The 144,179-nt window shown below is 36.6% G+C and overlaps 1 protein-coding gene across 4 annotated transcripts; it reads right to left on the reverse strand.

Moving 5' to 3' along the window:
• Positions 1-38,903: 38,903 nt before the first annotated feature.
• On the reverse strand, positions 38,904-106,770 carry VEGFC (vascular endothelial growth factor C). 4 transcript variants are annotated; one of them, XM_039700270.1, is made up of 7 exons: positions 106,285-106,770; positions 55,534-55,747; positions 53,390-53,580; positions 45,945-46,096; positions 43,212-43,321; positions 42,655-42,985; positions 38,904-39,422 (listed from the first exon to the last, which is right to left on the reverse strand). In XM_039700270.1, exons 1-7 carry the CDS (start codon positions 106,426-106,428, stop codon positions 39,308-39,310), a joined length of 1,257 nt encoding a protein of 418 aa, XP_039556204.1. In that variant the 5' UTR covers positions 106,429-106,770; the 3' UTR covers positions 38,904-39,307. The 4 variants fall into 4 exon arrangements, with proteins under 4 accessions (XP_039556204.1, XP_039556205.1, XP_039556206.1 ...); XM_039700271.1 differs by lacking the exon at positions 106,285-106,770 and adding an exon at positions 105,641-105,710; XM_039700272.1 differs by lacking the exon at positions 106,285-106,770 and adding an exon at positions 82,806-82,887.
• Positions 106,771-144,179: the final 37,409 nt, after the last annotated feature.

Here is a 144,179-nt window from a genome sequence, read left to right on the forward strand (position 1 = left end):
CTGTTGCAAGACATTTTGCAGTAGAGAAAGAGCACAGTATAGTGAGTGTCTTCCTCCCATTGCTTCCTGAGAGCTCTCATTAGCAGCCTCGTAAAACCCTGTGTTTTATCAGATTTCATTTATCTGCATTAAGGATGACCCCATCATGTTTGCCCATTGTCTGCTTGCTCATACATTAACCCACAGCTGTCAAACAAGCAATAGGTGGAGGTGCAGTGGGCTGGCACTTCCTGCTCCCTTCCAGATGCACTGATAAAGGACTCTTTGCGTGGATGTCTCTCGGGGTTTGAGGGGCTGTCAGGCTAAAGCTGAAGGGCTGGTTTTCCTCCTCACGTGTCTCAAACACATGTGCCCACATATCTCCATATCAACAGCGTCAAAGCAAAACTTCCAAATGGGAGCTTGTTTTGATGCATACTTTCAGTCAGCATTTCTTCTTCTTTCTTGGGTCTGAGCAAAAAGTAATACTTAATGTCCTCTTATTATTTTTATGAAACCTCTAATCAGAGACAATAAAAGCAGTTGAAAAAGATTGAAAAAGCACTGCTTGCTCTTTTTATGCATATCCTCATGGCTGAGCATAAAAAGTAAATTGAGCACCAACTATTCTATTCAACTAATTTTCTTTCTTTCATAATGACATTATAATAATTACAAAGTATTACAATGGTGAAATATTGTGGTTGTTTCAAAAAATTTTGCAACAGAGATGATAAAAAAATTATTTTATAGACAAAGCCTGCTATTAATTACAGAAGTTATAGAGTATTCTGAGTTATAAGGGACCCCAAAGGATCATTGAATTCAGCTCTGAAGTGAATAGCCCTTATGGGGATCAAACCTACAGAGAAGCATCTGAATGATAATAGAAAAAAAAAATTATAAGTTTTTATATATTGACTTGATTCAAATACTCAAGCAATTTAAAAGCTTCAGATTCAGGAAATACATGAATTTTTACATTGAAATTGAATATACTTGATATATCTATCTACTTAGCTTGTACTATAATAGAAAATAATTTTAGAATACTCTTGGCTCTGGAATACTGTATTGGAACTTGGCAGCTCTCTCTGGCTATTGTAACATTTGAATTGTGCTGCTGAATCCCCATTAGGGTGTTAACCAACTTTATCCATAAATAAATTGAGAAATTATAGGTAATGATAAATGCACACTGCTGACTCTGTATGTCTGTAAAACGTCTATGGAGTTTGAAAGTCTATTGTCAAATTCTTTTTCTGGGAATTAGAGGGTGGGGTGTTTAGTGCTTCAAAAATAAATAAATAAGAAAGGAAATGGGCGTGCTGTTCCTCTGTCAATTGCAAGCCCAGGTTGGTAAATTGGGACCTTTTTTCACTTGGATGTTTGCAGTGGATTGACTAGACATGTACAGTTATGGGGAAATGTTAAATACATCATGCCTGACTGGAAAGTTTCACCTAAGATCTTGATCTTGCATTCTACTTAAATAGATGTGTATCAGTGGCAAAAACACTTGGGACAGTTTCTCCTTGAATTCTACATTTAACATTAGAAAGAAGTGAACTTCTGTTAACCTTTTCACAGCACACCCAGGAGCAGATATTTACATTTAGGGAAAGTACAAAGTGATGCTTTCCATTACTGGTGCTTATTACAGCACTGAAGACATTCTACCCATTTCCAGCCTGGAATGTCAATGTTGTTGATATCTCCATGTGGAATGGAGAGATTCTGTTTGGCTTGTTTGGGAGTCTGGTGCTGAAGCTCATTTGAAGAAGAGATAAAGCAAATGATGGCTCAGTAGATAAATAGGCAAGGCTGCCAGGGAGACGCTGTGTGGTCAGGCACAGATCAGAAATAGGGGTATAGCCTAAGCTAAAAATCAAGAAAAATTGTCATTAAAAATGGTTTTATGAATCATAAAACTATACATCAATTTTAAAATCCTTTTTGTGAAACCTTTTTCAAAGACTGGTTTGGGTTTTTTATCACATTACTTCCTTCTGAGTTGCAGAGAGAAGCATTTTTTTTGTTAGAGCTGAAATATCAGATGCACTTAGGAATGCAAATTTGAGCTGGCATAATAACAAGCTTGCAATTCAGCTAGAAATTGAACTTTGTGGAAAAATCCATTGATTTGTGGGATTAGAATTAATGAAAAGTGATCTGCAAGACTTTCAGAAATATTCTTCCTATGTTTTCAGCAGTAGGAGTATGAATCAAAGATGTATTTCCACTTCTTTTAGCATTCTAATAATTTTTTTAAATGACATTATGTCTGAGTCTGCTTGACAGATAAGTATGCAGTTATCATCTGAAATGAATCCTGTGTTAGTTTATCAGGGTAGGTGAAACAGCAAAAAATTCCTTGATTGTTGAATTTTCTAGATCCTGTTTGTAAAAATGGGTGTTACCAAACATTAATCAGCTTTCATCCCGTATGTGGATGTGAAAAAATGAGGAAAATATAGACGGGCCCATTCTTTCTACCAAGTATAGATATTTTCTTGAGGGGAAAATTAAACAGTAAATGTCCTTAAATAAGTCCAGACAGTTGCTGGTAAATATCACATGTTGCTTAATAACTAGATTTTATTAAATAGCAAAAAATAGTTAAATATTTAAAACAGAATTAAATCTATTTAAATTTGCAATGGGATTTAATTTGCAGTGGTCATTTTCCTGTCTCCTTATGCCATCTGACAGAAGAGCTCTCTAGCATGTAGAACTATCTAAAAAGGGTTGCTCTTTAACATTTTGTCTGGAGAATTTTAAGTAAATGATGTGACTGTTTTAAAGAAGGGGAGTAAAAGACAAAATGCATATGTTTCTTTTCATTTATTCTTGGATTAAAACAGTAGTTTTTTTCATTTTGAAATGTCCATTTCCAATTTAGGCGTCAACTAACTCTAAAAATAAAGGAAGAAAAGGAAAAAAGAAGCTATAACAAATCTGCATTGAAATATTACATCTTGAATTAAGCTTAAATTAGAATGCATTTCTCCTCCTTGCTCCTCTCCTCTCCTCTCCGTCAGCATTTTTAGAGCTGGAAGGTGTTTTCTTGCTTATGTCAGTCTTACTAGCCAGAAACAGCTCTCACTGCAATTTTCACAGTTTTGGTACAGAAGGAAAAACTATAAAGTAGTTCCATTCATTCTTCTTTGAAACATTGCAGAAGTTGATTTATAGGCAGTTACCTTTTGCCTTTCAAAAGCCTTAACCTCTGAAATACTCGGAATAACAGACATAATTTATTTCATTGGCATTTTTAGTTTACTTTTATCCACTTTTAAAAAATATTTTCAATTACTAGAGCAGATCTATGGGTGGATGCGGGCTGATACCTGTAGGTTGTAATTTGTATTTCTAAAGTTTGTTTTGTTTTATTCAGCTGGAACTGCTGCCTTCCTTTACTTTTGGCTGATTACAAGCCATGGATTAAGGCCATCTGACTTAGTTGCAACCCAGATGAGTTTAGCAAGGCAGAATGTTTTGAGCAAATGGCAAAATCTTTAGCTTTTCCCTCAGCAGTTTAGCATTTTTCACTGTCATGTTTTCTTCTTACTCAAGATACACATTTTTTTTTTTAAGTCCTATGGGGATTTTTAACTCCTAATTAATAAGTAAGTGGCTGAAAGAGAGGTGCCTTAAGTCAGTTCTCTGAAAATTTTGGTGGGCAAACAACTAGAAAAGGACTGAACTTGACATATTTGTTCTAAAGAGTAAATCACGTGATAAATAGCATCCCTTAGGGAATTTACTCAAGGTCTTGGGAATAAAGGTGTGTTCCTCATATTTATGAGCTTAGTATTTCATAAGAATCCACTCAGTTTTGATTCATTATTTTTTTGCTGTTTTAATATTTTGGTCTGGGCTTTTCTGCTGCTTCTCAATTTCATTTTTAGTAAGCTTGATTTGAGTGTTATTCTTGTAATACTTGATTGCGTTAGGACTTTAGAATTTTTTAAATTTCTTGTTTTCTGTCATATGCTTACAGAAACTTTTCACAGCAGTTCACAGATCCATAAAGTCGAATACACCTCCCACTGATACATTTTCAGGCTTTATTTACAAATCAATACTTAGCTTCTTTTACACAATAGTAACCACGATGTCAAGTAAAAACAAGTTTCAGCAGGTACTTAGCGCATCTTTGCAGATGATCCATCTTTCATAAATGCAGCTACACAGTAAAAAAAAAAGAGGGCTTCAGGTTAAAAATAGGTTGTATTGTAAAGACAATTACATCTTCAGTTGCCAGCATATGTTTATACTGGGTGGGCGATTGGCAATGAACTCTTTTATTAAGTGTGTTTTTCCTGTAAGTTCCCTGTATCTTGTTCCATTTTAGTTGACACTATACCTCAGCTGTCTCTAAGGCAACCAGGCTGAGAGGAAATCATAAGACACACATAAGGATACACTAGAGAAAGAGACATCTGTAAGGAATTTAAATACTACCCACAGGCTTTTCATTGCTATGCTACTGCCTGATTCTCCTTATATATTTGTGGGGTCCATTCTTGTAGATCTCACCTGGATGAACATATTAGTCATAAGAGTGAAGACTTTATCAGGTGATTCAACAGGAAGGTATGCAAGAGATGGAAGGTGAAATGGAGCAGGCATTTTAAATACTCTATACTGGGTAACTTGAAGCTCTCAGAATTTGACTGAGATCACTGTGAGGTCAAATCAAGAGAGAGCAAGTACTAACTAGAGAAAATGTTGTGTTGTTAAATCAGAAAAACCTCAAAGTTCAAAGGCATCAGCAAAAACCTGGTGCTGAGATGGAAAAGATGTTAGGTGAACAAGTGGTATGTCATAAGTTTAAGGCCTCTTTTAGCAATGGTCAATTCATTATGAGTAAATGATTGTATGATGTCTTTAACTTTTTGCTTGTAGTTTTACTTTGCTGACTTTGCTTTATCATATATATGCAAAGCAAGGTCACTTATAGTAGGCATTTACATCAGGGAGCTTCCCCAGCATTTTCTGCTGGAAGAGAAAATGGGGAAGAGCTTCAAGTTTTTACCTATGTTAGTGTTTGGATTTCTTATTTTATTCATGTTATCTTCAAAGAAAAACTATTTTCTGAGTTGTTGGGTGCTGGTAAGTTGGAGGATGGTAAATTTACAGACTGGGTGAGGTTGTATTGATGCAACTTTCCTGCAGAAATCTGTCATCAGAAAAATGTGTTATTAAACTTCTTTATTAAACAAGTCTAAGAATTTCACATACTAAATTTCCTATGGGAACTGATAAAGCTATGTTAATAGTTATAGCAATTATTAGGAAAATCATTGAATAATGACTGGACAAACAAAGCAGTTTTTGGCAATGAACACTCCTGCAATGTAGTAATTATATTTCAGTGCAATTCAGTCAATCCTCTTTCTGCTCAAGAAGGTTGCATTCCTGACTCTCATATCTGTGAGGAACTGAGGAATACTTTAAAAGAAATTAAGTTTTTAATTCAAATATCTTCAATAGTATACGAAGAAAAATGGTCTCTCCTGAAACTTTATTTTTTCCCCTAGAAAAGTTTAGATGATATTCAAGGGCTAGGCACATCTTCTGGTGGAAAAAGGCTCACAGTAAGGGGTTTTTAAATTACATTTCATGGTTAATTTATCTTTAATGAATACAATTGAAAAAAAATGGAGGCCTTAGCTGTTCTTAAAATATGCCACTATACTACACTGTTGTTGAATATTGCCAAGTTTCTGAACTGTCAAGTGGTCTTTGTACTCATGGCTTCATGTAAAAAAAAATTGATTTCATGCCATAGGATGACATATAAATAGGAAGGCCTGTTTCCTTGGAGGATATAATTTTCTTTTAACTTGAGAGAATATTTTATCATCGCAAATAATTCTAAATGTTATCTCACATTTCACGTCTGTTTCTTTGTTTTTGTCTTCTGTCTTTTTTGATAAATATGTTTCTCCCGTGGGTATTGTCTGCATGCATCTCATTTCTGCAATACAAAAATTGTGCATAAATTTAATTTTGGTTGTACAACTGTTTTCAGTCTTTACTTCAGTTTCCTTTGATCGCTTTTCTTTTATTTGGTGCTTTGCCATGAGTCAAATATTAGTGTAACTCAAAAAAAAAATAAATTCTAGTATATGATTAGGCTATGGTGTTGTTCCACCCTGTTATATAATTGCATAGTCTCCAGACATGTTAATTTAAGTAACTATTTCCAAATGGGTATAACTGTATTTTTTTACTAGTCCATTCTTCCTACACCTCAATAAGTCCTACTTCATGTATACAGTAAAAGATATTTCTTATTATTTATGATTTGTTGCCTATCAGCTTCTGAACAGCTGGCCTTCACCTACTTAGTACTTCAGACAATTCCTTTTCTCCAAATCCTAAATTGAGGTGAAATTTGATATCAATGCAGATAAAATAAAAATTTTATCTTAAAATATTTAAAATAATTTCTATCTTCTAAGTAATTTTTTTTCCTAAACATCACTATTTTTGAAATATTGCTGTTCTGAACCCTTGTATTTGTCAGATTTTAAACATACAGAAGAATTCCATTTCCCAAAATATGTTGACTTTGTGCTGTTAGGATGTGTTTTTTTCCTGTTTTCCTTTTCTAAGCCACCCTAATAATGTATTAGGTAAAAGTTATGGTTAAGATATTTTGCACCCAAGTTACTGATGTGGTCAGGCATATATTCAAGACACAAATATTGGTATTTCTTCTGTAGTAATGGTACTATTAGTAAAGACATTTGGTTTGGGATACAACTGACCAAATATTGACAACCATAATACAAATATCATAATCAGAATTAGTCATCTGGGTTTATTTATAGACAGAATAGAGAAATAGGCATTCTATGACCCAGCTAATCTCATTCTAAAACGGGTGAGACAAGCCACATACTTTCAGTGTTCTCCACTGTCTGTGAAGGGACACGGAGGTAGCTCAGGTAATGCCAAGCTGTCACATCACTGTCTACAGAGTTGGGAGACATCTCCAGCCAGCTCCCCTACATACCAGGAATTGAAGCCAGATGTGAGCACACACTACTCTCCATATACAACACATGCTTCTATTTTGTTGCTAAGAATAAAATTTAATTAGATTTTGGGGTTTTTTTATTTTATTATATCTCTTTGACCTGCTAGACTTCTTGCCCAATAAAAAACCTCCAAAGCAGCTTTTTATGAACTTAGAATCCTCTCTTAAATTTGAGTTACAAGTACAACTATAATTTTCATTCTGTGTTCCTGCTAGGTTATGAAGTTCGGGATCATTCTGACTTGCCAATATAAATTTTGGAGATGTAGAAAAAGTTTTGCATTAAAGAATCTAACTGTGTGGTGGAATAGTGTTGCTCCAGAAATTTATGATCAGTGATGAAAAATAAGTAATTTAGGTAAAGCTGATTATGATGAATGTAATTAGAGTCAGGCTTGCAATTTCCCCCTTATATATTTGGGCTGTCTTTGGTCTTTATTTATTTAAGATTTAATAAATGACATATGTTTATTCTTGAGAAAGCTGAAGATCTTCAGCTTTGTGATGAAGTAAATTCCATTGAACAGAGGTGACTGTATTCATAAGCCATTCTTGGGAGCAGTTTATTCAGAGGCATTGAAAATGAGTGCACGAGGGACACAGTGAACAAAAACAAGATCTCGGAGCTTCCCATGGGAAAGGTCTTTCTTCTTAGGTCACACAATCAGGCTGACACTTGTGTATTAAATACTTGAATCTTTTCAGCACAGATATGCATTTACCAGAGAGTAAGGAAGGAGTCTGGTCCCTTTATAGCCCACTCACATCTTATCAGTTATGGGGGTATGTTGTTTCCTGGAAAGGTGCTCTTATCAGAAGATGATCTCACAGAGATAGGCAGTTCCTACCATTTGCAATGGGTTTTGTCCTTCTTCAAGGCAAACCCTCTAATCTAGAAACCTGACCAGCTTTGTCTTCAGCTTTGGGTTTGAACAATGTACAGCAGCAGCAAAGTTCTACATAATGACGCTTTCTTCTTACAGCCTTTTTTTGAGCAGCGGCCAGTTACGTTTAGTCATAAATTCACTGTATGAGAGAGTAGTGCAATGTCTTGTGCAGGCATATGCCTACTCCATTTTAGCAATGGCATGGATTAGTCTAGACCACTTCAAATTTGCATCTGCATATTAGATTTTAGTGTGTCTTTTCAATTTCCAAATTTTTAAATATATTTAAATAGTACATAAACAAATACGTTATGGAACGCTGGAATGGTCTGCCTGGGGAGGTAGTGGAGTCACCATCCCTGGATGTGTTTAAAAAAAGACTGAATGTGGCAGTCAGTCCCATGGGTAGTTCAGGTGTTAGAGCTGGGTTGGACTCAATGATCTTGAAAGTCTCTTCCAACCTGGTGATTCTGTGTGTGAAAAGACTGAGGTTTTCCAGTTCTGCTGATCATTCTCATGAAAAAGAGACAAGAATCTCCACCAATTTCATTTGAAACTTGAAAGTAATCAGGTGGTAAAAGTGAGCTGTGACATCACAAATATGTGAAAATTCAGAGGCTTGCTCAATCACTATGTCTGCTCTTCCTTTTTAATTCTAGCACTGTTTTTCCATCTTGATAAGTATGTAAATAAATAACCTTCCTTCCCTATCCAGACCTTTCACTGTTCTCCCTTATATATGCACAGCAAACAGAGAAAAAGACTATGAAAGGTAATTTGTCATTATCAAGTATGATTATCAAATTGTGTAGAGGGTTAACTAGGCATATTCTGTTCTGCAGGGTAGAAAAAAAACCCCAACAAGTCATTGTTTGGTGCAGGGTTTATTCCATAGTGTCTCACAATGCTCAGGATTGCTGGAGAGAAGAGGGTGGCCCTGCACTTCTTGAGAAGTCTAAAAACCTGGAGAGCCAAGTTTGGGTGTTTATGAGGTAATTAGTCCTACTGCTGGACCATCTCAGTTTCTGCAGACACGCTTCTCCTTCCATGTCTGAAGAACTAGGTTCATTTCCTTAAAAAGAGGGTTAGAGGAAAAGAAGGTCTCATAGATCTTTTCATTAGGAAATGAAATAAGGATTTTCTTGGCATCTGGAGTGGGAATTAGTTTAATATTATGTAACACTTCCTCTGGTGGTGTTTTGTTAGAGCCAAAATCCATTAATTGAATAAAGCTCAGACTGCAACTTTATAAAACAAATTGCAGGAATTATGAAAAACAAAATGATAGTGACTTGATTTCAATTCCAAAGGCAAACATAAATCAAAATTAAAAAGTCACCCCTTAGGAGCATTGCCAGAGCACACTAGGTGGTGCTGTAATTCCAACAGCAATTGCTGAATGTGCTTTATTCCTTCTGCTTTCCTGTACAGGTATAACTTGTTGCAGTGAGCTTTTTTTCGAGTTCTAAAAATTTTGAAATTATAAATGTTTGCAGTGTACTTTTAAGGTGATCTAACAGATCTTTTATTTGGTAGGAACAACACTGAAACCTCTATTTTACATATTTTGATTTGTGGTATGGTGAAATGAAGTCCAAAGACTTTTGATTCTTATTGTATTTAGGACTGAGATTTCAGACATGGGTTTTCTCTCTGTTGGACATTTTTGAGGAAATCCTGGATGTCATGCTCAAAAATTCTACTGGAGACTGTTATAATCTGTGCCTGTGTTGGTACCACAACTTTACCAACATCCATAGAAGTGAATCACGCTGCACATAGTCTGGGATAGGTCTGTCAGAAGAAGGAAAACTTCTTCTGGGGTAGTGGGATTTAGATTCTCACTACTATCTACATTACAGATATGTAGTCTTGTGGCCTCATGTATAGGAGTTGCTACTACTTGAAAAAATGCTACCGGTCTTTGTATTAAGCTGGCAGCAGAGCTTCAGGTTTATCTGGCTTTGCCTGGACCTTGTCTTGATCTTCCTGGAGGTTTGTTTTAGTTTGTTTAGCTGCTACAACATTTGTCTAATGAGAAGTCCATGAATGGCTCGTTCTATCTTTTGCTTAGCTTTGTGCAATTTTGTGGTATAGTGCTTCTTGTTACGTAAAGTGCCCAATAATAGGCAATAATATAATAAAGGTATTCTATATGGAATGAACTATGATTGACCCTGGCATAAAATGTAGGGTAGAGGGGACAAGGAATGACAGTAAAGCCTTTTAAATTATACCAGAGGCCCTGGTGCTATAAACCACTCCATGTGGTCAGTCACTGGTCACCACAGAAATGCAGCCTTGGGACTGGTCAAAACCATTGTTAGGGATTGCAAGGAGAACAGGGAAGAAATGTCCAATACATTAAAATATGCTGTGTGCAGGGAATTTGGTCATACTGTGGAATTGTAAACCAGTGGCACGAGCAATGTGTGTAAAGCATGTTAGAAAGTGCATCAAAGCAGTGCTATAGAGACATTAGAGGGGAGGAAGAAAGCCGACATCACGCTTCTCCTTGAGAAGACAAGAAAGCAGTCATCAACTTACACTCTTAACCAAAGGAAGGGTGTGATAATACCAAAAATAAGGTGTAGATACTAGTAACTGGGTGGTTTAAATTTTATCTACTACTTTGGATCACTTTTCTGTAATAATATTTTTTCTTTGATTGTTCTCTTTTTTTTCTCCCTGCAATAAGTAGTCATGGGCTAATAATAATTCCTTGATTAAAATGTTATGATTTGAGATTTACAAAAATGAGGTTTTGACCCATAAGGTGTTTTTTTATCCCATGCAAACTGTACAAGCTGTAGCTCAACAACCTGATGGGAAGCTCAGACTGTGATCTAGAAGCAACATCTCCAGCATTTTGACAGCACTGTGTTTTACTTCCCCCTCTTGGAGATCATTGCATGAGTCAGGGAAAGGAGATAAAGAAAATAATTTCAAGTGGAAGTTTGAGTGATTGAGACTTCATGCTTACTATGTATGTTTACAGATGATTAAGAACTCTTCCACAGCACTTTCTCACTCTACTCCCAAATGTGTGTATTTAAGCAAATATTAGTAGGGTACCATTGGCATACCTAATGACTAATTTCATTGTTAGTAAGAAGAATGGAAATTGAATTCAACTTTCAAAGAAAAAAAAAGTCACTGCAGGGCTGGATGAAATTATTTTGGAAATATTACCCATATTTCTTCTTATATGTATGGCTTTAAAAAATGATATGCATTCACAGTGGTCTTATTAACATATCAGTAACAGCTGGAAATACTCTCCAGCCTTGATGTGAATTAGGAATCATGTGGGAAGATGTGAGAGCATGCCAGTTCAACATTTAGATTAACAATTTTAGACAGTTTGAACCCATACCCTAGGAACAAATCAAAAGACATATATAATTTTTAGTTCTACACAAGCCATATATTACTTTACTGTATCAGAGTTTGTTAAGGTTATTTAAATAGAGCCCTTCTCTTGTCAAGTGTCCTGTATTAAACTATAGTTTCATGCTGACAATCATTAAGAAGGAAAGATTTCATCAGATGTTTCCCATCACATCAGAAGGACTTTGCTTTGGATAGGCAAATATTGCAGAAATTATCTTGGCTTAATTAAATCTAAAAATAGTGAAGATTTAGGAGAATAACTTTAAAAATATTTTGCATGCTGTCAGAACTGATTATTTTTAAGTTTTCTAAATTGTTTAAAACACAAAAAATGCCAACTGTGTTAGGAAATCCTTTGCTCCTACTTTCGCCTTTCAGTTTTCTGTCCAAAAACTTGTTTTATTGTTTTATCCAGTGATTTATCTATTAACCTTATTTATTGAGGGGTGTTTCAATTCATCTTTGTAATGGTACTTTCAGGTTCTAAAATATTTAATTTCTTGAGAAAATTTTGGGTTTTATGTTTGAAATGAAAATTATATACAGTTAAAATAAATGTCTACTTTCCAAATTGAACTAAAAGTGTCAGTTCAATGCAACCCATTTTATTATTGTTTTCCATTCTAATCAGAAAGTAATCATGCAGCAGTATCTTTTCTGTTATTTCAAACTTCATGTAAAAAAATTAAAATTTCCAGTCAATCATGCTCTCTTTTTTGAAAAAATTTGAATCAGTTGGCTTGTTTCAACTGATTTTGAAAGACTAATAGAAGACTCAAGGCTATTAAGTTCATACAGATTCATGAAAATTAACCTGAAAATTTGGTATAGGTGATGCTTCCTGAGTAAAATGTTATGGTATAAGGTTAGCGAAAATGAATTAGTTAGATAGATGAATCCCACAATTCATCTGTGGGAAAAACCTCAACTCAGTAGTCACCTGAACATCTAACCATGACACGCCTAGCAATAAGAATCTAAGTATGCTGAATTCCAATATTTTTTAGGAGTTTCAGCCATGTGTAAAGGCCTATTGTTTTTTCATTCTACAGAAGAAAGGAGAAGAAATATATATATATACATATAAATTCTCTGTTAATGAATCAATAGAAAGCAAATGTTTTTTTCAGCATGCTCTTTCCTACCTGCAAAGTTGTTTCTGCTTGAAACTAAAATCTTTGCATCAATTTCTCTGGAGCAAAATGTATACTTTCAATGTATCACAAAAACCTAACACCATTTTTTTTTGCATCAGCCTAAAATCTGGTTCCTTAAAGTATTGTGGAGCTCCATGACAGTTGAGATCATATATCTCTAGCTTTTACTGTCTGTCTGCCAGATCTGCTCCTCGAGGCTGTCTGAGCTTTGTGGCTCACAAAGGTAGCATCCAGTAGCTATGAAAGTTTTTTTTTAATCATATTTTCAGGCTAATTTCAGTAGATGAGGAAAATTAGATAACTTGTAGTAAGTGGAATGAGATGGATTGTTACATTATGAAATATAGCATGCCAAGGTAGGGAAATGCCATTTCCCCATAGGAAGTTAAAACAATGAACACCTATTTTGAGATGAGAAAGATGCTATCAGCTTATGTAGACAAAAGCTCATCATATCTTATAATTTTATGATTACACAATAAATACCATTAAAGATGACACAGTCTCTTGTAGACAGTGCTTTTTACTGGTACTCTTCTAACAGCTTAATGAAGCAACGTTCAAAAACCTCTGTAAGCACTTTGGAGAAGTTCATATTGCATCCTTCCTTGTTCCATAACTGTTCCTGCAAATTTTTGCCAAGACCTTTTTAGCTTTAGTTTCATATCCTCTATGTTGTTTTCATTCAGTTGACAAAAAAGTGAAAGTTCTTTCTCTTGGCTTAAGAAGTAAAACACATCCATAGTTATGCTCCTTTAAAATCCAAATGGGACAAGAGTTCAGCCGCTATAGGGCTTTTCTCTAATATTTTGTCTTTAAAGCAAAGGCTGAACATAGGCTGTCATAAGCAGATATCATTTCAGGTCAAAGGATCCATCAGACTTCATTCTCCTCTGTGCATCTCCCTTTGCTATCTCTCATGATACTATTATTCTGCTAGAAAAAAATCTATGCCAATACACTAAGATTTGGGAATACCCAATGTTTAGAGGAGTTTCACCCAATTTATAGAATTCTTTGTGTGAAAGATGATGATGTTCAGTCATTGCCAACCTTTAGAAAAAACTACCATGTGTGCTTTTGTTTATTTCCTTAGCATCCATCAAGGAAAACCTAAGGGTGCAGGGAAGCAAAACCAGAGAAATTAGGTGCAGCCTGGTTTTCACCTCCTCTGTCTGCCTCTGCCTCTTTCCCCAGGATTATATAAGATAAAAACAAAGATGACTTTTGTGACTCTAAGACACCCAAGGTTTTGAGAACGCTCAGGTAAGGAGAAGTTTATATTAGTTATATTCTTCTAATGCTGTCTTCTAAAGCAAATAAAAACATTAGGATATTATTATTTATAACTCATTACTTAGCATAAACAAAGCAAAAATTTAACCTTAACAAATCAGAGGTCTGGCAATCGCTGGCTGTAGGAAGCTTAAGAAAGACAAGTGCCAGATTCTGCACCTATGATGGGACAACCCTGGATGTACCTACAGACTGGGAAATGAGGTGCTAGAGAACAGTGATGTGCAAAGGGACCTGGGGGTCCTGTTTGATGGGAAGTTGAACATGAGTGAGCAGTGCCCTGGCAGCCAGGAGGCCCAACCCTCTCCTGGGGAGTCTCAGACACAGCACTGGGCAAGGGAGGGGATCTTCCTGCTCTGGTCTGCACTGGGGAAGCCTCACCTTGAATATTGTGTGTAGTTTTGAGTGCCTCAATAGAAAAAATACACCAAGCTATTAGAGAGCATTCAAAGATATCTACAAAGACAGTGGAGAGCCTGAGGGGGAAACCATAAAAGGAGCAGCTGTGGTCACTTGGTCTGTTCAGCCTGAAAGAGACTGTGGGGAGATCTCAGTGCAGTCTGCAACTTTCTTGTGAGTGGGGAGACCTCAGTGCAGTCTGCAACTTTCTTGTGAGGAGCAAAGGAGGGGCAGGAACCGATCTCTTCTTCCTGTTGACTAGTGACGGGACCCAAAGGAATGGCCTGAAGCTGTTTAGGTGGGATATTAGAGAGTGTTCACCCAGAGGGTGGTTGGGCACTGGAAGGCTCCCCAGGGAAGAAGTCACAGCACTGAGCCTGACAGAGTTCAAGGAGTGTTTGGACAATACTCTTGGGCACACGTTGTGACTCTTGGGGATGTCCTGTTCAGAGCCAGGAGCCAGGCTTCAATGACCTTTGGGGGTCCATTCCAACTCAACATATTCTGTGATTCTATAACAAATCAATTGTTAGCTTGACTAGTAGCAATGCAGATATGCAAACAATATTATTTCCATCTGAGTATAGTTTTTAATTAACTCATCTGTTCAGAGATTTTTGTCAAGTTGCCTGGTGACTCTATACCTTTTCAATTTAGACTATTAGAAAATAATAGTAAGAGTTTTAAAAAAGCAGACAAGTGAGAACAAATCTGCAGATTTATAGAAATCTGTCAAATTTAGGGCTGGGAAACTGTGTTCAGAATGCATGGCATAACAAAATTCCTAACATACTTTGCACGCTAATCACAGATATCAAGGTGCCCTAAATACATTAGTCAGGCTTATCCTCCAGCTTACACTTATTTGAAAGTATTAGTTTCCTCCTTTTAGGTCCCTACTTTATTGAAGTTACTTAGAAACTTGCATTAGTAAGTGCAGGACTGCAGTATTTTTTATATGTATATATTTAAAAGTTTTTAAATTTCTTTACCAGTTCTCAAGTTTTGAAAAGCTAGAATCACTTTGAATTCTTAAAAAAAGAGAAGAATTTGGATACTTAAACTCAGCATTGGGCTCAGTTACATACACCATCAAAAATAGTCATCATTACTGCAAAATAACAATGGATAATCAGGCTATGTAATATTTATTACTCTTACATCTGTGGAGACTAAAAATGATCATTCGAAAGCCCTGTGTGCATAGAAGTACTATAATGTCACTTTTCATTTATATCACTGAGATGGAGAATGGGCCATAGAGAATTTATTTCTGCAGAAAACATACGATGTACAGGAAATATGCAAATATACTCATTCTGTGAACAATTTTCATTTGTCTTTCAACCTAGAAGAGCTTGGAAGTTTTAAAACTTTCACAAGGCAATTTGTAAGAACAACTTAGATCTGAGTTGTGGTCAATTTGCCAGATCTTCATTGCTGTGACACTTTGAGTGTTTTATAGTAATTTAGATTATTTTAAGGTGCCATAAAAGAGACAGGATGAAAATACTTAAGCTGTTAAACTAAATTTTATTTCTGTGGAAGTGATGGTTATGCATTCACTTTATAAAGAAAACTAAGAAGGATCACTAAAACTAAGAAGAAAATTTAGTCAAATAAAGCATGTAATATTGCTTTGAATGAATACAAGTTTTAAATATTTCAGGTTCTGAAGGTTAGGAAATAACTCACATGATCAGTTTTATTCCTTCTCAAAATATGTTAATGGGGGATAAGCATAAAGTAGAAAGAAGCAAACAAAGATGGAATAAATACTTGTATATACGTCTGTTGCATTGGGTTGAAATTTGTAATCTCAAGGTAAACTAAAACTTTTCTGCTTATTAATGAAATTAAGAATGGACATTGCATAAATTGGCCTGCCATATTTTAGGGGATCTATTGATTTTCTCATTATTTTCTAACAGCATCGCCACAGCAGAAAAGGCTGTGGCCCACTTTTTGTAGAGTTTTCTGGCTTGTGCAATCGAGCTGTAATGATAATAGCTGTGACTATTAGCTGGCTTGAAATGTAACCCTGTTAAACATCAACCAAAGCCTTCCACAGAAGGCTGCTGTGTCCTGCTGGTGCGTGACTTAGCTGTTTACAGAAAACTGACTGGATGTTTCTGGCTGTTTACAAAGCGGCTCTGAAGGTTTACTTAGCAGTGGTCTGCTTTCAACAAAGTTGTGTGCATGATTTCCGACTGCCTTTTTTTTTTTTCCCCTCTATTTTTTTTGGACTTCTATGAAAAGGGGGAACAGTTTAACTTGATTTAGGATTCTGTTTCACTTGGTCTTAGAGCTTAATTTGGAAGAAAGCATGTGCCTTTCTAGAGGAATTATCTTTGGCATTTATGAAGGCTTTAGATTTATTGTCACCGACCTCAGTTTTGAATCCTAAAGATGACCTGAGTGTTCCAGGTTTACTTTTTATATTTTACTACTTGCATTTAGTGGGATCTAGTATTGTTAGAGAGTCCTCAGTAAACAAGAAGGTGACAGCAGCACACATTTTTTGACCACTTTCACCCCACAATCCATAAGAATCAATTGTAGTAGTTTGCTTTTTTCTTAGATTGTTCTTAAATGTAATCCTATATGTCTAATGATATATTTTACTTCTTAAAAATAGCTCTTCACTTGTCTGTATTTTTTTTCCTCTTAAGTTTATTCATCAGTTCACAACTCTGTGGCATGATACCAGAGCTGACTTCTCCTGATATGTCATCTCTCACATTCCTGCAGCAAAATTGTCTCCCCCAATAATAAATTTAGGATGGAACAGTTCTCTCCATTCACAGATTTGACCATTAAAAAAAAAAAAAAAGTCTGTACTTTGTCTTGCAGAATAAAGTAGAAGGGGCTTGGATTGTGAGGAAAAAACCCTCCTTTTATAAACAAATCTGTTCAAGGACTGCATTGCATTGTAGGAAATACCTAACTCTAATAGCCTCAATAATATGAATTTTTTTTCCTGGGTTTCACTGTGCTGGAAGTTAGTCTTCATATTAATAAAGGAAATGATAAAGTGGAAATTGAAGTACACATGCATTACTTGTTTGTTATTCCATCTCTGATGGAATCCACTGAGGAAACCAGGCTCTTTGAGGCGGAGAGGACAGGCTGGAGGCCATAGGAATATTATTTAAAAGGACCTAGCTGTCATATTAAGTCAGAACTGTGAAATAAACACAGATAATTTTTATATGTTGTGAGAAAAGTATTTTAGATTATCCCAATACTTTAATGTTCTGAACTAAAATTAAAAATTTCTGAATGTGTATAGAGATTTGGAGCACATCTATTCTTAGATAGGTATTTTGAGATACATTTAACTGTATGACAAAATGTGATAAATGCATAATGTCATTTAAAATTTTTGGTCTTTATTATTCTTATATCTTGGATCTCAGCAATGAAGGCAAGTACTTTAATGTTCTGAACTAAAATTTTAAAATTTCTGAATGTGTGTAGAGATTTGGAGTACATCTATTCTTAGATAGGTATTTTGAGATACATTTAACTGTAGACAAAATGTGATAAATGCATAATGTCATTTAAAATTTTTGGTCTTTATTCTTATATCTTGGATCTCAGCAATGAAGGCAAATTACTTTTACAAGATACAATATAATTATCATAGAATGTCTTGGGTTAAAAATTACCCAGACCCATAAGCATGGGTCAGTCAATCTTTCAGTGCATTTGCTGTTTCAGGTTGTGCTCCTGTGGTGATTCTTCAAATTTTCTTTAGTCTCTTCTTGTTACAGGATACAGAATACAAATTTAAATCTTAAAATATAAAGAAGGAAAAAATAAGGAATAATGGCAGACATACACAATTTTAAAATATGTTTCCAAAATCTCAGTAGATTGTCTCATATTTATGACTTGTAATCACTTGGAATAATGAGTATCATACCAAAAATATGTGGTGGGAGGAAGAAAAAAAGTTAATAATAAAATCAACGTTCGTATTTCCCCCCTTTGAGATGAAATAGATTACTGTTTCAATGCTGATTTATTAAATAGCATTCCTCAACCATCTAACTTAAAACTGGTAATGCTTGGTATTAATTAATGTCTTGAATAACAGAATAAAAAGAATATGTAGGATATTTTGAGACAACAATGACCTAGAAAGAAGCCATAAAACATAGAGTGTGAGAGATTATAATGTTTTTTAAAAACGCATGAAAGTACTTCAGAAATGCGTAATAAAAGGAAAAGGTTAGTAAAAGCATTACTGAAATACATTTACTTAATCAAAAACAATGGCAAAATTCTTCAAATTTGCAAAGATACTAGTCTAGCTCAATAAAAATATTGAAAAGATTAAGTATTTTTTGTGAAACATACATGTGCATGGAGCTGGGAAAAATGATCTGAACTCAACAAAATGCTGCACTTGTGTGCTGACCCTTGGAAAACAGGTGCTCTTCAGCACTGGCTTATGATTTGTATCCATGTAGCACTCCACAAAACCAGTCTCAAAACCATACAAATGTTGAAGTCTCAGTCCTGCAAGTTATGTATTTGAACAGTTTGGAAGATTAATGTCATTGAAAATGGAAAATAACACTGAAATTCAGGCACATATGAAAATCTTGCTGTCAGCCCAGTCCATGAAGAACAATGGACAGCTGACATAGCTTTCAAAAGACAATGGAAGGAAATGCCTTCAAGGGAACTGTTAAAGAAAAGCTTTTTAAAATAGCCCTTAAGACTTTTTTGACTCTGCCTTCAGTTCTGCCATAAGTATCTCAGGACACGACTGTAATGGTGGTGTTCAGGAGCTTTGTGTGTGAATGTTGAATAAAGCTATGGTGCAGCTTTAGACTGCAAAGGAGCATGAACTATTTCTTAATGAAGTCATAGACATGAAGAGGGAAATTCTAGTCCATTTTCATATGGCTACCAATAGGTGAAATAAAATCAAACATTTCCCTTGAGACTTGGTTTCAAAGGAAGTCAGCTATGGGGTAAGAAATTTGCTTAGACAGAGTAACCTGTGTAGCAGGCATCTACACCTGTTAATCCCATACAGCTGTTGGCATGAGGCTGTGTCACCTGCAAATAACTTCACACTGCTGTCTAGTGACACTATCTTGAGGTCACCACAATGTATCAGTATGTAACTTAAAATATAATTTTGTTCATAGGCAAGCATAATGATAACTTATTAACTAAATTTATTAAAATTTGAAAAGTATCTTCAATTAAATTTTAAAAAAAGCCTTCAGCTTTTATCAGAACTCAACAGCATTTCTCATCAGACTGTGTGCAATCAGTATTGTCACCTATAGCTGTGTGATCATAATTTTTGTAACTCCTTCCTCCTCCCTACTGGGAAGCTTTAAATAATAACTGCACTTATTGCCTTTACTTAGTAGAATATGTACAAGCAAAGACTTGGGAGATTTATTGTATTTCATTTCTCCCCTCTGAGCAGATTTTTGAGTTTTTCTTTGTTTCTTAAAAAACAAGCCAAAGAAGGGAACTTGATGTATTTCTTACAGTTTAGAAAGCGTATGAAGTTTCACGTACTGCAAATAAATACATGTGGTTGGTTGACCCTGGCTGGATGCCAGATGCCCACCAAAGCCACCTTATCACTCCCTTTCTCAACTGGACAGGAGAGAGAAAATATAACAAAAAGCTTATGGGTTGAGTTACGGGCGGGCTGAGATCACTCAGCAGGTCATGATCAAAACAGACTTTGCTTGGGGGAATTAGTTGAAATTGTTACCAACCAAATCAACTTAGGATAATGAGAAATAAAACATATAGGACTGGTCATAAGTAGGATTGTAAATTTCTTTGAAGCCAGCCTGTCGGCTGGGTTCACATATGAATAGCAGGATTTTGAATAGCTCCATGGGGTGAAAATGAGATGGGAAGAAAGATCTCTGACAGCACATGTAATGTCTTCTCGGAAGACATTCTGCCCTTTAAAGCTCACTTTTGGACTTGCTTTCAGAAATCATAGAAAATAATCCTTTACCTGCAAGTGATGAATGCAGTGTAGGGTTTAGCTTATGATAGTAGCTCAGATGCTTAGTTTCATTATCCACATTTTAAACCATGTTCTCTACTTGCTGCTTTATCTGAAAGGATGGTGGATCCTCTGGAAGGATGAACATCTTCAGGTCCTCCTTTGAAATGCACATCAGAAATCTCCTTGGCTAAATGTACTGCTCCTTTTCTTGTAGTGGCAGCATCCTTTGAGGTAGTTCTTCCTGCTCTTCTAATTTTATTCACTTTCAAGACAAAAGGTCTACAACTGTGTTTTTTATATTCTTTTGGGGGTTTTTCCAACATTTCTCACATAGTATGTATGAGATACATGAAAAAGCTTAGATAATACCTGTTCTGGAGAAGCAGCAGCATAAAACATGGCTCCTATTTCCATTAAAAATATATTTTTATTCACTTTAATTATAAATTAAAGTTAAGGGTAAGAGATTTCCTCAAAAGAGATTTGCTTAAATACTTACATTAGTGATTTGATTCTGTAATTGTCTTCAGAAATTTTTTAATTACGCAAATGCTTACCTTTAGGAACTGTCAGAATATGTACTTTTAAAGGTCAGGGCTTATGTAGTTTCCTTATTAATCTTGTAGGGAGGGAAAAAGAGGAACAAAGATCACTGCTTGGGTACTTTGCCTTGCTTTGAATGGAAAGAAAAATCCAAACAAACCATAAAGTCTTAACAATCATTTCACTTTCATCACGTTTTAAAAGGCTTGCGCAAAGCCTTTCTCCTCTGCAAAGCCAAGCAGGATTTGTCCCTTTATGATGATTGTCTTAGAAAATTTAAAATGCAGGGAAACGAGTTTAGCAGCTGTCAAAATTAGTGCAACTCCTGGGACTAATAAAAAGAAAAACTGTAATGTTGACACATCAAATAACATCCTCGGGATGTGGGACAACACCTAATGTGCGTTTTGTCTGACCTACAAGATGTGTGAGCGGCAGCCCTTGTGCATGGTCATTAACTTGAAGAGGGACATTATGCTTAGGTCTCAAATTGTATATACTACTTAAAGGAGAATAAACATTATACTGTAAGTGTGGGGGACCAAAACAAACCCTGAATTTGTGGAGAGCTGCATTGCAATACTGATGTGTGCTTAAATGTCCCTTTTAACATGTGTGTGCATGTGTTATTTCTTCAGTGTTTGGATGTGGATATGTCTAATAATGTTAATCTCTACAAAATATTTATTTGGCTTAGATGCATATCTATTCAATGCATAGTGAGACACAATAGGTATTACAAAGTATGTGTTTTTTAAAAATATTTCTAGATGCTAAACCAGAAAAAAATATAAGTAGAAAATATAAGTATGAAAAAGGCAAGATGACGTTTTAAGAGAAATTTGTTTCCAATATACTGATTTAATTACCTTGAACCAAACAGGTCAAGGGCTCAAATGCAGAAAACGGTTGCAAGTCAAAATATAAAACACCCCAAACCCATCACCCTTCAAAGAAAGGTTTCCAAGCTTATCTGGATGAATCCTGACCTGAGAAAGAACCTCTTCCCTCCTGCCCTAAAGACAGCATGAAAGAGAGCTTTATCTTGTAGGTCAGAGAAAGTAGGAAAAGGTTAGAACTGCCAGAAGTCAAACTGAAGCGAAATTAAAACAAATAAACAAAAAGATTCTTTAGATAAGGAAGAGAACAAGATCTGTTTGCATGAGGTAACCTGTATTGGCCCCAAATAAGAGTAGTATTTCAAATCACTTTGAGTAATGATGCTAAGAATCTGCACAAGCCAGACAGCTAATGATTATGGACATGTGGCAATGGAAACCACCTCCCTAATGACAGTACAATAAGCTCAGTATGTAACATATGCTAAATGGATTATGGGTAGGAACTGGATAAGTGCTCTCAAGAATTTTGCCATTTCAGTCTGGTAGCAGCTATTTAGGAAAATGGGATGAGAAGCATCAAAAAAGTAGAATGAAGTAGAATTTGTGTTTTTCAATTATGTATCTTCCTAAAGTAATATAAGCTTAGAAAAGATACATGATCACATTACCAGAAATAGAAGTTTTTTTTTTTAATATCCCTAACTCAGTTCAAGCAAAAGGCCTAAGCCTTCTGTGTCAGCTAAGGACATTGTGCTTTGTGTTTTGTATTAAACACTCTAAACATGCTGTGGAGCAGTGGAGTGTTTTATGGCTTGCTTTGTGCTGAGAGTCAAAACTTTTGTTTCATGGACTCACATACTTTTTGCTGGGTTAGTTTGATTCTGGGAATGAAATCTGATGCTTGTATAGGGTGCTACATAAAGTCCTCTATTTTCCTCTGACTAAAAAACATGTTCTATGTATGTTCAAGGTCTGGAGGTGCATCTTTTGACTCAGGTAACAAGCAATAGGACTAAAGGAAATGGCTTCATATTGTGCCAAGGAAGGTTTAGGTATTGGATATTAGGAAAAATTTCTTTACTAAAAAGGTAGTCAAGCATTGGAACAGGATGCTCAGGGAAGTGGAGAATCCCAGTCCTTGGAAGTGTTCACAAACCTGTGCACTTGGTGCTGGAGATGTGATTTAGTAGTGCATATGGCAGTGCTGTTAATGATTGGACTCCATGATCTCAGAAGTGTGTTCCAACATAAATGATTCTATGTAGAAATATATAAACAGCTGGCCTTGCCTTTGCTACTGTGGCCCAACTTCTTGGACAACTCATAGATACAAAATAATAGTAAATGGCTTCTTGCTTGCAAGAACTAAGCAAGGATGCCTGGGAGGAATTTAAAGGCTGTGTTATGAACACATTCTATACATTGGTTATTAATAGAAGTTACTGCACTGACTTTAGTGAGAAACTATTGTTCTCCAAAGAGCTTGGAGAAAATCTGCTTTCCAAAGGCAGAATTTAAGACACTGTGGAAAGGAGCCAACAGCTCTGAACTGCTATTGCCTTTTCACAAGCAACTGGAGACAAATTTTATTAGAATTTTTTTTTTCCAAGAGGTATTAGCTACTGTATTCAGAGAAAGGAGAGGATATACAACCTGGCAACAAAAGTTTTCATCACATTTTCACTAAGGGCTGGGGTGCCTGCAAATTTTTGTTTATTTTATTCTTGACAACTATTATCTCCCTGTCAGAGTGGAAGTGCCACACAAGGGAGAGAAAGAGATCACCTCCTATTTGTGATTAGCAGCCAACTTGTTCCCTAACACCACCTAAACTCATAATTCTTGCCATGGTGGAGAAATATACTTCTTCCTCCTAGAATAAATTTACAGTTAATACATGTTTTGGTGAGATTGACCCTCCTCCTTTCTGTTGATTGATATATGTCCTAACCCTTAGAACTCCTATGTGTCCTATTGTACACCATGCCACAGCATGTTAGCACTAGGATAAGATATTCTGCCTTATCTAAATCTCTGTGTTTTGCTGCTTAAAACATCCCTTTTCCCCCAGATTCTGCAAGAGCCATTTCAGAAGGCTGCTTCATGGGTGGCAATGGATGCAGGAGGAGTGTGCCTGGTATGCCATTGCAGGTGTGACTCTCCAAAGCTTACTAGTGCAGAGAAAAAATGACTCTCATGACTTGCTTAGGGCTACTTATGGCATATCTTTCCTATTGCCTTTTATAGAGGAAGCTGAGCATAGATTAGAAGTAACTCAGCACAGCTCTGTCTAGACAAATGGTGAACACTGATGCATGAAGCAGGTGAAGCAGTGCAGGAAGTGTTGGGAGTCTTCAAGGAGCGTCTACAAAGATTTGAAAACTTGTAAAGCAGGTTTACAGTGTCCTGGATTCTAGCCATTTTCTACACACACACATAGTAGTTGCTTATTGGGTGAAAAAAGCATTATCTTTTCTCTCCGAAGTGAAACGTTCCAGAATTGTCCCAAATTTTATTAAACACAGCCACAATATTCACTGTATAACCTAAAGCTTGGCATACTCAGAGCCAGCACTAGTAGAGTGCTGCAGGTGGTCTGTTGAGGGGTGTGTGCTGTAAGCATGATGACACTTTACCTTTGAGAATATTTTACTTAGTCGTTGTCACTTTTATTCATCTACTGTTTCATCTGGATAATACAATTTGCAGGGTTTTAACTGCGGTGTTTAATTGCTCGGGTATGTTTATATTTTTCAGCTTCTGAGGACTTACGTTCCGGACTGTCTTTTATTAAGCAGAAGCTAGGGCTTAAATGCAAGTTTGACTTGGAGGCAAAGCCTGTTGGTGTGGTGGTTTTGGTCTCTAATGTGTTCATGCTTGTATTAATTATTTTTGTGGTCTTCTTGTAAATAAGAATTAGCTTGCTTTTTAATTTTTTTTTTCTGGTGAATATCTGTTTGCCATTGACAGATTCTTGAAAGGTGGTTACAGCTATTTTTGCTTTAAGAATGTTTTGATTTGGGTAATTAGGGTTATATTTCCAGAGACAAAAAAATAACAGAAAAAAAAATGCATTGTATTAAGTATTATAATTCCACATACAATTTCCATATCAGAAGAGAAAAGTGCCTGAAAGTTTTGCAAAAGAAAATAATTACTGATATGTGGAACATTTTATGCATAAATATAGTCCTTGCATGTTTAAGAAAATGAAATTTCATTAATGTTTGGCATAATATATGCATAATCCCATAGTGTTCAAAGTCTTGTTTTATACTTCAGCACTGGGAATCAGGATTTCCCAACACAATGCAGTCAGAAAAAATGAATTAGCACTGACGCAGAACTCATGACCTCCTTGGCGCCAAGGGGCTACATTTAGCCAATTTCCTGCAAGGATATAGTTCAAGGAAAATTTCTCACTGATGCCTAATGTAACATATATATGATCGCATTTATCTTTTTAACTTTTTCAGAGGTGACTTTAAAAAAAAATCAAATTCTTAATAGTTACTTGAATACCATTCCCTTGTTGAAAATAAGATTTAATTTCATGGCCTGTGTATATGCCCTGTTTGATGGTTAAGTCCAGCGTTTTGTTATTTCAACAGACTTCAAACATGTCATAAATAAATTTCCACTGGGTTGGCACTTCCTTTTTGCTTCCTGATGTAGGGATTGATTGTTCTTTGCAAGTCTCTTGGGATTTTATGAGCTTTCTCAGAATGACTGACTTGCCCACAAATTCAGCTATCATAATTTTCAGAAACCGTTCACACAGAAAAGCCAATAGTGGCAATTTTTAGAACAATAGTAAGTGCTACGTATTGTATGAGATCAAATGCCTTCTCAGGTGTAGCAAGAGGCACAGACAATGACGGAATCTATTCAAAATGTTGTTGGTGGGATTAGAGTCAGTAGCAGAGAAGGTTGTTAGTATGAAAGTTGTATGAGATAATATTCCTAGAATAAGTGTTTCTCACAAGGGGCATCTTTGTATATGCATAAAAATACTGACATGGTTAAACAGATTACTTGGCATTTGGGATGTTTTTCAAGTACTGTGGAGATGAAGCAATATTAAAACTACACTTACAATAAGACCATAGTAAAATTTTAATAATATCTAAATTAGTTAAGTAGTACAAGTGATTAATTATCTCAGACAGAAAACATAAAAGAAATTAATGTAATAAAAATAATTAACTGAGAAAGTAAAACTTCAATGTTCAATCCAAATGCTTAGTGAGAGACATGTCCAGTGGCATCTTGAATATCCAAGTGAATCTTGAACTTCTCTAGGCCTTGCATTTATACCAGACAGCCTTGAAATATCAGCTATGCTTGGTGTCTGAAACAAGACTCTTGCTATGTTTAGTCTCAGAGATCACCTTTTAATATTCTACTAACTATTCAATAGTATTAGAGTATTCTGGTCAGTAGTTAATGAAGCAGCACGAATAAGATTACTTCTGGATAGCTCAACAGAATTGTTAAACATCTGAGTTCTAATTCCATCCTTTTTTTTCTTAAGCACTTTTGGCCATAACTGGGTAGAATTTCTCTTCTGTGCCAAACTCTTCTGTGTGAAATGTTTGGGAACATGTCTGTATCCAAGGAATCAAGGAATCATAGAACAATTTAGGTTGGAAAAAACCTCTAAAATCTTCAAGCCCAAACTAAAGCTAGCACTGCCAAGTTCATCACTAAACCATGTCCTCAAGTGCCACATCTATATTGCTTTTAAACATCTCCAGCAAAGTTGACTTAACCACTTCCATGTGCCAGCCTGCTCCAGTGCTTCCTTTTGGTGAAGAATTTTTTTCATAATATCCAATCTAAATCTCCTCTGGTGCAATTTGAGGCCATTTCCTCTCAGCCTATTGCTCATTACTTGGGACTTCTATTCCCACCTCCTAAAACCCCCTTGTAGAGAGCCAGATCATCTCCCTTCAACCTCCTTTTCTCCAGGTTAAACATCCCCAGCTCATTCAGCTGCTCCTCATAAAACTTGTTCTCCAGACCCTTCACCAGTTTTGTTGCCCTTCCCTGGACTTGCTCCAGCCCCTCCATGTCTCACTTGTACTGAGAAGCCCAAAACTGTTTCTGTGATGGCAACAGATGCACAATGACTTCCAACTCCTCTTGGTTGTTGTCCATGTGGTGTGCATTGGTGCAGCTGTACTTCAGTTAGGCTATCGATCCCATAATCTTTTATGAGCTTTTGGCTGTCTGATTTGGATTTCCTATTGACTTTGGAGATTCTGTAACCAATTAGAAGGTTTCTCTGGAGCCAGATGGGCACATATACAGGTTGGACTGCTATTGCCCTATAAGATCTTAAAAGCATCTTTTTTTTGAAATTTATTTTTGCCAATACTTTGAAGCTGAAAATGAGATTGTTCAGTTATTTCCTCTTCCAAATATTAGGTAAAACTGGATTTAATATTTAAAGACAGTAATTGCTGAAAAATATGTTTTGTAATGCCGAATGATGCATAATTAGCATTCCTAGACTTACTATTTCAAATATTTCTGGAAAGCATTCTAAGTGATGCAGAACTAAGTGTCAAATATGCATTTAATTTATGTTCAAAAAATGCTGCTGGCACAGTCATCCACTTAGGAACAAGTGGTTGCTTGACTACTGAGCAAACGTGATACTAATGAATGGAGTATAACATCACATAATTTTCCTATGTTCCTACCACAGAAAAAAACTGTGGAGGGCTTTGATCCAAAGTAATCATTTTTCCTGTTTTCATCCACAAGTTGTACAGTTTCACCATGCTGTGTGGAAAAGCAGCTGGAATTACATACCCAGTGTAAGCAACTACGATACAAGTTTGTACCCAGGAAGTAAATGAGCTCAGAAATATTTATGCATTTTCTTAACAGAACCAAAACTACTTACTAATTTGTTAGTGCATCTATGCCCTATATAATCATGATTCTCATGCCATTTTAATCAGAATTTTATGCCCAGAGGCATAACTTTCAGTCTTCAATTGTAACATTTTATGTGCAGCCAGCACATAAAATGAAATTGGAAAGGCAAAACTGCATTCAGCAGAGCACTTTTTCTTATCCACCTGCACAAATTTAGAAATTTGCTACAGAGACCAGAATTAAGAGTTTCATCTCCATTGCTCAATAACTAATTCAAAAATGGAGAAACTGTATGTAGAATAGTGGGAAAACTGATATATTTTCATCACCATGTCTTATCAAAGAGAGATGCTAAATGTCCTGCAATGTCAATATCTGAAGTTTAAAATCACTGTGTGCTCAATTTTGGGTCTGAGCTGCTTCGTTAGGAGAGAAACCATGTGATGCCACATTCAGACCTTTCTTATGACAGCTTGCTATCATTGTAGGCAGTGAAGATATCCTACAATGTGAAGAGGCTGGATGCTCCAACACTGGCCGTGGTGTGATCCAGGGGCAAGCAGCAGTTGGTCTCTGTTTTGGAAGTCAGGAGATGAATAGGGAATCAACTAACAACTACAGAAACAATGCTGGGAGAGATGTCCCTATAGAGTGATTGCACAAGAAATTAAGTGGTGAAGCTAAAATTTGACAGGAACTCAGAGATACTTGATGTACCATTTTACATAAAATTAATTTTAATTAATACTACTTAAAATAGAAATTTAAAAATTTACAAAAAAGCTAAACATATGCTCTCTTACCCATTATACAATGATAGGGGAAAAAAAACCCCATTTTCTGTAAGTCATTCATAATATGTATTGAAGAGATCGTGTATCATGGGACACACTTGAAAAGGTTTGCAAACTGCTGCAGTATCTGAGATTATGTGCTCTAAGACCTAGCAGAGGGATCATTTATTTTCTTAGGTTAAATCCTCATTATTACTTGTCCTTACATTATGGTACTTAGAAAGAGATTTTTTATTCCTTGTAATTGTATTTTTGTATGTATCTTTAACGGTATTTTATCTAGCAAAATAGGAAGGTATTCAAAACAATAGTTTTACCCCAGACTTCCCTTCAAAATCTCTCAGATTTTTTTTTTATTCTAGTTAACTGTATATATACTTTATATTTTTTCATATACTTCACAATTAGTTTCAATAGAAACCAACGGGAAGAAAAGAAATATCCTTACTGAGCTACAATTCTGGCATCCTTGGGGAAATGGGAACAGATGGTTTTACTACAGATCCAGGACTGTTATGCATTATTTTTCCTCACTGTCTCTCGTCCTGTCTTTCAAAAGCAACAGTTCCCCTTTTCTGGACCACAGTACAGATTTTTTTTTTTTTTGATACTTCTTAGCAGGATGTGTATAGTAGTGTGGTTATGAGATTCCATACAGAAGGATGCATGAAGCCAACTGAGTCAGAAGGGAGATTTTTGCTCTGCTTTTGTGAAGATACTGGTGTTTCTCACAGAAACAGTACCTGCAGGAAAAGGATGGAATGGATCAGAAAAGTTGGCCAGTGGCTCTATTATGAACATTATAGAAGATCAGAGTGTATATAAACTGCATATTATATATGAATTAGATATAGTGAGACAGTCTGTCTCACTAGTGCTGGATACCAGATTTTAGTGCCTGGTTGTGCAGAACTTGAAGCATTTTTAATTCTCATCAAAGTTTGCAGTGAAATAGAGGATATGTCTTGTTTGCATCTTGTCATGGGAATTAGTCTGCTGTTTATGGGCTGTTTAGAAAACAGCCTAATTCTGGTCTGAAATGGCTTATGCAAGAGAAAGCTATTTCTATTGTGTTTATTTTTCAATTAAATACAATTTTTCTTCTGTTGAAATGTACGAAATAGATGAACAGTACTGAAATAATGTTTTATGGACTTATATGAAAACCTTGCAGCGCTCTCTGTCTTATTTGTAGTTAAGTATTTCTGGAGAGGATGTTTAACATTTTTCCTGTATTTTGGCATGAGAGGGGGACTAGATCTATTAGAAATGCCTACTGTTTGGTGTAATCTGGAAATAAAACAAAATGTATCAGAATTCTAACTAAAGAAAGAAATTAGCTTTTCTAATATCATTGTTCGGTGCATTAAGGGCATATTTGATGCTCTTATACACAGTGCATCTTAGCAGATGGAATGATCCAGCACAGCTTCTAAGCAGCTTCTCTGCTTATAGTTTTCTACTCAGCAGATGACAGTTTAGGTCAATGATTGTTTTATTTGGTGTAAAGACAAAAGAAAATGCAGGCAATGCAAATAATAAAGATAAATTAACATTATCAAAGGGGAAAAACAAACTTTCAAGGCTTTAGAGGTAGAACAGATCAGCTCTCATCAACTTCTAAATTTTGTTTTTGTCTTTGAAAGGCAATTACTTTTTTTTCTTTTCTGCTAAGATAAATTTGGACATGTGGGTGTTAAGTATCAATTTAGACATTTGGGTCTTGAAGATAAGCAAGTAGAACATTATCTAATTGCTTCAATGACAACTTTTTACTACAAAAAGTCAAATTAAAAGTTTTCTAATTTAGTAGACAGCTTCATCAGAAACAATGCAAATAAGATGTAAAAGAGTTTCATGGTTAATGTGTAGATCTCTATCTCACACAAATTCAGATTAAGTAGTCTTGAAGCCCACTAAGAGAATTGCTGCATTTGTGAATCCAGTCCTTTCCTTACAGTCCTGTATTTTCTTTAGTATTCAAAGTGTGTGATGGGAAGTAAAAAGATGGGTTTTCCACCTTTTTTCCTCACATCTTTAACTGTAAAACAAGTTAAACATTCATCACCTGAAATCATCCCACCAGAATGTCATGGATCAATGACTTGGTATTGCTGCTAAGCACTGTGAATACACAAGTGCTTTTCATTCCTTCATACAAAGCACTACACTAAAATGTGTTCTTGGTTTGCAGGAGCATCCCTGAACCCTTACGGAAGTATTTTAGGGAGAGATCTTTTGTAATGTGAGTGGAAGATGCAGAGCTCACCAAGTGAGTTGGCCAAAATGCCCAGAACACGGCAGCTGCAGCCCTGAGCTCTGCGGGACTCATGGGCAGGTCACCACAGCCAGCCAAAGGGAAATGTGTGTTACTCCACTCTCTTCCAATTGAAACTTTCCCTGGCTTTAGCCCCAAGTCTTTGCCATGAAATTACTGCCAACCTTGGGGATGAACACATGACAGACTTTTCATCCATATAAATAATTTAGTATTTTGCCTTTCAGGTCTCTGATTTTCCTGGATAGTTTGAAGGATTTCAGACTTTATTACCGGCATAAGTGAAATTAATACTTATTTGACTTTTTAATAGATTTTATACAATTGAAGTTTAAGTAAAGAGCTTTTTTATTCAAAATGGTTTTCTTTTTTGAATTGTTTTAGTTGTTATGCCTTACTACACATGAAGATGATAGCTTAGGAAATGGAAATGTGTTGCTTTCATCAAGGTATATATAAAGTGTTTAATAATCATTAAATAAGCATTGTAAACCAAGAAATACTCCAAAATAATCAAGTGCATACCTGGCAAGGCAACTGAAAAATGTAAGTATAAACAAGTTCTAACTGCATTAATTTACCCTAAAATTTAATGAAATCACAGCAAAAATACAAAAAATATGTGGAATTTCTTTGTACATTGAAGAACCATTGCATCTCACTTACTCAAAGAGAGCAAAGCATATCATATCCTACAGAAGAAAAGCATGGTAAAAGCATTTCCCATGAAATATGGGAAATAGTCACATGAACTAGATGAAAAGGATTTATTCTTATACTTGTACAATTTCCAGAACTACTGGCTTACAGCGGGTGATGTCCTCCAAGACAGTTCAGCCCCTTCTCTAACATCTGGTGTTACAAAAACGTGATGGTCAAACAAATAGCACTGGAATCCTGGTCAAGTCAACCACACTAGTCTATAACATTATGTTCTCCATTTCTGACTTCAACTGTCCTTACTTATTTCATACGAAGTATAATAACTTAAACAGAACTAGGAGAACCTTTCATTTGAGTTTTGGGCATAAAGCTGTTAGAACTTTTAGTATCTACTGAATTTTACTTCATAGATTAAATAGAGACCATCAGTTTACATGCCTTGATAGAGTTTAGTCATATACCCAGCATTCTAGGCATTTGCCAAAATGCATCTTCAGGTTAGGGAAAATTACTTCAGAAATTGCCTCGTATGAATTTGGAGCAAATTAAAGAGGAATCCCTTTGGTCTAAATTTAGGATGTAGGTATCACTCACGGTTATTAATCTAATTCATTGTGGTTTTTTCCTTTATGTATCCTTTCATCTTTCTCTTTACAGATTCTTCAGTGAGGAGGAGATTTTCAGCACTGACTGGTGAGTATGCTTAAGGCTTAGCTATGTTTGGTGTGGCATTTCACAGTGTTGCAAACTCTCATGGTAGGGACAAAACAGTGGAGACCACAATTTGGTTTAAGCTGTCTGTTTCACAACTTCTCAAACCTCATGTGAATGGTTTTGCTGTCAGTAGAAGTTGTTTCAAATGCTCCTAATCTTAATTAACACTTCATAAATTGTGAGATTTTCAGTTTTCTTTGTTGTATTTTTTCAGTCCTTTTTCTGTGAGGCATGCTTTGAGGTTCACAGTGTTTCTGGCTCTCTCTGGGAGAGCTAACAAGAAATCCCAGTAGATATCTGCTGCTTCATTTTGCATGGAAAAGGAACAAAACTCATGGATGATGTCTTCCCGAGCTAGGGAGTTGTAACAACTAGTTACCAATCAGTGAAACCTTGAGTTGTCAGATAAAATACTCCTGAGTAAATGTAGCTCTTCCCTTCTTCACTAATCAGTGATGTTAGAACAACCTGTAAAGAACAAGAGTGCTTGATAACATTTACCAGGCCTTGCTACTTGGAAGACTGATCACAGTCTTACAATGATGCCATTGAAATGAGTAATATCATTCAGATCAGAAGAAAGAATCAGTGATGTCAGCAACAAGCCTCTTCCTGCAGATGTGTGGTATTGACTTGCCTTCAGCTAGCCTCTTCTTGGTATTCTTCTCAGTGGCCAAGATTATTATGTGTTTATTTAGTAATTAATTTATTTTTACTTTTTTGAGTATCAATTTTTCTTCTTGGGAGTTTGAAGAAGCCCCTAATACAGCTGATCTGCATTCCAAGCTTGCCCTATAAGCTGTCTGATGGGTAATCCAGAGAAGAAGACAGAATCTGTTGGCACTGGTGGCTGGAGCTGCATTCCCAATTTGAAACCACTCAGAGAGAGGATGCTGCTTTAGGAATCTGTGTGCACAGTTCTGCAGGACTCTGACTGGAGATAGAGTGAATAACTGAACTGAGATTGTAGGCTAGGCTGGTTGTTTACCATTGTTAGAGTTACGAAAATAAAAATACTTATTTTAGAACTCCTTTTCAAAGTTACAGTTAAAGAATACAGTTAAAGAATCTTAGATGTTTCAAAGAACAACACCATAATAAAAGGAAATGTTAACTCACAGATCTCTGAAACAAACACCTATGACTATTAAAACTGAATGTTTTTTAATTTATTGCAGTAATGTACTGAATGAACAGATAAACTTCTAACACTTGGATTCTCTAAAGCATAAGCTACTATAATTAATCTTTCAAAAGAATACTGATCTTTTATATATAATACCTGTAGCAATATCAAGACATCTCATTGCTGCACAGCCTGCTCTTTCAAAAAAATATACGAGTGTGCTGTCACACATTCTTCTAGTTTCCTGACAGATAACACCAATATGTATTTGAAAACTCACTCTTTTTGGAAATTACATTTGATAAAAGATTAATCTCTACATAAAGCCTATATTTGTATTTTGTTAATGCATTGGAAGTGAAGTTAGATCTTAGTACTAGCTCTTCCTCTAGTGGATGTAACTAACTTGATTTAACATCAGAAATGTATTTCAGTGCTTGTTTTTTTAACACTTGCCTGAATTTTGCCTGAGTTTATTTCAAACTAAGCCTCCAGGCAGTGTGTCTGCTCCTATGATTAGGTTTTTAGCTTTTTGTCTTTTTTTCTGAAAGCAATACAAGTCCAAGGTATTTTTGTGCTTCATTTAGAGGTTATTTTCTGCTCTTTAAAATAAGCATCTCTTAAATGGTTTATAAAAACTGACTGGATAATCTGAAACCAATAAAATCTACTTTGATTGTAACCCATGGACTACATTGACCCAAAAGTGCTGTCCATCCAAATTACTGGACAGGGTGCAGGATAGTGAAAAGTACATCCATGGAAGATTTGAGCTTGTAAATAGTATTTATCCTTTAAACTGGCATTATCCTTCTGGAAAAGATTCCATAACCCCATTTCATCTGTCTTCACAGTGCTGCAAAGCAAGTGGTGGGTACATCTGTCCTAAGGAAGAATACAGACCTCAGGAGTTTTGTGGGATATATGAGAAGTCTCCTTACCTTGAACCCAAGATTTTATTCCCCACACAGCATGAATGTGAACACAAACTCAATAACAAGGCTGAATTTAGCTCCAAATGCTGTGCTGGACATCGAGGACTGGGTGAGTGCACTGTTAGAATGCAGAATCCAGCAGCATTAAAGCTTGATTTTTTATACTGGGAGAGTTCTAAATTGGTGTTTGTTTGTAAATTACCCTTTCTTTTTCAAGTGGTATCTGCTAGGGTGAGCAATGTATCTGTTATCTTTTTTTGCAAGTTTGCTTTGGGAAGTTCTCAACTGTAATTATTATTATTATTTGCTTTGACAGATTGGATTTGCAAACTTGGAATGTAAATGCAGACTTTTTTTTTAACACTTGCTTTCATGTATGTGTAGTGAAGAGTAACTCTAGGTATCTAAAGCGAGACTAATCCCAGTGTTGGCATGATTATTTAAGAGAGAGAAGACAGTGGTGTTAATGATAACAGGGAAGGAAGCAATGCCATTTATAGGGAGAGATTGGATAAAAAAGGGAAGTAGAAGGGTTAGAGTTAACAGTGATATGTGGAAAAGGCTGACAGGGAAATACAGATATTCTTATGGAGAGACTGAGATATGGCCCAGAAATCTAAGACAAGTAATTTCAGTTGAGAAAGAGAACAAAAGGGAAGAGTTTGGTGACCATGTATGGCTGATTATAAATGTAGAAATGGGATAAAGAGTTTGCTGAAATGCAGTTGAAAGGACAGTGACTGTCATGCATAGATACAATATCCTTACTCAGGATCAGGAAAAATACCTGAATCTACAGGATGTTATTTTCATGAAAGAGTTTTGCTGAGAAGAAAAAGGAATAAATAGTAATACACATTTACTAGAGGTTCCTGTCATTCTTTTCCAGAAGTAGAAATGGTTATACAAAAGAGCAAAGCACTGTGATTTAAGATTTTTATTATTTTTTCTGGAAATTGTGCTACTTGTAATTCAGTACATTCTCAAGGTGAAATAAGGTCCCCAAATTCACAGATCCAGACTACAGAAAAATTATAATTTTTTAAATGATAAATTACTAAAATTTTTGAACTTGTAAAATTGATGACCTCCTAATGTTTTCTACTGTCCACATTCCATTACAACATTTGGACAAGAAAGTATAGCTAGAATTAGTCCAGACATGTGTTCTATAAAAAGGTTTTCATCTCTACAGAGCTTTTGAGACCTCTAGAGTACTGTGGAATCTTCAACCTGTATTTAAGTGGCCTAATTTCATTAATATTATTTAAATTTAAAAAAAATAAATACCTGGTCCATTTGATATTATTTCATCACTCAGTTAGAAGGTTGTCCTGCATTCTTCCCCAATAGTTTTATCTGCAATGCAAAAGGAAACGAGAAAGTTGATAATTTATGTAATAAATTTTCTTTTTGTTCTCTATTATTTTTATTTTCTTTGAGGAAGCAAAACCCATGTAATATAAGAATTCATCCTATGCTATATTTTCTAAATTAAAAAGTTGTGAAAATTCTGAACTGACCACTTTCAAACTTTTCTACCTGACAGCAAACATTTTTACCTCCAAATGATGCAAAATTAAATATATTTATATCACAATCTTTTAGGAATATATTCTTAGATTAAATATAAAATTAATAATATTTTAAAGAACACAGTCTATTCCTCAGGCTAATCTGCTGATGATCTTACTGACTGAAGAAATTATTCCATTCCTGTCTTTTGGTATAGACGTGATAGGTGGTTATGCTTAAAAGAAATAGGATATGCTAAAATTCAAGGGCAGCTGGAGTTGTAACTCAGATCTAAAGACTGAAAATGAGAATACTGAAAGCAATCCTCACACTAAGCCTTTCAAGATGATACAGTACATATGCAAGATTTCATGCAGGGATTTCAAATAGAGCTGAGAGACCTGATTTACTATCAACTTGTTCAGCGTGAATTAAACAAACATGTCAGCTGACTAACAACACTCACACTGTAAATACTGTGTCCCTCTGGTCATGCAGGTAAAGGGGGCTTACCCTGCAGAATTTATGGTCTCCCTAGAGTACACTATTGAAAGAGTACAGAAACTGCTGTAAATTCCTGATGACATGCAAGCATAAGTCTGTTTACTATTAAATGTGATTTACTGCAATTACATGCACTCTCCCTCTTCCAACCACCTTGTAATTTTTGTACAAGGTACGGGGATTTTAGACAAATAACAATAAAAGCTTTTTTTTTATTTTGGAGTTAGTGCAGAATAACTTGTATATAGAATTATCATCTATATTTCAAATCTCCTTTTAAACTGTATAATCTATTTTTATATTTTTAAAAAAATATTGAGGTTTGAAGTGAAAATTTCAAAGAGATCATAATTATAATTGAGTATAACTTCAAAACTGAAAACAGTGTAGACCTATAAGCTACTTTATGTAATAAATGCAAGGAAGATCTGCTGTACAGATTATTTCATGACAGTATGGAGATAAATGGAATCACATTTATTACATAGTCTGTAGAGTCTGTCCACTAGTAATCATAATTCTGATGTCTGTGTTATGTATAATGCATTTTTATAAAACTATGCATATGGAAAGTAGAACTAGAGATTCTGATTATCAGAAAATGTTACCAACTGCTTGTATGTGTTATTCTATGCATCTACATAATTTTGTGAATGGTTAACTATTCACTTTGCTCAGACACCAACCTGATTTTGTGGTAACTTTTACAAGTTAGGAATTTTCTCTCTATAAATCTTATTTTACTTAGATTGGCATAATTTATGTCCAAAAGTCTCAATATTTGGAAAGTTAAGAACCAGAAAAAATGTGCATTCAAGAAAGTAATTCTTATTGAATGCTACTGTTTGTGATAATATTGAAGCTTCTTGTTCATTAGTCTCATTTTTCAACTTCCTGTCTTTCCTTCTCTACTCAGATGGGTTTTACCATTTTTGGGTGTGGTATGCTCACTCAGTAGAAATGCAAGTACCTGCTTAGCCACAATGGGCTTAGTAGTTGTTTTCATGAACTCTTTAAAAAAATTTAGACATTTGATCATTGCTCAGTTTTGCAGGGTTTGGTTTTTTTATGTGCATATTGTTTTAACACACACTTTTTATAATCTCTGTGGAATTATTGATGGAATGTAGACTTTGTTCTACCTTCACTTGTGCCCTTCTGATTTATAACCAGGAGTACATTTTTGATCTGTTATTTAGATACCTGCTTACTTAGGCTCTGTTCCCGGCACCAGATATGCTTTGTCTTTCTCTTCACTGCCTCTCTTCTGTGCTGGGCTGGGACAGAAATTTAAAATCTTCACCAACAGTGTGGTTTTTTCCCTTTTGTCTTTATAAAAGTCTATATATGTCTTTATAAAAGTGTAGTGGTTTTGGTTTGGCCAATACGAGTCAGAGCAGTGATCCAATTTGTTATTTAATTGTTTCTTAAGGTATTTTAGGCTTCCTTCAAGCAGGTAACCTACAGAAGTGGATGCTGGAATTTTTTTTGAATACTGAATTAAATTGGATCATTAACCTCTAGCTCTTATGTCAACATTGCCAATTTAGACACTGATGACTTACATGGTTACTAATCCTACTGATGGGAAGTGAGAATCATCATTGAGTTTGTACATCAATGTTAAATTGTCATCCACATTTCTACCTGCATTTGATTGCTGAAGCAATGTGGTAATAAAGACATTGTTCAGTATTTGCATGCCTAAACTTCACCCCGTTATCCTATTTGGATAATAAATAGCTGGCCTCCTTGATTGCTGAAGCAATATGGTAATAAAGACATTGTGCAGTATTTGCATGCCTAAACTTCACCCTATTATCCTATTTGGATAATAAATAGCTGGCCTCTTAAGAAGAACACTGACCATAGCAGGCAGCATAGCAGAAAGCAGTGAAGTCTCAAAGTATCTCCCACCCTGTTACACTGCCTCAACTCACAATGGGGACTGAGTAGTTAAAACTCAGTTTTAAGAACTATGAAATATAAAGAATCTAGAAAAGCAACCCCTCCTGGCCAATGTTCTAGAATAGAATACTATTTCATTAATAACTCTTTTATGAATGGCTGCTTAGACACAGCAGAATTATTTTTAGAGCTCTGACCACTCCTGTCACAAAAGTTTTGCTTTGCAGCTTTGCTTGCTCCACTCAGTACCCAACAAAGTTTCTGTAAGTAAAAAACTTCCTTCCAACTTCTGATATATTTTAATTTTTAATAGATTGCCCTTCCCACGCAAGTTAAAAATCTTACCTTGTTTTAAAATTGCAGATGTCTGATTTCATATTTTCTGAAAGAGACTTTTTTAGTGTAGAGACTGTGTCAATCCACAGCAGACTGGTACAAGTCCTTTCATATCCCCATTGGAATATGTATTTTCCCCTTCAAAATATATTTGCAGCTGTATATGTTGATCAAGAGATCTGATTGACTACATAATGGTAAACTCACCAAAGCATTTTCAAAGATTTAGCTGTAAAATTTAAAATGTAGCCTGTAACACTAAATAAAAAACAATCTTGGTATTTCCACTCACATGCCAATAATCTTGAACAGACATAATTTTATACTTTTCCTTGGGAATGACACCAAGAACTAAAATAGGAGATGACTATATTGGAATGTGAGTAGATGCTGCTGTGCTTTAAACACTGTCCTTATACTTGGGCAAAGTACAGAATCTCCAGTGTTCTCTTGCTATTAATTGTGCATTCCTTGCTACTTTCATTCTAGAGACAGAAATACCACTGGCTCAAAAAGCCCTCAGTATAACTATTCCAAATGGCAAACACAACAGGTACAAGAAAATGTCTGCAGCCTTCCTTCATAAAAGTGCTTTCTCCTTATTGCTTCTTTCCCTATTAAGAATCCAGAAAATAGAGCTAAATCTGAGTTCCTTTTTAGGCAGATGATTAAACATTCTCACCATTATATAATACAATTTCCATTTTATTTTAAACATACTTTGCATGATATAAAAATATTGATCACAGTGAGCTTTAACAATTGTTACTGCTATAAACAGAAATGCTGCACGATGGTTTTAGTGGAAATAAATTATATAGTCATTATCTCTTAAAAAAAAAATCACAAGAAGGAGAACCTAGGCATTTGGTCATTGACAGAAAACAAGTCCTTATTGAGTTCTTTACAAAACGTGAACCCCAGTTGTTTTCTACATTTGCTTTCCATGTCTTGAGAAAAGCACGAGTCTGTCTCTGAAAGCCCCACAGGGTCTCTGGTGAACATTTAATTCCAAATATTAGCAAAGTTTCTGTTGTTCTTTTGTTCTAATGGAAAAATGTACACCAACGTAGCAAGTAGTGCTCTCTTGGCTAATTCATAAGTGGTCTTTTCCAATATGTAGGAACACAGCGGCACACTTCTTCACTGAAGTAAAACCCAGCGTCGCAGCGTTTCGTCCGCACTGTACACGGAGGTCTGTAACAACTGAAGAAAGGGGAAAAAAGTGGGCATTAATATAACACTATCATTTATGGTTAACAGGAGCAGAAAGCTGTGTGCCATTGCATACTGCCATTTCTGAACAAAATATTTAATTCTTACAAATTCATATAAATTTGAAGTTTTTATGTTCTGGCAACAATTTCAGTTGAACTATTCTTCACAAAAGACAACGAAACAATAACAAATGATATGAAGAGAAATTATTCTATTGCAACAGATACATATGGATGTTTTTTATCACACTGCTGGTTGTAGTTGCATTCTAATCTTGAGTACTATTTTTTAAAGTTTTAGTTCGAAAATAGGATATATTTCTGTACTCAGATTGGTTTGTTGTAAACTACTGCATGCTGCAAATTGGAAGTGGTAATCCAGAATCAGGTGATAACCAAATCTCTCACCTTCCTACCCAGGACTGTTTCTCATCTTACTGACTACTTCAATAAGCCTGAGAGAGGTTTGTCTACATATGTTACACTGTGACTCTGATCTTGAAAATGAGAACATACTTCCTTTCAAGTTGCAAATTCCCACAGCCAGCCTCTGAGCCAGTGGGAATATATCTGTATTCATATTGCATCTGTGTGCATTCTGAAGAAAAATCAGAGCCTACTTGTCATGTTTCTGATAAATCTTAATAGAGAAAGAACAGAATTAGTGTCTACCTGATTAAAATAAGTTTAAAAGAAATACAGCATTGAACCACAAATCACATCTTCCTATGCAGCAGCAGAAGTTTTCCTCACCAGCTCCTTGACCGAAAAATAGAACTTATACAAAGATAATATCTCTGGTTGTCCCTGAACCCTTCCTTTTCCTATTTAATTTTTCTATTAAAACAAGAACTTGACCCAAAATAACCTTACAATAACAATGCTAAATACTTTCTGGTGTATAATAGAGACAAAGTACAAGTCTGTGATTTTTTCAGACACTGGCAATGAGTCAAAAGACAAAAGTATATGTCTTGAGTTTCAGCACAGTTATACTTAAAACTTGTATTTAAATAATGTGTGCCTGTTTGTGAAACACTGATATTATGATCTATTATGATAACTCTTACTTGCATATATACAGCACACTAAGTTGTGCAACGTCACTCTCCTCTTCCCTAGGTAATTCTTGTTTCAGGCTTGTGGCTACTCTTATTGTTGTTGCAAATAAGTTAGTATGTTGTGTGCTTGTTTTGGATGCTCAGTTACTACTTTGCAATAATTTGTTTATTATATGAGGTCTGCACTACAGTTACATTAATTCACACCATCCAGTTCGACCACTGAATCTGGCTATGAGGAAAGCGATAAGGAATGAGGAAGACTGCAAATGGGACATTTATTAACTAGTCACATCATGTTCAGTGTTTCCAATGCCATTTATCACAGATTAGTTCACCACTGTGGTCTCTGTAATTAAGGGAGTAAAATTATTTTGTGCCACTTAATAGAGATTTGAAATCAGTGTAGCAGCTCATGGGAATCTCTCAAACCCCTACTGTAATCTATTCCCCCAAAAGTTTTGAAAGAGTGGTAAAAGGCAATGAAAAGGTTTGTGGAAGGATCTAATTTTCTAAGTGAACAGGCCACCAGCAGTAGGTCTGTTCTCGGAAAAAGGTACTCCACAGAGATGCAGTGGATGAAACACTGAACTCACCTTTTTGCTGTCTATGGCATGAAAGTTCAGACCATTTCATGTACTGAATGACAGCACAATGAAACGAGAAGAAAAAGATGCAAAGCCAAACTCTTCCACCCACCTTTGACTGTACACAATGAAAAGCACTCATAAAAACATTAAGCATGAGGTGCTCACTTTTTTTAGGATTCATGCCTCCTTGTGAGCTTCAGCTTGCAGCTGGGAGTGCTATACAGCACCTCTCCCATGTGAGTTTGTGTCTAGCAGCAGTCAAGGTCAGGTTACTTCAGTCCTATCCTTATTTGGGACATTTCAACAGAGCAAGAAAACCCCTCTCCTCCTCTAAAGCGCTTAACAGATGAAGTTCCTAGTTATCTGGCCGGCCAAAACTGACCAAAATAAATTTCAGAGGTGGTAGCACGGGGTGAATAGCAGTAGAGTCATTGTAACTACATAAATGTGGTTTCCTTAGGAAACTGCTGAACAATAGACCAGGTCTTTCAAGAGATTTGGTCTGAATGCTGTTTACGGAGTGGTTTCATGTGACAGAGGTCTGTTTCAAGGAGGATACTCTGAGCATGCTGGAGCTAAGACAGATGTTTAGTCACTATTCATAGTGCTGGGCAAAGCAGCAGTTTCTTTATGGTCAATAATTGTGATTTTTGCTGTGCAGAATGCCCAGATTGCCCACCGTGGGCACTCTAACAATTCCACAGATGAAACAAGGGGAAATGCTACTTCTTGGGCTGATAAACAGCATAATCACCTTAAAAAGCAGAGAGCTTTTTTTCCCTTCCCATCCTGTGCTTTGTAGATGATTTTGTATTCCTTTCATCTGAAGCAGGGTGTAACACCAGAAGGCAAAGGCATTTTAGCTACAGTGCATAAAAATATTAGTGTTTCAAAACCAGAGGCTACAAACACTACTTGTAGGACAGGAAGCTGTCTAGGACATGATTATGCTCGAGTCTAGAGCTCACATGTCTAGCACAAAGTTGAACAGAGTGGTACTTCTATTTATTTTTGTAATTTTTTTATCATTAATATATTTTATAGTTTTATTATATAAATTAGATCATATAATTGATGCTGTTTTGAATGAGCAAGAGATAAAAAGGATGTTGCAGGATTTTTATTCCTTTTAGTGACAGCCTGTGCTGGACAGAGCCAAAATGTGAGAAATCTATGCTAAGTCTTTTCTTAAGGAGGACAGATTATCCTCCTCTAACAGTGCTAACATCGACAGGACTATTGGCTCTAGAGGTATAAAGTAACAACATATATAAAACTTTCTTTCTGCAATCAAAGACAAAAGAAAAACAGCTTAGAAAAAAGAGAAAAGCATCCTATATCATACTGTTATTGGAAGTGAGAAAATGATTCAAACTCTATCATATTCAACCACAACACAACAGAGAAAGGCTGAACTTAATTTCTTCCCTTAAATACTAAGTCTTTAAATCAACAGAGATATTGAAATCAGCATCAGATATTTATTATGGCATTTCTTAGCTTCTTAAGTGCCTGACTTCTCTATTTTAGGCCTTGAATACCATAAAAGAAATAACAACTGTGTTTTTACCTGCATGTCTGGTGGTGGAACCTTTTTCCTTTCAAGAAGCATTTATTGGGAGATTCTATACATTCACAGATGCATTTTGCAGGATTTAGCGGCTGATGTCTAGGACAGGTCTTTTTACATACACACTGGCACTTTTCTTCATCAAATTCCTTGTTGGGCCCGCAGGATGCAGGGATAAGTTTGTTTTTGCACATGCACTGGCACGATGATCTGTCTAATTCTTTGTGAGGTCCACAGCTCGAGGGCCGCACGCCTCCTTTGCAGACACACTGACAGGTTTCTTCATCCAGCTCCTTGTTCGGTCCACAGATATGGAATCCTTCAGATGTGTCTAGAAAAGCAGCACAGAAATTCCACTAGTACCAGAATTTTGTGTCTACTCTCTCAGCTATTTTTATGTGAAGAAATGAGCAAATCCATACCTTTTATGGTGTTTCAAAAAAAAGAATATGTCAAAAGACGGGCAACAACCAGTAGCAGCAATTAGAAAAAGATACAAGTAATTACTCCAACTTCTCGTCTTTAGAACATTTGATGCTTTAAGGGAAAGTGCTTACCAGAATCTCCAAGGTGAGAAGAGAAACCAAAATCATGCTGTGACAAACATCTGCAAATTTGATTATTCCAAATATGATTTTTTGGACAGGTCTTGTTTGCCACATGACACCTGTGAAATTAAAAATGCTGTTGATTTACTACCATAAGAGCTAAAGGAGAAAAAAACTATTTTAGCTGTTGATTGCTTTAGTTTATCACCATTGCAAATACCTTTCTAAGAGTGTCAGCTCATTCATAATTTTATATTTTATTCCTGTCAAATCTGTTACTAAATATTCTCCCCACTACAGAGATTTTCAACCATTTGTTGAAGAAACCTTCTCATATTTCAAGTTTTAGCTCTAGCTTCTAGAAGTATTTGTACTTTGCTGATATTGTTTTGAAATAGACCTGACCCCAGAATATAAGCCTCATATAGACAAGTATATTCTTTTGCATGCCAAATACTGCACTGTAACAGGCATCATTTTCCATGTAGTTTTTTGAAGTACAAAAATGTTTTCAAAGTTAAGATGTCAAAAGACAGCAGTAATAGTTTCAGAATGAATTCTGTAGGCAAAACTTAAATAAAATCAGTTTATCAGATTCCGTTACACTTTATGTGAAAATTATGTGCCATTAGCTGACACTTTCTCATCAGTCCCTCGTTCTGGCCAGCCTTCTCCCACCTAAAGAATTATACTTCCAGCAGTGATGCCTCTTCACTTTAAAAATAAAGACAATAAACAAATTAAAACTTTAGTCCTCTTTTCCTGTTACAGTTTGCAGCCAAGGTAGTGGTACCAAAGAAAGCAAAAAATCCAAACAGCAGCTGTTGCCTTTTTAAAGAATGAGTGAACTGAGCTGTCTGGTGAATCACTGATAGAATATTTATGTGTATTATTTCATCTTCTTTGCTTGCAATTTCTTTATCACCACAGCTGACATTACATCTTTGCACAAGTCAAGCCTAACTTCATGTATCCGGGCTGTATAATTTATTCATTGTTTCTGTAGTATTTCTAAAATCCTACTAATCTTTTAAGACAACACCTATATTACACATTTGATGCACTTTTCATTCCCCTGAGCACCATTACTTACACATTCAAAAATGCAGGTGCTGGGATATTCTTCTGTGAATCATCATTCAAGTAGACTGCTCCCCTCCAACACATTAAATCACTCCACTTGTGAAGACTGCTGTGGTTTAACATCACCCTGCTTCACCTCACTAGTTTTATCAAACTAGCATTTCCTGATTTCATCCCAATAATGATCTCACTCTTGCTGCCTCACTTGGCATACATTTCCTTCAGCCTGCCTTCCAATTCCATTTGAGAAATAGTATGGATTATCTACAGATATATTATTGTATTCTATTAAAAAAACCCAAACAAAACCAATCAAATTAAACCAAACAAAACAAAAAAATATCAAACTCTTCTGCCTGTTTTATTGCAAAAAGCCACAGATTACAAACTTAAATACTTTAACAGTAGAGAAGACATTTATATATTCTGATCTAGTACTATGTTGTCTTTCTCTGTTGAAGAATGATTCCTTAGCCATAGGACAAACAGCTTTCTGTGAGTGCAGGTCCAAGTCTGGTATCTGTACTCTCACCTCCCAAAAGTACACATAGCTGTTTCCTGGCTAGAATAAACTCTTGCCCTGATCATTATAACTGCTCTTAACTTAGAAACACTGGGAAGCTGGAGAGAGCCAATATAATTTGACTTACTTACTCTTGGGTTTGTTTTTTAATAATCTGTTAATTATGTAATTAAACTAATTATTAATAGATTTATTTTCAAGCTACTATTTATGATCCATGTTTTGATGAACAAATTAAATAAATTAAACTCAAACAGAATATAATCTGTGTTTAGGAATGTGTCAGAAAACATGCAGACTTAAACAGATTAAAATCACTGAGCAAAATGCTTAATAACTCTGAGAAATTTGTTCTACTCACTCACCTTATTAAAAATGTCAATTCATTCCAGCTTTGCTTCTAGTTATTGACTCTTCCTCAAAGCAACTGTTAGCCTATTATGTGTTTTTGACCTCCTAAATATTTATACATCATAAAATAATCACTCAAACCTCTAAATTAAGGAAGGAGATCTTCAAGTGTTTTAATAACTTAAAATCAGATTTCTGGTGCCAGATTGTTCTGTGATATTTTTCATTCAAAATCACACACACAAAAAATCAATATGCTACTTCTATGGAATGCCAATTAACTCTTTATTTCCCTCTTCCATTCTATTTTATATGCATGTCTGGCGTGTGAAAATGTGTAATGAAAGATTTGCGAGTTAAAGACTCCCTAAACAACAATCCCTTAAAAAGGCATTTAAAATTTGAAAATACAGATTGAGAGAGAAATATTGTCTCCTAATTATTTACAAAGATATTTTTAGAATTTCTTTTGAAAATGAATTGATTTTGCTGATTTTTTTTTTAAGTCTCAATTGTACTGTAACTCAATCATCAAGCAAATCCCACATACATTATTCTTCAGTTTTAAATCATCTTGCTCCAGTTTATTTACTGGGTAGAAAGGTGATGTTAATTTAGTAAAATTGTCTTTGTGTCAAATAGCAACAGCTCCCTTGCAGAATGCATTCTGCTACTGCCATGCATAGCTCACCTGTCCTAACTGTGAAGACTAACCAGCAGCATATTAAATATGAGTTATATAGGCTTGCTCATAATGTGAAAGACAAGACAAGCCCCATACTTACTGAGTTTGTGCTGCTGGCAAGGAACGCCTTATGATGGAGTGGACTTGTCTGTACACATCCAGCTTGGACATGCACCGGCAGGACGTGTGGTTGGCGAAACTGACGGTGACGGGCTTGGGGCCGTGGGACAGCGGCACCGTGATCTCAAACAGCTACGAAAGGCAAAGCAAAGCAAAAAACTTCTGATACAGATCCAGCTAAAACTAATGTAAGGACGTACGAAAAACCTATCATGAAGGTTCAGACTTTTTTGTTGTCTTCCAGCATTCAATTATATTGCTAAATAATTATTATGTGCAAAATGAATATAATAGTCATGATGTGACAACTAACATTTTTAGTGTTAAACCCTGTTACATGCCAGTCTGCTTACTACAGCATTTAATATACAAGAGGAAGATGTACAAAGAACTCATTTTTCTAGAGAAGATGACTTCATTTTTAAAAAATCCAAAATGAAACCTTTGGAAGGTGCTTTGAAAAGCTGAACAATAATATAAAACGACAGTAAGTTACCACCTAATACATCAGTTGCACAATTACAAAAGCTTATGTAAAACAGCAGTATAGTGGACTTTGATCACACCAGTTCTGGATGAACAATGTTTGAACTACAGCATACCACATTTTAAAAATTTTTAGTGTTTGTGTTATGCAAGTTATATGCATATCCTGATGAAATAAATCTATCTTGAACTATTATTTTTTTAAGTATTAATAAATATCCACTACTGATAAAATAATCTGTATGTGAATTAACAAAATCTTAAATTCATTGGGAATTCAACCAGTTCAACTGGTGAAAGAGGACAACTTCAGTGATACCTAGTAGGAAAACTGAACAAGCGATAACAGAAAAACAGAGAAACTCACTTCAATTTTCGATTCAGGACATCTACTTCATCAAATTAAGTAGTTTTTGCTGTAAGACTCAAGTCTCAATAATCTCTTGAAAAGTTAGGACAAATACCTATGTAAAGTCTTAAAAGCTGGTTTTTGATAGTGTTTAAGAAGGGCAACAGTGTACTGCTGCTTTTTAGGTGTTCAGTCATTTGTCCAAATACATTTAAGAACATACCTGCATCTTCTGGGGACTTTACCATCTTTAAAAATGGTCATTGTTTTTTTATTCCAGTTCCACTTGGTAAGATTGTATAAAAAGAATAATTTTTGGCTGAGATGTATTTGAAATGCTCTTTAAAAATCTGTAACTTAAAATACTGGTAATTTTAAATATTTCAAAATATAAAAACAGCATTATGGGATGTATTAACCTGCTTAGAAAGCTGATTCTTAGAAGATGGGTATGACTTGATGGGCAGAACAAAGAGAATGAACTTAATTACAATATTACACATGTAAGGAGATCTTGTTTTTTCTGTTCGCTCATGACAGTATGACCTCGCTTTTCTGAAGCTGAAATAAAAATCTGCTACAGAGAGAACTGATAAATATTAGAAAGTGAGTCTGTGAATGGACCTAACTGCAGCTGGAGAACAAGTGCATGTTCTTCCTGTATTCTTGCAGTAGATCAATCTGCCATGCTGCAAAGCATAGCAGACTACAGCCCATTGGAGATGGCAGCACAGGACGACTGCTACATTTCCAAAGCACCTAAAGAAGTTAGGTCCTTGCCCAACAGTCCAATTCAGCTTCACGAGATCACTGAGAGAAATTTCACAAAAACAGCTGAGACGTATCAATCATATTAATGGAAATGGAAATGATGGTGAACGTGAATTAATCTTAATTTACATTTATCCTTCTACTGTGAAAGATATCAGTTTGGAGACTAATATTGCTAAAAATTATTCTCATCAACACTTCAATGGTGCAGTGAGAAAAGTCTAGTTAAACAACATAAGGGTATTTTGACCTCCTCAAATTACCTGCAGTTTGTTCAAATAAATTCTCTAAATATTAACATATTTTACCTCACCCAATAGCTGCTACTGTTTATTCAGCGAAACTATTAATGTGAATAAACTCTCAACATGCCTCAGTTATGTCTGAATCTTTATCTAAGTAAAACATTTCAGATTATGTAAAACCTGGCCATAAACAATGCTTTATGGTTTTGATAACATCTACAATTTATTTTTCGCTCCCCTTCCTCATCCAACAGAACAATAAGCTCAACATCTGCTGTCACTATAGGGCATGTCTGGCAACATTTACCAACCAAATGTCAATACATAGAAAGGATATTTCTATGAAAAATGCCTCATAACATCTATGTTATGAGGCTGGTTCTCAATTCTTTTTCTGGCACCACTGTTGGCTGTGGCTACTATTGCTGCTACCTACATGGCCCAAATGGGTAATTCTTCTTGGAGACCAAATGGCTTATATTTCTGTTTGATCCCCCATTCTCTAAAAAATTGGATTTACTGCATTCTTAGAAGTCCAGATCTTCTCTTCCTTTCCAACTTTAAATTTCGATAAACAGACTAATTCACTCTAAAGGGAAAAATCATTTCCTTCAGGCACCAATCCCTAAAGACACATAATCAGTACCAAAGACTACAATGAATGAGCTTCAGTCCCCAGAAGAACATAAGATCTGACAGCAGCAGGGATTAGAGAAGTCTTTGAAAAGTAGAGAGCTTTTATTGCTCTGAAAAATTTTAGTAGTTATAATAAATAGAACAGCAATTTATGAGTATTGCTCCAGTCAGAAGCAAATAAAAGACAAAAATAGCCTCAACTTGCCCATGCTGTCCTGTACCTTTTTGCCATCGACACCGAATTTTCAAGAAACCAGTGGAAAGCAACAACAGAAGCAACAAGTGATTGTATAAGTAAAGAGTAATATATATAACAAAAAAGACCCAAACAAACACCAAAAAAAACCCCCACATAATCACAAAGCTCTGTCCTCCTCCAGAAAAGCTGCTAATTGTAAACATAAATCAGTTACACATTGTTAATCTCAGAGTACAGCACATATTAACAGAAGCTCTGTGTAACTGAAGAACAATTGAAAGCCATTAATAATTAAATGCATGTTATAAGAATTCAACACCTGCCATTCAGCCAGTCTAAGGCTGTTTTATCACAGAAAGACAGATGACAGGTCTTCTAGTCTTTCACACCATTTCTAGGGTTTCTCTTCCGAGCACTGTCCACAACCTAGAACTTAAATGATTAAGTTAAAATCATTAACTTAATGATTTTAAACTTAGAAAAAAAGAAAAAAAATCTAAAGTGAAGATGGGAATCTTTGAACGTGTTGACAAAAAGTGCTATCAGAACTCTTGAGAATGCAATTTTCCATATATTCCTTCTCACTGATCCTTAGACTCATAGAATGGTTTGGTTTGCAAAGGACCTTAGTGTTCATCTAATTAGAACCCCTCTGCCATGGGCAGGTTCACCTTTCACTAGACCAGGCTACTCAAAGACCCATAAGACATATAATTTTGATCTGTGGCCTTGATGGCTTCTTCTTTACACTAGAAGGACTTCATAGTGTACTTACCAGAAAAACAGGCTTTTTATACAAAGCATTTCTTTGCTTCAGTGGCTAAATTAATTTATTCAGCACTATCATATGTGCCAATATCCATTACATCAGCACACATAAAATTATTAATATGCTCACTGAGTCCTAAAATATATCAAAACTGTTATTGTGAGGGAAGGCCATCATTCTAGATACTTTTCAAATACAGGATTTATGTATGTTTTTCTCCCAAGATTTACATTAACTACCCCATGTTCTTCTGATGGCCTTTGGTTTATTTTGGCAAGTTTCCCTTAAATTGATTGAGTCTAAGTTTCCATCACTTGTGGTCTTTGCACTTTCTAAAGTGTCAGTAAGGCCAGCCAAATATAACCAGTGTAACACAGTACAACGTGTCTAGAGAGAGTTTTAAACTGACGACATAAGACTGACTTCAAAACTAAACATCTCTATATTGAAAAGAATGAAAATAAACTATTTGAGAAATGGCATAACGTCATTATTTTACTTGAACTTTCTTGAAAAACTATTTCAAGCTTTATGTGGGATAAAACAGGTATTTGACATAATAAATTCATATCTATTTAATACACTTGGGTTCCTTATTCTATCTTTTTCTATTTTAATCCCTTTCCTTTCCCAGAAATAGTAACAAAAAATTTGTAACTTACGTATTTCCTCACTATTTAAAGTACCTACTATATCACTAAAGCAGTTAGTCTAACAAAAAAAATGCATGGGAAAAGGTAGAAATGTTAATGTTGAAAACAACTGAATATTCTTGTGGTCTATCTCTGAATTGTGAAAAAGAACACCACACACATCCCAAACTGGGCAAACAATTTCAAGCTGTTAACTTGTTTCCTGTGAGAAAATCTCCTCTAAATCTAATTTTGATCTGCTTGGATAGATGTTTTCCCTGGAGGGACTATAACTTAACCATGAAACAAGATGATTTAGGACCTTTACAACAAGTGATCTCAAAGAAGCCAAAAAATGTCCTTCCTGACAGCCAAGAGGGAGAACGGGATGAAACAGATCTTTGACATCTGCCCAAGCTTCCCTTCAACCTATAAGCGAGTGCCTTTAGGTGGGGCATTAAAGTGCTGTTGAGGAACAGGCTATAGCTGCAACAGGTAGTTCCACTGTCTTTGTAACCACTGTTGAATTATTTTTGCCATGGAAACAGAGAACAGCTGTTTGATAACAAATCAGAGAAAAAACCCAAACAACCACACCACAAAATGAAAACTCAACCAGTCACATTTCCCACAGATCCCTACTAGACAAGCCACCACTTAAAAACTGGGCTACTGCAGGCAGGAGAGGACCAACTGCAGTTTGTGAATTAGCTTAGGGAGTCTTCAAATATTGTCACAGATCTTGTACTGTATCTTAATTAAGAAATTGTCTCACATCTCAATCCTAGTTGTATAAACATCCCATAGCAACTACAAAAACAGGGTTTGGAAAAAATGGCATTAGAAACAAAGCAGAATATGCTTCTACTTTTCTCTCAATAATGTTAATTAGCTAGAAAGGAGGAACACAGCCTGAACTAGAAAACTATTGACCTTGCTCTGGACCACCACTGTGTTCCACTAGGCAATCTGGGAACATCTGACCTGGTCTATTCTTCAGGAAATCAGTGATTTGCTCCCTATAAAAATAATTTCTCTGCTTAGTTCTTTTATTTTTAATTAATTTTGATGAAAGCTGATATAATCTTTCTTTAGATTTTAATGTCTGGGACCAATGCTAGAGCTTGCCCTCACAGTGAGAACTCCAGCTAAAAAATTAATTTCCCATTAAGTACTTTTTCTGCAGGGTGAACTGTATGAAGCTATCTTACAGAGTTTCTGCACAAAAAACAAAGCTAAAAATTGGTGAATTATTAGAAATCTTTTTGTACTCATTTCTTTCATGAAAAAAGAGAAATTGTGGTGAAAATAGGTGTGTGGGGTACCTGAATTCCACAGAAGATCCTGAATCCAATACTTTTTTTCTTCCTAATTCTCATCTGATATGGGCTAAACTATGGTCACATAATAAAAAAAAAATTGAGATTGTGACAGATGAAGATATATAAGCTATAGGTCTGTTCCTTTATTAAAGGTTCTTTTAAAACTGCATTCTGTCAAGGACCAGATAAAGCTGAAAATCAGAAGCAAGACAGAAAACTCATAGATACAATGGCTTGCTTTTTCAGAATAAGTAAGAAAAGAGTGTTATTGCCTCTTCTTTCTAATAAGACTTTTAAGATTTTCCTTTTCAGAGTCTCTCAAATCTTTAAATACTCCTACATCATATCATTGCTTGCTTTTTCAGAATAAGTAAGAAAACAAAAGAGTGTTATTGCCTCTTCTAATAAGACTTTTAAGATTTTCCTTTTCAGAGTCTCTCAAATCTTTAAATACTCCTACATCATATCATCACCAATAGCATTGTGAACTTCAAAAGGAAACTCAGTGCTAAACATCTTCTACTGGGTGAAAAATTATTTCACTCAACAGATGTGAACAGTAAGATGAAGAGAAATACACGATTTAGCCCAAACTGACATAGTGCTCAAAAACTAGGAAATCTGTGTTATGCGGAACAGCTCTCTCTGTGATGAGATAATCCTTTGTTTTGGTAAGTTAAAATTTACCAAAATGTGAAAAGAAACCCAAAAAACCACCACTTCTAAGGTTTTAAAATGAAAATTATATTTGCATCTTTCAAACAAGTGGAATTGAGACAATGGTTTCTCCTAATAATGAGAAAAACAGTAAGGCTTGAACAAAGTCAGTGATGTAGTTGTCCTCATTTAAGCTAATTGAGCTACATTACTCCTATGCTGTGTGCTTGTCTACCAGTAGCCTAAATTTAGGATTGAAAATTCTTGGAGGGATATACCATTTGAGACAGACAGATCTGGTGAGAAATGAGGGCAGAAAATGCACTCTACAAAACCAGTGGGTTTTGCTGTTTTCTTTATATTCCCTTTTCCTAATTCCCTTAGAACAGGCTCAGAACATTAAGAAGGTTTTTGATAAAGGAGTGACATTTCCAAGGGCTTCAATTTTATAACTGGCTATGCAGTTTTTAGTCTTCATTATAAATATGTACAGCATCTTCAGCTAGATGAATCCTCTTGAAAAAGGAAGCGAGACTTACACTAAAAACTGAAAAAGCCCACAAACAACAAAAACCCGACCAAATACTATAGTAACAGGAAAATTCCCTAGGAAATGCTTTTAAGTATGACTATTTTTACATGATTTTTGAGGGAAATATTGAAAGATAATTGTGATAATTCCTGTATCTACTTATAAATGTTGAAAGATAATTGTGATAATTGTGATAATTCCTGTATCTACTTAGAATAATGTAGCATATGCTGCTTTAAAGGCAGCTCACAGGCTCAGTGCATGATCTCTGCACACTCCTACCTGATCACTAATGCTGAACTTGAAGAACAAAACCTGCACATACACTGGAAGAAGATGCATTACAACAAAACAAATAGGTACATAATGCTAATATATCTTAATATAGTAAAATACCCTTCCTAAAAGGCTTTATTTGAAACATTTATCCTGACTACACATGTACTGCAGGAGTCTACAGGAATAAAATTACAGGCTAGTTTTCCATGGATTGCCCCACACAGGCATAAGGTAGATGGAAAAAAACCCCAACCAAAAACACACATACACAAAAAAAAAAAAGGAGAGAGAGAATTAAATGTCATGGATAATCTCAATATTGAGATTGGGACATCATAATTTATTATTCCCCTGAAAAATAAAACTATTCTGGGGAAAAAGAGCATTAAACATTCCTTTTCCAGGCAATAGTGTCTTCAGCTGTTTTTCCTGTGTATTTAGGTATCAACTATTTCCCTTGTCACAGTAGCAATAAGAAGGTTTAAAATATGCATAAACATAGATGTATTTGCAAGGAGTACAAGAACTGCAAAAGCATGAGAACTTACTGTCTTGCTGATGTAATTTGTGCTGATATTCATACACTGAAGTCCTTCACTATTGCAGCAACCTCCACATCTGTAGATGGATACACATGGGGGTTTAAAGAAGGTGTTTGTAGTTGCTCCAAACTCCTTTCCCACATCCACACACACTTCACGTGGCGTGCACTGAGTTTTTCTCCATTCAGTATCAATACCTGCCAAGTTACAGGGAATTTCATGTTATAAAGTACCTGTTTAAAACCAAAACTATCCTGCAGTAAATTAGGATTCCTTTTTAAACTTCAGAATATGATATTCTAGAGTCACACCTTTTAGTCAGTGAAACGCATCTCTGTATGTTACCTTCTAGCTGATTTTTCTCCTTCATAGGGATATGACATGTCATCATGGAGCAGATGAAAAGTCACAGTAGAACTAAAAGGGAACCCAACAGGCAGGGGAGACCTTAAAGCACAGAATCATAGCCTGGCTTGTGCTGGAAAGGACTTTTAAATGTCACCGGCCACCTAGCCCAACCTTGCTCTTGTAATGAGCAAGGACATGGTCAAGCAGATCAGGTTGCTCAGAGCCCCACCCAAACCTGAATGACCTTGAATGTTTCCAGGGTTGGGGCATCTACCACGTCACTGGGCAGCCTGTTCCAGTAATTCACCATCCTTATAGTAAAAGTTTTCTTCTTTTTATCTAGTGTGAATCTACTTTCTTTAGTTTAAAATTATTACCCTTGTCCTGTCACAACAGGACCTGCTAAAAAGTCTCTCCTCATCTTTTTTGTAGATCCTGTTTAGGCTCTGGAAGGCTGCTGTAAGAACTTCGGGGAATCTTCTCTCTCCAGGCTGAGCAGCCCCAGCTTTCTTAGCCCATCTGCATAGGAGAGGTGCTCCAGCCCCCTGAACATTCTCACAGTCCTCTTCTGGACCTGCTCCAACAGGTCCACAGCCTTCTTGTGCTGGGGGTTCCTGAGCTGGGCACTGTGGATACAGCACTGCTGATGGGTCTCACTGGAGCAGAGGGAGGGGCAGAAGCTGTGGGCCAGCTGCTAAAGAGGCATATGTCCTTTCTTCACCCGGGGCAAGTCTCATCTTGAGAAAAATCTGCACTTTTTTTGGGCACACTTCTGCAAAGTAATTCTAACCAGCCCCACACAGTATTTCACCTGGATATAATATATTAGAATTTTTAAATTTTATACACTTAATGTCTAATTCATTTAAATCCATGTTTAGTTTGTTAACAAGAAGGATATAATTTAAAGCAAAAGCTGACTATTTAACAATTATATACAGCATGTGATTTAATCTGATGTATGATTTTTGTGCCCAGATTATCCTCACAAATTTGGGCAAAGACTTTGTATGTTACACAGCATTTTACTAAATATAATCTTACACTAAGCAGCTCCAAGACTTACAGCTGTAAGTTTATTCCCTTTTGGCACTAGATTTTGGTAAGCTATTCAACAAAAATGGAAATTTTGCATTATGTGTACTTTAAACTCTCCATTAAGGTGCACGATTTCCAATATCATGTCCAAAAATGCACCTCCTGCTATAAATCTTCTCTGCCTACAAGCACTGGCTTAAACTGTAAGATAATGTATTTTCATCCAAGCTATCTGAAACACTGAAAGGTATTCAAACTCATTGGTTTGAAAACTGTTTTGCTTGTTTGTTAGCACAACATCATTACAACTATCCTCTTGTAACATGAAAAAGTTACAAGTGGATTATTTGGCATTCCAAAGCCATAATGCATAAGAGAAGGAAGCATTACCAGCTGTGATGCAATTGCAGAAAATGAGAAGAAATAGTTCAATGAGCCAAACTACTAGCATCCTCTTTGATTTCTGGAAAACTGTTACAGCCTCTACAAAGCAGGATTCCTTACACTTGAAGACAAGCACTTCACTTTCTCTACTGAGCCGAGAAACCACTTTTATACAATGCACATACCTAAAATACGTCTGCAGAGTGATTTGTTTCATTATGAAAGGCTGACTATCAAAGATTTTCTATTATAGAGAACACATCCTATCAAACTGCTGAGGCTGACAATGCTTAGCTTTTAAAGCATTTTTGACGCAATTGAAAAGCCCTTCAGATTTTCATTTTTTGTGTGTTGGAACGTGGATTGCGTCCTGTACTTACTTTTCAGGATCTCTGCATTATAGTGTGCTGCGGCAAATTTCAGGGAATCATCTGATCTTGTGTCAAAGCTGGAGTGCTCCCTGTTGTGCTGCCAACCTCCTCTCCTCAACTGACATTTGAATATTTTCCAGTATTCTGGGTAAAGTACTGTCATGAGTTCATCCACACTGGACACAGACCGCAATTGCTCTTCCAGGTCTTTACTTCCATGAGCCTGCCAAAGTAACATGCAAGATTAATTACTTTCTCTGGTACACAAGGTTTGCTAGAAAATAGCCTGAAAAGCAAATCATACATTGTAAAATAAAGGGGTCCTTATTATGAAAACTGCTTCTGACAGTCAATGCCAACATCACTATATTGACAAACAGTGAAATGTTTTGCTTCTTCCACTACTTCTTTATCACTCTTGTAGTTCAAAATATCTATGGGAGAAAGGAGCTATAGAATTAAGCCTACACAAACAGAGTTTGCAGATTATATATATATAAATCATTTTTATCCTGGAAAGATAAGTTTTTGTGATAAAATTTTGAATACTTGAACCCCAAAATATTTAAATGATGTTCATGTTATTTAATATCATATATGCCTAAAGTAACACTGAGTTTTTCCTGTTTGATGCCCTAGTCCCAGAAAACCAAAACACCCAGAAATGCAAAACCAGTTAAAAACAAAGAAAACCAAAAACAAAAAAAACTAACAAAACACTAAACAAAGAAACTAAATCATGCTATTTCGTACCTTTCTAGGGAAAATCTTAATAAACAAATTCTGTTATAAAGCAGTAATTCCTATATCAGTAGGATATGACGATTTAGGTGCCTAAAGGAATCTAAACCTCACACTCCCTTGCTGTTTCAGGAGTAGCCTCAAATCCTGTAATCCTGCCTTCTTATTCTCTGGCCTTTACACACACTCATTGCAACTGTAGTTTTCTAAATGGCTGAGATTTACTTTCCAGTTTATCACTTATCAGGAAGATTCCCCTGTTCCTCTTAGATGAAACAAAGGCATACTGCATCAAAAGACTGGTGTTTGGCCCCTGCCCACCTTTCTCATCCATGGATTGCTGACTTCTCAAAGAGAAGGGCAGTATGGAGAATGAAGAGTATTGAAGAACCTTTAGCCACCTTCTCAGCCTACATGGCCCTTAGATGGCAGTATGAGACACAAAATACAGAGGTACACTAGCACAAAATGCGTCAACTGGCTGGAGACTCTCTACAGTATACTACAAAATTGTTGCAATACTCAAAAAACACGTAAAACTTCTAAATGAAGAAATGCGAAGCGATATTAACAGAAATTTACAATTTCTTATCTGACTCTGCCACTAACAAAAAATAAACTCTTTCAGTTCAATGATTTTGAGCATTACATGAATAAAACAGGTAGCTCAGAACTAGCTCACCTGAATCAAAACTGCTCCTTGTCTTGTGTACAACTCAAAGGGTATAAAATGTCATGTGTGGTTTCATCTACAGCAGAAACACCCCAACACAAGGAAAATTCACCGAACTCACTTCTGTAAACAGAGTTATATACAGAACTGTGAAGAGGATGAGGCACCGAACCAGGTCACCCAAAGAAATTGTAGATGTCCAATCCCTGGAACTGTTCAAGGATGGGCTGGATGTAGCTCTGAGCAACCTGGTATAGTGAAAGATGCACTGTTCATGGCAGGGGACCTAGAGTTAGATGATCTTTAAGGTCCCTTCCAAGTCAGGCTATTCTGTGATTCTATTATTCTAATACCAATTGTAAATGTGTTTAATTTGACAAAGTGTTATGAAGTTAAAAAATGTTTTCACTTAAGTCTCACTAACCACAGTGTCCATGCAGACAACTGTCCTGGGGGGTTCCAACAACCAAGCCATTGTCTCAGAATGTGCCCAGCAAGGCTTTCATCTCTTCCCTTGTCACCATAGGAAGGGCCATCCCTGATCCAAACCATGCATCAAGCAGATTCTGAGAGCTTTGACTTCAAATTTAATGGTAACACAGAGAATTTCACTCCCCATCACCCCTGCACTCCTTGCAGGATGCCACTCAAGGTCTCAATCAGTGGGTCACAAAGAAAAATCCAAGCTTAACAAAAAACTAATTTGGCGACTCGCTGCTTGCACCTCCCGAGAGGTGAGAAGTGCAGGGTTTGAGCAGCCTCACTCCTGCCAAACTGTTTCCTGAGGGTGCTGCAGCACATGGCCCTTGAGTAACGGGAAGCAACTTGCTGCACCAGCACAATGCCAGCATTGCAGATGCACGTCGGCCACGTGATGGGAATACGCATGGCACAGCGTGTATATCCTGTCACAAGGCTGGAAGCCAGGCTATTATGTAAAAGGCACAGGAATAATACCAGTAGTTATAATACCAGCCATCCAGTAGCTGATCCTAGGAAGATCATGGGGGTAACGTGGAAAGAGAATTCAACCCAAGTTTTGCCACCTTTCATGAATCGTTAAAAGCCTGTACAGCCCGCAGTAGACAAAACATTGGCTACTGCAGTTGCAGATATTCAAAATACAGGCCTAGAGCATCAGGAAAATAAGTAATGAAACCTAATATTACTTTGTTGAAAAGAAGTCAGGCATGGAGCAGGAAAGTGAAGTTGTTAGAAATAATGCATGCTGATTAACTCATCCTTGGTCAGGCAATCAAGTCATGTCTTTTCAGCTGGACACAATTTTTTATACATGTATTAAATATGTATGAATAAAACTCAAAATATGAAGAAATTCATGGTTTTAACTATGCATTGTATCAAATGTAATAAAGTCTTATTTTACCCTGTATATTCCATGGGCCATAGTGCCATGTGCCTACAACCTGAGACAAGGAAGTCCTGGTTGAGTGTGTAGATTAAGGAAGGAGAGGCTGGAGAGCAGTGCTCTGGAAAGGGACCTGGAGGTCCTGGTTGATGTCAAATTGTGTCAGCAGTGCCCTGGCAGCCAGGAGGGCCAACTGTTTCCTGGAGGACATCAGGCAAAGCTGGGCAAGGCAGGGGATTGTCCCTCTCTGCTCTGCACTGGGGCAGCCTCACCTCGAATATCGTATGCCGTTGTTTTTGGTGCTTCAACATAAAAAAATAACACAAAAAAACCCCCCAAAAGCCAAGCTATTAGAGAGCATCAAAATGAGGACCACAAGGTTGGTAAAGGGTCTGAAGTCATTGAGAACACTCGGTTTGTTCAGTCTAAAGGAGACTGAGGGGAGGCCTCATTGTGGTCTTCAACATCCTCACCAGGGGAAGCAGAGGGGCAGACATTGATCTTATCACAAAACCAGTGACAGGATTTGAGAAAATGGCATGAAGCTGAGTTGGGGGAAGTTTAGTTTGGATCTCAGGGAAAGCTTCTTCATCCAGTTGGACACTAGAACAGACTCGCCAGGGAAGTGGTCACAGCACTAAGCCTGTCTGAATTCAAGGAGTTTGGACAATGCTCTCAGGTACATGGTGTGACTTGGGGTTGCTGTGTGCAGAGCCAGGAGTTGTACTTCAATGAACCTGATGGGTGCCTTCCAGCCCAGCTTATTCTATGCTTCTCTGAGTACTCCCTTAATATAAACAAAAGGAAAACTATTTCTGGAGCAGATGCATAAAATTATTTTTTAAAAATCATCATTATTGCATCTGAAATGTTTTCTGCTTAGCTTAATTTGCTTGTAAAGATGGCTTCAATTCAAATTTATACCATGGAAAAACAATCTGATCACTAGAAGACTTTTGTTGCCTCCCCTCTTCCAATTAAGAAAGAGAAGGAGAAGGAAATTCATATATGTGTACTAAATATGCTGCACCTAGTGCCCAGAGTTAGAGAGAGAAAAAAAAAATACATGCTGATTTTTCAATCTGCTTACAGTGTTACCTTGAGATACAGATCAACGATCACTTCCTGTACATCTATGTAACTGCAGCAAATTACTCTCATCTGTGGAAAACTGTTTAGAGGAACATTTGTTTAAGGGACTTGTGATTTAATTTTGTAGAACAGCCAAACATCTTGTTGACATGAACATCAAATGAAATCGTAAGTTCTGGATGATTACAAGAGTGTGTCCTGCATACAGGATAAGCATCAGATCATTAAGGATCGTTAGAAAGAGTTTCCTACTTTTTAAGGGAAGAATTAATCTGCTTCTGTAAATATAATAGTGGTCTGGCAACATTTTTGATTTTGTGTAAATTTTGGTAATTTCAAAAAAATATACTGTCTTGGTCCATATCTGTTGTTCTGTGCTCTTTCTTAATTATGCATTGGCTTGTAGTGTAGGACACTGGATTTCCATTGCAAAACAATTTTGACTTAAACACATTTAGAATATATGATGACACAAAGAAAGTAACATCAACAAAAATGTACTAGAGATTAGAGGAGCTCTCGCTTTTAATTCTTATGCAAGTGCAGATTAGTGAAGTTCAGAAAGAAATATGGTTTGCAGCTGCAATTACTGTCACCAAGCTAGTTATTCCCAAATACAGTTCAAAGGGAGGAAAAAAAAAAGTAATAGAATATTAGCACAGGTTGTAATAAGAGAGATTCTATGACTTTTAGGACTAAAGAACACTTTTTGAAAAATTTAAACAGACAGCTGATTTTCATATAATTACAGAGCACTCCTGATGAAATTGTGGACCAACTGCTTAATGTTTTATTGGTAATGCATTCTGGAATCTATGCTCCAGATTAAGAAGGAAGCAGCAAATAGTGCCAAGAGTGACTGAACAGGAAGGAGTTTTCTCTATCCTATGCCTTCTATATTCTTGGCATTTTCAAGTCAGTTAAGGGATTGTGGTTTGAAATCTTTTTTAACCACCACCACTACTCCCTTCATAAGTGTTTATCCTCTGGTTGACCACTGTATTATTTTTTGTAATTTTTACCTATTATCAGTGATGTCCTGCATGAACATCTGAAAATGCTAGAAGGTATATTCTAGAGAAAGACAGATTTGACTAGCCAAACTCTACAAGATGATAGGTGATAGTAAGCAAAATAACCCAAAAATACGAGCGTGAATGGAGAATACAATAGAGATACACTTCTTCATTTCATTAATTTCACATTTTTCATGAGGAACAGGGGAAAAGACAAATACACATAAAGAAAGGTGCAAAGCTTGACGACAAATGTTCTCTTGCTATTATTTAACTTCAGAATATTTTGTTCTATCAAAGTATGTTTTTCACAATGTGGCTTTCCATTACATAGTATGTCAAGTTTTTCATAAAATTACGAGGCTTGCAAGGGAAAGGGCAGGATACCAAATAGGCTCTATATCCATTAACAAAGTAAAATGTATAATAGATTTTCCATGCATTACATTACTTATCTTTCATATGTCCCCAGTGTTTGCCTCTATTATTAATAACAAAGGTCAGAACACTTAATATTTGGCAGCATGCTTGACACATAATTGATGGTGCAATATGCTATAATGGTACCTTAAGTATCTGTTCTGACTACAGTTGTCAGCTCATTTAATTTTCAAGGATTTTGTGGGCAATTCTGAATTGGAAAATGCTGTCTATAAACCCCTGCATTTTAAGATGCTTATATTCTGCATTTATTGATTGACTGAAATAGATTAAAATCAAGTATTTAAATCTGAATGTTGAAATTACTTGTAAGCAAATGGAAATATTGCAAAAGTATTTATAAACACTGCACTTGCATAATACTTTATTGCAATTTTCATGTATTACAATGCTAGTATTTTTAGAAGTTGATGCCAATTAAAAACAAAAAAGGAAAATATTTTAATTAAAAATTGTAGCTATAGTTAAGAATTAAATTGAACTTTTATGCCAACTTCTATGGTCTTACTAGAAAAGCCCTGATTTTGATGTCCTGTGCACCCGTTTGTCACCAGCAAACTTGGATGACTGTAGTTGCAAACTTTTAAGTTACCATTCAATACAGTAACAAAACAGAACCTTACAGAAGCCAAATAGTAACAGTGGACATAAATTTTATTTCACATCACTTCAAATAAGCAGAAAGACCACTGCAGTTAATATGAACTAAATCAAAACATCACGACAACAGCAGAGATTAGAATCAGTCTCTGCTCCAAAGAGCTTACAAAGCACATCAAATAAACCTAAAAAGTAAGAATCAAAGTACAAAATAAATAAATAAATCTTAACTATATTTTGCTTAAGTGACTTCTATTCACTATAGCATTTTAAATACTAAGAATAACATCAGGGAAAGAAAACAAATAGGAGAAGTGACGGGAGAAAATGTTCAAAGTAGACAGGCAAAGAAAAATAAATGAGTTTTGGAAGAATTCAAAAGAGAATTTGCAAAGAAGGAAGAAAAAGACATTGGCTAAAAGGATAAACTTAAGACTTCAGAAGTTTCATTTCTATATTATATATCATGTCTTTTTTCTCTTGTTTTGGCCATTTTTTGAGTGGAAGATGCATAAACTGCTAGAAAATCATCCTCGGCTTATACTATTTAATATTGCTCCTCCTGTTTATAAGTATTTAGGCTGAGGTAGCAGGTAATGGGAAATTAATTTTATGCATGCCAGCATTTTTAGAGCAATATTTTATTTAGATATTCTTACACAATGCTGGAATATATATCCATGTTTATAGATTTGCACAAAGGTACTTACGTTAAGTCCTTTAGTCAAACATTTAGCTGCTGCTGAGGTTCTGAACCATGCTTCTTGGCTGGTACTTATTCTTCAAGTACCTGCATTCCTCAGTGGTTCTCAACCTTCACTAAAAATATGCCAGTACTTTCATATATTCAATGGGAATTACTTATGAAAATACCCTTTTTCTAATCTGAGTTCCCTGGGAAGCAGAGAGAAAAGAAAAAAAAAAATTCTAGTTGCTTTCTAGAGCAACTCTGCAGGCTGCTCCCTGATTGCTTTAGAAACTCATTTTGGACAGCTTGCTCTCACAGATTTTTACAAACTTGGCCAATCAATACCATTCCCGACTATAACAGTTTTCAGAACAAGGATTTGTGGCACCTCAGCTAGACTCTTTTTTGGAAGAAATTTCACAACTAGATTATAGTAACAGGAAAGCTTGTTCTCACACACTTCAGCCTGATCTTTTGAAAAAGGTCAAAGGCTACAAGTATGTGGGATAACTCTTTGCTAAGTGCAGCTTCATCTGCATTGTTTGATTGATTCTAAGGCTTGTACTGAAGCTTCCAGCTAGCACTACAGATAGATTTGGAATCAATAAGGATTTGGATTATTGCTGCTGAAAGGCTTACATCTGATTAAATCTTGGAGACATCAGGCAGTGCAATCTGTACCAGATGAGATTTGTGTATTACTCTCTTGGTCATGAGCAGTTCCAGTGACCAGTGGTGACAATGTGTGCAGCGCCATGCACGACCAGATGCACGACCAGAAGAAAGGGGAAGCCTTTTGCAAGTAAAAAACATTTGTAAAGTGAAAAAAAGGACAACACTGTGATGATTGCTGGGATATCAAGGTGATTAACAGACACAGAACCCTGCCGGAAAGGACACAGCTAATGGAAAGAGAATGCCAGCACCTTCTGCAACGCAGCCACTGCGGCCAGCAAGGTTCTGCTGCTGATTGCGTGCGCTGCGTCTATGAGACATCTGGGTGGCTGTCACATGGCAGCTCTCTAGAATTTGACACATTATAAAAACAATATGTTCATTTTGAATGCTTTTGAGCAACTTTTAACTAACATTGAAAAAAACGCAAAGCACACAATTCTGAAAAGAAAAACTTGCACTCATACTAGAAATCCTCCTCATTAAAAGATCTTATTCTCTCAGAAAAAGATAAAATGCCAGTTAAGCTTTTTTTTTATTAACATGGTCTGAATATTGCTGTTTTTTTAAAGTACTCTGTAACCTCTTGTTTTCCTTTCAGCAGTCACATGTATTCCATCAAAATCAGTACAACAGAATAAACTATCAGGCCTTTCAAAGAAGGTTGCTTATTCTCAATCTTTGCTTAGCTTTCACTGGCATTGTTTTTATTAACTACTATCATTAGCTTTGTCAAAAAAACCAAACAAATATAGAGTCTTTTTTTTGAAGAAAATTATTAACATGGTAGCACTGCAATGAGCTGCGATCTTGAGCAAGTGTAACACGGGCAGTGAGGATTAAAAACTTCCGCAGTATCAGCTGGAGAGTTACTAAGTGGAGAGGCAAGGGGTAAATTAATTTTAAATGAATTAAAATTAATTTTAATTGAATGCCAGCACATTCTGAGACACTGCTTGAGCACAGTACCTGCACTACATGAATACATCCCAGATCCTAATTAGTCAGTGAGTAGGAGTTCTGGCTGTGTATCAAGGGACTGGCTTCAAGAAGGCAGTAGGTAGTTTTTACGTCATGTTTTCTATTCTGTAGGTCAATCATTCATAAAAGAAGATTTCACTATGGGCAGAAATAATAAATTGCACATTTGTAAGAACATTTCTGAGTTATGCTGAATACATACGTTCTTACTGTGATGAGACTATTTAGTTTTCAATTCAACACCTTTGCTTATTCCTGCATTTTTGAAAAAACGCAGTCATTTATAGGAAGAAAAGATTACATGAACACACCGTGCCTCATTGTTGAATAATTTCTCTCATTACTAAGTAACTTGGCCTTTTCACCAAGTTTTTAAAATCACTATTTGAAACACAGAAAATATAATTAATCCATAGTCTAAATATTTAGCAACAGGTCACAGAAATTTCATGAAGTAGTGATACCTTTAAAATGGTTCATAAAACAAATAATTTCACAGGCCATGAAACTACATCATTGAATTTCAAAGACAAACTTGAACTTTATTCCTAAACAAATGCCTTAATCTAAAAGAACATGATTTCTGTTTTGTTAAACAAATCTTGCACAGTTTACAGATCTGTACAGAAATATTAATTACAAGACCACCTACTTTGCCACTATTTAAAAAAATATTCCAGCCATAAACACAGCACACTACTTAAAATTCAACAAAAAACTAAAGAAAAGTGAGCAAGTATAACACAGCAATTCTATTTAAAAAGTCTTAGTTTTAAATTATTACAAACAGGTTTTCTATATATGAAAGAGGAAACAAAGGGGCTCAGAAACCTGTGCATTTTATTTCATTGTAGAGTTTCTAAGTATATGCCATTAAAATTGCATTATTATTGGTTTATGCTATTTAGCATAATGTTTTTTCAGTTAATTTGGCACAAGTCTATTTAACAAGCCAAAGTGACACACCAGACTAACATATCAGAAAGACTTTGGAAATGAAGGTATTAAATTGTGAGATTTCATTAATAATAAAATAGTACCAGAAGAAGCTTTTATTTTTGTTATCAAGTTATTACTTAAATATTTTATGTAAAGGATCTTTGCTAATCCAGGCAAAAAGAAAGAGAACACCTGAATTTTTTTAGCCTGAGTAGTTACACAGTTCAGAGGATCGGCTACCCACACCCTGCTTGTGCCTAACCTGATAATTTGTGTTGGAAATTTGTTCTGCTCTGAAGTCTGTGTGAAACATCCTTTGGACCACAATTTGACACCTGTTCCAGGTAAGTTATGCACAGACAAACCCATTTGTTTAGACATTGAGCCTATAATACTCTTTTTTTTTTCTTTTTGCTTTCCCTGATTGGCTAACTTCATTGCAAACTATAGCATAAAAATCAGTAGTTCTGTGGAGCTGTCACACCTGCTCTGAACAATGGGAAGAAAAAATAAAAATAAGAAACAACAAGGATCTTTGATCACAGAAAGAGAAATCATGTGTTTGTATCACTAAAGGAGAAAGCTTACTGTACCATGTAAAACCTGTCAGGTATTAAGAGATTTGCCAGCAAGGCATGAGAGATAGGGAAAGGCAAATGAAACCCTGAGAATGGCAAATCCAAGAACTAAATTGAGACTTGGTCACAATTCCCTTTCATGCAACTAAATCAGGAGAAATGTATGTTGCCCATTATTTTTGGCTTAAATTATTCTGAATAGCGTATTGTACAGCAATGTTACTTAAAAAGGATCAGGGAACATCAGCAGTATTAAAACAGATCCTAATTTACACTGACAGGACATAGAGTAATCCAATGCTGAACACAGTATGCTAGCAGAAGAGTTTCTGAATGAGGCTTGACTGCAGAATGAAGTTATTGCAAAAAGTATGCCCTGAGGAATCAACATACATTGAATGGCAAGAAGACATATAACCCCTGATGGAAGATACAATGTTGCATCTTGAAATGCATCATAATTGCCATTAGTTGAAACTTGTCCTATACCACCTTGCTGAGCTTCCTCCATTCTTATCCAGGCCCAGAAACTAATGAAAAATAAAACAGATTTATATGGATTATATATATTGAAAGGAGGCATACAGAGAGAGCGGGAGAAAGGGAGAAAGAGGCTGTAGTTATAAGATGTAAGGAAGATGTTTAAAATTAAGCTAAGCATAGGCATAAACTTTACTGTTACATTGAAATATATACTCAGGTTAATCTTTTTATCTGCTCTTAGAAGTAAACAATTTTTTAATTTAAAACTGGGTTTGTGTCATTGCATTTTGTAGTTACTTGGTCATACATTCTTGAACAGAAAAACTTTAGGGAAAGAAACCCAGTCAGGTTTGTGACATGAAAACAGGAATGGGAGAAGAGATAAGCGAGTAAAAGTGGGTTAGTACTATCACTGTGTAACACCCAGTCTCCAGCTTGGAGCACTCTGAGATTTTATTCTTTAGCAGTAAAGGTTCACATCTTGAATTGACAGATTCTGATACAGAAACTAGCAAAAAAGCCATCAAAAGGCTCTTGACTTTCTGAAAAAAAAAGATCCTATCACTTTCATTATCTTCAAAACCAAAGGTTCTAGAGGTTTTCTTAGATTTTAGTAGGAGAAGGTGTCAAAGCAGGAGAACTTATGCAGAGAGAAATTTCAAGTTCTCCAGCACTGCTGTCAACCTTTCAGGAATTGCTTTTTGAAGCATATGAAACTACTTCCAAAAGACAATCTGCAGAGATTACTTATAATGGTTTTTATATAAAGTCATGATGGAATTATGTGCACACAAAAATAATGCAGTAGAAGAATTCTTTTGACTTTTTTCCCCAGTAGCTTATTGCACACCACAAAGCACACACATGTATTTACAGGATTGCGGTCCTGGACACTGGAATTTTGGACACACACTTAGTAATACCAAGAGCCCATTGTAGTCACTGAGGTCACCATTTACAGGACCAGACCATGAAACAACTTCTGTTTGTTCTTGCATGTTTCTAACATTTCTTTTACTGAGAACTGCAATTTCCTCAATGCTTTAAGAGCAGCTCTTTTCAAACAAAGTAGATTCAGACACAAGGAACACGTCTCATTAGAGTAACTGGCAGTGAGAATGACATTTCTGGTATGCTGAATTAAATTTTGCATCAAAAGAAAGCATTTTGTTGATTTTCAAATTTATTTGAACTAGGATCACAAAAGAAGGAAAAACATAAATGAATTAATTTTAAGGACATTTTGTTTCATACTGAAATAGTTCTAAAACAATTTGGAGAGCAATTACTAATTTAACTTTATAAACATGTATGGCAAACGCTATTAGATATTTTTATTAATTTAACTAAAGGCTATTTCTGATACCCCACACAATAATCTCCATGCTCCCTTACATTTAAGAAAAGTCAAATAGCTTCACCTCAATTATAAGTGCCAAAACTTGAGCAGTATCTACTAAATTCCTGTATTTTCCTGAGAAGGAAAGGAACAAAGAACACAGAACTTGCTGTTTCAAAAGACTTAGATTATAGAAGTGTTGTCTTAATATGTCTCTTTGCAATTATTTGCATTTGTCATTTGGATCCATTAGAACTTAAACTATGGCATAATTGTATTTCTTTTTTGAGCTGTCATTAAAATTGACTGTGCCTTTAAACAAATGTGCCCAGATGCTCCGGGTACAGCTAATCACAGGCACAAAGGCCCAGTCAAGGTCAGGCTGCAACTTTGTCTCTAATTGCCTGGTTATACATTCCTTGTTCACGCAAATCTTCTACTGACTTCAATGGGATTTTTGTTTAGTGAGGATTACAGGATTCAGCCTCCTAGCTTAACTACTGCATCTATACATCGCTGTGTGCAGTATACTCCAGTCCCTACAGTTACAGTATCTGTAGTTTTACCAGCCCTAAATACCATGTTGAGCTTTTTAAGACTTTTTCCATTCCAAAGCCCTAAAATGCAGTTTCTGTTTTTAATCCTTTTCCTTTTTTTGGCTCTTCCATAGTCAACACTATTGGACTTTAAAAAATAGTTACCTGGAATCTCATCTTTGTCTTACTGCTGCTATAATTTTCATTTCAAACATTCTAATTTGCTTTCTAAACCTACTGACATAACTACTAGATCAGCCATTCTGCTAAAACACAAAGACACTATGTTTCCTACTCAGTTACATTTCAGGTCCTTATTAAAGCAATCGGGTGATTTTGACATGATCTTACAAATGCCCATAATAGCTTTTGTTAACTTCTCCAAACATTTTTGCTTGCCACAGCATGTTTGTATTATTAATTCCCAATTTTTTTTTTACATGTTTACATCAGGTTGCCTTGCAGTCTTCCTAGTTTACCCCACAACATATGTTGATGAAACATTTTTCCATCATTATGCAAACACTACAATCTAGACAAAGTGCATGCCATCATTTTTTATCAGACCAGCTGTACAACTGAAAGACAAGGGTGTTTCTATGTTGTCAGTTCAGGCCTGTTGGTCTCTTCCTCATCCAAACTGAACACATGAGGAAACGCAGACACAGCTGACAAGACAGTTCACTCCAGCGCCTGATTCTAACAGCACAAAACAAAACACCATGAGCTTGTCCCCAGAACATCCCAGCTGCTCTAGCAACAAACGTGCCCTTTTGTCACCTCCTGGGGCATGCAACCTGCAGTATCACACTACACTAAAACCTTATCAAGCAGCTGAAGGTTTTGAAGCACTTTGACGATTTAAAATCAAAACTTTGACGATTTAAAATCAAAAAACCAAGTTTCTCTGAACGGATGGACCCTCCAAAGCAAGAAAAACAGTAATTATGTCTCAGAGACATTAAACAGGAGCTGGGGGTACTTGCAAAAATAGTATGCCAAGTGTGTGTGCTTATCCTGCTCTGGGCAACATTGACATTGGGTGGATCCATAATCAAGGGGCCTGAGGGCTCAAGTTTGCTCTCTACTACACTACAATCCACAAAGCTCACCTAGATGCAGCCTTTCCTTCTTTAAGAAATGCCATGAACATGAGATACATCTGGTGCTACCCTTGTCAAAACCTTGATTAACTCCTAACACCTCCCAAAGTAAAACCTGGCACACGGACTCCCTGGGAAGTGAAAACAGATCAGTGAAACGACAGGACAGCACACATAATTTACAGCTCTGTAACTTCCCCATGCAAGTCATACCACAAGGAAGCCAAGCAGCTTCAGACGGCTACAGTTTAGTCTAATCAAATTTATTTATACATGTGAAATCCTTGTTGCATTTGTGTATTTACCAAATGAGGTTTAACTAGAAAATGGGCTAGTCTCCATATCCCTCCCCAAGCAAGGTCTTTGTGGAAATGTAGCTACCTCAAGCTCTCTGACCCCTGGATTCTAAACTGTCTGCTGGATTTAAGAAGAAAGCATTAATTCTGGAAGACTTTATACATCACAAACTTAGCCTTTGTCACTGCAAACACTTCAAGCAAAATACCAAAAATAACCCAAGCAAAGATGTCCGGGTAGAAAGTCAAGTACTTACTGGTCTTGCCATAGGAAACCGTTACCTCTGAACTCTCTCACACTTGTAATCCTACCTCAGGTCATGCTATTTATACTCGTGTTCTCACTGATATTGTCTGCATTTTTGCTGCACAACAGTTTTGATATAGATGAAGAAAAATGAAATCTTATGTTATAGAAACACATGCCTCCTTAATGTATTCTCAAGAAAAAGTTGAACTATTTTTTTTTTCTATTGATTAGAATGATGCGCTGGTGAGCACTCAATATTTTTATGTTAAACATTTAGATTTTTAAACCTATAGACTTTGTTTCTACCCAGGCCCATGGTCTTTAGCTCATGTGGGTCTTTGGGTAACTTCAAATGTTTCTGCTAGCCCCAATTCTAAATATTAATTTCTGCCTTCTGAGCAATATGTCAACTGTGAGCCACAGGCTGAGAAACTGAGTTCACTGATTTTTGTCTTATGAGAGGCCAATACTCCAACATGCTTTTAATAGCACTTTACTGTAATTTGAACAAAATTTCTTGAGCAGCAGATAAAAGATGAAGAATTGCTTACATGAGGATCAGAAGCATAAACTGAAGTGACACACTGGGTAAAGCATATTAATTTAGTTAAAAAGTCTCTAGTGAGTTGCAAGCAGCAGCAAATATATAATAACTGCTCAAGGTTTGCAGTTTCTGTGACATCACTATGGGAGTGATAAGAATACTATTTAATGGCATCCACTTTCAAGGTAACCTTATGTTCCAATAGAGTTCGAAGCAGTCACTGCCAAATGACATACAAACTGGTATTTTTCATGCTTGAAAGGCACATGCTAGTCAGAAGATTTTATCAGCTATTTACTTTAAATGCAAAAGAGCACTTAACTCCCACTGACAAAAAAGGGATGCAAATTCAGTAAGTTTAGGACATTGCTACAGTCAGCAGGTGCTAGCCCCATATGCAGAAACAGTAGCTGACTTCTGGGGCTCGAGCCTGACCATTGTACTCTTTTTGCCCTGGCATATACTGTTGCAGAAAAGAGCACAGCTAATTTCCAGATGAGGTACAGATCAGCCTGTGGGCTTTGCATAAGGACTTCTTAGTGTTCTTCAGTATCATATCTTCATCACTCTGTCCCATCAAATAAGGGAGGCTGGATAACCCAGCAGAGAGATGAAGTTCAAAGTCTAGACTGCTGTAATTTAAATAAAAGACATGTTAACTCACTATCCTCTCTGTAAGCAACATGAAGCACACTCATGGAGAGTATGAATTAGAACCGGACAATCCAAATTTTGGAAGGTAACAAAGTGCATGTTACCCAGCCAATAAGTGCATGTTTTCACACTGAACTCAAAACCATGTCTTTTCTCTGAATTGAAATTCTTTTGTGTGTTATTTTGACCTTCTTTCAGTAAAGCCTGCACTAAGTCATGGTACTTTGCAGCCTGACGTCAGAACAGAAAACAATTCTCTGAAGTGTCCAGATACATACCTTCCATTCTCAGCCTTTTTCAGATTTTCAACAAATACTCAGCATTTAAGGATGGATCCCTATTCTCTGCAACCACATGTGGCTGGCTTCCTGAGCTCAGTGCCAACATTTCCTTAGAGCATTCCTTGCATGAGCTGCCTAAAACTTCTCACCACCATTCTTAAAACCTAATGACATGCACTGAAGTCTCCCAGTTCCGACTGTCAGTCAAAAGCTATTTGTGCTTACTGATTCTGCCCACAGATAGACTCCAGCTCCAGACTCAGCACCCTTCTTAGGGTAAGGCTAAGTGATCCTTCTTAGGGCTAAACACACGTGAATGTAGTTCTGAAGAGCACATGGATATTCCTTGTATGAACAGCAACATTTCACAATACTCACAATACTCCGTACAAAATTAGTACAAAAGCACACAGTAATCACTTCAGTACAAAATCACACAGAAACTGCAGCAAACACATGGAAAAAGGAGCAATAAGTCTTCAGTTCCTAGAGCTTTGCCCAGTGCCAGCACGCACTAAAGCCCCATGTGAATTCATTGAGATAGCCATGTCAGGCAAACATTGCTAGCAGGCAGAATTATACCTATTTAGCAGTACCTCCAAATTTAAAGCCAAAGAACTTCTGGGAAAAACAAACAGAAAGCAGTCTTTAACTGACTATACCAATACACTTCCTGACAAAAGGCCTTACATCTGCTAATAAAAGGTAGAAGTTACACTTGGTATCATATCCTGAATCAGAAGGTATAGTATATCAAAAACATGTTGACTTGCCATTATATTTGAAGTGATTGCCTCAGGATTTATACTTAATCTGGTTTTTAGAAAGCATGAGCTATTCTAGACAGAAACAGATGTCAGAAAAAGCCCTGTCAGACAGAAAATATGGCATGTTATTCCAAAAAAAGGCTTATGATTTTTTTCAAATAAAAATTAAAAAGATAATGCAATATAGTCAAATCCAGCAAAGGTATAAATGGCACATAGTTATATGTGTGTTCTTTCATGACTTCAGATTTATGACAGGTATATTAGTGACTCCAAATTTCATGATTTAGATATATTACTGGGTCACATGGCAGTATTTTTGATAAGCAAGGGAAGAGTTAAAAACTTGGAAATATAATTTTCATTTAAAAATCTCTCAGATTTATAAGCCGGGTCAGGAGGGGGAGAATGTGTGTGGGTTTTTTATTGGGAGGGGGTTTCTTTCTTTTTTTCTCGTTTTGTTTGCTTTCTTATGGCAAACTAATACTCATTACTTTCTAAACCTCCTAGAATAACAGATTGGAAAGGTCCCCAATAGCCATCTATTCAACATCCAACCAAACTTCCAAAGACAAAAAAATTCAGTGCCTCTACAAAACTAGTTCTATTGCTTAATCATCCCCATAGAAAATATATTTTCCTTCTTATATCCTTTGGAAGCCTCTCTTGCTTCAAAATATGATCATTGTCTCTTGTTCTAAGCCTGTGCAACTCAGTGAAAAGCCTGCTTCCATATCTGAATTAACCTGTAAGTGGAAGACCACTATTTGGTCCAGGCCTCTCAGACCCTTCTCACAGGGCAGATGTTCTAGCCCATCTTGATTATTCCAATGTTCCACATGTGGTTTAGCAGTCAAGTAGAAGACAACCACTTTGCTCAATTTACTGGCCATACTCCTCTTGAGGGAGCCCAGGACACTGTCAGCATGCATGGCTGGCAGGGCATAATGGCTGACGTTCAGCTTCCACCAGGAACCCTTAGTCCTTTCCCACAGAGCTGCTTCCCAACCATTGAGCCTCAGCTTCTATCGTTGCAAGGAGCTCTTCAATTCCAAGTTAAAGGCTTGCATTTGTCTTTATTGAATTTCATCAGATTGCAGTCAGTCCATTTTTCCAGTGTACCTGAGTCCCTCTGAATGGCAAACCTGTAAAGAAGTCTGTCAGTTTCACTGCCTCCACACCTCCAGTTTGCCTCTATACAAAAACCATATGAAGGTGTGCTCTGTCTCACCAGCATGTACCCTCTTCTGGAACTCTCAAAGATACAAAAACATGGTTAGAGCACAGTAACACCAAGATTGTGGGTTTGATCCCTGTATGGGTCATTCACTTAAGAGCTGGACTCAATCCTTGTGGGTCCCTTCCAATTCAGAATAACATGTGAATCTGTGACTGTAGTAAAACAGGACAAATCCCAGGAGAAGGCTCTCATCCACAAACCTAATAATTTCATCAGAAAATGTGATCAGATTTGTCAAGCATGATTTACCCTTGGCATTCACAGTCTGACTCCAAAAATATCCCATTTACCAGTTCTCTAAATAAACCCAAAGTTGGCTCTTTTCAAGGGCAAGAAGATACTCAGCTACTTGAATTCCTCACATGAGCTTCAGCAATTCATGGTTGCTACAAGCCAAGACTGTCTTTGATTATTGCCTTCTTGGCCAGATCTTAATTTGTGAAGACTGTCTCATTCGGATACATTGCACCCTCATTAGCGTCATTTTGACAGTCTCCAGAAACATTCTGGGCTGCTTTTATGCATTGCCCTTCCAGCAGGCAGGAGGGAGGCTAAAGTCTATCCCAAGAACAAGGATCTCAGAGTTGCTTAAATATGATATTGTCCTATTCCCATACTAAACAAGTGATCCCTAAAATACGCTCACCGTTATGTCACCCATACCAGCCGCTCCCCCGATCTTGATCAACCCATCCACTCAAACTGCTTCTATTTGCAAAGGAAAACCCCCATGCTTTTCTTCCCTGCTAGTCTTCCTACACTCATTCATCATAGTTGCTCCAACAATGCCTTATTGATGGGTCTGCATGCAGAGGTCTGTCTCCTCCTGATTGATTCCTATGCTGTGTGCATCTCTCTGCAGGCAATTCTTCCCTGACAGTCTATAAACCAGAAGATTTATGTTTTGCTTTGGAGTTTTCTTCCTCAGATTTGACCATCTGTGGATAGTACTTTTCTGTCTGTCATCCAAATTTTGCTTGTTTTCTTCCAATAATTTTTTCTTCTCTTTAAAATCCGTGTCCATCCCTCTCAACTGCAGTAACAAAACATTAATTAAAAAGTGCGTACAGACAATCTCACAAAATTTGTCTGTCACAGCTGTCACACTTTCAAATTAGCTCTGATACTTTGGGAGAAGCTGTACTGCTGTAAGTTAAAATAATGAAAAAGCCATAGAAGTCTATGCAATAACATGTTCAGTCCGAATCACATATGTAGGCAATGGGAGGAAAGGATTTATCCTAGCCAAACAAGGATAAAAATCTCATTTCACACAGTGAGTTTAAAGACCAGAACAGAACACTGAAAATATTATCTGGAACCGAGCAAACAGCCACATAAGTACAGCTATCCTGCACTGGTACTCCAACCACCTCCTTTAAAAGTTACCCTAGGAATACCTACAGATTGCAGTACTGAGACTGCCTAACTCGATTTCATTTGGCACAGGATACACTCTGGATCAGAATGCAGGCACCGTAGCTGGGAGTTGCAGTGACTCTCTTAATGGACAAGAGGCCTCGACAGAAAACATCTCCTAAGGCAAAAAATCAGCAGGGCCTCAGTTCTGCTGAGGATACTGACCAGCAAGACATTGAAACATTAATCAACAGCGAGGATCACCAGCCTCGCATCTTGAACTACAGTTCTACTTCCTTGGCTAAGCCTGCAGAAGAGCTTTAGAGAACAATAATACAGGCTCATTAAAGGCTACAATTTATAAGAAGTGTATGCAGTTTCTCTTCCAGCAAAGTAAACTGACTGATGGTAACAATATTTGTTTAGCAAATAGAGGTCACTTAAAAAACCAAGATGTTATTGACCCCTACAGTTAGTTCAAAAAACTTCTGAATTGTGTGTCTATTCCTCCTTTCATCGTGCTGGGAAAAAAAAAAAAGTTAATGTTGACTACTGAATGAAAACTCTACCAAACAACTCTCACTGATGGGTTACTGTTATAATATTGTAAAAAAATTTAGACCACTTGCAGTTCCTCCTAAATAAAATACTCACAATTCAAACTTCCAGTTAAGAATCTTCTTTCATCCAGACTTAATTCTGAGCACATCCATTTAGAATTAAATCAAGGAGATAATCTCGAAGGTAAAATAAGTGATATAAATATTTGTAGGGCTGGAGTACAGCTTAGCTTTTTTCAAAAATAAATTTAAAATGAAAGCTTTCTATTACTAGGTTGCTACTCCTATATTTATACGGAGTCTTAAACAACACCATGTAACTTTTAAGTATAACTTCCTATATATTGCTTGGTTAGAGAAACTTTTTTCAGAAGCTGATCATCGCAAAGAAAATGGCATAGAAAAACCAAAAATGCAGGACCAAAAGAGGCTGTGTTCCTCACTGTTCCATGAAGGCTTTTTTTCAAAATGCAGACAAAATAAGTTGTGTACATTATAAAATTGCTAGACTAAAATCAAAATTGTGTCTCTACTAGGTTCTGCTCATTTTTACACTTGGAATGAAAAGGTAGCCCAACCCCTTTGCCAGAAGTGCCTTTAAATAACTGAAGGAGCCATTCTATCTTTCTGGCTGTTGTGACCAGAGCTACACTGATTTTAGTGGAGTTGAGACTATTAACAGCAGCTGAAGATCTGGTCTTCCAATTTAAATTCTGTCTTGACTTTGAGTAATTCTGTTGAGGTCACTAGAACAGGGTTACTCAGGACATAAATTTGCCCCAAGGGCTTTTGTTGCCCGAGATATATTTATATTACATTAATGTATAAACAGAAAATGCCTAGCAAGTTCCAGTAAAGCAATTAATGTAATTAGTTTGTAACTTGTGCTCAAGTCTCTCAGGGGTTACTGAGGGTCAAATTAGGGAAACACATTTCTGAAAAGCACAGGTCCTAAAATAACAAAGTTTCATTTGACATCCCTAAGTGATAGCATCCCTGTATTTTGACTTCTAATAATCTTTTTAAAGAGTAAACATATGCAAACTAAAGAATAAAATACATCTGAAATGTTGGAATGTCAAACTATAATTTTGTGTGCTTCCAGAAATAAAAATGCTTTAGTTTCTACTTAGTTTCTAATTTCTATTTAAACTTCAGAACATTATAAATATACAAATAACAAGAAATGTAACATTTTTCATATATTCTAAAACTGAAAAATTCAGGAGGAAACAAAAAGTAAGTATTGTCCACTTTTTACTATCTGCAACCTCTCCTTATATGGAGTTTAAGGTTCAGTAAAACTTGCACCATATGAAGCACACATAAGTTAGCAGGATTGGGGCTAAACATTAAATATCAGTGGACTACAGCAAGCTGTTTAAGCAAACTGATGCCACTTGTCATACATATGAACCAAGTAGCAGTGTCTTTTACAAGCAGCAGCATGGTTTCATTGAAAAAGGCAAAACCTGAAGGTTGAGAAACACTATAAGACACTCATTATCTATAACAATGTTAGGGAGAATACTTTTTTTAATTAACTAAACCTGTCTGAGAACCCTAAACAGCCACTAAAATATAATTAAAATGAACTATCAAAGGTCACCATGGACCATTTGTTCATTTGGATAACAGAGGCAGATACCAGACGTTGATAACTCTCATTTATTGAATTTATTAACAAGCTGCAGGAATGTGCTTGTTGCATTACATGACTATGCATATTGAACAAATATTTTATTTCAAATTTACTTTCTTCCATCTTACACAGTTCACAACCCTTTACACTATGCAAACACAACATTTTATTTTTAGATCCTATTATGTCACATATGACATTTATCAACGTATCAATTAGTTACAGAAAACTGAAAAGAAAGAGTATGGAAATGAAGTCTCCTTAAGGGCTAAAAAGACCACATAAATCGTGGGTTTACAACAACTACTTGTAGCACGTAGTTCACTAGATTTATCTGACAGTACATCAAAACCCTGAATTTTTTCATGCCAAATATGTAAATCTGTTATTTAACAGTTGCTAACAAAGCAGGAACTTTCAAAGTGGAGATAAAAAGGAACAGAATAGGCAAGTCTGTTTGATGCTTCCATATACAGCTAAAGTACCAAGGGATGTGAGCAGCCAAAACCACATCAGCTTTAATGGAGAAAGACAGAAACACGTATTTCTGAAGCTTGGGCAAAAATGGAAAAATGCTTTTGATCTAGCTCATGAAGGATAACAAACCCTGACAATACACATTTGGGATGCTGCTCTCAGGTTCCATTATACTATTATAGTGCAATGTTTCTAATTTGTTTTTGTAGATATATTTCTAATTTGCAACTGCAAATACAAAGTCCTTTGAATTAAAAAGGAATTCAAGCAAGTCAGATAGTTCACACTGAAATAAAAAGAAATATTGTTTCTGATTTACAGAGAAGTAACAGCTGGCACTTATTATGTCTATGTACTACATCAATCACCAAAAACACAAACTCCAATAAATCTACCTTATGTCCTTATAAATATAAAGCTGTTTTTCCTTTCCTAGACCAGATTGCTAGCTTATGTAAAGTGGCACAGCTCTAAATCCAGCCCTCTATCTTCTAATCAGTTTAAATTATATACCAGACACAAATTTATCTATGGGGGTGGATTTTGGTCTTGTTGTTGTTGTTGTTTTATGGGGTTTTTGTTTGTTTCTTTTTTTTTTTATTTTTTTAACCAAGTGATTAAATTCCACAAAGAACATGAGACATGGTACCAGTAAGTAAATCAGAGTATCAGCAAGTACTGTTGGGGTTTTTTTTTCCAAGCTCTATCTGCAATAGATGCCAATATGTGCATCATGATCTCTACTACAGCATGTGTAGTTTTTAAACAGACAATCCACTGCAACTGGATAGTGACAAGAATAAAAAGAATAAAGGCAGTGGAAAGAACGCTAACCACAGAAAGATGAGTAGGACTTGGCCTCTCACGATCCGACCACCCAATGTATGGGACATTAGTGCTGAGAAACAAACGTGCTTTAACTGTCCCATCTGACACAGAAAGAATGAAGCAGAACAGATTGTCCAGCAAGCCTCTCTTAAGGGTTTATCACAATTTTCAGTACAGAGGATAGAGCAAACCACCAGAGAGCAAATATTTCTGAAGTCTACTCAAACTATATAGCAGGATTCAATCCAGACTCTGAAGAAGGAAATAGTTTTCCATTAAATAGAGCATTAACCTTCAAAGGAAAGTTGATCTTCTACCTAATCAGCAGAGGAGCAACTTATGGACGGATGGTGATGAGAAGACACATTTACGTCTTTCAGTCTTTATATTCAGGTTTAAAAAAGATCAGTGGTAACCAGGCAGCTGACATGGGTAACAAAGTAACAAAGGGCTTCAATTAAAATGGGGAAAGCATTCTTCTGTGTGTTAATCTGGATGCTCTAAAAATCAAACTACTTTGTCTAGTTTTCTCTAAGATATTTTCAATTTTGTCAGAAGGGACAACAGGGCTATTACTTGCCATCTCTGAGAACAACCAATCTGGAGGACTGCTGGTTTCTGGAGACTATGAAAGAAAACCAGATTTCCTACCCCAGGCTCAATTCCAATTGCACAAAAACTAGAACAAACGATAAACAAACAAGTTATTTGCAAGTTCTTAGGGAGGAAAATGAACAATCATTTTATCCCTAATGGCCCAAGAGATTGCAAACATCTGTTACAGCTGTGTGTAACACACTAATCACATCAAATGAATATAATTATCTTTTCCTGTTATGGTGGGGAAAGGTGTGCTAATAAGGAAGCAGCAATATGGATTAGATGAGTTAGGATAAACTTCTTATGTGGTAATAAGCAGCACTGTCACATTGTCACATGGGGAAGAGCCAAACTTTCCCTCTGCTTGCCTGCAGCCCAGCCTCACTGTTCCCAGCACTCTTTTCGTGGCCACAAGTCAGATCAAGATAGCCTCTGCTGCAAAAGAAGTCACAAGTACTTTTAAACTCACTATTTCTGTCACCTAAATAAAGTCAGAAACCAAGACCTGACACGGCTGCACATGATACCTGTATAACAGCTTCCCCAACCCCTGCCCCATGATCCCGCTCCATAAATGGTATTGAGAGGTCCTGTGGTCAAAGGGATCCACTAAAAGATACTGATTAGCAAACTTGGCCCTTTATCCCAGGTGTTGCACTGGTTAAGGACTACAAGAAATACGAACAGTTGTCATGGAGCTGCACTTCCTCTTACAATTATTCTCGAGAAAAAAAACTGTAATTTTTTTCTGCCAGCTCAGTTTTCTTGGAAAGTTTGTGACCTCAGTGTGAATTAAAAGCATCATCTTGTCCACTCTGTAATTTATTTTGACTTTAGTAAGGCTTTTTCCTTGATATTCTAAGACACAGGAAATGTGGTCTAGAGGAAGTTACTACAAAGAGGGAAGCAAAACTGCTGGAAAACTGTACCCTATGTTGTTTGTCCATGTTTCACTGTCAAAGTGAACACAGCTGTGTTCACTGTCAAAGTCAACACACTTGTTGCTGTGCAGTTGAACATACTCATTCTGGATTTGGGTAGATGAAGAGGGAGATGCATACCAAAATATGCTTCTGACTGCTTAGTGGTAGGCTGTAAAAAGTTTGGATGACATGACCAGATTTCAAAAAAGAACTCTGTCTATATAAGAAATAGAGGGGGAAAAAGGTTATGAGATTTTGTTAGGACACTTCTACTCTTCAGAATCTTTTAAGTTCAGTCCTTCAGGCAGAAATACTCAACTGGACAAACACAACTGAAGAAGTTCTAACTTTGTAGCTCTCCAGTAAAGCCATCTATGAGTCACAACCTGAACACGAGTTAAAAACTAAAAAGAACACACTCAGGAGACCAGTGTTTAGTCGAAAGGAGTTTGAGGGAAGTTAAGAGCTAAATACAAGGAAAGAGGAAATAAGTAGATATTCCATACCCACATTATCTTGGACAAAGAGTAACAGATTTATACTTACAGCACACACTATTTACACTGGATATTAGGAAAAAGAATTCTGCTGAACCAACTTCCTTAGACATCTATATGGGAAGCGATATTAACCAAACTCCCCTTTTGTCTATTAATAAACTACCTTTGCTATGCCACACAAAGACTTTTTTTGAGGCTTTTTTGTTTGCTTTGAATCTATCCAGCATCTTTCTGCCAGTCTTGTTGTAAAAAAGTACGGCTGCATCTGAAGTCAGGAAAGCAATCAAGACAAACTTCTCTGATGGAAGCAGATGAGCACATCTCATTAGCAATTGCTACAAATAGTCCAAGTATTTGCAACAAAATAAGGACATGTTGATTCAAAATTTTCTTTTACACTGAAGCTTCAGCTAGATCCAGTGCACCAAGTAACTCCTTCAAAATTCATGTGGACAGCTCTACATGTAAATGTGATTCCAAGAAAAGTGTCCTTTCGTGTAATTATATATTAGAAGGAAAACACAGTTGGTTAAAACTGCCCAAGAAATAATCCAATAGAGTGATTTTTCCTTAAAGGTGTGGGATATAATGAACCAACAAAATTGCTTTGTAAAAATACATAAAGTACTGCTAAACTGTTACTTTGTGTTTTAGTTACAAAACAGCCTAACAAATGTTGTTTGGACACCTGTTCCAAAATCAGGACTCTACCATATTGCCATCCAGCAGTTTAAGAGGATGGGGGAGAGGAAGAGAGTAAAAGGGAAACAGATCTTTTTCTGACTAATGGATCAATTCCAAAAGCTTTGAAATGCAGGAGGCTCTTTCTTTTTTCTTTTGTTTTCTTAGTAGTTGTGCAAAATTTGCAATGACTTTCAGAAATACACTTCAATCTTGTAAAGCCACACATATAAGTGTATATAAAAGCAAACATGAAAAAAGGCAGAAACCTAATTAGGCTTTGAAAAGACAAAACACAAGGGGAGCCACAACAGCGAAATGCAATCTTTCAGTAAGCAGAGCACACATTGCTGGCTACCTTTCCCATTAATGAATTCAGATATAAGCATCCATCCCTGCGCTGGGTCTATATAAAAATGGATCTATGGTTTAGCTACAAAATGACCCTCCTTTGCAGGTTATTTCATGCAGATGTTCACCAGAGGCCAATCCTGTGTGTAGGAGACCCTTGATTTACTTGACATGGTTGATTTTAATCCACAATTTTCTAATCAGAAAAACTGTTTTAAAGTTTCAAAAATTAAAAGTATTAATTAAGCTCATCAAAACCTACTCGGTACCATATTATGGCTTTAATCTAAAAGAGTGCTATGAAAATGAAATCATCACTTTATTTGAATTGCATGACAATTTACAGTAAGAATCTTTTATAATCATGAAGTCATAAAGCTGCAACATTTGACTTTTCAGAAAGAACTTCCCCCTGTAATAAAGACATTAGCACTGAAGCTTTGATTGAGGTTACGTTTATGTAACTGAGCTCAAATGTGTTTCTGTTTTAAAGCTAATTAGTTTTAGGGAGAATAAAAGAGAAAATTACTATTGGTCCCACTTGAAATACAATTCAATTTCAATTTAAAGCAATTGTTGAAAATTTTTAACCCCCCAAGCTCTTAAAGACACAAATTATCTCTGGAACAGCTCCATGTTGAATCCTAACTTTAAGTAATTTCTCAGTGAATTAAAATATGAAGTTCCAAAGACTAATCTCATTTTCTCCATGTGAAAAATTTTACTGCAGAAAGTTTCAAACTCTTATTCTTTCAAGGTGCATACTTCAATAGCTGAGCAACAGCTACTTTCCTTTCTATTAATTCTACTCATAAAAACCTACTAGGTTTTAACTAAGCAGAAAAAAAAGCTTGGTTAGAAAGAAAAGAAAATTAAATCAATTAAAATGTGTGATGTGTATCAGTTGTTTGTGGATATTTATTTGGCAAACATACTAATTTTTAAACTAATTCCTGATATCATTGTTTTGACTTTGGAGAAGCTGAAATTTCTTATATAACCCACAATATGGTATGACTGAGACTAGGGGAAATGAGCTCTCAGAAGATTTAAGCTTATAAATATTTCTTCCAAATAAAAGTAGAGATATGAGAATTTTAAAGAACATAAAATACAGTTGGATCAGCTAGCTATCTACAAAAAAAATTTTGAAAGAATAGTGATTAGAATCTCAGAAAGAAGTATCTGGACAAAAATCTGATAAAATGCATTAACTAAAGCTGGTTTCATGAAATACTAAGGTTAAATGAATGGCTGCATTAGATATAGCACAATCAGTCCATACTGCAGCCTGGTTTACCCACTTCTCAGGATGTCATCACAGAACAGAGAAGAGTGAAGGAACACAGCTTCATGGCAGAATGGTATTTTTGACTACTACAGCTCCACCTGAGGAACAAGGAACTTCCATCTCAGCAGCCACCTGGAAGCAGAGAAATCTTGGCTGCCCTCGCTAAAGCTTATGTAGTGGGGAAGAACTGAAGCAGAAAAGAAGATGTTGAGGGCTCTCCACTAGTGCCTCAACTTATCTTTTTGGGGTATTTTCGAATCCAAAGTTCTTAGAAACCTCTGTAAAGCCCCAAGTTGTTCATTGACTCATCTATCTCAGCTGAAGTGAAGAAATGCCTGTGAAAGCAGAAGTTTAAGAAGTGCCTGTGAAAGCAGAAGTTTAAGCTACTGGGCTCCCAGGGTGTCTGAAAGACCTGCTCTAAGAGATGAGAGGTATACCAAGGCAAGTTAAAGTGCTTCTTCAACCTACCTTAATTAATGCAAACCTATTCAGACTCACCCTAGTGAGATACAAGAACAGCAATGCCACGAGCAGGCGATTCTTAAATAAAAAAACAAAAACAAAACAAAACAAACAAAAAAAAAGAAACTCAAAACCCCTCTAAACTTCTGCAAATCCAAACAAATAAAAAATGGATCCAAGTAATGAACCTAAAAGGTCAATATTTTTAAATCTGCCTCAATAGAAGCAATGTAGGAAATAAACTTGACCTTTTATTATCAAAAAAGAGAACATTTTATAACAAGTTTTAAAAAAGTTTAAAAAAATCCAATATATACATACATTCCACTTCTGGCTTTAGATATTCCGTTTCCCAATGCCTTAGTCCACGCAGAGAGAACTTCCAGGCGATAATTTAGAACTTGCATGGGTTTATCCTTTGAAGCTGTTCCCTCTCCCTGATCTCTCACACCAGCTCTGGGTGACCAAGTTTCTAAGACAGCACATGGCTAAATGCCCATAGATGCTGGACTGTGTTCAAAAAGCAATTCAGTTAACAAGCACACTAAAGTCCTCCAGTGGTAATAACTACTCCTTTGCTAACAAACTTGCAAATCTCTTATTTGCCAAAGATTACCAAGGGTTTTAGACTGTGGAAAAGAAGTTGACACCACTCACTAGAAATTACTCCATATGGCCTTTTAAAGAAAGGACACTAAAAAGAAAACAAGTAGCTTAACATATTTTCACATATCCCTATGTAGTTGTCTAATAACATAAATGTACTTCAATCTTTAACTGGATCTTGTAAGTAATGGCAAAAGAACTTCTTGGCAGTAATTTTTAATTTTTATAAGATCTTGAAGTACACCCTTTATTCCCACTAAAATAACTATTTATGTGCACTAGGACTAAATCGCAGCCTACTAAAACCATTGCCTCTTTCCAACTTCAGAAACTGAATCAAATCCTGAGCCTCATAACTATCAGAGAGCTCTTAATCTTCATGTACAGAGACATCAGTTCAAAAATATTCAACATAGAAATGTAGCTAGTAAACTCAAGGTGGGGATATAGATATCAAAACTACAAGTGCTAGCAGAAAAAACCTGACATTATCAATTTGCAGTTTGCATAGCCAATGCTACATACACAGAGATAAGTAGTACACTTCCACATTAATGCTTTTTTTTTTTTGGGGGGGGGGGGGGGGGGGTTGTTATTCAACACCTGAATATCCAAAGCACGTCTTCAAACCAGTAGTAACAAACCTGAATTAAGACAGTCTGTCACTGTCTTCATGGCACCTACCATTCATGCAATCACAGCACTTATTTCAAGTTCAAACAGAAAATGAAGGTAGTTTGTGACAATGTGCAAGGTCTAATGCATTGTCTAATTAGTTACCTAGTGAAGGCACTAACAAGTGAAGCACTAACAGTGAAGTGGCTGTTGCAACACAGAACTAGGTATGGATAAAATTCTTCCATTTATTATGCAAGTTCTCCCAGAGATGCACCCTGCCCCAGCTATATGCCTAGAAATACCCCATTTTATATATATATATATATATATATATAATAACATAGTATATATTACAATATGTAACATAATACATATTATAATATATATAGAACTTATTATAGGTCATACCCCAGTTATCTTAAATTGTGGTTCAAGAACAGGTGTCCTCTCAAATTCAAGATACTGCTTTCTAAACTTCCCTTCCCACTGTAATCCTTAACTAAAAGGTTGTTGGAAATTACAGAAGCATAACAAAAGGAGTTTCTTTGGGTCTCCACTTTCTATAGCAATTATTATGGCTTTATATATACACATTGAGCAATGCAGCAGTTTTGGGGTTTGTGGCTTTTTGTTTGTTTTCCATAAATAAGAATAGAATTACATCAACTCTCACTACCATGCCCATGACTTCTCCAAAACGAGCTTCTTTCATATTTCAAGTCTCTGGCTGGTGGCCATGCTCCCCAAAGAGGGAATTAGTCTGCCCTGGTCTGCCCTCTGTACATGACAGTGCAGCTGCATTCACAGGCTGGGAAGGGGACTCAGTGGCTCTAAAGAGCATTTTCTTGAGCAGAAGTGTTTCATATGAAGTTCTACAAGGTTTTCTAAGTAGAGCCTCTTAGTGAGGGAATGAAAGAAGGAGGACAAATGCCCACAGAAGAACTTCCACGCCACTGTTACTGTGGCCTGAAATGTCGAAGCAGCTCTAATTCATTCAGCGAGCTGCTCCACGGCCTGGTAGAGTGAGGTAGATAATTAGAGGTGAATTAAGGCTGGCCATTTACCCTCCACCCACCTACATCATCTCTGTGCTTCTCAGAAGGCAAAAACTAAAAATCCCTCCTAACAGTTATCTTCTGGCCTATGATAGAAAAGGATGTACACCAAAGATGCACCTAATGCACTTCCATCACATGCCACACAAAACAAGCATTCCATCTGGCTATATTTGCAGGCACAACAAAATAAACTGAAGCTGCAAGTTCTATGTAACCATGCTAAATCCCCAAAGGTGTTTCACCACACTTACCACACCTGCTTACCAGTTTGAAACAATAGCATGTCCAAGCACCATTTGCACATGTGAAGTTGTTTGGGACTCACAGAGGAAGGTCACCAAGGAAGCTGACTTTGGCACACTGAAAGCTTGAGTTTTGCGCAAAGTGCAACAGGTGCTTACAGCTAAAAATCACACTTAGGAGAAGGGGTCAGTGACCACTCTTTATGTATGGTCTGGTACCCTTGGAAATGGGCACCAGTTATCCCAGTAAAGTTTCTATCAGCAGTTCAAAATCACCCAGTGAGTCTTAGCAGCTCAGACTCACACACCATCAGGGTGTCTTGCTTCACACTGGGCAGCAACCCAGTGCCAACAGGACAGCCATGGATACCCTGAGTGCACTCATGCTGGATCACAGGATCTGGCCCTTAGCAGCTTGTTCCCCCTTTTCCCTACTTTGTTGCCACAAAGATCAGATTACTGATCTTTTACCCAAAGGTATAACCAAAAGTAAAGACTTGAGATTTGTACCATGGATGTTGGCTCCATATTTTGTTTCTTTCTACGTGTGGATCTGACATAAGTCTGCAGACTGGGACAAAAACATGGATTGCATTCTGTTTCCACATAAGTGCAAGCCCAGAGTAACTACTGACCTAATACACTTACTTGGGATATAAAACCGAGTAAATAAGAGAACATAAGCCAAAATAACTGTTAGATTTATAGATTTCACTTATGACTTTCATACGCCTTAACAGATCAAAACAGCCACATATTTTTATTATGCAAAATGTATTTCAGGTTTAGCATGCTCAGTTGAGGAAAAGTGAATTTATATTTAATTATAAAATAAATTATCTTTGTTCCTTAAATACACTGCTTGAAAGCTTTTATTTTCCTGTTAGCAAAATTGCCAAATCTTATTTCCATCTTCAAACAGAACTTTTACTATTTTATTTAAACTCTTGGAGAGACAATTGAAACTTCCACATATGTTTCCATACAAAACCCAGCAATGACAAAAAACTCTACAAAATTAAATATTTCTTCCAAAGCCAGAAAGGTCATTTGGACTGAGATGCCCAAAATTATTGACTGGATTTGGCTCACTAGAATAATTCCTTCTGCACGTAGCTACAGCTTCCTCCAGTGCTCTTTTTCAGATACTTCAAGATGTAAATAAGGGCAAGCTGGTGCTGCATGAATCACTCACACAGCTTGCTCCCTGTCATAACATTTATGGAAAGATCACAGCTCTTCTCTCTTCACTTAACTAGAAACAGACAAGCCATGATAATACCTGCTCTGGCTTACTGATCTATGATGGATGAATGTACACTCACATAAAAGCAGCATGTGTGCTTGTGAGAGGACAATTAAGGACAAGAAGGACACACAACCTCCAATCACGTGATGAGATATATAATCATTAAAATGAAGAGAGACACCCATGTTACTCACTGATTAGCATAATAGGGCTGAAATGATGTTTGTATGCATCACTTGAATAAAACTGAATGCTACTACCAGCTGTTTCAACAAGAAAAAAACTACATCTTGGTCTTGTATGATCATAGCTCATTAATTGCCCACTTTCTTTTCACAAATTGCACTAATCAGATCACCCCACTTCAAAATGCAAAGACAATCTGACAAGCAAACAGTAAAAGACAAGAAAAACAAGACACAACCCCACTGTTTCTGTAGGAGAGCTACATAATAAAAATAATATCATGAATAGCAGCACAAAAAATAATTATACACTATTTATTACAAAACCAGAACTGTTTGAAATCTAGAAAAGCAATAAAATAAGAGATTAAAGGGGGTGGACAGGAGACTTTCTCCTCCCTTCCAAGACTCAATTACACAATGCAAACTCATTGCTGCGGAGGCAACCACTCCAAGCAGCCAGAACAAAGGAATTCAACAAACTTGGGGAGGTGTATATATAACTGCATAACAAACTTGGTGGGCTAATTACCCTGGCTCAGGCCTTATCTGCTGCCTGGTGAAAGCCAAAGAATAAAACAGGAAAAAACTCATCTCTGCTTCACATGCCATCTTTCAGTGTTACCATCACAAGCAAATGAAATATTAACCCAGACAGACTTCAACAGGGTACTTCCAAGACTTTTTTGTACTTGTCATCACACCAGAGAGGATTTTAGCATGCCATACTATACATGTTGGTACCAAGATCTTCTGCTTGGAGAGCCAGAGACACCAAAGGAAGTCTACTCCAACCTCTTGCTTGCAATGGCCATTTTCATCTGTTATCTGAGCACTGAACCAAATGTCATGAAACATAAAGCCTCCTATCTTAGAGCATCTAAACTCAAGAATAGATGTAAAAGTCACCATTTCCTTGACAGTTTTCTCCAAAGATTAGTCATTCTCACAGTTCAGAACAAAAAAACCCACTCCAGTGTCTCTGACTTCAGTTTGATGCCTTCTACCATGCTACATTTTCTCTTTTCCAAAGATTTCTACATGGTTTCCCCAGTCACCTTTTCATTTGAAACTCTTTAAGCTCTTACTATAAGTTATTTCCCTCTCTATTATTATGCATCTCTTTCCCCCAACCCAGTCTTTTAACACAAGTTCTTCTGTAGACATTAAAACTGGAGACAGTAGCTCAGTACCTGCCTTACTAGTGCCACATGCAGATGGAAGGGGGTACAACTCACTGTTGTTTGCTTACATATGGGTGAGATTCTTATGATGCTGTCTCACTGACAGCACTGGAATGTAGGAATTACCGTGTCTTTTAAATCAATCTTCTAGTACTACTTCACATTTAATCTTTATGCAAAAAGTGTATTTCATTTAAATACTAGAAGGTAAATCACAGTTTTATTTCAACTATCATGAGTTTAAAGTTTCTTTATTTTGCTTTGCTGGAATCACAATTTTTCATATTTGGGAGTGCTGGCATTTTACTGCAGCAGGTAAAAAAGGGTTCTCTATGTGACACAGCAGATAATGACATAGGAAGCACTTCTGCAGCAGTAACGTACATTTGTTTATTGCTCTCCCTATCCTTATAGGCTGTTGTTTTACAGACCATATAAAACTCTTGCAATTTATTAGTAAGGCAATTTAAACTAGTATGGTAGGACAGTTAAACTATTCTTCTAATTACAGTTTCCAGGCATTCAAGAATACATTTTCTCCAATGCTTTGTTTCTGTCAATGCACACTAGCAATTTTAAATACGAGACTGACAGGGTCAGGATTATCAAGCTGAAAAAAGTCAAGGTACTGCACTAGATTTGAGGTAAGAGTTTCAATTGATTCATTTTCACTTTCCTTTTGTAATGAAATTAAACAGCCTTTTGCCATAAAAAACATGAATGGGAAACATAGGGGACTGCATTCAGTGTTCCTCATTTGTCATACTTTCTATGAAACTATCACTTGGAGTACTGAGGCAAGAACTGCACTTCACCTAGAAATCACCTGGGTCTTACTCTAATTCCAATCTACTGAAAAAAACTTTTTTTCCATTTAAAACAGAAAGATGAATTATATTGTACTTCACAGTTTGGGGAAAATATGACAAAAAATGAGGTAACTATAAAACACTTTTGACTCAGATGAAATCAGTGTGAGAGAGGTGACTCGGGTCTCACTTCCCCACTCAGAATAAAAGTTATTTTTAAAAGGATGAAGACAAAGGACTGTAAAAATAGGTGGTTAAAAAAAAAATCTAAAATTTGGAAGTAAATATCTGGTTTTCAGACTATTTTAAGTTCAAATTTGGTTTTGGATTAATATTTTCTAAACTGCAACTGACCTACTGGAAACAAAACCATAAAATTAGCAGAGATTAAGTCATGGGAAAAAATTGAGTAATTTTACTTCAACTATAGCAGAATTGTGTTTTAAACACACATTTGTATTCTCATTTTCAAGTTATCTAAAGAATATGTGTGTATATATAGATATAGACACATACTGTGAATGTGCATGTGTGTTTGTGTGTCTATACATAAAAGGGTGGGAACAGCATGATTATATTCTATAGCTAGATCTAAACTAAGCAACAGCATCCGGATACAGAACAATACCTTAAAATAAAACTATATGATCTCAGGAAATGCCATACTAAAATTATCTCTCCTTCAATTCCACTGTATTAGCACTGAATGGGAATCAAGACAACAGCTGGTGCTAGCAGCCAGATGCATTGATCTATATACAATTTTATTCTTTAAAAAAAAAAATCAAATGTGCTTTAGACTCTCTCAGCACAGAGTATGGTATATAGTGTTCCTTCTACCCGTAGTTTCTGCATGCATGTTACTGGAGCGGTAGGAATAAATTGGATAGCAGTTCCCATCTCTTCATTGCTGCTTTGCTTTATCCCTTTCACCTTCTCCTTCAGCTACTTGCTATGTATAACTCAGCCCCAACCAACGGGATTTAAACACCAAGCAGATGTTCAATACTGCAGAAACCTGAGCTTGATCTGAGGACATAAGTTTCACATACTTCAGAAAAATCCCTCAGCGGCTTCACCAAAGAGACTATGGAAAACATGAAATGCAACTGAAAAGAGTTGCTCCAGTTACACAGGATAAATGTGCAAGTGCACACTTATTTAACCCCCCCCCCCCCGCCACACACACACAGCCTGCCCATTTAAATGAGGAAACTTTTGAAAACTGAAATTTGAGAAATATGCCTTGAAACTGTGGTTAATGAGGCCATGCCATGTATTCCTCATAGCTGCCAGGCTCTGTCTTGTAGCTACAACACAAGACCAGACGGCGTGACTCAGTTGCTTAAACTTTGAGCAGTTAAGGCACAATAATCACAGATGTTTTTCAAAGAATGCCTACCTCCTTCAAGGCATTTTCTGCTCTAGAGCTATTTTTTCATAGGACATTGCAAAGTAAAAGAAAACAGGCCCTCACCACTGGGTTAACAGAAACACTGTGATCTAAGTTATTGATCAACAAATGTCCTAGACTATCCCAAAAAAACCCCACACCCACTCTTTCTATTCCCAACTGCTTATTCATGCCCTGCCACAAATTCTTGTCTCCTGGGTAGACACAGGCACATGTGAAGCCAAGAAGTAAACCAGACTAAAAAAAAACCCAAAACAGTTCAATCAAGTACTCCTTAACCCTCACACCTCATCCCAGGCAAGATGCCACTTGGATCACATTCCCAATCCAGTTCCCCACATCTCCCACTGGTACTCAGGAAGGGACAGTGCAGGTGACAAACAAGCAAGTGGGCAATGGGAATACCATTTGGGCTGGCAGCACCAAACTATGCAGGTTGTGGCAGTTAACTTCTGCTGGAACTTCTCCAGTTTGTCCACTTGTATGACCTTGTTTCTAGCTGTTTATTCAAAGGCTTTGACAGACTTTAACCTGAAGCTTGATTTTTCCACTGAGGAACTGTCCTAATGTCTGTATCTTGTCCACATTAATATGGTGCAGCCTCCTCAGTGAAGATTTGCAGCACCTTAAATTGACAGGGAAGTATGATATGGAGTGATGAGAAGAGAAAGAAAAAATGGAGGGTGCCTCAGGGGCATACTTTTAACATCTCCAACAAAATTTAGCCAACAAATAACCCTCACAGCTTATGAATTTCTGGTCGACTTTGGCAAATTGCTCTGCTAAAACACAAAAAGTTTTAAGGAGCAATCAGCTGCATATTCCCTGCAGCTGCTAAACAAGATCTGCCGTGCAGGTACAGCTTTGGTCTGCAGCAGGTCACGAAGCAACAGCAGTGAGAAGCATTGAACTTCAGTGTAAAGAAACACAAAGCAGAAAAAGGTTCATTTTGCCCTAAGAATAAAATGAGAAAAAGAAAGGACAGAGAGGGAAGAGAGTTGAGTCTGCAGCTGAAACCTGGATCTCAGAGAAGACAGTGACAGAAAGAGGAAAAGAAAGCTGTAATCTGAACCTAGTGAGGGAGATGGGGAGAGATACACACTCCAATGAGGAACATACCTTGGCACTAATTTGCTATTTGCTAAAGCACAGCCATTTATTCACATGAGAAAGGGTAATTAAAACTAATGTTTATAGGTACAAAGATGGGAAGGGAGAGATCAGATTATTTCACAGTTTGAAGAATTAGAGAAGCAAGGCGTAGATGTAGAGAAAACACAGCGAGAAACTAGAGTTAAAACACAGGAACTACTCAAGAAGCAGGTGTAAGACAGAAGCCTAAAGGACACAAGCCTGCTGCCCCCTCAGCTATTTTACTATTTACACAAAGCAGCCCTAAATGAGCAAAAACCATTCAAATGTGTTAAAACACATAGGCATCCATCTTTTCAGCTGTATCAGTTTATGCATCAATTCACAGTCCTCAAATCAGGTTCAGCATGTAATTCACAGGCTGCAGTGAGGCAGGTAAGTGGAAGCACTTAGGCGGGTGCTGCTTCCCAGTTCCCCACAGCCAGCCTCATTCTGTAGAGGACTCTAGGCTGTCCTCTAGATTTGGACAATGCAGCTGCAGGCATTTTTGATCTTTTCAAAGTCCCTAAACATCAGGTAACTCCAAAGAGTATCAGAAGTACATCAGAAGAAAAGTTTGTAACACCAGCATTGTCCAACTTCTGAATGCTTTATTTTTACTGAAGTAGCAAGCTATAGTGTATATATTCATACACTTCATACATTTGTGGTTTTCATGCTTGTCAGCATTACCAGATTTTTCTTGGCTCTAGTCTAACATATTATTTATGTGGAATTACAGCAAGGCATTGATAATAAATCTTCATATCACAGCAAGAGAAAGATTCCCAGACTCCAAACTTGTCACTGAAAGTCCAAGTACAAAGTAGAAGACAAATAATATTTATATGTCCTTCTGGTAGTTATTTCTACAGAAATAATTTTGGACAACTATCTTCACTCTACATAAATAACCAATGGACAGTCTTGTAAATTGCCAGTGCAAGTTTCGCTCCTCGTGAACTACATGGGATTTGTTGCAAAAATTAACTTGTTTACAATTATATCATTAACCAGATCACTTTATCCCTACACAGAACACAACCACAGTACTGTCTAATCACAGTGAAACCTGAGTTGGAGCTTCATAGTTGTTCCTGAGCCATGTTCTGCAGGAAGCACAGCTGACTAGTTAAATTAGCAATCAGTCCAGTATTACCAGCCCCCCATTTCAATATTGCTTATTCTTATCTTATATGTATGTAAGGAGGAAAAAAAAATAAAATCAGCAAAATTAGTTTGGCTAGTAAGAACCTTATTGCCTACAAAATTTAAATGAAAAAGAATTTTATTAGAACAATCTTTTCACATTGCTAGTGATGGGTCATGAGGATGTGTTTGTGAAACACTGCACTCAGGTACACAACTACTCTTACTTTTGGTCACAGTAAAACAAGATCAGCCACTAAAAGTTATGTACCTGAAGTACTCATAAGTAAACTGTTGCACAGTCACTGTAAATCCAGCAGAAACCCATCCTGCTACTGAAAGGAGTACTTCCCTCCCCACTACAAGCCTCCCAATACACATAGAGGAAGGAGAAAGAACTAGGAAAACAGGGACAAGCTTCTGGCTGGTGTATCTCTTCTGTCAAATTAAGAACACCCTTATTCACCATAAGTCTTATGCAATACAGTTACTTGTTACTCACAGGTACTATCTTCAACTACTAGGGCTGGACCCAGACAAGGCAGGATCAATTACACCTTTCTAAAAGTTTTGCTTACAGAGCATAATTCTACTAGAAAATTAATGTATTTCAGACAACTCTAGTAAAACCACTGCAAACTCAGTAAGAAAAAAATAATTAAGTAATACAATTTGTCCTTCCAAGGTACAGCTCTGTCAGAGCTTGGCATGAAATACAGTGACCTTAAAAGGGTGATAGAAACTCCTGAAACTATTGTGATCTTCACTGACTAGAGTCGGAGGGGTTGTGGGGTTTCCTTCTTTGTTTTAGTTCAATCTCCTAGAAGACTTTGAAGCCATTGTTGCAGCCCAGCTAAAGCACTTACACATCAGAGTATCAGGATGCTGGTTGCAAACTAATTCTGATTTTATGAAAGCAGATGGGAAAATTGGTAAGCAGTGGATTAGAGTAGTTCTGCATGAAATTCAGTTACTTTAATGATTACCAAAATCATTAATTCCATTTTTCTTTCATTTATTAATTCAATTTTTCTTTTAAGATTGCTACTGAGGTATCAGTGCAAGTTTTGTAAGAAAAGCAATTAATTTCACATCTTAGTAAGACTTTGCATTTGCTTTAAGTTCTTCAATACTGCACTAACTCAAAGTGAAAAGAAAATTCCAATTCTGATTAAGCTAATTAGCTAATGAACACAACCCACTCTGGCTCAGAATAAGCTTTTTTAATAGCTTCCTCATTAGGCAGTTTGAAGGTAAAATAATACATGTATAGCGAGGATAAAAATTTAAGTCTTTACAAGAATACATGTTAAATAGTCTGAGTTACGGGCTTTATGATAATGCACATACCAGGGTTTTTGAGGAAGGAAACAACAAAATCAAAGCTAAATACAATTATAATTGTTTTCACAATCGTAATAAATATGTGCAGAACAATAACTGAAATCAATAGGTTGGCACAAATATGAAAAAATATTTAGAATTCAAAAATGTTATCATCATCCAGAAGAACTTCAATTTTATTCAATATATGACTTGTTAGATAATATTTCTATTATAATTAAAATTAAACAAATATGTCTCAATGGGATATTTGGCAAGATGCATAAATTCCTCAAATACAGCAGAACATGGTACTTTTCTAGTAAGGCAGAAGAAAAAACGTCCCAATACCACAAAACAGAAGGAACAACAATGCAAGGATAAATTTAAAAAAAAATCCTAAACCCAGACAACTTAAGTCTTCTTCAGAAGACTAGAGATATTTCTAAGGGGGTAACACTTCATGTCTGCTAAAGCTCACATCATATAACCATTATCTGAAGGGCTTCTCTTAATTCCCTTATCTTCTCCCTCCTCCTAGAAGATGAGAATAGGGAATTAAGGGAAATTTGTGACTCAACTCCACCTCCTTCCTCTAAATACCCTTGCAACTGTTCCTGTACTTTTCTATGGAGTAGGGCATCAAGAGAAAGTAAGGATCTCCTGGATTGCCTCTGTATTCAGCACACAGTACTGTTCATCAAATGGCATTTGGAAGATGGAATTTCCTACAAATAAATCCATAATAGGGGTTTCAGGCACCATAAACACTTCAAAAGAACTACAAATTTTAATTCTGACCTGGAGGGAAAATATTTCCCCAAGCTGGCAAAGCCACAGGCAGACAGCAACTAAAGAGGCAGCACAGATGTAATAAGGTCTAAAGATGAAAATAAAATCAGTCTCTTAACCAAGAGGGTGAAAGAAATCTGACAATGCACCCGGTCACTCTGACTGGCCAAAATATATGAGCTAATGAAATTTGTACTTGATTGAAATACAGAATAAAATAATTAAATTACATATTTATGTTTCTTGTTTAGTCTGGTCTTCAAAAATTTAAGGATGTATATCCCCAATCCTCAAATTAAACATCCTTTTTTTCCTCTAGGTACTGAAAATAACTGTTGTGCCTGTGCAACACAAGGTTCAAATTATAAATCTTAATAATATTAACCAAAATTAACTGTAGAACAAGTCTTTACATACATTGCAAGTCAACAAAATCAAAGAAACTCCACTGGCTCCAAAGCAGCATCATCACAGTATGAAGTAGCTCAGAATCTACCAACTGCTAATAGAACCTTCAGTATGAAAACAGACCAAACCCATGGACAAGACATCCTTAAAGAGATACTGAGGAGGCAGAGAGATGTCTTCTAATGCCCTCAATCCAACAACTGGATGTTAGGTGAGTAGGAGGGGAGAGCTCTGGAGAAACTGATTAAGTCCAAGTATTCTCCTTAAAGAGAACAGCATATGCTGGTGACATGACAAAGACCACTTGAAAACCAGTAGCTCGTCCCAGTGGGGTATTTCCTATATTCTTATGCTTTAGGCTAGGCTTCACATGTATCTAAAAATTTGCAAGCATGGGCAGGTTTTAAAATTTGCTTGGTCAGATGCACCTAATTAGTGCACAAAACCAAGCCCTCACAAATCTTACCTGACAGTAACATCTTATTGTTAGCAGGCATAAACAGTCTTTTTAAGACTGCTGACATATTTCACAGATCACACTGAGACCACATCTCGTTTTTAAAGAAAAATCATTAAGGACATTAAATATACAGTGCATGGTTTATAACTCAAAAGATAGCTAGTTCCATTAAATCTCTTACTGTGCACATGTGGCAGGCAGAAAAACACATTAAAGGCATAATGAACACAAAAGTCTAAATAATCATACATCATCTTGAAACAGGCCCCTAAGAACAACTTTTATGTGAATTTTGAGGAAGCAGTAATAATATGAAATGCCTTCCTCCATCCTGTTCTTCAATATAAATATGGGTAGTTCTTAAAAGGAGGCATTTTAATCATACTCATGTCTGACATGTTACAAAATACTGGCATATCAAGACACACTTTTAAAACAAATACAAGTGCAATTATTAGGAAAGAGAACAAAACACCATTGTCTCCCCACACACATCTGTTGTGTCCCACATATGGAATCTTGTGTGCACTCCCGGGTCTCCCCTCTCCTTGTTCTGCAGTCTTAGAGAGAATTAAGAAGGCATGAATTCAGGTGATCAAAGGTAAAGAACAGTTTCATTTCAAAAAGCAGGTTACGTAACTGAAAGATCTTTAGCCCAAAAAAGAACAGTGGAGAAGGGAATTCAATAAAACCACAAATGGCATGAATACAATTGTCCCCTGCCTTGTTCAGAGGAGGGACTGTGGAAGTTTCATATTTAATCAGCAGGTGTCAGAAGCAATCCATTTGCTGTCTTGAACCTTTGTTTGGGTGTTTTTAAATTTACTATTCTACGTAGTAAACAGAACACCCCCTTAAAGGCATACTTGTTGATACAGAAAAGTGTTGATGTAAAAAGCTTCTGTGGGCTCAATGAACACCTGGAGAAAAGTCAACTGAAAGCTATTAAAGAAAACGAAATAACACACACACCCCATCATTTAAGGCAAGGAAGTTCACAAGCTGCAGCCAACAGCCTGTCAGCATGCAGTGACACTTTCCATTTCTTGCTCAGAAGGAGGTTGTCAAGTAGATCCTGTAATTTTTCAGGGCCTTGGATGGTAAGGGCATAAATAAAAAGAAAAGGCCAGCCAAAAAAACTAAGAGGCACTGGAAGACCAGAAGAGTGCCTGCAGCCAGGTGCACGTTGCCCTTTCACAGACATGATGAGTTTGGAGACCCTACCAATGTCTGCTGCTGAGTTTTCTAACTGAAGTCCCCAGAAGGCCAAGGCGTGAGCAGCAGGTACATGCTGACACACCAGATATTCCTCCTGAACCTGGTCTGTGAGATGCAAAGGTGAAAGAAAAAAGTGGAATAGAAATTTCACAAGCCATTTCCATTAGGTGGTTTGAGGACAAACCAGCTGGACGCTGTGCATCAAACTCCCTGCAGGTGAATCAATCAGGGCAGCTCACATGATCAAGGATAAAAGAAACTTTTGGGACCAGGACTCACTGGAATAGACATGGCCATGGCTAAAAGGCAGCCTTCAGCTGGAAGGAACTGGGGAGAAGGATGTGCCAGGGGGAAGATGCAACAGATCATTTCTCATCATGTACCGTGTGTGAGGTTTCCAACATCACTCTCCAATCATCCTCTGCCACATCAGTGGAGCACAGGGTGCAAATTCATTGGCTATGCAGCATGGGCTCTCCAATGAGATTGTTGAGAGTGGCATATAGGGTAATCAGGCATTTTGCCTGACCAGCTACAGATATTCTTCTACTCTTATGTGACTTCAGTACTCCATATATATAGCATAAGCCAACTAATCATGGAGTAAATCAGCAACTTACAGGTTCAAAGTAAAAACAGACTATCTGTCACATGAGATGAGGATTTGAAAATTTCACTAATTTCCTGAAACTGCTAGCTAAGATATCCAAAGAGTTTCATTACTACAAAGAGCCTTTTTATACTGTTAATCCAGATTAGTAGTGACTGTTCAATTTAGAGTTTGCCTAAATCTTTAGTTCTACCTGATGCAATAGAACAGCCTAATTCTTCCTTCCTTTGGAGCATGGCCTTGCCCTCTGAAAATTCTTCTGTGCTCCTTTCCCTACTTCCTGTTCCAAATTCATGGTTCATTGTGCTTTTACTGCTTTACAGCCCATCCACAGACATTTCAAAAAGGAAAGTACTTCAGAACTCCTCTACAGTTTTACTCCTTTATTTGTTTTTAGTGATTTGATCACCTGCTGGCTCAGCCACACGGAGAAAGAAAAAAATCATTAATCTTAAAAATCTTCATAATTTTCATAACTGATACTCAGAGAGAAATTGACAGCTTGTCTTGGATAAGAAAAATAAAAGCATTTTATCACAAAACACTTTACAACTTTTAGTTGTACAGGCTGCCTTTCATCTGACTTGCACACCACAATCTTGGAGAGCACAACTGTAGGCAGCCCTTCATCAACCCATTTGCCACTCTAAGGTGGTCTGATCTCAGTCTGAGTCCAGCTGTTAATTTAAACTACCTCCCTCAGAACACAAACACTGAACCCCTCCCAAGAGGGGACATTCTCACGTGTCCAGTGCTATTAATGTGGCATTCCTGGCAGCTGGAACAAATTGCACTGAGGTAGCCAGGAGCTGCCCACCTGCTGGGCTCTGCTGAGCCACAAAAGCAGCCCAGACCACTCCAAACCCTGTGCTCAAAAAAGTTCCCATACCTCAGGGCGTGCCTGGGAACACAAGGCAGCAGAAACTCATCACCACTGACACTCCAGCAAGAAAGGAAGCCCTCAGAGAATTTGATTTTGAGCCTCTTGCTTCTGTTGTCTGGCAGTTTAGATGAAATTAAACTTTACAAAGGAGACATACCAATACCTACCATATTGGGCCTCACATCTGTGGGATTTTAGCAGCTATTAATGTTCTCCTGAAAGCTGTGCCCTGTGGACTGCACAAGATTCTTGGTATTTTTAAATGAATGAACATTCTGCCCTTCTCTAGCCAGCCAGAAAAACATCCGACTGGAAAGTCAAAGTAATTGTCCTTCCTGGAAAAAAAATTCTCCGTATTTACTGATTCTACTGTGCAAGCCTGCTTTTTAACAAGATCATTTGTTTCCTCCAAATCACAGAATATTTCAGTACTAATGAATTAAAGGAGGTAAAATTAAAAAATATTCTCGTGGCACAGAGATAGTGAATGTTTAACATGAATAATTTGACATTTGTAAGTCAAATGAAACAAATTTTTGTATGTGCACTGCAGCAGCACTGTGCCCATTATGCAAGATGTGCTGGAGAGTGGGTGGAGTGAAGAGGAAGTCCTAGGCTCTGTTTTAATTTGGAAACATCTGTCCCTCGGGAAGGGACGAACGTCAATAAGGCATCATCTCACAAGGTTATTTTGTATTTTCCTTTCACAGTTCATTGCACTGCTGATCTAACCATAAGCAGCAAATCTACAAAAATTATACTATTATCTCTCTTGATACTGTTACTTTTACAGGCAAATTACATTTCTGTCAAGTTTATTTGTGAATAGTTATAAACAGGTAGAGCCGGACTGATTGAAGTTCCCTATTTCCAAGAAGAAATAGGAATGGTGTGTTCTAAGTAATAATGAGGGTGCAATTAAGCAGAGATTCTCTCCTCAGCAGCACACCAAATAACGAATTATCCTTTTAGGGGTACAAAATACAAGCACTGTCTGTGACTTTCAGTGAAAACCTCTATTATGGTATCCCCATAGTCTTCAACTCAAAACAGTCACAAAGCTGTCATATAATGTACAACAACTTGCAGTTGTTAGTCAAGAAGGATGACAGGTCAGGACTGGTAAATTCACAGGGTTCCAAAGGCAACATTAAAAAAAAAAAAAAATATTATTTTAAAAACCAACAAAACAAACCAAAGAAACAAGAACACAAGAAACCCCACCAAAACCCTCTAAGAATTACTTCCAGCACTTGAGGTAAGAAATGCTTTCCCTTCTTTTTTTTTCTTAGGGAACAAAAAAACCCAAACAGACTTTTCCTTAAGCAGACTGGAGAGTTTACCTGCCAGCTGTAACTTTCTCTCTTCCCTTCTGAAACAAATACACCCATGAAACAAACTAACTAGCCCTCCAAACATTTCATTGCCTACACAAACATGAGTAAGTCAAGGGCAGATAAGGTGTAAAGCTTCACTTGGCCAGTTTTTCTCTTGACTCTAAATATTGTAACTGATGCCACAAGTACATTTTGGACAGCTGGAGCAGTTCACCAGAAATGCATTTGGCAAGCTGAATTTGGCAGTTGAAGTAAGTTGAAGGACAAAAACAGTGTTTTGCTTCATTTAAACAATTTCAAATAGATTAGAATATTTCAGTTGGAAAACACCTATGCCAATCACCGAGTCCAGCTGCCTGACCACTTCAGGGCTGACCACAAGCTGGAGCATGTTGTTACAGGCATGGTCCAAATGCCTCCAAAACGCTGACAGGCTCAGGGCATCAACCACCTCTCCAAGAAGATTGTTCCAGTGTTTGATCATCCTCTCAGTAAAGAAATGCTTCCTAATGTCTAGCCTAAACCTCCACTGATGTAGTTTAACTACTGCCATGAATTGAACCCAACCTGAGGGACAAGACATCTCACTTCTCTCACACCCTCTCCCCAGAAAGCTGAGAGAGCAGTGAGGCCATTCTCAGGCTCCTTCTCTCCAAGCTAGATGGACAGAGTCCTCAGCTGCTCTTCACAGGACATTCCTTTCAGCCCTGTCACCAGCTTTGTTGCCCTCCTCTGGCTGCATCCAAGGACCTTCTCACCCTTCTTGAATTCTGCGGCTCAGAACTGCACACAGAACCCAGGGTGAAGCCACAAGAATGCAGGACAGCAGGGTATCTACTGTTTCTAAAAATCTTTAGAAATATTAGAAGTTTCCACACACGCTTGTGGGGTGTTGGGGGACTTACTATGGGTCATATTCTGGGAAAAAATATTAGGAAATAGCCAATTGTTGTATCTGTTCTCAGAAGCTATCCCTTCTTAATTCCTCTCTTCTCTCTTTCTCAACAGAGCATAACTATTGAGTAAGCAAAATCAAAGAATTAAACCATATAATTGTGTAAAGGATTTTGTTCTTCCCAATTCCTGAAATGACTTAGTGCCTTCTCAGTGCTGCCACAAGAAGGCAAGAGAAGTAACACAGGTGATACCACACTTGACACCAGACAGAAATAATGTCATTTGCTCCCCAGCAGCCTTCTGGCATCTTCTTCCAAGAACTGTCCAATTATTTGCAAGAATTTTCCCTTGTCCAGTATAAAAAGTCCTGCTCAGTTCACGAAGGAGCAAGATATAAAACGCCTTCAATAGTTTTTAAGCTGCATTGTGAAGGCCAAGCTATCAGAAAACTGTCAGTGAGTAGGTAAAGTCATTATGTGAACAGTGTGGAGTAATACAGAGTTCAGGGTGACAGCAGTGTCAGGTAACTAATGTCATTAACTTCTCCAAGCAATCATTTTTTATTGAAGTTAACCATGATCAAGACCCCAAAAGTTAGCTGCAGATGACATATGGCCTTAGTAACTACATGAAGAATGATTACATGTACACTCAGTAAAGACTACAACACAGTAAAAATACAACAACTGCTATGATTTTTTTCCTTCTCCTTATCAGAAGTTTTCCCCCATGCTTTCTCCTCCTTCTCTAAATAACACCATTTCTCTCGGTTACTTTGCTAAAAAGGAGTTTCTTACCAGAATATCTATTTCTTCCACTGACAACTGCAGTCTCTAAATACTTGTAAGGAGTTGCAGCTATTAGACAAGCCAGGAAATGTCAAAAGAAAAAAAAAAACCACAAACTACTAGAGTGTTAAAGGGATTGATTTATGGAGGTTACAATGGAAGAACAGAAGAATAAACTACTTACAGCATTAACTATTTCCTAACTAAAGTCTGAAATGCAACAAAAAGGGAGACCAACACAAATATTGTCACCAAAAGAACTTCTGGAGACAAACACAAAACAAGATGAACAAGTTGACAAATTCAGCAAACAATTATCCATGCTCCTGTAAGTTATCAATGTTTTAAATTAAAATTCTGGTGCAATTTATGCAGCTATTAGTTTCTTTGAAGTAGATAACACATTTACATGGACGGGAATCTGGTATTACATTATCACTCCAAACAGAACCAAGGTGAAATTTAAAAAGTAATAAACATTTATAATTGATAGGGAAAACAATCATACCTATCCTACTTACTAAGCAAAATTTAGTACTTTACCAAACAAAATTCCTAAGAAGCAACTTAGTCTTTAAAAGAACTTGCAACTTTCAGGGACAGTCTTGCTTGGAATTTCTTATAACTCATTCTACAAACAGCTGTAACACATTTTTTTTACATTAAACAGGACACTACATTTGATAGGAAACCAGTGTGACTTTATTTGGTTTCCCTTTTTTTCCAAGGATTTTTTTTTTAAATGAATCACTGACCACATTTAAAAAAGCAGTAGCAGAACACAAGGTTCTCAACAGACTTCTATCCTGGATGCAGGGTATCAATGGGAGAATAATATTACCACCACCCTCAGCTACAGCAGTCTGAAGTCTAAGTCCTGGTTTATTTTTACCAAAATAAGTGGATACACAGCTTTGAAAAACAGGCAAGACTTTGAATACATACAACCTAAGTGAGTATGAAAATAATGCTTTTGATGGGATACTTCTGTATGCCTCTAAACACTGCAGTTAAAATTACCTCCACAGTTATAAAAAAACTGCATAAATGCATGGGATTGCTGCTGACAAACAGCTGAAGTCCCTCCCAGGCACACTAGCATGCTTACACTAGACAGGAACACTCTCCAAGAACTAGAAAGTGCAGTGAGCTCTTTGAGATTAGTACTGTAGTTTACTCACACAAAAGGCCAGGCCAAAGTTTAATATCTATGTTTTCAGAAGTGTTGCTTAGTCTTTAAAATAATTACTACTACAAATATTCATCCCATTCAATCTGCTACAAATAATGGTTCTAAAAAAACCCAGCATCTTTTTGTGTTCATGTGTCTGAAAAGAGAGTGGCTACACACAAGAAAATTTGCAGCAGACTTAACAGCAGCAGCAGGAAAAAATACCATTCTCCCTACATGTGAGTGAGGTGTGTGTTTGTTTTCAGAACAGACAAGGCAGTCTCATCTCTCACCTGTGCATGGAACACAGAGTAAGGCACTTGGTAAACTCAGAGGTGACCATAAAACTGATGGGTCTGAGATTGTACCATGGAGATACAGTGACATCAGGAAACCCAGGAAACTGACATGCTGCTTTCCCTCACAATCCCACTAAGAGTACTTAAACTCTGCTAGCCATCAATGAGCAGCACTGTAGGATTAGGTCAGATTTGAAATAATTTTATAATGATCAAATTTAAAAGGTACATCCCAGGCAGCATGGAAGAAATATGCAGCTCAAGTGAGCGCCTGTATCTACATTGCAAAAAACCCTAAATCACAGAATCACAGCACAAACTGCTCTGTACTTTATTGCTGTGTTGTAAAGAGGCCTCAGTGAAATTTTCAGGGATGTGCTTTAGAACAGACAAATACATTTTCATTTGTTACTCCCATTATAATACAAAACTAAAAATTTTTGCATAAACATAGTTTTAAATCTTTTCAAACTACATGGGGCAATTGGCCAATATTGCTTTTGCATAGTCACATAATTCTAAAGACTATGCAACAAAATGATAGTGCAGCTATGGCAAACCCTGCCAGCTGTCTATTTCATTCCAGGTATTGTTTCCATAATAACCTATTCCTGCTATTGTTACCTCATTGCCACTAATGAAGTCTAGGTACATGCTACTGCCACACCTTTATTTCAATGACCTAAGCAGTTTAATTCCTGCACAGAATACCCACGTAGCTCCTTCAGTTCATTTTTAAACTTTCGGCAAACAATAAGGCATTATTTATTTCTTTAAAATAATACTCTCCAAGGTAGACAGTTTATACTCAAGCTACGTTCCCTACACAAAATTACCTAAAGAACAAAAGCCCAAACATATTATAAAAGCTATTAAGACACTCCAAGACAGTACAAGGAGCTAAAGTTGCAAAAATTCCCTATATAAAATTACCTAAAGAACAGAAGCCAGAGCCCAAACATATTATAAAAGCTATTAAGACACTCCAAGACAGTACAAGGAACTAAAGTTGCAAAACAGCTCACCCTCCCCTTGCTGCAGCTGCTCGGAGCATCCCTGCGGGGCGGCGGGTCCCTGCCAAACGCCGTGAAATCCGGGGCAGGAGGGCTGATTCCCCCGGGCCCGCCGTGAGCACAGAGGCAAATGAAGTACCAGGTTCCTTCCACAACAAGCCACCCAGGCGGAGAGAGGGGCCAGGGCCGCCCTCCCTCCCTCCTGCCCCGCCGGGAGGGGCGGGGTGCGGCTGCCAGGGGGTCAGCTCGTCGGGACAACCCCCCGTGCTGCAGGAAATCCGCAAGAGGTGATTTACGGGCAGGGCTCATTCCCATCCCACTGAGCTGACAGTTCAGCTGAAAAGTATTAATCTGCGCCCTGAAAGCTTGTTAAATAAGGAACCTTACCCTTAGGCTGGAAAAAAAAATTAAAAAAAAAGAGTAGGGGTGGGGGGTAGGAGGGGAGAGGGATGAGGTAGTGTTGCACAAGCTTATCAGTGCCCACTTGCTGCAGAACATGCCCTTGCAAGAGCTGTGTGTGAAGAACTACTACTATTTATATCTGTAACACTTCCAAGTTGCTGCAAATCTCTAGACAAGTTTAATATGTGAAAATTACCTGCTTAAAAACACAATACCCCTATTTTCTGGCCAGCTTTTTCTCCTATGTTGGAGAAGCCTCAACTTCATTCACACTTTTTAAAATGCTTTCCAAAGCTAGAGCCCTTAAAATAGGAGTGAAGAGAAATAAATAAATATATTGTATGAAGAGCTGACCCAATGGCCTGTATGACCTGTACTTAGGCATCAGTTTAACATGCAGCAGCATGGCATCTTGATGGGAAGTAAAAACATAACATCTATGAACTTCATTGAAGTGAACAAAGTTCAAGCAGTTGGCTTTATACTGACAATACAATCATATTTTCATTGAAACAATTATTTGCAGTTTACTCATTTAATCCTTTCATAATTACCTAAGATACTCATCTCAACATTCACAGAAACAAATATGTGCAGTACACACTCACTCAGACAGTTCCAGCAAAAGCTACAAACTCACAACTAAAGACTTCCAACATGACTAAGTCTGCTTGGATCCAGAATCTTTCTCTACTTACTGCTCAGCAGTAGTCAGGCACAAAAACGTTTTCCTATTAACGTAATCACTTAACACACGCTATCCCACTCCCTGGTCCCTTGACCTTTCCTTCCTTTGCTTTGCTGACAGTTCCTCTTTTTCCAGGGAGCACTTGCACTTATACACAATGCGCTGCAGTGGCAGCTCCCAAAGACTTCGAGGTTTCTTCAAGAAACAGAGTAACTTTCCACACCATATGCAAGGGAACACAACAGCATCACTGAGGAGAGTACCTTCACTATCAGCTGTTCTACCTCAGCAGTCTAAGTACACAAAGTATGTGCTATGCTCCGGTTTGGAGTCTTTCTACCTTTTCAGCATAAGCTATTCCAAGGCTTTACAACTCAAATGCCAGTTTCACCCAGTAAATAACTGACTTACAGTCATGGGTTGGAAGGAGTTGAGGTATTTTTACCCTCCACTAAGTTTTGACATTCTTTTTTTTTTCTTTTTTTTAAAATTTTTATAAATAGTCTAAGTGGTAAGAGTGGCTAAATGAATTGATTTTGTGTTTCTACTTTAAAATACTAAAATGTGAAAAACACTTTATACACTTTTAAGCAATACGATCACTGATAGCATATTAGCACTCAGAATATTGCAATGTAAGCATTCAGTTGTAGTTTAAATATTTTAAGTGAGACTACAGTATAACCAGTGAACCTTTCCATGCAGATTACTATTTGAAAAGTATGAGAGTATGACTTTTGTGTACAATGTATGGTGTACAGCAGTTTGCATACCTGAAGTGCAGCTAATGTATACTATCAAAACTTGATTTCCTATGTAGTTACAGTAAAATCTCCCAAACTTTTAATTAGTAAAGCAAACAGCATAGGGGGAGGAAAAAAATCAGAATATTAGTTTAAATTTTAATCCACACAACTCCCTCCCTGCCCCATACTGAAATGAATAATAAATGAGCTAGGTCATGATTACTTTCAATAACTATATCAGAAATCTTCAAAACAATGAGATGAGGGCAAGACAGACATCAAAGGTCTCCCTAACAATGCCACATACTTATACAACCACATACTATGCATCTTTTTTATGCATCAGCATACCAGGAACTGCATAACCACAAGTACCAAAGGTACTTGAGTTTTATGTTACGAAACTTAATATGCAAACAAAAATTAACCGAGAATTTTAAGTATTTGTGTCTGGAATCCGAGAACTTAAGCCCAACCTTCACCATGCGTCTGGGCAGAAGTAAGGTTTTCAGACTGGAGCGTCACCTTATACCTCCCGTCAACTCTGTCACACAGCAGCAGCAGCAGCTCGCCCAAAGCGTCAGTAACTCCAAGAGACTTCTCAACAAATGGAAAGTCTGGGGTTTTGTTGTCATCGTCCTCCCACGCCTCCCGGGCCGCTTCGTTCCAGTGCCCAGCTGCTCCCTGAGCGCTCCTCAGCCCGCCCTCCCTCCGCGCTGCCCAGCGCAGGACCCCGCTCCGAGGCGCCTGCGGGGCGCGCCCCAGCTGCCAGCGCCGGGATCGGGATCGGGGCCGGGATCGGGACCGGGATCGGGACCGGGATCGGGACCGCTCCCCGCTCCACGGCAGGAGCGCAGCCCGCGGGCTGCCTCTGCTCATCAGGTGTTTCGCGTCTCTCTGTACACGCAGTTGTTCCCCGTGCAGCCCGCCCTCCAGCAACCCCGAAAGCTCAGACACTTTAAAAAAAAAAAAATCCTTCTCCCACTTTTAGGGAACCCCCCCCACTTCCAAAGGCTTCTCCAGCATCTTTTCCTTGGTGGAATTCCCAAGCCGTCCGTTCAGAGGGACTCGCAGCCACATGCCCAGAGGAACTGGCATCTAAGCGGGGGCACGGGCTTACCTTTGCCTCCCCCGCGTCGGGCTCCTCCTCGTAGTAGCCCTGGCCGGACTCGTAGGCGGCGGCGGCGGCCGGCTGCCGGGGTCCCAGGAGCACGGCGCCGGCAGCCAGGCAGCAGCTCAGGGAGAGCACCTCCAGCAAGTGCATGGCGCAGGGAAGGCAGAGCGGGCGCGGAGCGGGGCCGCGGGGCAGTCGGAAGAATGCAGCCGAAATTATGAGGCTCCTTCTTTTCCTCTCCCCCCTTTCTTTCGCTGTCCTCTCCCCCCTCCCTCCCCTCGCAATATCCAAGGCAGCAAAATCCGTGAGATGGAGAAGATGCGGTAGCAGCAGCTCCTATGCGCCTGCAGGGGAGTTCCCAACTTTCCCAGCCGCTTTGCAAATTCTCACCAAAGTTATCCAGACTTTGCCAGGTAAAAAACCCACCAGGAAACCGGACATCCGAGGCTGCGCTCACTCAGGAGCAGGGGAGGTGGAAAGCGCAGAGAGGAGGAGGAGGAGGCAAGGGAAGGAGGCAGAGAGAGCAGGGAGCAGCAGAGCGGGACCGAGCGGCCGGTAGCACCCGGGGAGATCCCTTTGCGCGGGCCGGGCCGGGCCGGGGGCTCGGTGCCGAGGGGCCCCGCTGCGCTGCGCTGCGCTCCGCCCGCCGCGCTGTGCGGACGCCTGTCAGCGGCCGGGGGTGCGCGGCGGCCGCGCATGGCGAAAGCGCCCTCTGCCTGCGCCTCTGCGCGCCGAGAGGGGCCGGCCGCCTTCCTCCTCCTCCTCCTCCGCCACCTCTGCCTCCTCCTCCAGCCGCCGCTGCTGCCGCGGCGGCGCCGCCGGCCGCTGGCGCCCCGGGGAGCGATCGCCCCGCGCCGCGGGCAAGGGGCCGCCCGGGGCGCGCCGCGGCTCTGCCGGGAAGGGAAGGGAAGGGGAGGCGAGCGCGCCCGGTCCCGCAGAGCTGGGCTCGTCCGGCCCCGAGCTTCGGCTCCGCCAAGATGAAGCCCGCGGCAGGTCCCAGCCCCGAGGAAAAAGCGAAGTGCCCGGCTCGGAAGCCGAGGGGTGAAGTTCGGTGAAACTCACACAGAGAAATCATCCAAGAACATTTTTTGCGAATCGTAATCACTTACTTGTTGAGCGGTGTTGGCAGCTTCACTTAGGACAGTATGCAGCTAGTTTTGGCTGCAGAATGATTTTGCCGTGTTAGAAACAGTAATCCAAAGAGCACCATAATTATTTGTAGCCTTCCTATCAATGACATTTTGAAGCCATCTTCGAAGAGAAGTAACACCCCATTCAGAGCCCTAAATAAAACTGAGCACAAATCTTGTGTTCCAGATACACAGTGATTAAAAGTTTAAAAATAATACATATGGCTATCAAAGTAACGCTCTATAGCCTGCTCAAATCTCAACTATGAAAAAGGAAAATGTTATATTCCCTATACTCTTATTTTTTACTTGATTATTGAGCCTTGTGTAAATATTTAAAAAGCTTTTCATTTGTTTTCTGCATCACTTGTGTACATCTTTTGGTAATTAGACTGTATGGGAACCAACTGTGGTGGCAGATCCCTGACTGCCTTGACTAGATGCTGGCAGTCTGCTTGTGTTACAGTGCTCTTATTCTTTGGGAATCCCATTATGTTATTCTTTTGGGAGCGACATTCTGGGAGTTATACATAAAGGTGTCTCTGACAGGCTCTCAGGTACATCCTGGGTTTTTTTATTTATTTGTTATAATTTCCAAGATGGTATTTCAACATGCTGCTACACAAATATTTTGATGCTAGAAAGTAATCACTTCATCTGCAATCAGAATGAAATCTAAAGTTTAAATATGTCTATATTTTAAGAGATTGTATAGTCATTAAAAAATTATTGAAGCACTAAAGTTTTTCCAAATACTTTCAAGATGGTGTAAAGCAATGAAATAAAGACAGGGGTAGAAGTTAAGCAGAACAGCTAGGAAGATACAAAATCGCATACATAAATTAAAAAGACCATTGTTCTTCACTGGACCCTCACAGTGCTTTAGATCAAAGCATAGGATTAAAGCCGAAAGAGAGCATAGTCCAGGATGCAAAATCCATCTACATAGAAATACAACATTACTGATTTGAGTGTAAGCATATTAAAAATCTCTCAAAAATACCACAGACTGGTATAGACAGGAAGTTCTTTTGCAGCACTTTATTAAAACCTGCCTGACAAATCAAGCACAGATAATATTATTTCAATGAGTGCTGTGCAAGGAGAAGCCGCGTAACTAAATCACAAAACAGAATGAAACATACCACTCCTGCTGTGCCATCATAATATCAGCTGGCTTCATTATTTATTTCCCCAGTTCTCCAGCACTTTCATTCTTCCCCCCACAATTCATAGAACATCCATCATGGGATCAAAGGCTTTTATGTAATAGAGCATTTCCACCAACGGCCCTGTATAGCAAGTTTCAAGTGTCATAATTGAAAGCTAGTAATCATAGTCATGGGGGCTCAAGTCTCAGTCTAATCAAAGTCTTAACAAGAAAGTGTTTGAAATCTATGATAGTTTATATGTTCTGTGCACAAACATATAAATATTCCATTGACTCTGGGACATTAAGGTTTTCCTTTGTCTAGACTGTATGTCTCTCCATCCCATAAAAGGTGGCTAATTTGAAGGTTTAAAATTAAAATATATTTCATACTTTCTCCACCACCTAGGTTAATATTTATCCGCTGGTTTTCAAATGAAGTAGAAATCAGCCTACAGGACAATCAATTTACAATTCTAAGTGACATTGTGTACAGTAACAGTGAGCTGACCTTATAAACACAAATGACTAAAGAATAATGTAGAGACACAGGTCTGGATCTGACTGTCCTATATGCTTCAATTATAACAGCTACTGTTGAAAATAAAACCACAATTTTTATGTCAGAAGTAATATTCTTTCAAATGAATTCTTTTGATATTGTTTTAAGAACGAGTTTTAAAAATCCAGGCCCCAATCCCTTGTTCAAGTTGGTGTAGCTTATGTCTGCTGTATGTCTCTCCTGCATCTAGAAATACCTGATGTGTTCCGTTCAGATACATTCTGCTTCTAAAACACAGATTCATTTCAATGCCTGTTTCCATTTGTTAGCAGTGTGAAAACTCACTGCAAGAAATGTGAGCAGAGTGGGAAATACAAGAGAGTTAAGAGCGGCAAGAAAAAACAGTAGCATGCTTTCATAATGAGGCTTACTTGCTTAATGTAGAAATAAATGCTAACAAATGTTTTCTTTTCACATAATGTGATTTCCATTATCTTTATATTTAAATTATTGCTTGATTTAAAGCAATCTCCTTTTCATTCTCCTATTAGACGGACAGAGGCATACTCAATAGTTAAAATAAGATACCATGGTTTGGTTTTGTTTTAATGCACATCAGTCTTACTGGTAAGTTTCCATGGAATTTATGTTTAATGTAAATCTCAAAGGTAGAAAACATTACTTCCTGTGTGCAGCAACTCAAAAGACTGTGGAAGTGCTATTCTGGAGTCATCCCAAAAGATGAAGTAAGCTTCCTTAGGTCCTTTACACATGGGGCTCCACCATACTTCCCCTCATGCTTTAAAAAAAAAAAAAAAAAAAAAAAAAAGTCTAAAATACCAATGTCTGCTGGGGATACCATAAATTAGCTATAAATGTTTAAGGGGAAAAAAAAGAAAAGGCAATTCTGATTCAGTGCCAAACTGGACACAACAACTGCTCACTGATACATTTTCTGCCATTGAATCATTCAATCCAAAGTTTAATTACACATTTCATATTGCTTATCTACTCAGAGTAACCAGCTTTACAGAAAACTTGACTACTGAAAAAGGGGGGGGGGCTGTGGATTTGGGGCTGCAGTCTGCTTTTCTATGTTTCTTACTTGCATAAAACATAAATTTAATGGAAATATTTAGAAGTACTACCAGTTTTACTGATTATGAGAGTAATGTCCTTCTTCACTCATCAAAAGCACATTTAAAGCCCTATCATTTTTTGGTATGGGCCCTCATTTAGTACTTCTTTATATAATCCTAGGAAAGGATATAAGCGTGGTGGCTTGGAGATCATCAATAGCTACTGAAATATTTTCCTTGGCTTTGATCAGACATCCTCACTTGTAAAACCCCATGGGAAACTGTTCTACACCAAACTTCCAGTGAGGACTGCTGAAATGTAGTTTTATCCATTCATTCTCATTATTGCCAGGACAAATAACTTCAGTTCAATGAGACAGACATCATTGCTGCAAGATCATTTTCTGCAATGCTTGATCTAGCAGCCTGCACTTTGAAATCTAGAAATTTGTCTTTTGTTTAGTATAAAAATTGGTCCCTTTTGAAAATTAATTAACAAGACAAGAATCCTTAGAATTCAGCTTTTTGACACCCGTAGATATTCAAGGATTACAGGATTATTGGGATTTCTTTGTTCTCAGGGATTTCTTTTTTAAACTGTTAAAATCAAAACCATTGACATCTAGCATTAGAATTTCTCTGTTACAGACTAAATGACCACAATAGTATAAAACCCTTCCAATCTTTGCTATAAAAAGGGGTTGTATGATGCAAAATGGACAACACTAGGCTGCATCTCAAGAAGTGTTTGAATTAACCAAAGCAAATTATATATCGCCAAAGCTTAGAATGGAGAAATCCCTAGCACACATTTTATTAAACTGACTTACATTATGATTTTTCTCTTTACCATAGTTTTTCTTTTGTCTTGTGATGTAAGGTCTCACACAACAACAGGTATCCATAGAATATTAATTTGACATCCTGTAAACTGATGATGTTCATTGTTATAACCTCTGACTATAAACAATAAAATGACCGATTCCAAATTTATGCTGCCTCTTAACTGAAAGCTGTGCACAATCTAAACTGTGTATAGCTGAAGCCATGTCACTAAATAAACAGTCTTAGATTCAACAAAAATATTAGGAGCTGACAGCACATGACCAGTAAACATACAAACACTTAGCATGATACTTACCTTCCTGCGGTAGTTTTCCAAGTGACAAGCTATGAGATAGCTTATTCAAAATTTTTTTCTTCCCAGTTATACTTACAAAATTTGATAGTATAGCAGATCAAGACAGTTACAAATCAATTCAAGAGACATTTCTATGTGATTTCTAAAACAATGGCAGAAATAATTGTTTCTTTGAAGAGATGCAGTTTCCCCTGATTTTGCTCCTGTATACCTCCTCTTCACTTGGATATCTGCTGCATTCCTTATCTTAATCTTCAGTACTTCTAACTTTCTGTTCAATATTTTACCTATCCTAGAAAATAGGAATATGCTAAACCATACAAATGTAAAATGCTGAATTATTAAAACCTTAAAGATATTGTCAAACAGTATTGAGATCAGTTCATTTCCAGAGTGAACTGATCAGTTCAAGCCCAGAGTAGTGTAAATGCATTATTTTAATGATCCTCATTTTTTCTTAATAGGGTTTCTTTACAAAAGTAAATTCTTTTCTCCTATATAAAATAGCCTTTTACAAATTTGGACACTTAGCCTTCCTTACCTAATCTTCTAGTTTTAAGCTAGATAAGATCAGTGTTTTCAAAGTCTTGATGACTTTTGTTTTCCAAAGTTACACTTATAACTGACATTTGAATAACATTTATCCAGGGGTTCATTGAAAGCTGATGGTCAACACTGCAAAAAAAAGGTACTTCAAAACTGACTGGGTTGGGCAGAACTAAACATCCCAACCCATTCTTCTGCATGTACATTCCCATGTGGTATTTGCTTTTTAGGCAGGTTCATTTTAAGCTTGAAATAGGATGCAATTATTTTATATTTTTAAAAGATTTTCTATCCAGCCAGATGTTCCTTTTCCTGCAGTTGTAGATCTGGCTCTTCCCACATAAGTGGATCACTCACATTTCCCAAGAGAAAGGTGTCCATTACCTTCTATTTTTTTCTAGTTATTTTTATACTTCATGAAAATTACTTCCATTTTTAAGACTATCTGTCTTTGCTGTACTTGCTCCCTAGGTCCCATCTTCACATATAACAAAGTAGAGGTGTATTTCCCCTGTGCTGCCATTGGTTCCTTGTGGTCAGAGCTATTGCAAAGTTTAAATGTTGAAAATTCCCTCCTGACTTTCTGATCCACACTGCAGGGCTTGCTTCAGCCCATCATACTGATTCAGAAACCATAAATACCAAAATGCGGGGACATTCAGGACTGAGGTTCTTGCTTAGGTCCAACGTCATTTTTCACATGGCTGAAAATAGTTGGAAATGAAGACAAAATTGATGAAAGAGAGATTTGTGGTTTGGGTTGGATACTGGTTTGGGTTTGTTGGTTTTTTTGGTTTATTTTGTTTTCCTTGATACACCAGGTAGTGAACCTCTGGAATTTGTTGTTACGAGAGGTTTAAACTGTGAGGTTTAAAAACGCATCAGACATAGTTCTGGACATCAGGAATGATTTTTTAAGTAAAAGGGAGCTGGCAGGGTGAAAGGGAGGAGTAGTCCAATGTTGGATACTTTATTCAATGAATACAGATGCTGGAAAAGCATGAAGGAAATTGACTGCAGTAGCAGACAGTCACTATGCTCTTCTTAAGTAGTATATTCAATTGTAACTGTTGGAGACAAAAAAAAAATAGATAAACAGTCTAGACAGATGGTTTATCTAAGTGCATAGGACATATATATGAGGGAAACTTAATCCATTTCTAATTGATTCAGGTCCAAACCACAGAGTAAATTTGTTCTTGTCTTACAGTCTCATGTTCAGACCACTATACTTAGTCATAACAAAAATATTTATTTTTACACATCATTATTACATCAAAAGTCAGTCCAACAGATACAGTTGAAAGGAAGTACACAGGAAATCAAATCTGTAAAATAGTCTTCATAATTTTCAATTAAATTAATAAAGAGTGCTACTGCCATCCTCATTGAAACTAGATTTAATCATTCAGTCAGAAAGAGAAAAAACCTAAACCAATCTCCATGTACCAGCTTTCTGGATACATCTCACAGAAAAACAGTAAAGCAGCAGTTTCAGATATTTTATTTCCTCTTTTTTTCTTTTTTTTTTTTTTTTTTTTTTGTAATAACAAATAAGACAAAGCAAAATGAGAAACCTGCATACCAGCTTTCAATCAGCAAGTTACCATGACTAAGTCTGAATTTGCAGCATGCTTAACTTCCTTACTAAGAAGGTTTTGTTCTCTGCTAAACAATTTTTTAATAAAAACCATGACAGGTTGCCTTCAAAAAGTTGTATGTTTTGTGCTGAATCAAGAGCATTATTGTTGCTATTAGACTTCAGGATACATCCTGGGCACAGACCTAGAAATATGAGGAACCAACATCTCTAAAAATTCAAAATTCAATCCCTAACCTTTTAACTTTTCAAAAGCTGTTAAGAAAAACAAACAAGACAAAGGAATGACAACAAATTAAAGAACAAAGGTGCACTCATATTGAGATTGCATCAGAGGCCCCAAATAATTCCTTCCTTCACTGTCTGGCTAGAAAATTTCATTTTCCTACACATTTAACACTGGGTGGCAGAGGTCCTAGTTTGCTGTGATATAGCAAAAGCCATGCTTCCTACTTTCAGCACAATCTGTTAATCTGTCTCTGAACAGAGTCTGGAGGTTCAACACTTCAGGCTAAACTAGCCAACTGATTTAACTAGTATGAGACCATCACTGGGCAAGGCAGGCACAAAGTAAAGCACATCCATCGTCCTTCTGCTTGTTTATCTCTTTCTAATTTGAATTCAAGCAGCTACTACTGACCTAAAAAGCAGGTAGCATGCTGGGCCTAATCTATTTTTTGAATTCCTATCCCATCACAAACCTACAGCTATACTCCACAGGGACACTTCAGCTAATCTGTCCCAGTATAAAATTCTTAAGTGCAAAGGGTAGATCAACAGACACTTTCAGGAGCAGGTTCCAGCTGTGGAACTCAGCCTAATCTTCCCTATTGATAATGAACATAAGCCTGAGTGTATTCAAAACTAAAACTAACCCCAGCTTCTTAGTAAGACTCCCTGCAGTGATGGCATCTTCCCAGGGTAACCAGCTGATCTGGAGAGAGGAGGAGGAGGCAGAGACAAGCATGTATACTTTTAAAAGCTAGAAACTGCAAATATTTTATTTAAAAAATTAAAAATGATAGGTTCCAAACTGTGTATGATAACGTTAAAACAACTTTCAGAGATGCACAGATGTTACAATTGCTTACTTTTTTTGCCTTATAATTCTGAGTGGTCAAAAATTACCTTTTATGTAACTGTATGACCACTCATAGCTTTCTCGCTTAAGCAGGATAAAGTCATTCTTCCACCATATTTCTCTGCTCCCTTGAGATGTGGCCAGTCAGGAGCAGCATCTCTGCCATGGAAGGACTCTGGGATGAGGGAACAGGCCAGTGTGGTGCTCGGTTCTGAGATGCCCCAGCTGAGGTTGGACTGTCAGACCACCTGATGTTAACTTACTTTAATCTGTTTATAGACTAGCCTACAGTCAAGGACAACCTCTCCAAGCCCATGAGCTCAGCTACATGTAAAAGAGAAGAAATGAAACAGGATTATTTTTTTTTCTGGGACCCAGCCATATTAGGTATGTAACCTGGTGAAGCTCAGGGAACCCTAACTACATGGTGCGGCTGCTGAGACTGCAAAGACAGCTACAAGAGAGATGAGACAAGCTATGTTATAGTTTTAAAAGCATTTTTCTGCTTTCAAGGCATTGCAGATAGCAGATGGCTTCACCACATACTTTTTGCTCCTTGGTTACTCCTAGTAAGTTTCCAATATTTTAGAATTCAATCTATGGAATTCTAGGATTCTAGTTGATAAAACTACATAAAATCAAAATAGTCCAAAGAAATATTTGTTTCCACACAATTCTGAAACTATTCATCTGACAGGCTAGTATTTATAGCCCACAGTTTTGCACTGAAGTCTTTAAGGCAACTGGAGGGAACTAGGAGCCATAATTAATTGTAATAATATCCTTTTACACGGTAGGAGCCTTCTTTCAAATCACATCTGGTTTTCTAAGACCCTATTCCTTACCTTGCCCTGTTCCATATATGTTGATCACCTAAGCCAAAAGGGGTAAGACTCAAATGAGAGATGTACTTGTGCAGAAGTATTCACAGCAAGGCTGTTAATATTCATAGGAGATCTTGAAAAGTCATTTGATTTGATTCCCTTTTTTAAAACAGAGCTTCAAAGTCTAGATGTACAGTAGATTCAAAGTATTTTTTAAACATTGTGTGACCTATTGTTCAGTAAAACTGTGTAGCAAATCCCTTGTTGAATTATAATGCTGCATGCCAGTAGGAGTAAAACAACTTTTTGAGTTCAATCTACTCTCAGTCAAGGTCAAAAAAAGCTAGGATCAAACTCAGTGAGTTTTCGAAAGCTTACCCTAAATATACAATATCAAAGCTCATAATTAAGAAGACTCATTTCATCAGTCAACTTCATGCTTGCACAGCAGTGGGAGTAATTATAACACAACTCGTTTTTTCAGGTTGGCTTGAACACTTGACCTTATAAGCAAACTCCTTTTTTCACTCTTTCTAAGATGCAAAGCCAAACCATTTACTTTTAACAAAACAGAGCTGTCAGTTTGACATTTCAAAGCACATTTAAATGCTTTCTTTCATTAAAAAGATAGTTTATCTTTAAATAGACATTTACAGGCTATTTCTACTAATTTTTACCATGCAAAGATTAAAAAAAAAAAGTTTCTGTTTTCTTGACATTTTCTTAAGGTCATCAGTTGAACTGTATTTGTTCTAGCCTTTAGAATACATAGAAATCCTCAAATCCAAGCAAATGCCAGGATGCCTCAAGGGCATTGTTGCCTTGATATTCCTCTTGCATCATGCCAACATTTACTGACCAAAGAATGTGAAATCCAAATGGAGAACTCCAATTGTTTTCAACGGTAGTCATGTGTGGGCAGATATTCATCAAAACTAACTGAACAACAGAAAGAGTAAAACAAATAGGAGAGGACCTCATCTCCCTCCTGTCATCCAAGAATTAAGGCTCCAGTCTAAAGCCAAGTGTCTGATGGTTCATTACAGTCAATGAAAAACAAAACAGGCTCTGTCCAAAGAGGAAGTAGTTTTCCATTTCTTTGGCACATTGGGACATGTGCTAAAATATGTTTTCTCTCTGTTAGTGACAGAAGGAGACTATGTGCCAACTTTGAGAGCTCTAAAGTTACAGAAAAGAAGTCTCATGTTGAGAATCTACATTAGATGTACATATCTGTCCCTGGGGAGATCCAATGCTGTAAGGGGACGCACAATAAATACAGGTGGAAAGAGGGACAGGATCTTAGTCTCCAGCATGGCCATTGAGCAAACATTATAGTGGCATAATTGATAAAATAAGGGAAGTATTTGATTGTTGACTGATAAAGCTTTCATATTAAAATTAGTGTATTGCTCATCTTTTTAGCTCTCTATTGAACAAAAATTTAAAGTTGTGACAAAAGATGATTAGACAGGTCAGTAGGTTTTACTGGAGAATTATCAAATGAGTGAATGAAAAAAAAATTCACATTGAAATTGATTAAGTCAGAATAAAAGTTTGCTAGGTCCTTCATATTGTCATCTTGCTTATGGAGTGATTTCTATTAAAGTACTTTGATTTCTATCTGAGATGTTTGGACTGTCAAAATCAAGCCATATAGAAACAGGATATTGCTAGATGATCTGACATTCTGATTGAGTTTTAGGATGCAGTCATCTGTTGGGAAAAAGTCATTAAAAAGGCTATGTGATGTACAAAGTGTGAAAGTAGACAGATTAAATGAAGGAAATAACATTTGAAACACAGCAGGTGTGCAAAAAGCTTAAAAAGTTGGGGTAGACCAAAAAACAAATTAAGACGATTCCAGGTCAAAACAAGAAAAAAACCCTACATTTCATCTGATTGTTATAAAGTATTTTTAAAGTAACCCTAACTAGAGTAATAATGTCATGGAGTCAAAAGCTTCTCATTTAATACCCCTAGGCCCAGAAAAACCTGACATCTCCCCCCCCACCATTTTCTTCCCGCCAATCTTTTAAACTCTGGAAACTAAAAAACAATTTGTCTCTTTCTAGTTAAAGAACCTCTCTTATGGAAGTCTACATTGTGAGACAAACTTGCTAACAATTTTGGTGATCTGAATAATCTGTTATACATACGTGGAAGTGACTATTTCATGGCTCCTTTGGTATTTCAGCAGTAATGCATTCAAAGCAATCTGGTTGCCAAAGTGAGCAGATATTGCTCAACAAGTAAAGGTTACGATTTTATCAAGGAGAAACAACATTCTAAGGTTCATTTTTTTGCCATTAGACAGCATGCCATTTTTCTACCCTTTTGTTTTTGCACTGCAAATACAAGTTTTTACAACATGTATTTTTGATAATCATAATTTTATGAGGATTTTAATGTAACACAGTGAAGTGCCTTGCTGGACTCTGTACGATTGTGGTTTTGGGGTTTTTTGGTTGGTTTGTTGGAGTTTTTTTTGCCTTTTTTTTGTTTTTATTTTTAGTGAACTAGAAGAGATTTCTGTAGAACTGCTATGTTTTTATAGAATACATTAATTTCTGGAATTGCTATGTGTATACCGTTATACATACAAAACATACTAACGCTGCCATGTAAAAATGTGGGCAGCTGGATATTTTAAAGGTCCAATTTTATTGTAGGAAAAAAAAGCCATTTAACAAAATCTCACACAAAGGCTCAGATTTTATCATGGATGACTAACATAGCTAAATGTTAGTCATTTTATTAAGCATTAAAATCCAACATCACTTCATTTCCTTCTCTTGCAGAATTCTGCTTCCAGAACCATCCCCTCAAAAAAAAAAAAAAAAAAACCCCCCAAAAAAACCAAAACAAACACCCAAAAAACAATGCTGCTTGAGGAGGAGAGAAACATGAAGCATTTTACCTACAATTATGAAATCTTGTGAATTAGAAATATAGATATCTGAGACACAGTGCATGCCTATGTCTATCTCATTGCAAAAAACTTCCTCTGATTCAAGCCACTGATCATAAGAGATCTTCCAGTTATGCAGGACTGATTGTATGTCCAGATCAGGTTTTCAAAGACTCATGGGATGGTGGTTTCAATAAGAGCCTCAGATTTTCACAAACTAGTGAAGCACGCAGAGTTCCCTTACTCACACATCACTGCAGTAGCCCTTACACTCTAAATGTATTATGAGATGGCTTTTTTAGCAAACCCGATGTAAAAACTACCCACAAGTTGATCCATTCCTTCTGTTGGAACTATGTTTTTGGTTTTAATTCAAACAGCACTACTTTTGCTTTGTGTATGTCACAAGAATTAAATGGAAATGAGACAACTGTGTTCCAGGTATTCAGGTATTCTTTCATTTATAGCTAAATATCATCCATTCCAATAAGTGGTCTGATTTTCACAAGTATGTTTTATGGGTTATTAGAATTAGTGTATCTGAGTGCAACAATTGATTTCTCTAATATTTGAGATGCAGAAAATTGTGTCTAATTTCTCTATAGGCATTCTTATTGCAAATGGTAAATGCCTACCTGGGAATGAAGAAATTCCATACTTACTCACTGTAAGCTTCTTGTGCAGTAAATCCAAACTACTCAACTGAATCAACATCAGGCTAGAAAGAGAGCACCAACCAAGGTACAATTTCCATGAGAGATGTGTTCTTCAGACGCACTGTACTTTTTGTCTTGTATCTAGAGTGCTGATTGTCTTTTACAAAATTGTGAACAGACAATAATTCCACTGCAATTTTTTCTCCTGAATCTTGCTGGTCTGCCACATGATTTTTTTTATCTTTAAATGGTATATAGGCTTCAGCATCACGTAATTAGGAAAATAAAGTAGCATTTTACTTTCTGTCTTTTATTAACTACAGAGGTTTCTGCTTGACTTTTTTTAAAACAAAGAAGAGGTAGTTGTCTTTACCATTTTGCCACCTATTTGAGGTAACAATTCTAGGAAGTCGCAAAAATTATAATTACATTATGGCATTCATTATGTATTCTTACTTCAAAGAAGCAAAAAATGGCATGAAGTAACATATCCTATTAATCACAGAGATTTGAATCCATCTAATCTTTTTCTATAATTTTGGCTAGACATCTATTATAATGTCAAATACTATTAGTGAAGCTTTAGCTACTCAATACATGCAGCACAAGTTCTTGCATGAGAATTGACACAACAGAGCTATAAGACAATAAAAGGGCAGCAGGGCCTGTGGCCTCTGCTCTCCAATTCTGTAATGTGAAGAAAAAGCGAATTCACTAGGAGCTGTCAACTCTAAAACATCTCAGTTCAACGTGATTTCACCAAAGATCAAATGGAAAAGGCTAATCTTGTTTTCTAGACACTTAAATCCCATTTTCCCAGGCAGATTTACCCCAGGTTCATCCAAATGTGTCTTAAGCAGAATATCTTATTCTGAAGTGTCTTTTTTTTTCCTAATACAACAGGCACAATAGCACTGAATACATCAGTGTCACAGTTATTGTTTCCAAAGATCAGGCAGAAGGCCACAAGACATCTATGGAAAGTAGAAAGCATGTCGCTAACATTCTTACAGTACATTTATATTTTATTAAAATATTTATTTATACTTGCATATCAGAAATTTTCAGCATGATATCTTCCCACACTTGTAATCATCCTGTATTGGTAGAAAGCAACACAAGTAGTAGGTTTTCCTAGGGCCTTTAAGTTCTTTTTGCTTTTGTTTAAATAATAGATTGACAGGAATGCAATTTACTAATACTTGGTGTTCTGTACATGAAAGATATCCTGCTGCTCAGTTAAATGCATGCTACCATAATAGTTAAAATGAGATAAATAAACCATGTAGCCAAAATGTTGCTTAAGATTGGTTACCTACAGAAAAACTGTAAGGATCCTGCAAATATGGGATTTTAAAAGGTATTTTCCCCTTTTGGCATCCAATATTTAACTCTGACAAAATTGCTTGGTCCTACTCTAGACATTTTCCATCTCCATTTCTGTGATTTTTTTCCCATTTCTCCTTTAGTAAGATTTTATTTTCAATACAAAGCCCAAAGTGTTAAAATGAAGTAACACCTACGTTGTATTGAATTAGCAGAAAAATTTATCAAGTATTTACCTGCAAATCTGACTCAGGTCATAGTGTTTATAAGTTACACTTTGGATATAATTTAGAGCCTTGTGCTCACTATTTGCCTTGGGGATGGGGATGAGAGGAAGGGCGATATTCTGACAGCAATGAAATTCAAAATTTACTAAAAATCAATAACAAAATTTTCCACTATTGTCAGTGAGAAACCTTCATGCCTGTTTTGCTCTTTAGGCGGAAGAGTACACAATGAAGAAATCTAGAGACATTTTGGGTTTACAAATGCATTGATCTTGGCAAAACTGATGGCAACATAGCACCGGTGTTTTGTCTTGCAAAACCAATCACTAATTCTCCATCAAGTTCAGTCCTGTATTGAAAGCAAGGGAAGTGTTCCTTTTCCAACTTGGCATACTCAGCAACATATCTTTCTATTTCTTCATTCTATAGGAATGGAAATGTAACTTAAGGACAATATGAGGCTTACACTAAGCTGATTCTGTCTTTACAAAAGTGCTTTATTTTCCTTTTAAAAATTAGTACTTGTTTTGAATAGAAGAAAACAAGCCAAGAATCTTGACAGTTTGTACTATTTTAACAAACAGCTCCCACAAGAATACTTCTTTTCAAACTGTGGAAACTTACGGGTGTGTACGTTCAGAAGAGGAGGGCAAGGCTTAAATGTTTGTTTTTCCTCTGTTAAAAAAGGACCTTTTTTTCTATATTTTCCCCCCTCTAATCACAACTGATGAAGGAGGGAAAACCTCATACACCACTGTATGCCTCTGGAAATATTTATACCTAATTCTGAAAGCAAAACAAGAAAACCACCAAAATATTTGTCCTCCCTTAAATAAAACATGTAAATTAATGTTTTGCAAATTTGAAGAAGAGGAATAGTAAAAACAAATGCTATACAATATGGGAAATTTGCTAAAATCCCAGGATTTTTCTCTTCAGATACCAAGCACCAGATTTTTTTTCTGTTAAAAGAAATGTAATCATTCCTTCTTGAACTTTGAATGAATAAAAATTTGCAAAGGTGATTTAACAGGATTTGCAAAGCCATCAGAAAAGTCCATCAGAAGCAGGGAATTCTTGCCAGTCTCTGTAAAACTCCAACAATACAGTTCAAGATGACTACTGGGAACCCACAGCAAACCACCACAGAGCATGAGCCAAACACCAAAACCACATATTACCAAGTTTCTTTTCTTTGGTATCACATATAATATAATAAGTACAAATTGAGAAAGATAGGGGTCTATTATTTTCTGGGGTAATAGACAGTGTAGTACCTCAGCCCATAAACAGAAGGTACAGGAGTTTAAAAGACTGCATATTTTAGTTTTAAGGTTGCATATTAAGTAATTTTAATGACACTGCTTTGACCAGGCAGAGAAAAATTGTGAAATGTATAATTTAGTGATGAAAAGAAAATGCAATCCTAGCCAAGGATTTTTTTGTGTGGCTCTGAAATTGAATTCTTTGAAAAGAATTTGCATTTGGGACAAAAATCCCAAACTTTCTGGCTGCAAAAATTAGGGAAAATGCCAGAAGAAAACAAACAACAAACAAACAAAAGCATTCATCAGAATAAAGAGACCTAATAAACTGGTAAATAAATAATGAGTGATCTCAGTTCAGATCAGACAGTTAAGACAAAAAAAAAAGGAAGCAAAACCCAGACAGTTAATAGATGACAATATCTTTACTTTCTCCACTAATAAAAAGCAGGTATTTTACCTCTCTTTACTTCTACAGTATTTTAATCTAAAAAACTATAGAATAAGAAAAAAGTAATCAAGTGAAGAGACAAGAATAATAACAGTACTAGATTAGGCAGCATGTATCAAACTAGATCAAACATTTTGCTCATATGTAACAGAGAGTACTAGAATTTTGGTTTATATTTTCTACTTTAAAAAATGAATAGGAATATGTTGTTGTCCAATCAGAATAACTATGTAAAATGTCAATAAAGGAAACAAGTAAGGACATGAAAGAATTTGAACACATATTTCTTAGAAGATGCCAAATTCTCTCTGATGCAATGCATTAGTCATTTTAAAAGTAATCAAATCAACATATTATTGTCTCCATAGATGATATTGCTTATACAGGTTAAGTGAGAAATAATAACTTATTTGAACCAAAAGTGACTAAGAAGCAATAAACATGAAAATCATAAGGTTTTTTTCCAACATCTGTATCCTCACAGAAATTATTCTTTTTCAGGGAAGTAATACACTTTTTTCTAGAGGCAAACTCTTACATATTATACAAAAGGCTTTCCTACTTTCTGTTTTCTTGTTAGGTATTGGTATTTCTGGAATCGATGCAGCTTGTATGTTGAGTGGAAATACCGGGGAAAAAAGGATCTCTCCAGCCTGCTATCTTCACCCTTACAGTGACCAACAGTATTTCTGGAATAGATGCAGCTTGTATGTTGAGTGGAAATACTGGGAAAAAAGGATCTCTCCAGCCTGCTATCTTCACCCTTACAGTGACCAACAGCAGGAGCCTGAGGAAAATGAAAGCAAGAACATAACAATACTTTCTCAGAATATTATCTAAACCTCAGGAAGATGCAGCTTAAAAACATCTTGAGCAGAAACATTATCTATTTTTCTATGTAACAGTTCTTATTTTTCTTCCAGGAATCTGAACTGTCATACTTTGAGATCATGTAGATTTTCACTATCCCTAACGCCATGTGGCAGCTCAATAAGTTGTGTGAAGAAACATCTTCCTTCGTTTGCTGTGAATACTACTAGTTTTATTTTATGCCTCTCATTCTTATGACAGAACTGACATAAATCCCTATCACCTTTCCTCCACACTTCATTTTGTAAACTTCCTTCCTTATATTCTTTAGTTTTCTTTTTTTGTGAAGGATCCTAGCTAGTATGCTTTTTGCTCATGCAGATGATGGTCTTATACATTCTATACATTCTTATACATTCATTCTTCTCTAAACCTTTCTTCACGCATAACTGAAATGAGTAAAATAGAATTGTATACAGTTTTTGAAGGTTTGTTGCAGATAAAAGTAATCACTTTTTTGTGTGATTTCTATTTAATTTCTTTATTGCATTCCTAATAATTTTTAATATTGGTTTCTTCCTTTATTACTAATCATTAAGTCAATAAATAATCCCTATACAGTTACAAAAATTAGCTCCTGAAGAGAAATCTAAATAAACAAATGTTTGCTTTCATATTTCAAGTCATGCATCTTTTTGTGCCATGCCTATGACTCAATTTTAAAGTTACAGATGCTTTATTAAAGTACAAATCAAGCAGTGTTTGAAAAAAAGCGCTCAGTTTGCTAATGTCACACAACCTGCCCTTCTAAGAAGTAGTGTTAGTGTTTCCAGGACAGCAAACAGATGCTGCAATAACTTGTTCTGCCTAAATTTTAACCTGACTCATACAGACCATCCAGAATCTTCTTCAGAAATTCTTGAGGCCTTCATGCTGAGGACAAGAAGTGGCTCAAGAACGCACTGGAGCACCTGATAGACCTACCAGTGCTATGTCTGGTAGAATAAGATCAGACACTCTGTTACTGTCTCCCCACATGAACCCCATAGCATTTTCCTGTGTAATGGAGAGTAATTTATATTAATGCCCTGTGTGAACCAAGGCTTGCAGCAGCAGAGTGATCTCCTGCAAGAGCTGCTGATGTTGTATCAGTCAGCGTCTCAGAGGCCGTTTCACCCAATGAGAAACTGACTGTGACATCTGTCACAGTCATTCAACTGGTGGTCACTTCTGGAAAATTACATTCATAGGAAAAGATGTGTATATGGGAGATAAAATATTCAGTTGGATTGTGGTCAAGATGCTTCCTGCTCTCAAAAGATTTACAGTTTTCAGTTTGAGTTTTCTATTATACAAGAAAAGATAATTCCAAGTGATCTTCACTTTGAATTTAAGGTTAGTTAAAGAGCAGAAAATCTTAACAGACCAAGTGAAATGGAGTCTTGTTGCAACCCCTATGTTGCCTTTACTTCAGACATTTGGCTCCAGAAAGCTTAAAATTAATGAAAAATCAGTGATAGAAATGACAACATTTAATGTAGCAGAAATATAAGACAACCAACAAACTAAAGCAAGTACTAATAAAAAGAAGAGATCGATTTGTAATCAGTGAGTGCAGCACTCATTGAAACAAACCATTACTACAAGCCTCCTAGTTAAATCTAGATATTTTTGAAAATTAGATATTTTGAATGAATGTTCTAGGCTACAGAACTCAAGATAACAAATTCTTACATATGGTGGTACGCTGGACTGATCAGCTTTAAATCTGGAAAATCGAAATAATTATTTTATTGCTTCCCCCCTTCCAGCTCTCTGTAATGTTTCCTAGTAAAACAGAGTATTTACATATCAGTGCTATGCACATTTTTTTAATCAGATGACCTTGTTCTCCTAGCCCACAAAGTACAAAATGTGTGGCAAGGATCTGAAAGGCCTGTTAGTCTTTTCTCAGAAGGTATAGGTATGAACATGTCATATTTATTTGTATTTTTTTTGGCATCAAAAATACTTGGAAAGAGAGGCTATAAACCAGAAAATATGTGTTACTCTGGAAGCTCACAGCACCAAAATTTGTAAGTAATATGGTTTCTAAAATATCAGCAACATTTTAACTGTGTTCATTGTACAAATCCTGTGCATTTCAAGTAAAAACTCTCATGATACAAATTATCAAACTGCCAGTTGTGGCTTCCTGTACTTCCACTTCCCTGCTTCTCCTTTTCAGTTGTCCAGCATGGAACATCCATAGGAGTGCAGTTCAAATTACATAAATGGATCCATATGCACTGGTGTACTCACAAGCTGATTTGTCCAAGTGAATAGTAACCAAAAAGCAGATCATAAGCCTAATTTTTGCAATTTTTTTACTTCTTGGTTAGTATTTGAAGTGCCTCTGAGGTACTACCTAACAAGAAGAGTTCTGAAATAAATACTAAAACTGTGAACTTTATAGAAGTGAAATATAATTAAGAAGAAGAATCAAGAGGTTATATTAACTTTTTTGGAATACTCTGACATAAGTTGCTAACACATGTCAACATATGTTGAACCATATATTATCCCACATTGACCACTATGTAAAATGTTTGATGATACAAATTATATCTGTGGTCAGGGCTGAAATTCATGAAGTTTTTTTCCACTCATTTATTCTAATATAACCATTTAAGAGTAAATAACAGCTGCTGTAGAATGAAAATGCTCAAGTAGTGTGATTTTTCAAAAATTCATGTCACAACCAATTCCCAGATTACTGTATATTGCATTCTGCTTTCACATTTAAAGTGTTGTTCCAGAGGAATGCCTGAGTTACAGAGACAGGATTGCTGGTGCAACGTGATGCTCAAGGGGTTACTGGGGTGCAGAGAAACAGGAGGTGTTCACTGCTACTAAAAATAAGGAAACATTACAAGATTATATTCAGGATATCATCTACTTAGAGATCTATCTGTGCTAGAACAGAAGAGGAAATTATGGTACTGTTTTGTAGTGGATGAAGCACAGGTCTAGTACAAAAGACAATACAGAAATCATAAGAGAGGAAAGCAACTATCATGGTTGAGTCTGTGCTGAAAAGGATGCTTTTGTTTGACAAACATTACAAGAGCTGGATAGTGCCTGGTCTGCAGTGAACAGAGTAGAAGAGAGGACTGACTACAAGAGGGGACAAGACTCTGAGACTCTGAATTTGCCTGCCAGAGCTCTGCAGGCAGTAATAAATGCTGGAACACATCACACACATCAGCTAGAGGGACTTCACAGATGAAGACACCTTGAGAACTTAGTGTAAGAGGGAAGCCCTAAAATTCACCTTGAAAGTCCTCTTTCTGCAAATGCCACAAAAACCCCTAAATCCCAAAAATCCAAACCAAAAAATCCCAGTCAAATAGGAACTAGTTTATACTGAGTGCCTGTCCATTTTTTCCCAAGTTCTAATGGAAAAGAAAGTGTAAGATGAAGGCTCCATTATGCTAAGATTGATAATTTGTCATTTGGATACAAAGCAGGACAGCTAGAAACAAATCACAGCCTCAGTGCACTAGGTGGTAAGTGCAACACAAGTAAGCATAATGACAAAATTACAATTGGTGAAGCACAGACTCTCCCACACCCCCTACTCATTTGCTGTTTTCTAATGCTAGGAGTCTCAGATAAGAACTTTAAATGGGAATAAATATTTTTCAAATCAGTGTACTGAGTTTATTTACTCTATATGAACCATCAATTAATATTTTAAAAAGTGGTGGTAACAACACTAAGGAGAAGGTGTTCAGGGAAAAGCAACAAAGTACCAGATTGTTAGGCCATGAGTTAATGAACTTCAGTTTGCAGGCTCTAGCCTCCAAAAGACAAAGAAAAGATGTTGTAGGGGTCAAACCCAAGGATTAGAATGATTTATTGCTTCAGCAGCTATGATATATAGGGTAAAGGAGTTATCAGGGCATTCTAATTAGGTTATATATGCTAGAATCATGTACAGTAAATCATTAGAATTTCTACAAACCCTAGATAATTTTCTAATACAAACAGAACTAGGTCCAACACACAATCTTTCCAGAAGACTGCAGCTTAAACAATGATCCAGAAATTGGTTACCTAGAGACCAGTTAGGATGGCCTGTTTATATTATGTATGAACAGAGGACGTTTGCAAGCAACACCCACTCACTCATTCTCATATATCACATGCACAGTACATTGAAAGGGCTAAATGTTCAGCAAACTCAGTATAATGAGCCAAAGTTAGTGGTGGAGTGGTAGTACTGCTCCCAAGAGACATGGAGTGTTTATTTGCTATGTGGGCTAGGGAACTTAGGTCATATTCCTAGTCTTAAAATGACAAATAGCATTACAATTATGGGTATCTTCCGAAGTGAAAAGCAGCCCATGTGGTCTGCTGACTACTTGAGTTTCTTTAAAAATAAATGGTAATTTAAAGTCAGCACTGACCTGTAAGCCCCCATCCCTTCAAAGAAAATTAATAGTTGCATATAATCTATGAGGGACTGGGATCCATGCACAAAGGAGATAAAACATTGTCAGCTATAAAAATTAAAGTTAAACTGTGACAATCAGTAAAGGCAGAAATGCCATGTCTGTCTCAGAATTACAATAAACTGGCTTATCCTAAGTAACTTACATTTTCCATGTAAGACTACACCAGTATCCACTGCCAAAATGCGGTATGCTATGCAAAAAAGATGTAGTTAGAAAAGCATATTATGTTCCTCTTTTCAGCAGTTTTCTAAAAGATAACATGAAAACAAATGAAAGAGCAATGTGAGTAATTTATAAACTGTATCCTAGTTTGTCTGTCCATCTAGTTTTCTGTTGTCATCCTACCTTTAACCAGCTCAGAAATAACAAAAGCTTCAAGGGGACAGAGACCTTTTAAAACACCATGAAAAAATACATTCAACTCCACCATCTGAATTAGTTGTTTAACTTCATAAATATCTGTCCAATCACTGGGCTTTACACAATAAGATAATTAGAATAATGAAATTAATTGGGATATGTTTTCTAATTTTTGCTTGAGGTTACTGGAGCAAAAAATAACTGAACCACTAATAACTAATTTATAACAAGATGCATTCAAGAATTCAACATATTTGCTTTACATATACTACTGTTGTTTACAGTCAAATTTAATAATGATGTTTTTTCTCTCTACTCTTGCCCCAAATGTTGAGAAGAAAATTTAAAAGCTTAAATAATCAAAACATATTTTTCTCTAGTCACTCTTTCCATAAGAAAAGGTTGTGAAAAAAAAAAGGAAGCTTGGGAAAATTTAAGAAGGCAGTAGCTCAGAGATTAATCCTACATAAAAACTTAGGTCAAATTGAGTAATTTAGTTGGTTTATGCCTTTAATCAGCTAAATAAGCATGTAACTGAAGCAATATGGACACTTTGTCTCAGCAAAATATCCATTAAACACCAAGTCTGGGTGACTTAATCTAGAATTGCTACAAGCTCTCATGTGTAAACTCTTATCCTGATTGCACTCCACCATCACCTGCCTACTGCACGTCCTGATGATTCACCTGCACACAGCTAGAGAGACCAGCACAGCTGTGTAAGAGAAGCTCTTTGCTGGGGTAAAGTCAGGGAGAACTTTTCTAGTCAGCATTGAAAGTGAATTTGTATCCTGAACAATTGTTGAATAAAGAGCCTCTCTTTTGCTATTAACCCACAATTTGCTGCTCCACAGATTAATCAGGTTTTTGCTCTTGAAAGCCTATTTTGTTACCAGCCTCCATTCATTAGTGAAAAGATCTACAAATTGGAGACCTATGGATATTTGATTGACCGTTTTTAGAACTATTTTGCCCCAAAATGGATCTAGGCTATTTCTATCAGGCCTCCTAGTGGCATAAACATACCCTACCAAAAAAAGGAATGTTTTGAAAGCACTCAGCCCAAGACAGGAGAGACATTCAACTCACTATAAAAATTTCATTGTCAAGAACCTTGATAGATCATCTCACCATGGTTAGCTAATTTTAAGTAAAAAGAGTTAAAATGTTGCTGAGATCACACTCAAGACTGGGAAAGACACTGCACTAAAATCCATGGTTTTGTCTAAATTTTTATCATATTTTTGGATTAACTTCCCTTGCTTGCCTGATCCAGCAGCTGCAGGGATAAATTCCAGACCGTTTGGCAAAATCCTTTCTTCATCTAAGAGATACCTGAAATTGACCAAACTAAGTTATTTTTGTAGGTAACATATTATTTATACATAATACATTATTGTAAACTGAGATTTTTTTTGGAAGATGAAAAGACCAACAAGGCTAACTACCATACTAAAACTGCACAGGTAATTAAAACCATGTAGATAAATACTCTCTTTGAAATCACAATTTAAGCTACTGTTTTCACAGTAATGTAAGGCAACAAATATTTAGGCAAGTGTATCATTCACTCCCAAGGGCTCAAACGTGACAGTGAATGTATTTTTTATTCACCCTCCAGGAGGCCAAGCAGTTCCTGCAAGGTACGATTTTTAAAGGAATTTTTGAAACAAATACCGTTGAGAGAGAAGTCACATAAAGCTGCAGGGGCACGGCACAGCACAGGCACATTCAAAAGGTTTTGAAGTGGCCAAACTTTATGTACACAGAAAGGCTAAACATTTCTTGTTTCTGGGTCACAGGCCATCAAGACCTTTGACCTTCAAGCTATAGATCTCCTATGCAGGCAAATTACTTACACTGCAATACTTCATAAACAACAGGAGCCCTGCGTGTCCCACCAGGCATTACAAATAAGGTGAGGTTACACTCCTATAGGTTTGATTTGGATGGAAATGAGCCTCCCTGGGAAGTCTGCTTAAGCCTTTTAAATAAAGCCTGATCAATGGCATGGCAGCTTAGTTTTAGAATTGTAGATAATAATGCTGCTTTGCTATTTTGGGAACTTAGCTGGTATGAGTCAGCATAAATATTAAATTCAGATTCTTTTTTTTAATTAGAAATATCACACAGTAGATGAAAAGGAAAATACATCCATTATCAATCTCTAATTTGCTTGAGTGATTTTTCCTTTAGATGAATTCAGTATTTAAGTGCTTTCTGTAATATGTGCATAAGTAAATACTTAAAACATGATGTGGAAAGAGGAGAAAATGCAAATTAGACTAGCATTTTGTGTAGGTATACCCAATTCTTCTTGCCAGTGAGTTCCATACTTTCTCTTAGTTTGTGTATTCAGAGCCTAAAACAAAAACAAATATGTTTAAGGGGCAACTAGAAGCCCACACTTTCACCAGAACAAAGGCACAGAAGCTCTAATTATTTCACTTTTCTCCAACTAAAAATGTGTAAAATGTGCCCTGTTATCTTTCAATAGATGTTAGAGAAATTGGATGGTTCCTGTTGGAGTGATGACTTTCACTCTTTAAGTTGCATTATCTCTTATTAATTTCTCCTTCAATTCAGTTTCTTTAGGAAACACCTTAAAGCACCAAGAATTAAGAGGTATGTCACCATCCAGTACTCTGTATTCAGAGGGATACACAGAATGAAGTCACAGGACAATTGCCCATGATCCAGTAGCACTTTGCTCAAAATAGAAAGAGTGAGCTAGGGTAAAAATTTTCCTTTTTTCCTTCTGTTTTAATGCTTGGTGTGTGATTCAGGCTGTTAGAAGACTGGCAGTAAACAAACATTTAGGTGTGCTCCAGCCATATTAAGCACCTCAATATATGTAGAGTTGTGGTCATGTACCCAAGATGCAAAAGTCACAAGATTTGCCCTTCCCCTCAGGAGACTAATGAGTAACCAAATTCAGATGATATTTTTAACTGTTTTTCTAGAGCTGAAAGAGTTCCTGAAACAACAACTAAAGGTTTATTGGACCAAAAACAGGAAACAGAATTGAAAAATATATTTTAAATCTACTGAATGGAAAACTTATTTAGGAGGTGGGAAACACATAATTTTCTTATTTTCAAGGTTTAGGCAACAGAGACCATGTCTTCTCCTTGGACAGGTAATACAAAATTAGACACTTTAGAATCACCACTAATTATCAATGCTACAATCTCAAACAAGAAAAACACCTTTCTAATGACCATTTTTCCACCCTGAGAAGAAAAAAAGAACACTTTTCACAGGAAGATCTCATTTCATTTAATTTTTTTCTCTTCACTTACTCCATTCGTTTTCCTTCAGTTACAGATTGTCAGCTGAGGTATAGTTTCTTTCATTTGCCCATCCAACTTCTCACTTTAAAAAAAGCAACCCGTTACCTATAACTAATTGAGGCACTCAAATTGCATTAGAAAACATCTGCTATGCCTATTGAATTTTTCTTAAAAGAAAAAGTGTTTCAAAGTAGTATGATTGCCTGCCTTTTGACTCAGCCACCAAATCCCAAAGGATTATCCTAACTTTTCACAGTTCCAGAAATTACACTGGATCTTATTCTATCTCCCTCCTCATTCCAGAAATATATTCACCAATTAAAAATCCATCAAAAGGCAACTAAAAAAAATTCTTTCACAGTCTCTGTATAGAACCAATTTAAAACTGGGTTCCATTTGTAAAATCCTAGTTCTGTAAGAACATTCCCCATTAGTAAATTATGTAGCGTTAGACATAAGAAGATAGGAACCTTCACTGAGGTGAAGTGGTTTCAGTAATGGCTGTCTGACTAAGAAGCTAGACAAGGTAATAAGTGGTTAGGAAGAGAAAACATAGGGCAGACTGTAAAACAGAGCACTTGTCATAGCAACAATAGAGCTGTACTGATTTTGCTTCCAATTTGTGGTATATAAATGACAACAAATTTACTCTTGTTGATTTATTTAATATTACTGAAACATTATTTCTTCAGAAATAGTGAATTATATTTCTTTTTAACAGAAACATATTTCTTGTTTGTGATCTTAATGTGATTTTTCCCTTCATTTTTCTATTTCATGATGTTTCCTTACTTCCCCACCTAAAGGTTCTATGAAGTCAACAAAGCATGTAAATAAGAAAACAAATATTCAATAAAGTATTATACATCATAACATTTACTTCTAGTCAAATAAGAGCTTTACCAAAGAGGATAATAAAAATCAGATGTTAAATGCACAGGTGTGGGAGGAAGGGCTTCATTTGAACAACCTATGGACTAATTCCTTGTATGCTTTTCTAAACTCCTTTCCCACTCATTACAGCAGAAATTTTGGCATCAAAAACTATTATCCACATTAGTTTATAACATTAAGTAATATTATATTAATGACTAAGTCATCTGGTTTAGAACAGCCTAATATAGATTAAATACAATTTGGTATTCTTCCAGGGACCAAATCATGCTCCTCTTGCAAAAAAGAAAGTATTGCCCAAACTTTTTTTTTTTTGTCCTTAGAGTTTAGTCCATGTTTTCTGGCCATACTTTAATTTAAAATTAGTACAAATGTCAGCCATTTCTGGCACCGTAACTTCTCTCATAGAGAGTTTTGACTTGCTACCTTTAATCTCACTCTTTTGCTACAGTACTGAACATTAAACCATTACAATCAAAGCGATTCTGTCATTCCAATTCCTCTATTTCTATAGAGGAATAAGAATGCCAGTAGTGAAGCCCATTTAAAAAGAAACAGCTATTAAAATTCTTTACTTCACTTCTACTTATTCCCTACAGCTTCTAGGTCATATAGCGCTGTAATATAAAAGGAAGTGAATTTTAACTAAACAAAAGGCCCTGCTAAATTAGACTGGTTTTCAGGAAACATAAATACACGAATATGACTACCATGCTTGAGGTCAAACCACAACAACAAGATTTTATACAAAGAAGTAATTATTTAATCTAGCCTTAGGTGGATATTAATCTATCTTTATGTAGGTATAGACTATCAGAAACAAACAACCAAAAACATGACAACAAATTTGTTGAATTAGTCAAGAAACTAACCAATGGAAATGATTCCCAGATGAAAAACTCAGGCTTGGAGTAGCATGCTACTTACTCCTCATCTGGGCAGCTGTGCTTCATCAGCTCACAGCAATCAGAAGCAAGTGTCAACACCTGAATCCTCCTTTCCCTGCTGCTCACGGAGAACCGTGATTGACTAGAACAGGAGAGCAGATTAAAGACAGCTGGTTCTTAATTCCTTCCAGGATGGAATGAAGGTAATGCTTTTGCATTGAAACAAGGTTCAATAATACAGCTCATCAAAGCTACTATTTTCTTTTTATTAACCTGAAACAATATGAGGACTTCTTACATAGTTTGATAATGCTGGAAAATTTCCTAACAGAAAAATTTATGCCAAAATAATGAGAACAAACAGGATTAAGATATTACCCTTTAAAATGGCTTTGATTGTCTTATGCCTTTTTATTAATATTGTAATGATAGTAATTATGATTACTTCATTTTGTTTATTTCAAGCTTGTGATGGAGGTTACAGCTCTAATATACACCTACTACACAACAGTGAAAAAAAAAATTACATACGTATGAGGGTATCCGTTTTTACTAGAGTCACCCTCTTACAGACTGGTAAGGCTCTGGGAGAAATGAGGCATCTCATTTTTGAGATACCTCATTTGTTTACCGAGGCCACACAGAGTCGGCTGGGATTAAATACCTCATATGGATGCTTATGTGATTTCCCTGTGTCCTCCATTACTCACATTATAGAAATGGCTTTGCAAGGTAGACCCCAAATACTTAACAAAGTTCTTCACAACATCCATTTCCCCCAAAACTAGGCAAAGTACACTCTTCCCTTTGCTGAGGTGAGCTGTTTCTTAACTGACATTTTCATTTTCAATAGCCGTTTCAAAGATTTTCACTTAGTTAAAAATAAAAGGTCCAATTTCCATGATGGGTCAGGGCTCTTCCCATGCTGTATTAGATCTTCTCTATAATGCATTTCTTTTCTTCATGAGAGTGACTGTATCCACCAGGAAGCCACAAGCAGTGTTCCACTGGATTTTGCTTCAAAGGACATGGAAGCACATACATAACTTTGGCAGTTATCTAGTATTATTTGCTGTGTTAGATGTATTCTAGTAAATTGCAGTTATACCTAGGAACTAGTCTGGACTGGAGTCTGGCTTGTTGCTGAATATGGTTGTCCAACAATGAAACATTTCTATCTCAAAACTATAAGCTTTCAGAAGCTTGACTTCCACCTTTTTTCAGTTAAATAATGTACTTTGCAATGCTTCTTTACTACACTACCCTTCCTGTTCAAATAGGAAGGGTAGTGTAGTTAAAATAGGGACTGCCACCTTACCAAAAAAAAAAAAAAAAAGCTTTTTGTAAGGGATTAGTACATATTAAAGACAGAAAAAGTCAAAAAGTCACCTTGTAGTTATATGACTTATAAGAGGGTGACAGATTCATGTTTCATCAGTTCTGCAATAAAGCCCAGTAAATCTTACATAAACCTTCAGGCTAAGTCTGTATGAATCTACATGGTTCAAATATGAGACCACGTCATGAAAGGAGCAGTCACTGTCCTTGCCCCAGTCATGTTAATTAGCTTCTCAGTTTTGGGTAGCTGAAGAGTTTCTGCACAGCTTTTCCTCTTTCTAAGTTAACATGAGACTTGCAACACAGGACAATTAATAGCTTGATCAATACCTGTTACAGTGTTCTTCTGCAGATCAGCTGTATATTTTTATGTGACATATCAGCAGGATTATTATCACACATATTTATGGTTTTCTTACTTAGGTTTTCCCAACTATTTTGTTAGTTTTTTTCCCTTGGAGTTATTGTCCATCATCTAATGGTGATTTTCTACATTTCATTAACTGAAAAAAAAATATGCAGAGTGCAAAACCTTCATTTTTCCACGGAAACACCTTCAGCCTTGGTATCATGCTCTTGGGATACTTCACATGGACTTAAAATTTTAGCTCCTGAGCAACTTGTACACAAGATTTTGTGCAATCAATAAGGAAACCCTGAGCTTTTCAAAGACTCAAGGCAAAAAAAGAGCTGGCCTAAATTATCAGTAAGATCTAAATATTTTGAAGTATCTTTCTTAGGGTAGTGACCTTGTACTGTTATGTGTCTGTTAGTAATGAATATAACAAGTTGGTATTTTTCTCTTAATCTTTTACACATCCATGATAAAAACACTGATACTTTTCTTTATCTATTTTCTTATCTGACCAGAGTAATTGCAGATTAGTTTCTAATGAGAAACATTTGTTTGCCTTTATCTGCTGGAGAGTCAGAAGATGATAAAGACATATGTAATCATATTTTTGTGGAGATAGTTCCAAATTTTATTTAAGTAAAAAACACTCACAATTGGTCTTGCCACTAAAATCACCATGGCCTTGCTGCCTTTTTTTTTTTTTAATTATTACTTTTAATAAAGTTATACCAAGGAATTAAGTCCAGTCTACAAAAAGGTTAAATTCATATTCATGTAGGCATCAATAAAAACATCCATCATTGCTTTTTAATTATTTGGATTCTTTTGCTTGATTGGACTTCAGCATGGATGGCAAGAAGCAATAGTTTCTTCAGTGTCACTCTTTATTTTAGCTTACTAAGTTCACGCTTTTTCAGTCCCTAATAATCTCCTTGCATAGGGTTAAACACATTTTTCAACATGTTCCTGAGATCTTTTGATAAATCACATAATAAAAATTGTCCCTCCTTCATTTGAGAAAGGACTTTGGTAGGACTTTTATTTTTCAGGTCTTTCTTTCTTGAAGTAGTGACTTTATATTATTATATATCTTTTAGCACCATAGAAGTAATATTAGATCCCAAAACAGAGAGTATGCTGACAGTTACTTGTACCAATAGCCTTTCTTAATATCTCTGTGGTTTCAGGTTCTGCAATGAAGCTGAATATCACTTCTGATTTGGAAAAGTTTTTTAGTAAGTAAATTGGTATATGTCTAGGTTTGGGTATCTTTTTATTTTCTTTAATTTCATGGAGTAAGTGTTAAATCACCAACTACTTCCTTCAGTTTGAAAATGATCCTGTTACAGAATTAAAACAAAACACCAACAGTGCCACCACCAAAAAACCCCAACTCCCCCCAAAACCTAACTGAACAAAAAAGACCAAAACCAAAAAATGCAACTAAAAAACCCCAAACAAACAAAACCAATCAAAAAGACCCCCAAAAATAAAACAACAACCGAACATAAACAAAAAACAACTCAAATCCACCCGAAACCAAAAAATGCAACTAAAAAAACCCAAACAGACAAAACCAATCAAAAAGACCCCCAAAAAATAAAACAACAACCGAACATAAACAAAAAACAACTCAAATCCACCCCCAAAACAATAAAACCAAAACCCAACCAAATAACAAAAAAACCCCCACATAAATATTTGCCAATTACTTTTGGGAAACACGAGTTTTATCTAAATTTCAGTTAGAAAAAAAGCAAATCTTCCTTGAGATCTCTAGAAAACCTCTTAAATACTCATATAAAATCTTAGAACTGCAGCTTCAGCTACTGCTGAGCACCTAAAAAAATCAATATCTCTTTGGATATTTGCTGTTTAAGTATTTTTAAAATCTATTTCTTGTTTGTTGAAACAGACATACTGGCAGTAGCATTCATGCAGTAATTTACTTGCTGTATTGGCACACATAGGAAAAGAGCTCTCTCAGTTTTTGAGGACTGACATTCATCTCTTCCCCTTTTCTGAGCATTAGCCCAGATATCACACCTCTTTCCAAAACTATTCAGTTTTCCCAGTTAAATATTGCTGTGTTCTGCAAAATCATATATCTGTGCTATTTTTATCCCTGTGAAGCACATTAGGTGCTGAAAGCACCCCAGTGTGACAGTGTGAGGCAAGAGTGCCTGCAGAAAGGTGTTGAATGTGCATAAACACATACTTTGTTTTTCTCATAGCACCTGCCCAAATCCTGTCGCTGACATGTCAAGTGGTGAAAAACATTTGACAGCACAACTCTCCAGTACATCTCTCTTCTTAAATCTCAATCAGTCAAAAATGCCTTCAATTGCTTCATGAATGTTTCTGGGCCCATAAAACATAAATATTTTTCATGTTTCTTTAAAGCAACCAGCAAGTGTATCTGCTTTTTATGTTCTTCTAGTCAATCTATAATTCAAAGGGTAATAAAATGGTTCAGCCTCTGTCACAGGTCAAAAGCAGCTTTCCTGGGGGCTCTCAGACTCCTTCAGCTTTCTTTAGAGCTTCATTATAAATGTTTCCTGTCTTCTATTTGAGCTGCACATGCAATTCCTAATAACTTCATGAAATGAACAAAGTTTTGTGGGTACTTCTGACCACTTTTTATACCTTCCCATCATAACAGAACTAGCATTTTATAAGGATAGCGTGTAGTTGCTTCATCTAGAAAAAGCTTAAATTCTTCCTCATTTTCATCTTCTTGTTGTGGTACCTGTTTGAAAATGTGACGGCTTGCCTGCTTTATCTGGGGAGCAATGCACAGTGCAGATTTCTGTCCATAACTTTTGATACAGCAGGTTTGGAAATATGACTTCAAAGAGAAAAAATCTGCAAAAACATGATTGTTAAGGCTGAGGAGGAAAAAATGGTGGCCATGGAAACAGCATTCGAATACATAAAAGAGGAAGGGAGTAATATATTCTCTGTATAGGCAGAGAACAAGGAAGGAACAAGGGATTTTCATTTGTCATTAGAAGAATCCAATAGTACGTCATAATTAAGGGATGAAACAGGTTGGAATGTGAAGATATATGGTGTGTCTGTCTGGGCATGTTTAAGGCCAGACAAGCACCTTCCAGGAATTACACAGGATTAGCTGACCCTGTTTATATAGGGTGGTTGAGCCTGGTGAGCTTCTAAGGTCCATTGATTCCATCCTTGCTGTCTTAATCTAACAATTTTCAGTAAGTTGGATAAACACCTTAAGTTATTCAGCCTAATCAGATACCATGAAAAATAAAGGCAATTTTTGAATATTACCCATATTACCTAAATGTTTCAGCTTTTTTCTCTTTTATTTTTGCATTCAGGGATTTTATGTTAGATTGTTTTCTTTCTGTACCAAACGTTGTTCACATTGTATGTGATCTGAACTAGCTAACCTTTCAGGGAAGAGGGATGATTAGTGAGATAAGCATGGAAGATAACATGGAAGATTCAGTGAAAACTTGTACTCAATAATGCCAGCTATCAAACCAAAACTATTCAACAGAGCATTTTATTATTTCATGTACTTTGAGTTAGATAACTCTAATCTCTGCCAGTCCTCCTTGGAGGTGAGCTTTGCCTGCACTTACAAAGACAGCTTTAGACCGACCTAACCACACGACTGAGGGATCATCTGAAAGCATTTCTGAAGCAATAGCTATAGTAAGGTTGCTTTTCACTCAGGGGAAGAGATTTGCTAAGGGAAATTACTGTTGTTCCAATATGCCAACCTCAATAAATCGCTTGCTTATTAGCAACATGTTAGAGAAAATGTATCAATTTCATTTGACCTGACTGATCTGCTGCTTAGCTACAATAAAATCTCGCTCATTCCAATTAAAAATTATAAAATCACAGCGCATAGTCATAGCCCAGGAGAATGACTAGAAACATGAAGAAACCTTTGTATCAGAAGTTCTCACATTTCATTCAACCTGACTGATCTGCTGCTTAGCCACAATTAAATTCACTCATTCAAATTAAAAATGATAAAATCACAGCGCATAGTCATTGCCCAGGAGAATGACTAGAAACATGAAGAAACCTTTGTATCAGAAGTTCTCAACATAGAACATGACTGTCTACTAAAGAGAAGATAAGAAGGGGACATGGTATTTGATAAGGAGTTTTCTTCCCATTCTCCATCTGAAATACAATTTTCTCAGGCTATGAAGCTGTAAAATAAATACTCAAACCAATAGCAAAATAGTAAAAGTTCTTATTTTTCAGTCGTCTTAAAAAGGGAAATAATAAATGCAAATGTAATGTAGTGCAAGGGATGTGAGGAAGGGGACATGGTATTTGATAAGGGGTTTTCTTCCCATTCTCCGTCTGAAATACAATTTTCTCAGGCTATGAAACTGTAAAATAAATAGTCAGGCCAATAGCAAAATAGTAAAAGTTCTTATTTCTCAGTCATGTCTTAGAAAGGGAAATAATAAATGCAAATGTAATGTAGTGCAAGGGATGTGAATTTAATGACATTAAAGAATTAACACATAACTGTAGCTTTCAATCAATAAAAATGTATTTGATAATGCTGAGAAGAACGAGCTTTACATCATGTATTAATTAAGAACACTTCTTGTTAAAAAAAGAGTGAAAAATCACCGCCCAAATCTCCCTTGTTCAGACAGCCTTGGGCATTTTTTGAAGTTCATAATGCTTGCAAAGGTCTCATAATGCTATGTACACCACTAATGAAGCACATTTTTTATAATATTATTTAGAAATGTGAACTCAATGGCTCGATAGGTGTTACATTTCTGCTAAGAATGCTGGCAACATTAATCATCATTCCTTCTACTTTCCCTATGGAAGGAGAAAAAAAACATGCTGAGGTCTCACAAGAACCATTTGGGCAAATTCCCATCCTATTTTTTTTTTTCAGGAGAAAGTTTCTTTTGATTATGAAGACAGATTTTGCCTAGAATTTTTGCTTCAAATATCATAAAACTATTTTCGCCCACAAGTCTATATTTACAAAGAATACAAATTTTTTATTTCAATAAGTCAATCTTTGCCTACAAATTTTAATTCAGGTGTTTAGGTGGATTTTTTTATTTTCTCTGTTCTGAACAATAACTCCATTAATTCTAAATTTTGGGGGTTTTGAACTTATGATTGGAATAGGTGAGTATCTTACATCTTAAGTGAACATTTTGGCATGTTGCAATATTCCTTAGGGTATCTGAGGGAGAAGGTAATTTATCTGGGACCTAGGAGCCTGTAGGAATTCTAGCCTCCTAGACAGTGCTTTGGCTTTCAAAATTAAAAGGCAAAAATCTGCTTTGGGAGTTCTTCTCAATTTCTTCTGTTGACATCCTTCTGATCTGAGAAAATAACTAAGCTGGTTGTAATAAAATGTCCCACACTAATGTGTTTAGGGTAGGTTTTAGAACTGTAAATTACTGATTTAACTTAGGAATTTCCCACATCCATTTTGTCTCCACCAGCTCATTTTCTCCCTTACTCTGTTCACTTCTACCCTCATTAAATGCTGATGCCCCTGCTTGGAGAGTCATGCTGTAAACTAGATCACTGGAAAAGCTCTGATTAGCAACAACAAAGATAACCACCAAAAAGGAACTTTAATTTAGTACTAAACCCCCCTCCTTTACATATTTCTAGTTATTCTTCACTAGCTTTGGGGAAAAAAATACTTTATCCAGCCAGGTACATTTTCTATAATGAACTGATACTTCAAAAATAGGCAGCCTAGAGAGCTGGAATGGCAATGGCACTACTTCTGCAAGCTTCTGATCAACCTGCAATGAATTCATTCTACAATGAATTCATATAGCATGGAGCTTTCTCTGTAAACCATAGATTATTTTTTAAGGCAGAAACCAGGTAGAAGCATGATTCAACATTTGCTTTTGGATGATTTTGGATGACTTTTAAAGCTAGAAAAATTGATGTCAGGGAAAACAATAGGAACAAAACATGCTGAGTTACAGTCCTCTTTGGTCTTGTTCTCTGGCTAGCTTTACAGGGATAAAGATCCTGAGAACAGAGTATTGCAACAGACAAGAGAGGACACAGATTTATGACTTTTCTTATTTGAGTGTCCCACAGTTTTCAATACTGTCGCAGATTTATTTTAGGTCTTCTGTGGTACAGTGATGTTTCTTCATGATAGCTTGCCTAACTGCAGAGGTTGACTGCTTTCTGTGGGACTGCATGGCTCAGAAGGTCATGGGTGTTTTGTGCTTGACTAAATCTTAAATTGCTAATGTCAGTGAGGATGAAGGGAATAGCTGCAGCTGGTATGCCTTCCTTGTATATGTTTTCAGACAGGATCCCTCTATACATTCCATAAATGCTTTCAAAATCGGTTCCCATTAAACAAACCAGCATGTGCTTAGGGATTTCAGTAGCTGGCTAAAAGTAATTTTCTTCCAATCAAGTCAGTTTTTAAAGGGTATGTGTTTCCTCTATTATAAACATGCTGTTATGCTTTGGAAGACAAAGCCCTAGTTTCCCTCTCCCTACTGCTCCCCCCCTGCTTGAGAATACTCCCTTGCTCTGGAATGCAAGACTTTTTATTCATGTCTTCTTTCAATCCCAGTTTCCAGAGTTATGCCATATTGGTGGGAACAGTGAAATCAGGCAGCGTATCGGAACTTCCACTTAACCATAGCTCAAAGAAGAAAAAGATACAGAGTGCAGGATTGTTTCTTGGAACCAGGGAGTGTTCAAAAATAAAGTCTGTCTTTCCTCTTGCTACATTAAGCTCATACTGTAAAATTTTTAAAAAGTTATGAGATAATAGTAGAATGATTAATAAATAATGAAGAGAATAAAAGCGTTTCTTAATTTATGAATTTATGTATGTAAAAGTTATATTTTGGTGGAAATAAAATTACTGTAATTTTTGAAATTAGAATTAATTTTTCCTTAACAATACAATTTATATGTTGTAGAATTGTTATTTCTAAAAACACCCAAGCGAAAAAGAAATATACAGATAAGAGAATGTAGGAACTGGGATGACTGTGAGTTACTGTAGTCATAGTGTTTGAAGAAACACCCAAAAATATTGATTTTTTTTTTTTTTCCTCATGACCTGGTTTTTATTCTTCACAGACTTCCAATTTCGATGAGAACCATGACACTCCTTGAACACATGTCTAATTTGGACTGTAGTGCTTGCCATAATATGTCCCAGCAGGAAGATGTAAACACGGCCATAGAGAGTAGTTGAATAGAGGATATGAAGTAACAGTTTATTTATGTTCCAGATCACGGTAACTTAAATACTCTTCTTTTCACATTTAGTAGCACTAACGATACCTCTTGCTAATATTAGTGTGGTGCACTGCTAGCAGCTGGAGGCCAATGAAACACTTGAGAGTTCAAGGACAAACTACACAGTACAGTGCATTTAGGGACCAAGCTTTATTGCCCATTAAATGGCTATTAAGCAGCACCAGAAAAGTGAAGACTTTTCATCTATGTGTGTACTGCTTGAGGTTAAATTTCAGTTTTAAAAAGAACTTTTTATTTCAGATAAACTGTACGTATAATCCTTCTAACTGGAAATCTAGAGCTCGTTCTGATTGGATATGCAGGTTGGGAAAGATATTCATACCTATTTCAGATTTATCCTCTCACATTTATTTCAGATGTATCAGATCCTCTATTACATTTTTTGCAAGACAAAATTTTAAATTTTCATCTAAGTCTTTGAGGCTGATGATTTTTAATTTAGCAGATTGGTTTTATTTTGTTTACCACAGAAAGTCAATTAAGCAAGGATCAGTAACAAAACCTCAGTTACAAAATTTATATTGACAACTACAGCTAAAATTCATACTTCCTCAGGCAGATTTTGGAAAAAAACAATCTCCTTTTCTGTTCTATATACTTTACAGAATGCCTTCCTGAATTGTTGAAATTGGTTTGGTTATGAAATGATAGTACTTCTTTTTCTACCATGCATTTTCAACTGGTGAAGGATTCTTTTCATCTTGTTCTAAAGCACTTTGCTGCTATTAAGTTTAAGAGCCACTAAATCCTCAGGGGATAAAGGTAGCTATTCAAGTGCAAGGTCATTAGGAAAACCTGAAATATCCCAGTTAGTTCTTATGCCTTCTGTTAAGAAAAATATCTTGAAAAATGTCTTTTAAGAGACGTGAAATCTTAGAGGCAGCAGCCAAAAACCAAAATTGAGTGTGTTAATACTGATTTAGCACAATGGAATCTCAATTCCAGACAGAAAAGCAATACTAGAAGAGTACAAAAAACATGAGTTTTTTAAAATTCAGAATTGATTATTCAATTACTCAAATTCATTAATTCCTCTGAGAACTCGTAACTGGTCACAATTCCCTTCTTACTGTATTTGGTTTGGTGCACAAATGGCAATTTCCTCCATTCTTAATCCCAGCTGCAGAACATGTCCGATTTCATTGGTCAGTTCCTAGCAGATGGTAACACCGCATTTAGCTCTCAAGAGGCGTTGAGGCTAGAAGAAATATTCCTGAACAGTCCTTAGTAAGAAGGCGGTCCTAATTCTCACCCTGCCTGTCATTAGTTTTAAAGGTTACCTTCATCTTCCTCTTAGTAACTGGCTTCCTCTTCCCAACCCTTCAAGTGATGAATTATAGTGCTCTTGTATTTTCTCCTTTCTGCAAATTAAAAGCCTTTACCTCACTCTACTGTTATGAACTCATCAATGCAAATGGTACGCATAAATATTCTCCTTGCTGATAGATACAAAATGGTGAGAGAAAAAAAGTACTAGAAAAATGTATTACAAAGTAGTAGTAGCAGAAAGTATGTTTTTTTCTTTAGATCTTATTAATTGCTATAGCAACACTGAATAAACTGAATATTATTTGACTTTGGAAATTCAGTATCAGATCTTATTTTTACAAATTCTTGATTCTTTTCTGAATCAGCAGGCTCCATGTAGGAGCATGCTGTTCCTACAAACATGTTTATACAAAAAAAAAATGAAAAAGGTTTATAGAACTAATTAATTTAGCAGTTGAGTGAAAATACAGAATTCAAATCTTGACTTATTGTATATAAAGATCCAAACTGCACATAAAGCGCCAAATTTTACTATCAGCCTTTGCCAGTAAATAGCACGTTATTAGAAGCGACACAAGCATCTCACAACTGATCAGCTGAAAGCTGTACTATACTGTTAATATAAGAAGCCTAGAAATAGAAGATAGTAAGATATGAGTGTATTATTTGGAATAAATAGACATGAAAGAACCTGTTTCTCAAGCTTAGTGATTCTCTTTGTGTAATATGTACTCTAGATTTTCAGTATTGACTTAAACTAAACCAACTCCTTTGGGTTGTATCAATCAGATGTGTTTGATCTAACCATCCTTCACTCGTAGGGATGAGAAGAATCATGTTGGACAAGGACTATCTAGTCCTGATAACCAAAATTGGATCCACTAGCAAAATGTTCCTTCTGATATGTTGCATAGATCTGGTCTGCCCTGTGCATGGCTGTAAGATGGAGACTGTTGTGATTTGCTTGACAGCACAGAAAGCACACCTAGTGTCTGTCCTGAAGATCTTATA

The sequence above is a fragment of the Passer montanus genome, unplaced genomic scaffold, assembly GCF_014805655.1.
Source record: "Passer montanus isolate IOZ18808 unplaced genomic scaffold, ASM1480565v1 scaffold14, whole genome shotgun sequence".
Classification (NCBI taxonomy): Eukaryota; Metazoa; Chordata; class Aves; order Passeriformes; family Passeridae; genus Passer; species Passer montanus.

Excerpts from the sequence above, each read along its gene's own strand:
- VEGFC (XM_039700270.1), bottom strand. The coding sequence starts at position 106,428 with ATGCACTTGCTGGAGGTGCTCTCCCTGAGCTGCTGCCTGGCTGCCGGC. Across the intron at positions 55,748-106,284 it reads CCGACGCGGGGGAGGCAAAG|GCTCATGGAAGTAAAGACCT; the intron begins GTAAGCCCGTGC and ends TTACTTTGGCAG. Across the intron at positions 42,986-43,211 it reads TTCTCACCTTGGAGATTCTG|ACACATCTGAAGGATTCCAT; the intron begins GTAAGCACTTTC and ends CTGCTTTTCTAG.